This window comes from Amblyomma americanum, chromosome 10, assembly GCF_052857255.1.
Source record: "Amblyomma americanum isolate KBUSLIRL-KWMA chromosome 10, ASM5285725v1, whole genome shotgun sequence".
NCBI lineage: Eukaryota > Metazoa > Arthropoda > Arachnida > Ixodida > Ixodidae > Amblyomma > Amblyomma americanum.
In genome coordinates, this window is record NC_135506.1 from 118,367,543 (window position 1) to 118,511,721 (window position 144,179).

General features: G+C 47.8%; 2 protein-coding genes and 1 pseudogene across 2 annotated transcripts; 1 reads left to right on the top strand and 2 right to left on the bottom strand.

Annotated features, from left to right (window-relative positions):
* Positions 1-15,125: 15,125 nt before the first annotated feature.
* On the bottom strand, positions 15,126-103,041 carry LOC144106978 (uncharacterized). Its single transcript, XM_077639949.1, has 16 exons — positions 103,000-103,041; positions 99,195-99,227; positions 98,355-98,387; positions 85,483-85,506; positions 85,109-85,124; positions 80,318-80,415; positions 74,959-75,087; positions 69,440-69,487; positions 63,590-63,706; positions 51,609-51,834; positions 48,487-48,640; positions 47,054-47,169; positions 35,128-35,260; positions 32,870-33,064; positions 24,570-24,692; positions 15,126-15,487 (listed from the first exon to the last, which is right to left on the bottom strand). Exons 1-16 carry the CDS (start codon positions 103,001-103,003, stop codon positions 15,269-15,271), a joined length of 1,668 nt encoding a protein of 555 aa, XP_077496075.1. The 5' UTR covers positions 103,004-103,041; the 3' UTR covers positions 15,126-15,268.
* Positions 17,233-22,800, top strand: LOC144107298 (uncharacterized; annotated as a pseudogene).
* Positions 103,042-113,816: 10,775 nt separating the features above from the next.
* Positions 113,817-116,495, bottom strand: LOC144107194 (uncharacterized). The gene is made up of 2 exons (XM_077640204.1): positions 115,655-116,495; positions 113,817-114,478 (listed from the first exon to the last, which is right to left on the bottom strand). The coding sequence occupies exons 1-2, from the start codon at positions 116,237-116,239 to the stop codon at positions 114,233-114,235; spliced, it is 831 nt and encodes a 276-aa protein (XP_077496330.1). The 5' UTR covers positions 116,240-116,495; the 3' UTR covers positions 113,817-114,232.
* Positions 116,496-144,179: the final 27,684 nt, after the last annotated feature.

A 144,179-nucleotide genomic window follows, 5' to 3' on the forward strand; every position in this document is an offset into this window, starting at 1 on the left:
CAATCATGGGCGCCGCGCCGACACGTCACCGCGCCTCGAGTACCCGAGCCGGAGAGAGACGGTCGTTTCCAGCACGCGCGCAACAATCATGGGCGCCGCGCCGACACGTCATCGCGCCTCGAGTTCCCAAGCTGAAGAGAGACAGCAGTTTCCCGCACGCGCGCAACAATCATGGCCGCCGCGCCGACACGTCTCCGCGCCTCGAGTTCCCGAGCCGGAGAGAGACGGCCGTTTCCCGCACGCGCGCAACAATCATGGGCGCCGCGCCGACACGTCATCGCGCCTCTTGTTCCCGAGCCGCAGAGAAGACAGTCGTTTCCCGCACGCGCGCAACAATCATGGGCACCGCGCCGACACGTCATCGCGCCTCGAGTTCCCGAGCCGGAGACGGCCGTTTCCCGCACGCGCGCAACAATCATGGGCGCCGCGCCGACACGTCATCGCGCCTCGAGTTCTCGAGCCGGAGAGAGACGGCCGTTTCCCGCACGCGCGCAACAATCATGGGCGCCGCGCCGACACGTCATTGCCCCTAGAGTTCCCGAGCCGAAGAGAGAGAGCCGCTTCTCGCACGCGCGCAACAATCATGGGCGCCGCGCCGACACGTCATCGCGCCTCGAGTTCCCAATCTGAAGAGAGAGAGCCGTTTCCCGCACGCGCGCAACAATCATGGGCGCCGCGCCGACACGTCATCGCCCCTAGAGTTCCCGAGCCGAAGAGAGAGAGCCGCTTCTCGCACGCGCGCAACAATCATGGTCGCCGCGCCGACACGTCATCGCGCCTCGAGTTCCCAAGCTGAAGAGAGACAGAAGTTTCCCGCACGCGCGCAACAATCATGGGCGCCGCGCCGACACGTCATCGCGCCTCTTGTTCCCGAGCCGCAGAGAAGACAGTCGTTTCCCGCACGCGCGCAACAATCATGGGCGCCGCGCCGACACGTCATCGCGCCTCGAGTTCCCCAGCTGGAGAGACACGGCCGTTTCGCGCACGCGCGCAACAATCATGGGCGCCGCGCCGAAACGTCATCGCGCCTCGAGTTTCCGAGCCGGAGAGAGACGGCCGTTTCCCGCACGCGCGCAACAATCATGGGCGCGCGCCGACACGTCATCGCGCCTCGAGTTCACAAGCTGAAGAGAGACAGCCGTTTCCCGCACGCGCGCAACAATCATGGGCGCCGCGCTGACACGTCATCGCGCCTCGATTTCCCGAGCCGTAGAGAAACGGCCGTTTCCCGCACGCGCGCAACAATCATGGGCGCCGCGCCGACACGTCATCGCGCCTAGAGTTCAAGAGCCGAAGAGAGAGAGCCGCTTCTCGCACGCGCGCAACAATCATGGCCGCTGCGCCGACACGTCATCGTGCGTCGAGTTCCCAAGCTGAAGAGAGACAGCCGTTTCCCGCACGCGCGCAAGAATCATTGGCGCCGCGCCGAAACGTCACCGCGCCTGGAGTTCCCGAGCCGGAGAGAGACAGCCGTTTCCCGCACGCGCGCAACAATCATGGGCGCCGCGCCGACACGTCACCGCGCCTCGAGTTCCCGAGCCGGAGAGAGACGGCCGTTTCCAGCACGCGCGCAACAATCATGGGCGCCGCGCCGACACGTCATCGCGCCTCTTGTTCCCGAGCCGCAGAGAAGACAGTCGTTTCCCGCACGCGCGCAACAATCATGGGCTCCGCGCCGCCACGTCATCGCGCCTCAAGTTCCCGAGCCGGAGAGAGACGGCCGTTTCCCGCACGCGCGCAACAATCATGGGCGCCGCGCCGACACGTCATCGCGCCTCTTGTTCCTGAGCCGCAGAGAAGACAGTCGTTTCCCGCACGCGCGCAACAATCATAGGCGCCGCGCCGACGCGTCACCGCGCCTCGAGTTCCCCAGCTGGAGAGACACGGCCGTTTCGCGCACGCGCGCAACAATCTTGGGCGCCGCGCCGAAACGTCCTCGCGCCTCGAGTTCCCGAGCCGGAGAGATACGGCCGTTTCCCGCACGCGCGCAACAATCATGGGCACCGCGCCGACACGTCATCGCGCCTCGAGTTCTCGAGCCGGAGACGGCCGTTTCCCGCACGCGCGCAACAATCATGGGCGCCGCGCCGACACGTCATCGCGCCTCGAGTTCCCGAGCCGGAGAGAAACGGCCGTTTCCCGCACGCGCGCAACAATCATGGGCGCCGCGCCGACACGTCATCGCCCCTAGTGTTCGCGAGCCGAAGAGAGAGAGCCGCTTCTCGCACGCGCGCAACAATCATGGGCGCCGCGCCGACACGTCATCGCGCCTCGAGTTCCCAATCTGAAGAGAGAGCCGTTTCCCGCACGCGCGCAGCAATCATGGGAGCCGCGCCGACACGTCACCGCGCCTCTTGTTCCCGAGCCGCAGAGAAGACAGTCGTTTCCCGCACGCGCGCAACAATCATGGGCGCCGCGCCGACACGTCATCGCGCCTCGAGTTCACAAGCTGAAGAGAGACAGCCGTTTCCCGCACGCGCGCAACAATCATGGGCGCCGCGCTGACACGTCATCGCGCCTCGAGTTCCCGAGCCGTAGAGAAACGGCCGTTTCCCGCACGCGCGCAATAATCATGGGCGCCGCGCCGACACGTCATCGCGCCTAGAGTTCCCGAGCCGAAGAGAGAGAGCCGCTTCTCGCACGCGCGCAACAATCATGGGCGCTGCGCCGACACGTCATCGTGCGTCGAGTTCCCAAGCTGAAGAGAGACAGCCCTTTCCCGCACGCGCGCAAGAATCATTGGCGCCGCGCCGACACGTCACCGCGCCTGGAGTTCCCGAGCCGGAGAGAGACGGCCGTTTCCAGCACGCGCGCAACAATCATGGGCGCCGCGCCGACACGTCATCGCGCCTCGAGTTCCCAAGCTGAAGAGAGACAGCAGTTTCCCGCACGCGCGCAACAATCATGGGCGCCGCGCCGACACGTCATCGCGCCTAGAGTTCCCGAGCCGGAGAGAGACGGCCGTTTCCCGCACGCGCGCAACAAACATGGGCGCCGCGCCGACACGTCATCGCGCCTCGAGTTCCCAAGCTGAAGAAAGACAGCCGTTTCCCGCACGCGCGCAACAATCATGGGCGCCGCGCCGACACGTCACCGCGCCTCGAGTTCCCGAGCCGGAGAGAGGCGGCCGTTTCCAGCACGCGCGCAACAATCATGGGCGCCGCGCCGACACGTCATCGCGCCTAGAGTTCCCGAGGCTAAGGGAGAGAGCCGTTTCCCGCACGCGCGCAACAATCATGGGCGCCGCGCCGACACGTCATCGCGCGTCGAGTTCCCAAGCTGAAGAGAGACAGCCGTTTCCAGCACGCGCGCAACAATCATGGGCGCCGCGCCGACACGTCATCGTGGCTCGAGTTCCCAAGCTGAGGAGAGACAGCAGTTTCCCGCACGCGCGCAACAATCATGAGCGCCGCGCCGACACGTCATCGCGCCTAGAGTTCCCGAGCCGAAAAGAGAGCTGTTTCCCGCACGCGCGCAACAATCATGGGCGCCGTGCCGCCACGTCATTGCCCGTCGAGTTCCCAAGCCGGAGACGGCCGTTTCCCGCACGCGCACAACAATCATTGGCGCGGCGCCGACACGTCATCGTGCCTCGAGTTCCCAAGCTGAAGAGAGACAGCAGTTTCCCGCACGCGCGCAACAATCATGGGCGCCGCGCCGACACGCCATCGCGCCTCGAGTTTCCAAGCTGAAGAAAGGCAGCCGTTTCCCGCACGCGCGCAACAATCATGGGCGCCGCGCCGACACGTCACCGCGCCTCGAGTTCCCGAGCCCGAGAGAGACGGCCGTTTCCAGCACGCGCGCAACAATCATGGGCGCCGCGCCGACACGTCATCGCGCCTCGAGTTCCAGAGCCGGAGAGAGACGGCCTTTTTCCGCACGCGCGCAACAATCATGGGCGCCGCGCCGACACGTCATCGCGCCTAGAGTTCCCGAGGCTAAGAGAGAGAGCCGTTTCCCGCACGCGCGCAACAATCATGGGCGCCGCGCCGCCACGTCATCTCGCCTCGAGTTTCCGAGCCGGAGAGAGACGGCCGTTTCCCGCACGCGCGCGACAATCATGGGCGCCGCGCCGACACGTCATCGCGCCTCGAGTTCCCAAGCCGAAGAGGGAGAGCCGTTTCCCGCACGCGCGCATCATGGGCGCTGCGCCGCCACGTCATCGCGCCTAGAGTTCCCGAGCCGAAGAGAGAGAGCCGCTTCTCGCACGCGCGCAACAATCATGGTCGCTGCGCCGACACGTCATCGCGCCTCGAGTTCCCAAGCTGAAGAGAGACAGCCGTTTCCCGCACGCGCGCAACAATCATGGGCGCCGCGCCGACACGTCACCGCGCCTCGAGTTCCCGAGCCGGAGAGAGACGGCCGTTTCCAGCACGCGCGCAACAATCATGGGCGCCGCGCCCCCACGTCATCGCGCCTCGAGTTCCCGAGCCGGAGAGAGACGGCCATTTCCAGCACGCGCGCAACAATCATGGGCGCCGCGCCGATACGTCATCTCGCCTCGAGTTCCCGAGCCGGAGAGAGACGGCCGTTTCCCGCACGCGCGCAACAATCATGGGCGCCGCGCCGACACGTCATCGCGCCTAGAGTTCCCGAGCCGAAGAGAGCCGCTTCTCGCACGCGCGCAACAATCATGGGCGCCGCGCCGACACGTCATCGCGCCTCGAGTTCCCAAGCTGAAGAGAGACTGCCGTTTCCCGCACGCGCGCAACAATCATGGGCGCCGCGCCGACACGTCACCGCGCCTCGAGTTCCCGAGCCGGAGAGAGACGGCCGTTTCCAGCACGCGTGCAACAATCATGGGCGCCGCGCCGACACGTCATCGCGCCTCGAGTTCCCAAGCTGAAGAGAGACGGCCGTTTCCCGCACGCGCGCAACAATCATGGGCGCCGCGCCGACACGTCATCGCGCCTCGAGTTCCCCAGCTGGAGAGACACGGCCGTTTCGCGCACGCGCGCAACAATCATGGGCGCCGCGCCGAAACGTCATCGCGCCTCGAGTTCCCGAGCCGGAGAGAGACGGCCGTTTCTCGCACGCGCGCAACAATCATGGGCACCGCGCCGAAACTTCATCGCGCCTCGAGTTCACAAGCTGAAGAGAGACAGCCGTTTCCCGCACGCGCGCAACAATCATGGGCGCCGCGCCGATACGTCATCTCGCCTCGAGTTCCCGAGCCGGAGAGAGACGGCCGTTTCCCGCACGCGCGCAACAATCATGGGCGCCGCGCCGACACGTCATCGCGCCTAGAGTTCCCGAGCCGAAGAGAGCCACTTCTCGCACGCGCGCAACAATCATGGGCGCCGCGCCGACACGTCATCGCGCCGCGAGTTCCCAAGCTGAAGAGAGACAGCCGTTTCCCGCACGCGCGCAACAATCATGGGCGCCGCGCCGACACGTCACCGCGCCTCGAGTTCCCGAGCCGGAGAGAGACGGCCGTTTCCAGCACGCGCGCAACAATCATGGGCGCCGCGCCGACACGTCATCGCGCCTCGAGTTCCCAAGCTGAAGAGAGACAGCAGTTTCCCGCACGCGCGCAACAATCATGGCCGCCGCGCCGACACGTCTCCGCGCCTCGAGTTCCCGAGCCGGAGAGAGACGGCCGTTTCCCGCACGCGCGCAACAATCATGGGCGCCGCGCCGACACGTCATCGCGCCTCTTGTTCCCGAGCCGCAGAGAAGACAGTCGTTTCCCGCACGCGCGCAACAATCATGGGCGCCGCGCCGACACGTCATCGCGCCTCGAGTTCCCCAGCTGGAGAGACACGGCCGTTTCGCGCACGCGCGCAACAATCATGGGCGCCGCGCCGAAACGTCATCGCGCCTCGAGTTCCCGAGCCGGAGAGAGACGGCCGTTTCTCGCACGCGCGCAACAATCATGGGCACCGCGCCGAAACTTCATCGCGCCTCGAGTTCACAAGCTGAAGAGAGACAGCCGTTTCCCGCACGCGCGCAACAATCATGGGCGCCGCGCCGATACGTCATCTCGCCTCGAGTTCCCGAGCCGGAGAGAGACGGCCGTTTCCCGCACGCGCGCAACAATCATGGGCGCCGCGCCGACACGTCATCGCGCCTAGAGTTCCCGAGCCGAAGAGAGCCACTTCTCGCACGCGCGCAACAATCATGGGCGCCGCGCCGACACGTCATCGCGCCTCGAGTTCCCAAGCTGAAGAGAGACAGCCGTTTCCCGCACGCGCGCAACAATCATGGGCGCCGCGCCGACACGTCACCGCGCCTCGAGTTCCCGAGCCGGAGAGAGACGGCCGTTTCCAGCACGCGCGCAACAATCATGGGCGCCGCGCCGACACGTCATCGCGCCTCGAGTTCCCAAGCTGAAGAGAGACAGCCGTTTCCCGCACGCGCGCAACAATCATGGGCGCCGCGCCGACACGTCACCGCGCCTCGAGTTCCCGAGCCGGAGAGAGACGGCCGTTTCCAGCACGCGCGCAACAATCATGGGCGCCGCGCCGACACGTCATCGCGCCTCGAGTTCCCAAGCTGAAGAGAGACAGCAGTTCCCCGCACGCGCGCAACAATCATGGCCGCCGCGCCGACACGTCTCCGCGCCTCGAGTTCCCGAGCCGGAGAGAGACGGCCGTTTCCCGCACGCGCGCAACAATCATGGGCGCCGCGCCGACACGTCATCGCGCCTCTTGTTCCCGAGCCGCAGAGAAGGCAGTCGTTTCCCGCACGCGCGCAACAATCATGGGCGCCGCGCCGACACGTCATCGCGCCTCGAGTTCCCCAGCTGGAGAGACACGGCCGTTTCGCGCACGCGCGCAACAATCATGGGCGCCGCGAAGAAACGTCATCGCGCCTCGAGTTCCCGAGCCGGAGAGAGACGGCCGTTTCCCGCACGCGCGCAACAATCATGGGCACCGCGCCGACACGTCATCGCGCCTCGAGTTCATAAGCTGAAGAGAGACAGCCGTTTCCCGCACGCGCGCAACAATCATGGTCGCCGCGCCGACACGTCATCGCGCCTCGAGTTCCCGAGCCGTAGAGAGACGGCCGTTTCCCGCACGCGCGCAACAATCATGGGCGCCGCGCCGACACGTCACCGCGCCTAGAGTTCCCGAGCCGAAGAGAGAGAGCCGCTTCTCGCACGCGCGCAACAATCATGGGCGCCGCGCCGACACGTCATCGCGCGTCGAGTTCCCAAGCTGAAGAGAGACAGCCGTTTCCCGCACGCGCGCAACAATCATGGGCGCCGCGCCGACACGTCATCGCGCCTAGAGTTCCCGAGCCGAAAAGAGAGCCGTTTCCCGCACGCGCGCAACAATCATGGGCTCCGCGCCGCCACGTCATCGCGCCTCGAGTTCCCGAGCCGGAGACAGCCGTTTCCCGCACGCGCGCAACAATCATGGGCGCCGCGCCGCCACGTCATCGCGCCTAGAGTTCCCGAGCCGGAGAGATATGGCCGTTTCCCGCACGCGCGCAACAAACATGGGCGCCGCGCCGACACGTCATCGCGCCTCGAGTTCCCAAGCTGAAGAAAGACAGCCGTTTCCCGCACGCGCGCAACAATCATGGGCGCCGCGCCGACATGTCCCCGCGCCTCGAGTTCCCGAGCCGGAGAGAGACGGCCGTTTCCAGCACGCGCGCAACAATCATGGGCGCCGCGCCGACACGTCATCGCGCCTAGAGTTCCCGAGGCTAAGAGAGAGAGCCGTTTCCCGCACGCGCGCAACAATCATGGGCGCCGCGCCGCCACGTCATCGCGCCTCGAGTTCCCGAGCCGGAGAGACGGCCGTTTCCCGCACGCGCGCAACAATCATGGGCGCCGCGCCGACACGTCATCGCGCCTCGAGTTCCCAAGCCGAAGAGGGAGAGCCGTTTCCCGCACGCGCGCATCATGGGCGCTGCGCCGCCACGTCATCGCGCCTCGAGTTCCCGAGCCGAAGAGAGAGAGAGCTGTTTCCCGGGGAGGAAGACGGAAAAGCAGGGAGGTTAACTAGGCAGCGCCCGGTATGCTACCAACACCCTCTAAATACTTTCTTCAGGCCTCTCCAGGCCCTCCTTTCCACACGCGCTACGTCACGCCAAGTGTCCGGTCAGGCTGCTCACCAAGCGCGGCTCCGCTCCGCTCGGTTGTCTCCCTCGATGTGCTCGCGCTTGCCCAGGCAAGCACAGACACGAACGCAGTCTTGCAGTGAGCGTCTAGCTGCTGCTTGAGTCTTTCAGCCTGGCGTTGGGTGCATTTCCGTTCGCTCCTCGCACGGCTGTGTCTGTTTCGTGTGGCCGTTTCTTGTGTGGCGTGCGTACCTGTGCTAGCGCACGAATGGGAAACTGATTGCCTGCCGTGTAGCGAGTGCAACTTCGTGAAACATGGGCCGGTGCTGTGTTCCCGGGTGCCGCGGGAACTACCAGAATGGTCCCAAAGTACGTGTTTATTGCTTCCCAAGAGACGAAGTACGAAGAAAAGCCTGGTTGCGAGCCATTCCACGGAAGGATTTCACACCTACAGAGCATTCGAGGGTAAGACTCTGAAATATTGCTTAATAGGCGCTGGTAATTATCTTAGTTGTGAGCTGTCGCTCCCGGAAAGGCATGCTGTCTTTGTAGGCAATGATATCACTTCTTACACTTATGTATGAATTGTCCAGGAAGCATTTAGTTCTGTGGATGTGCATAAGGCTTGTGTAAAAGCTGTGTAAATATGTAAAAGCTGTTCACTATTCAGACTCTTTTTACTTAGTGTTTTAGGCAATGGAGAGTCATGGCGAATGGCCTTGCTTCATTTTCTCGTGCAGGTGTGTGAACTGCACTTCCACGCAGGCGACTTCATTACGACGTTGTCACACCAAGATGAACTGACAGGGAAAATAATAGAGGTGAAGCGTGACAGGCTACAGTTGAAGATTGATGCTGCGCCTTCTGTTTTTCCAAACTGCCCAAAATACTTGTCCTCAACGCCTGGACGGAGTGAATCGCCAGAGACGAAAAAAGCAAGAAGGGAAAACGCTGCTTTGCAGGAGGCTATGAGGAAGTCACTTCAGTCTAATGAGCTTGAACAGAAAAGAAACAAAGTTTCATCTTACGAGGAGTTCAAATCTAAGTTGCCTGGAATCTGCAACACGAAATTCTGGACCGTTTCTGTCGATGAGCAGTGCGTTAGGTTCCTTCTCATCGAGAATGATCCTTCACCTAATGTGAAATGCGCCTTGGTAGTTCTCCCTGATCTGTCACTTTCTGTTTTCTTGAATGGAGTGAAGCTTCTGTCGCTTCCTTCAGGCAGGATTCTGCCAGCTCAAGTATGCGACACCTCCAGCCTGTCCTTGCTGCTAGAAGAACTCGAGATAGGCTTGCATAATATACCTGAGGTGACGAAAGAGTCGAAACATACTAAAGTATTGCAGTTTGTCGGTTCACTGCTTGCAGACCTCATTGAGGACAGTGATACGACGAAAGAACAGTCTTCTTTGCTGAAATTTCTGGTTGAGCAGATAGAGCTTCTCCTCGCGAAACAGCATGTGTATAGCGCAGAGCTGCTGGTATTCGCCAGTATTTTGAATTCAATTTCTCCTCACGCATATCACTTCACAAGAGCTGCATCAAGAATCATTCTGCCCCATCCTTCCACACTGCGCCGTGTTTGCTCAAATTACAAAGCTGACCCTCTTGTGGAGCAAAATCAACCGCACTGTCTCTCCTACATCCGAGAACGAGTCAAATCAATGAAAGACCACGAGAAGACAGTGACCCTGATGATCGATGAGATCCACATAAAACCATACTTCGACTACAAAGGGGGCACAATAGTAGGATCGTCGGTTCATTCAACGGAACCAGCAACAACAGCCCATGTGTTCATGGTACAATCACTCCTTTCTGCAAACAAGGACGTCATTCACATATTACCTGTGAGCAAACTGAGCGCAGAAATTTTGCACGAGCATGCTAAGAACATAATCATTAATGTTGAGAAAATGGGGCTCAAAATTATCGCTGTGATAACGGACAACAATGCTCTGAACCGCAAGATGATGTCGTTATTTGCTACAAGTCCTCAGGTGAGCATTGTCTATCCCCATCCAGCCGATAACGCTCGCCCTCTTTTCTACGTGGTCGATCCTGTGCATCTCTTGAAGTGCATTAGGAACAATTGGATTAACCAGAAAAACCCTGGAACATGCCTCTATTTCCCTGAAATGGACTTGAGTGGAGCAATGCCCGAAGGGCCTCCTCGTATGAAAGCTGCTTCTTTCGCAGCTGTGCGGCAGCTTTATTCTTCAGAGAAGACGTCGCTTGTGAAGGCTGCTTACAGACTGAACGCAAAAGCCGTGAATCCAACCTCAATGGAGCGGCAAAATGTAAAGCTCGCTCTCGACGTCATTAATCAGTTTGTTTCAAATGCCCTCAGGACACATGGTTCCGCGTTCAAGATTCCTCAAGCTGAGTCGACTGCTCTTTTCATTGACGTTATCCTCACATGGTGGCAAATAGTCAATGTTAAGACCCCTTGCAAAGGCCAGAGGCTAAGGGACAGCATGCAAGACCCTGTAAGGTCTGTTGATGACACACAGTTAGCTTTCCTGAGCGGCGTTGTGGACTGGTTGGACGCTTGGGCAAGAATAAACATCACCAGTGGCTCGCTGACGAAAGAGACTCACAGTGCTTTGCGACTGACATGCTATTCTCTGGTAGAACTCTCGCGCTACTGCTTAGAAGAACTTCACTTCAAGTACGTACTGCTGGGCAAATTTCAGACGGATGCGCTAGAAGACCGGTTCGGCCGTTACCGCCAGCTGGCAGGATCACAGTACCACATTTCCGTGCGTCAGCTCTACGAATGTGAGAAGAAGCTTCGTCTTCAAAAACTTTTGACATTTCCACGCGAGGAAACAGAGTTTGAAGACGTAAGTGAGGATCTTGTCCCATGCAACTTTTCTGTGGCTGTCAGCGACGACGATATTACACACGCCCACTCTGACATGGATGCTATTGTCTACATTGCAGGATACGCTGCTCATGCTGCTTTAAAGAAGCTTTCATGTTCTGCTTGCTTCAGCACATTGGTGATTGAAAATCGAGAGATCGAAGCGGAAAATACTGCCATGATAGCTAACCTGTCGAGAGGAGGGCTGAAGTTTCCCCAGCCATGCACAGTTCACATGGTACTGATGACTAAACTAGTTGCAGAGAAGTTGTCTTTTGGAGCAACCGCGGAAGATTTTCTCTCCTGTAGAAATCAACGTGGTGTCGTGATTTCACAGACGATTTCCCTCCTGGACGAACACGACATTGAGACATGTGAAAATGGCCACACTGCACAAACTCTCCTGCGCTTGGTAGTACGCGTTGCAACCAACGTTGTTCTAAACAACTTTTGCAAACTAAGAAATGATGCCATACAAGACAATGCGCAGCAGAAGGCCGCAGCCCGGAAAGCAGCAACTCTTAAGAAGAAGTAAGTTTTATTCCCAAGCAATAAAAATGCTTTGCGCACACTTCATTGCTGGTGTCTCGTCGTTTTTTATTGTAAGGGTCAGATTAGCTGTACAAATACTCAACAGCGCAACATTATTGTGAGTGTCATTATTGCTGTGTGTGAAAGCTTTAAGCAAAACACAATACAGAATAAAACTAACACAATGCGCAGTAGACGGTGTTTTTTTTTTCAATGTTCACGAACTTCTACTTTAACAACTAGATATACGCATGTGCGGTCTGTGCGGATGGATTTTACCGCACGGCAGACATCATGTACGTGATAGAACCTAATAATTAGATGATTAATTGAAATTAACTAATCAATTTTTTATTATAATGACCAATAATGCGAAATTGGCGGCCGTATGCTAAATTGTTTATTATAAAAAACTGTATTAGCAGCTCGAACTTTCTTGACAATAAGGTGTTCTGCAATAAAAAAAATATATAAAGCAGATAAAATGATAGCCTAAGGCGCGCACAAACTAGCGAATTTCTTTTCTGCAGCAACGACAAAAATGAAAATGAAGGAATCACTTATAAGGCAGCTACGTACGGCAGTACCCGAATAGTGCAGACGGGCGCGGCGCGCTGAAATCGCGGAGCGCGGGGCCTGCACGGTCCCTTGGCGTGACGTCACGCGGCCGGTGGAGAGGCCTTAGCATTGAGAGGGTGTTGTATGCTACCCTACACGTGGGAAGTGGAACGGAGGGAGAGATAGAAAAGGGAGAGAACAAAAGGATATGATCGCTTTTCCACGTGTCCGTTGGCGGTTACTTGCAGGGTACATAGGGCACACACTGATTGTTCACGATCTTACACTAAGTCCTCAGTCCTTCAAGAACTTTAAAAGTGCCTTCAATGCTGTCCTCTGCGATGAAGGCTTACTCCAAGGACCCAGAATCTTGGCTTAAGTAAGGGGCCGAGGATCTAAACGGCGGAGTGTTGCAGCCAGGAGTGCACGCTCACGCTTATACCGATGGCAGTTACAAAGGTGTTGTATAGTTTCGTCTCACCCACAGATCTCACACGCAGGAGAGTCTGCCATTGCGATTAAGTGGGAGTAGGCATTTGTGAACGCCACTCCCAGCCACAGGCGACACAACAGCGTAGCATCGCAGCGGGAGAGGCCGTACGGAGGACTGAGTTGGAGGAAGGGGTCCAGGCGGCGCAGACGGCATGTGGAGTTGCTAGTAGAGGACCATGACGCTAAAAGCTCTCTTCGGCCAAGGATTCGCAGATGTCTTGCTGCGTCAGCTCTTGTCACCGGTATCTGGACAATGTTGGCACTACCGTGAGCCGATCGAGCTGCAGTGTCAGCTGCGTCGTTTCCAACAATGCCAGAGTGTCCCGGTATCCACTGGAAGACGATGTCATGACCTTCTTCCTGCGCCTGGTGCGATGAGAGAAAATTGCTCTTGAGCTTGGCAGGTGGCTTCCTCGTTCCAAGACTACAGTGGCGTTGGCCGGCCGGCGAACCTGCTGGTGTGCTTGTTGAGTTGCGATGGTACTGCCAGTCAGCTGCGTCTCCTACCGCTCAGGAAGCTCGACCGCTCACCGCCGTAGGCGATTCGAGAAACTTGGAGGAATGACCGCCGGGTTGCCAGTGGAGAGCGCACAACCTTGTTTGTGGCGGGTCGGAAAGGACTGACCCGAACTTTCTGGAAGCCACTCTCCACGCCTGACCAATATGGTTCAGTTGTACTCTGGACTTTATGTGCGTGTGCGCGCCTGTCCTCGCACGAAGCAAGAGTTGTACATAACGCGTTACAATTGATTCATCATCGTCAGCCTCACTACACCGACTGCGTGGCAAAGACCTCTCCCATATCTCTCCAGTTAACCCTGTCTTTTGCCAGCTGCGGCCACCCTATGCCTGCAAACTTCTTAATCTCATCCGCCCACCTAACCTTCTGCCGCCCCCTGCTACGCTTGCCTTCTCTTGGAATCCACTACGTTACCCTTAAGGATCAGCGGTTATCTTGCCTTCGCATTACATGCCCTGCCCAAGCCCATTTCTTCCTCTTGATTTCGACTAGGATGACATTAACGCACGTTTGTTCCCTCACCCACTCTGGCCGCTTCCGGCGTCTAAAATCTACACCTATCATTTTCCTCTCCATGGCTCGCTGCGCTGTCCTTAACTTGAGCTGATACATTTTCGTTAGCCTCTACGTTTCTGCCCCGTAGGTGAGTGCCGGTAAGATGCAGCTGTTGCATCTTGAGTGATATTCAATTTTATATTTAATGAATATTTTTTTCAAACGGTATACGCGTAATTCAATTACGTTTTTCTGTAATTAAATAATCAATCACTGAAAAAAATGGCTGCCTGTTCACAATTGCTATGAACGAAATACTGTGCGAAAGCAGTTTTTTGCAGGTGGATGCCACCGCAACGCACCTGAAAGCGTCATTGAGGTCTCCACTGACCCAGGAGCCAGTTATGTCCGTTCTCAACTTTTTCATCGTCGATGCCAATTTACCCGATGTAAGCTGGCGGCCACTGCTCCAATGTCGAGTCACTGCAACAATCCTGTCAACGCCGAAGCGTATTGCTCTAGTGCCGTGTTTCTCTCAACACGTTGTCCACGCCAACGCATGTAGCGCACATCTCTGTCACTACCGCTACGTAGCTAAGAGCGCGAATATTAGCTTGATAGTAGCATTAGTTGCTGAACAGGTCGATTGCAATGCACAGCACGAGAGTATATATGTTGCAGTTGCAACACGAGGAGGGATCGGCTGCGGCGATAGCCTAGTGCTCTCGTGCAGCGGCCAGCGAAGCTGAACTGTTCGCGCCGCCAAGGGTGTTATAAATTAAGCCGCAGTAGTTTATTAGTCTAAGTGAATTTGTTATGTCAATAAACGTTGTAAGGCAAGTAACGCAGTAGTAGTCATATTACTTTTCTAGGACTGTTATTGACAGCTGTAGTCAATCGCAGGTGGAGTTATTGTAATCGGTTACTTACCTGTAACGTGTACAAGACAGGCGTGAGGTAATGAACAAATGCGGCTATCCCAATATATGAACGGCGTTTACCGCCGTCGGCTAGCCCGTGCATAAGTTCTGGCTTTAGAGAATCGCTGCCGTACGGCTCCCCTGTCAGCACAATTCGCCCAACAAGAGCCCTGCGAAGGACCGCGCTCGTATTCGGGATGGCCGCATCGTGACACTCCATTCGTCGGGCTGTTGCAGTGTCCGCTTAACAAACCGTGTTTTCTCTTGTTTGCCTCTCTCGTATAGTGCACTTTAGTTGCAAGCGCAAGCGCTCTCTTCTGTTGTAGTCTGTTACATATTGCGTTGCATTGTTTTGGAGAAAACTGCGCATGCGTTCTAATGAGTGCTATGTAAATCCTCTATCAGTCTCTTCGCTATATAAAGTTTGTTTTTGTTGTGAGCCTTTGACTGCGACGTCTCCTCTGGCTCGCGGCCGGCGAGAACTGCGCAGCAAACGACCACACCGCCACTTGGTGGCTGGGTTCTGGCTGAGCTTGCCGCGCTGAATTGAGTCTCCTCTGAAACAACTATATACCACAACACGCTCTAAGGGTGTCGAGCGCATACAACTAGTGCGCAAAGTGGCATTTGTGAAGCAGAAAAAAAACATTAAAACGGAGTTATGTACCTCATTCAGATTGCGAGGTAGTACTCTTTACAGCAATTTTTTTTTTGTCAATGGTGCCAAGTTTTATTTCCGTGCAAAAGAAACGCAACAAAAGTCGTTCTACATTTCCAACGAGGCAAGTTCGAGTTCTCGTGCGAAAAAGCACTTCAGCGCGTAGGACGGCGATTTTTTTATCTCTCTCTTCTCTGTTGATCGTTGCCCAACTGTAACTAGAAAGTAAACGGACCCTCTAAAGGAAGCGCATTGCACTCCGAGAAATGAGCCGGTGAGGTGTAGTTTTCGTTAAGAAAGGCCAACAGGTGCTTGAGAAAACTGAGCTTCCTGAACCTTTCAAGGCCGCCGCAGGAACTCGCGCTGGGTAAGAACTCGATGCCGTAGGCGACAAAACCGTACTTGAAAGACGTGTAGTTTTGTTTGACCTCGCAGATCTGGAAAGACAAAAACTTAGGCAATTACGACGGCTCAACTTAGCAGGACAACTGAACGAATGTGAAGCATAAGACACGCAGAAGCGCTAACATAGATGTTTTATTCGGGAAAAGTGAATTTGAAGCGACCGAATGCGATAGCACACACTTTGCGGCTTGAGCGTTCGTTGCTGTTTGATGCGACCCTGCAGCAGTGGCTCTAATCTCCCGCCACCACCACCCCTTATCGAACTGTTCCGCTCCGTGCACGTCGGATGGCGCTTTAGTGTTCGGAAAATTGTTTTTTGGGGGAAAGCAGTATCTGTCTCACATATTTTGATGGGCACCCCAACCGCGCCGTAAGGGAAGGGATAAAGGAGGGACTAAGAGAAGAAAAGAAAGATGTGCCGTAGGGGAGGTCTCCGGAATAATTTCGACCCCCTGGGGATCTTCAACGTGCACTGACATCGTACAGCCACGGCCGCTCAATGGCAACGCACTTGGTGCGGCCCGTCGCGTCGCGCCGATTCTGCTCGGCGAGAGCGTGACGCGAGCGTTTACAGTTTCCGCCGTCGGGGCGCTACTGCTCCGGGACACTTAGCAGTGGGGAGAGCGCCCGAGCGCCGCAGAACCAGTGGGTCTCACTAGAGTCGTGACTCTAGGTCTCACGTGTCGCAGCGTGTTTCTTTTCGATTCACGACTGCTGTATTGTACGTGCGCACGTGTGTGATCGTGCACGGTGTAAGCAGATGTTTTAGCACATGCAGTGCCATGCCGCGCAACTGCTGTGTGCCGCTGTGCAGCACCAACGCAAGGAAAGATCCGACGATCCGATATCATGAATTTCCATGAGATCCTCAGCGGCGGGCAGCATGGTTGAAGAAGAACATTTCCCGGGAGGGCCCGGGTGGAAGAGGCACCAAGTGGGAGCCGAGTGATAAATCGCTGGTATGCTCACTGCACTTTACGGACTACAAGAAAGAAACGAAACTGAAGATTCTACTTCCGACAGCGGTTCCGACTGTGTTTCCGAACTACCCAAATTACATGCAAAAAGAAAGTGAACAAAGAAGAAAGAAGTGGCCACGAATTGACTGCTCTGCTGACTGCACGGCTAAAAAAAACAGAGCCCAAATGTGAGTGGAAATGAACTTTTTGCAGAGGCACGCGAAGGGGTTTCTAGTGAAAGTGCCTTGTTAGTCAAGAATGTATACCAGCTCACATTAAAAGCCGGCTGCGATAATTCTGCGCTGGTTGATGAAGCTTGTCAGACAACATTCGATATTTCGAGAGTGATAGATGATGCAAAGAAGATTGAGCGCAGGCTGAAAATGAAAATAGCTCGTCAGTGTAAAGCACCACAAAAGCTGCAAGCCGAGCACAACAAATTAAAAGAACGTTTGCAATGGTACGAAGTAAACAAGGAGATTCAAGATTTCAAGAAGGTAATCAAATCATCCGAAGCACAGGACAAAACAGCTCTCTTCATCAAAAATCAGGTTTCTAATTGCTGCAAGCAAAAATCAGTGTACAATGAACCTGTCTTGAGAGAGTGTGTGTTATGGAAAGCGTGCTCAAGCAAGGGCTATGAGCATGTTCGCTCGAGAAGCCTTTTCAAGCTACCGTGTCGTACCACACTACAGAAATATGTGAGTCATTCAACAGGAGAAGTTGGAGTCACATCCCTCATCAGAGAACGTCTTCGTGTTGAGTACGAAAGCCTGAGTGTGCCGCAAGAGGCTTTCTGTTCACTCATCATCGATGAAATGGCGATTGCACAAAAAGTAATCTATGACCGGGATGTTGACAAGTTTTTTGGCCGCGTAGACGTCGGCTCTACAGAGCATGCTACAACAGTCCCTCAGGTGCTCAATCGCCTGCTGTGCTTCGTTTTGAGAGGGTTGTCGACACCTTACGTTATACCAGTCGGCTATTTTTTCACCCGCTGCCTGAAAAATGACAAGCTTCATTCTATGACTATGGAAGTAATGAAAACAGTGGAAGAACTTGGTTTTCGTGTGGCTAGAATTGTGACGGACAACCATCAAACTAATGTTGCCCAATTCAAAGGCCTTTCAGAGGATGGTGCACTTGCCCACGCTGTACCTCACCCTTTTAGGGAAGGTAATCCACTCTTCTTGTCCTTTGAGCCAAACCATTTATTCAAGAATCTCCGCAACAACTTCCTAGAAAGGGAAATGGTAGATGAAGGGCAAGCCATTCGAGGTGGATTCTACCTAAGGAAACTTTTTGAAATTCAAACTCAACTCCTCGTTAAGCCCGTAAGGTTCCTTACACGGGCTCATGTTGAACCAAACAACCTCGAAAAAATGAAAGTGCGCAGGGCCGTGCAAATATTTTCTCCGCCTGTTATTGCCACTCTCCAGTACGTTCAAGAAAATTCACAGTGCCACCCGGATGCGTCTCAATTCCAAGACTGCTCTGCAACAATCACCTTTATGAGGATGATAGCAAAGTGGTACGCTCTACAAAAGATCGCTTCAGTGAAGCCATGGAGACAGCAGGAAGAATCATTCACTGTATCTGACGACGAAAGACTGTCTTGGTTAGAGTTGGACTTCGTGTGCTATGTTGAGGACATTCAGATACAAGGCGGCAGGTCCAAACGAAAACTCACCAAGGAGACATACGAAGCTACGCTCTTGACAACAAGATCAACAGTGCCACTAATTGAGTACCTCCTGGATCACGTCAAGTGTCTTCTCAGTGAAGTCTTTCACGCCCATACTATTGCATTTCATTTAACTGAATCTCTTGTATTTCAGCTTCCGCTATGTCCTGACACAAGCTGTTAACAGCGATCCTGTTGAATCGCTCTTCAGCAGCCCGAGACAATTCAATGGTGGAAACGACAGGGTCGACGCACGGGCGGCAGTGTTCACATCAGAAAAACTGCTGAAGGTACCATCTGTAAAAAAAAACAATTAGGCAGGTGAGGAGTTACATATTTTGCCATTCTTTATGCAGGTTGGAATCCTGCAAGCAGCAAAGACAGCAAATGCTCATATGAACTCCGAGGCGAAAGCAACTGTTAAACTTCCCATCCAGGATGGTAAAACTTATGCCTTGTCAGCTGCCATCTCATCTGCAGCCAAGGAGCTCTCGAGTGAGCTTGAATTCATCACTATGTGGAGTGAGCCGGTAGCTGACATAGAGTTGGCACCAATGGTATAACTGGCCGGTTACGTTGCACGTGCATGTGAGGAAAAGGTACAGTTGGTTTACAAGTTTAAAAAATTGGATTAGGCTTGCATTTATTTGTCCTTTGTTTAGATAACTAATTCATATACATATATAAACTGAAATATGCCTGAACTCTTTTAGTACCGTTTTTCATTGTTATGCTCGTCTTCAGGTGGCTTGTGATTCCTGCAAACTCCTTCTTCAAGCAGCGAGGCCAGCTGGAGCAATTTATGGATTGATACGCAACGTTGACGATGGACGGCTAAGGTACCCAACAATGGAAGCAGTTGGCCTGTGTAAGCTTGTATGCACCTTTGTCACCCAGGTCATGAAGTGCTCGGACGTGAGACGAACCAGCAGGCTATGAACACCTTGACGTCCGCAATACTTCCTCATTTCACACAATGTCCGGCGTTGACTTGTGGAAAAGAGGATCGCAACCACGCTGAGGACCTCTGCAAAGTATTTTTGAGCAAGCTGATAAGACCATTGTTGACGAACTGGGCTAGCAACCTGAATTCGACAGTGGAAAAAACTTTGCTTACACATAAACCTCTCTCGAGGAAAGTTGTGCGCTTGTAAAGCTTTCAGGTTCTGTGTACATGAACTTTGAAATGAAAAGAACTGGACTCAACTTACTGACTTCTGGTTGTCGTGTTTTCTTTTCGACCATTGATGTAGGCTAGTAGTGCCCATTTGCAAAATATTTCCCGCGTATACCCGTGAACCGGCTGAACTGTAATGCTGTAGAATTCTGCGTGTCCAGAAATGTAAAAGAGCGTCAATCATCGGCTCTAATTGTGAACCAGACTGATCAGAGTTCGGACTTCTTAAAACAAGCATTTTTATGCTAACCAGCTAATATATGCAACAAGTTATTATAGCGAATAACCGGCTTCCTGTGTGTCGCACGCGAGTTACTGAACAGGGGAATGCTCGAAGAAGCGCACCCAACATAGGTGCCTTCCGAGGCAAACTGTCGCTGACAAGCGCAGCGATGCTGACGTACTGCTATCAGTAGCAAACCGCCAGTTGGCATTAGCATTCATATTTTGTGAAATACCGCTACACAGCTCTTTTTTCGCAACAAATCAAGCGCTGACCGCGCGGCCGCTGCAGCTCTCCGCCCGCAACTGTGCCGGAGCAGTGGCGCTGCTGCGGTGCCGATGGGAACTAGGCGCGTCACGCCTCTCTCGGCCGACGCGACGGGCCGCACCGGCCGCACCAAGTGCGTTGCCATTGAGCGGCCGTGGTACAGCACACGGGCGCCTTTGCGTTTCGCTTCCATCGAAACGCGGCCGCTGCGGTCGGGTTCGAACCCGGGAACTCCGGATCAGTAGTCGGGCGCCCTAACCACTGAGCCACCGCGGCGGGTAAGTGCACATTGTTTGGAAGCGATGAAAGTGATGAAGACAACGATATCCCAAGCGCAGCACGAGGGGCTCACGTTTAGCACGCAGGGCGAGTGTCCAAGCCGATGGCTGGCGAAGAAGAGGTCATTCGGAACGGCCACTTTTTTGAAAACCGCGCATTGGTCGCTCAACGCCGTATTTTGGCATGCTCACCTAAATGGCCGTCCGTACCGAGCTTCTGTCTTGAAATATGCCCTTCCCCGTGTTATGGAACTTCGCGATATCGTTTGGATTAAGCAATATCAAATGCGTCATTTTTGGATAGTGACCTGTAAGAATGGGGTATCAGAACAGAAGCTCGCTGACTTGGTAGAGCTGCGCGTAAAAGGGCTGAAGCTACTCTGGCTGCCCCGCGACACTGAGCTTCGTCGGATGGTACACGTTGTGGAACCGCATGCAACTGTACGTTCGGTGTAGCGAAAAAAGTGACAGTAGCAGAAGTGCAATTAAATTAATAAATAAACAGCATATGATTTCAATATGTGTCTACAATAACTGCACCTATAGTTGTGAACAACTCACAATACCAACAAATGAAGGTATGCAGACAGAATATAAAGAAAAATAGAATACGTACGTGTTCATGAAAAACAGTACTCGCAAAAAGAAAAGCCAAACACGCATAGCCATTCATTCTTCGGGTAGAAAATACAAACAGCAAACCACTAAGTTCCGATCACAGTGAAAGATGGGGTTTCACCTTCGAACATTTCCCACACCTTAAGAGTATATAAGATTCAGGCCTTGGGTGGATATAACGGGCACGGCTAGTCTATGCCTTGGTGCAGCAGGGTTGGACACCTCCGGCTACTGTACCGTACGCCTCGATGCATCCAGTTTCGTCGCTTTGGTCACACAATGGTTAGCTGAGTTGACCTATGCCGATAGGTTGGGTGAAAGAGACTGGTTCAAGTAACATGATATAATGTCTCAGCTCATCACATTCAGATGCCGTGGACGCTTCCGGAGAGCTCAGCACAACACATCCACCCACTGCCTTTCGATCCTCTTGAGCTCAAGCCTCCAGACCTTGGCCCGCTTTGATATGGCGTGCCCGACCTTGAGACGGCTGGTGGTGAACAAGCATAGCGAACTCACAAGGGAATTAAAAGAATCCTACCTCCTTCACAAGAATTGTCACACGCGCGTAAGCACCCTATCGGTTATCATTCGTTCCCGTGGAGCATCATTTCGTGACGACAATGGTTAATGTAAATGTTATTTTTTTCAGCTGTGAACATGCGCACTTGGTTGTTGGAATGTTCTGCATATACTTGTGTAATTCCAATAAATCATGCAGTTGATGATCGGCGCTTTTCTCGTATACTGGCTTGCCCTTCGTGCGTTGCGCTGTACTTTTTAAAGCATGTTGCACCAACTATAGTTCACTTCGTTTTATTGCACCTTGTGTTTTTGTTTGAAGGCTGGGGCACGTGTAGATGTCACGCTGGCATCTGTTGAAAACTTCCGGGAGTGTTCGTTTTTATATACATCCCCGTAAAGACATTTCTTTCTGAACAAAGCATTCAGTTGGCAGTAAGCGCAGTGTCTAGCCTCGTTCGTGGCCTCCTCCTTTCGCGCTCTTACAGTGACTACGCTGACCGGGAGACCGAGGCTGCCAGCTCGCTGTTCTGACGTTGCGGATACACTTCACTGAATGGCATGCCGCGAAGACGGCACAAACCATTGAATGCTGTGCGCAGCCATGATTGAGAAACGCATGCGTCGCACAGTCTGGGCTTATGTGGGTAGCGTGCATGCGCTTACGCAGCCTCCAGTTGTGCACTCACTCACAAATGCCAGAACAGTGGTTAGCGCACAGCACCGCGTTTCGCTTTCATGAAAGCCTGAAGCAGGAACGACTATAATACGACCATGGAAGCAAAAAAATTGGCGGTGGTTTAGCTCTGGTTAAACCTGGAGTAACACGATAGCTACAGCTGGCCGAGCGGAACTCGTTTAGCAGCTGCTCCGCATCACTTGAGCAGCCACGGCGCCGCGCGAACCACGTGGCAGCGTGGCGGCGCAGCCACAGGGTGCGGCGCCGCCGCGCTGAATGCTCGAAATGCTACCCTAATGTAGCTATCACTACAAAAAATATAAAACGTACTACCGTGGGGATTAAATTTATGGGGTGAGGATGAAGTTGACGATTGGTCGAGAGGTCGTGTAACTTTTTGAAGTTCGCTCTGATGAGCGCCAAAAATTTCAAAGGGCCCCCAATATATTGGAGGTAGGTCCACCCCAAAAAATTATTTCAGGTGGATTAGCGAATTTATTAATATTGTAGCGGATGGACTTTAGGCGCTTTGCGATGCGCGCCCCCCTTTGTCGCGACTGTCAGCGGCAGAGTAGTCGAACGCCACACTAGAAATTTATCAAGCGTGATAAGCGCACGCGCGGGAGCGAGGGTGAACTTTGTGGTCACTCGGGGCACTCTTGCCGCGAGCGTGCGGCGTCAGATTGCAGCGCCGCGGTGCGGCCCCGCAGCTACTTCCGCGCCCGGAGCCGTGGTCTCTCCACTTCTGCTCACGACTGTAAAATCGCTGTATTCTTTTTCTAGTCGAAATAAGATAAAAGATGCGATTACAAGAAGCAGCCGTTAACTCGACCTCAAAGATTATTTCGGACGTTTTTGCACTATACGCACAAAGAACGTAAATATGTGAATGTGTTTGCACTCCTAATTCCGAAATGTTTTCCCAGCAAGCGAGGTAAGCCCTCGTGGAGTCGTAAACGCAATCGCGCACTCTCCTTGCCGGCCGCGTTACTCGAGCAATTTCTCCACTGCATGGGAGTCTAGTTGCAATCAAGGCATGACGTTGCAGCTAAGAGCTGGAATCTGGTGGCGTGCGCTAGTAACACCGTGATTGGACGATGGCAGGCCTTAGAGCCCGCTGCTTTACAACGGAAGCCAAATACTATACCACGCACGAGCACAGACTCGGGATGTTAATAATCGCCATCTTCGCCCGTGCATCTTCATCGAAGATGTCGTTACCTTATACTTGGATAACAGCATCAACGCCGACAACTTCTCCTCGCATTATCCACAGCGCTTGCGGTGCCTTCCCCTATAGTGTTACGGAACTTCGGGCGCCATTCCTTTCTGAGCACAAGGACTGAATGAGGTTTTACGCGACAGAGTTTAGCGTATATTGCTCACGGGAGAGCCCAGTGCCTTTGGCGTGTCCAGAAAATCCTGATGGGTCGACAGGTTTGTGGCACGCCTCAACCATTTTGCCTTGCATCAGTAATTCAAACGCTCCACAGCGATCACAGAGTACAAAAATGATGACCTCATTTATATAAAATTCCTTATTGATTTACAGGGTGTGAGGTCATTCCACCGTAACAACGTAGTGCCTCTGAAGAAACGCAATCGCGCTGAAAAGAAAAATGGTCAAGCCGGGACTCGAACCACTGCCTCTTGGGTCGTGAGCCTGGTGCGCTAACACTTGACTACTGAGGACAGTTTGGTTGGCTGCTCTAGTTTAGGGGCTTTATGCGACCACTTAATACCGCATAAATAGCAAGAAATGAAATTTTTATTAAAAAACTCGAAGGAAGCAAGAAAAAGAAGAAAATAACAAAGGCCTGTGTCTGCTAAGAGATATGCACGCAAAGAGAAACCCAGGCCGCTTAAGGGGCCCATTAACTCTGCTGTGTCATACCTTTACGGCAGAGCCGTAGCGTCCTCCGAATCTTGCTGTTGTTTGGCATCTTGTTTTGGCGTCGCGAGTATCAATCAAAGTAAAGAACAGTTTACTTCGTATGTGGGCGTAGAAAAGAAAACGGAAGTATTATGTAAAACAGAACTTGTGAAACGTTTTGGTCATCCGGTTCTTTCGGTCTGCTTTGAACGCACTTCGGCAGCACTATGTTGCGTTCACAGTGTGCAATCCTACTTGGCGGCCGCACTAATGGCACAGGCCCCGCAAGAAAAACCGCGTTTGTGATCTCATCGTCTGGCGCGCATTTCAGGGGAGTTAGTTTAAGCAACCTATTTTAGAAAAGTTGTTTTTTGGGGGCGTCATTACTTTACAATGCAAGAACGAGTGTATTGACATTGCAACATGAATACGCCCGGAACATCTGCGCAGCATCATGCGCAACCTAATTTTACTACTCGAATGAGTTCTCAGTTCGCGGCAGTTGGCATCATGACCACGGGTTAAAATCGAGGTTGCTTACTAAGCCCCATTCAAGTCAGGGTTTTGTATTTAGGCAGGCGCCTACGTATCGGCGCCACAGATGAATGTACACGAAATAGAAAGGAGAAAAAGGGTGTAAGATTTTTAAAGAAGGAGTAACCTTCCCTCTAGCACACTCTCTTTTATATAATTGGGGGGGGGGTGGGGGGTGATGCCCTAGAGGACAACTTGTTCCTTTTTAATCCCGGATAGGCGCATTCATATTTTAGAGTGTAGTGATCCGATATATCTTGCCCGTTCAACAGTCATGTGCTTCGAGTTCAGACAGCTCACCTTAGTTCGGTAAGAAATCGGATTGTCGTGGGTGTACGTGTACCGGAAATCTTGGTGGATCGAAAACTCGGTTTTGGTGACGTTGTCGAACATAAAGTTGTTGGTTTGGTTGTCGGCACAGACCTGCCAAAAACAAGCCAGAAATTATCACTGCCGCGCGCCATCAGGTCAAGGTGCAAGTTCATGCCGCCACGGTATACCCGTGGATAAGTAGCGCCAAGAACAAAATTGACAGTGTGCAGGTTGTATCAAGCTAGAGCATGAGGGTGAATTCTTCTTAATATACAATGTAAACGAGTGAGGGGCACTTGCCTACCACAATTTGACTATACATGGCTTGCACTGACGTCGTAGCTGGGAACCCTGGGATACTGTTCCGCCATGTTGGTGCAGTCGCAGCGGCCGTGGTGCACTTGATGCAATTCGCGCGTACGGTGTACTTCGACGGCGTTGCGATGGTTATCTGCGCTGTTGTTGGATGCTCCAACCGCACTTGTTTGGCGAAATCAGCAAACACAAACTTTTTTCGTCTTCCAAAGGTCATCGAGCATCAAGGTGACCGTACGAAAGCTTTATGCGCGAAGCGACGGGAGGTGTGGCTGGCTCGTATAAAACGTGCCGATCTCAACACCGAAAGGACGGGCATACGTGTTTGCGGCGCCCACTTCGTAAAAGGTAAGTCCGCTGCATATGCACAACGTTTATCTAGGTGCATGAAGTACAAGCATAGCGGAAAATCTCATATTAAACAAATTTTTCTTGCATTTTGTAGGCAGACCATCGAGACTGTGGGAGGAGACGGGCCCGGACTGGGCCCCTACGCTTTTGCTCGGCTACAGCGCAAAACATGGTGATCCCGGTCGCCACGCTCGCGCGGCAAGACGACGGACCCAGAAACGCGTGGCTCAAGCGGAGTGTCAGGCTGAGGAGTCGGGAACAATGGAGGCTACGAATCCAAATTAACATTGGGCACATCTCTGTGAAGGCACTGTCGATCTTGTCGCGCTACCGGACCGTCGAAAACGGCAACAGCGATGAGCATTTTGAAACAGCGCAACAAAGACGGGACGTGGAAACTGAGGTGTAAAGACAAACATGCGCTGACTAACAACTGGATTTATTGAAAAAAACACACAAAATATATACAGAGTTAGGAAAGATTAATCACCACCATAGTCAACTCATGCCACATGTGACGCCAGATATCCAATCTCCCCTTCGGAAAGGGCGACCGATGGGCAACTAATGCACGTTGCGCCTTTCTCACGTATAAGAAAAGCTTCAAACACTTCTCGCGTCATCTTATCACAATGGCGAAACACGATATTGGTGTTCTTATAGTCGGGGGTACATTTGCATTTCTTGCAACGGAATGCACCTTTAGTGAGAGGGTCTCCTTCTGTTTTTCTTCTTTTCGTACTCTTTTTCGTGTTTGCATTTGCACCTTCTGCAGTGGACCGCCACGTGTGACAGGGGGTCTTTTTTTCTGGTGTTCTCATGTTCCATGAGTCGCTTGTTGATGCATCTTCCTGTTTGGCCAATATATGTGGCGCCACACGAGAAGGGAATTTAGTATACTACCCCTACCTCGCAAGGTACATAAGGGGAAACATGGCGCACCTGACAAGCCCTTTTGTTTCCCTCCTGCCTCTGCCTTACCTGTCTACACATTCTGCCTAATTTCTTCGGGGCAGAAAATACGACGTCAACGCCATATCTGCCTGCCACTTTTTTGAGCCCATGGGACATGCTGTGCGCATATGGAACCACTGCCGGCCTTTTATTTTTATTTTTATTTTCATTTCTTGCACTCGGCCGAGCCCCATACTTCACGTGCCTAAGCAATTTTTCCGCTGCCCTGGAAATGAGGTGAGCCGGATAGCCATTCGCGCATAATCCGTTTGATTGGGCTCCAATGCTCTCCCCAATCATTTCATGGCAGGACTTCTTGAGTGAAGATTGGAGGCACGACAAGATAATGCCTTCTTTTATAAGCTTGGAATGACCTGACCTGAAGTTTAACAAGGGCTTAGCCGATCTTGGCCGATAACACCAGCACACGTGCTTGTCTCGGGAAAACAAAACCAAATCTAGAAACTGCAGTTCCTTGTTCGTGGGTACCTCTGTTGTAAACTTTAGCCCACGCCCGTACTCATTAAACACCTTAAGAACATCGACTAACATTCTAGGCAGGCTGTCTGTCGGGGTAAACACCAAATAGTCGTCGACATAACGAAAAATACGCACCCCTAACTCCTTCGAAGCTTGCCCAATCGCCCTGTCCACAAAACTCAAAAAAAATGTTAGCCAATACAGGTGCAACCCTGGAACCAATGCATACACCGGATGCTTGCACAAATGACTTGCCCTCCCACTCAACAACTGTTGCCGACAGGTAGAAGGACAAAATTTCTAAAAAACTATCAACAGACACACCACATTTTTCAATGAATGCACTTTCGTCATTGTTCTGTGTGATGCACATTTTAACGGCCCTCATGAGCTCTCCGTGTGGCAATGAATAGTAAAGGTCCACTACGTCAACGCTGAAAAACTTGCAGATCCCAGGGTTATCCAGCTTAAGGTGCTCCACCAGCGCATCCGAATTCGGAATCACGAATGGGTCTGGCAGGGCCAGCGCCTCCAGTTGCCTTTGAAGATAACCTGAAACTACATGCTGCCAGGTCCCTCGTTCGGAGACAATGGAACGGAAAGGTTGGTCCGGCTTGTGTGTCTTAATGGTGAAAAAAACTTCGAGCTTCAGTCCTGCCGACTTATTAGCTGCGTCCGCCAGCTTGCTCAAATTGTGGTGTCTCAAAAGTTCGACCGCCCGCCATTTCACCTTAGAATCACTGAAGTCAACTTCCTTGAAGTTTCTCCCCAGGGCTTCTGAAGCTTTATCCGCATAGGTGCCTGCCGGAAGGACCACAAAGCAACCCTCCTTATCGGCCGTCATCAACGCGAGCCCACTTTCAGCCAGGAAATCAACCGTGTTCTTCATGTTCCCGCTCTTTCGTTGCATACCATGGGTTCTGCTCAGCACGGTAACACATTCCACAGTGCACCTCGGGCGCATGTCCTCAGGAGCCAAACGAATGATGTTCCTTAAACAAGCTACCTTCTCTGCAGGATTCAGGCGAGGTTCAAAGGCGAATTTTGGCCCCATCCGCAACACTTCTTTGTGTCTCTCAGGTATAACCTTGGTGCTGAGGTCAATGAACCGTCCTTGCTCCGTGCTGGATCGCTCCCTTTTAGGCAGAGTTGGCCGAACTGCATTCCAGAGGAATTCCGTGACTGACTCCGACGTAGTGCACCACTCCCGATAATCCCGCTGACACTTGCAGGCCACACGCAGCTGGTCCTTGAAGATGCGTGCTTGCCGCCACAACTCCGATTTGTATATCTTGCACAACCTTCTTTTGTGGCCGCTTGAAGGCTCGAAGAAACCGCTCGCCGCTTGCACTTCTGCAGGGCAAGAGGCATGTTTGACATGCCAGGAAAGCACTCTGGCCTTGCACACACAAATGGCCATGAGAGACACTATAATGGCGGGATTAGAAAGATCAAAATTTGTGCACATGTTAGAGCCCATTGAACTAGAAATAACATTGAGTAAAGCAGAAATTTGGGCAAGTTGGTACGTACCAACTTGCCCAAATTTCTGCTTTACTCAACAGCGATGAGCTTGGCCAGTTAATGCGGGCCATAATGCGCGACGCGACAGGCGAGACCTAAATTGTTGGTCGACAAATCTGTAGCGAGCGATAACAATCTCTCCACGCATGACCCTTTCTTTTTTGCGCAATAACTTGTTTGGTTTCCAAACTAAGATAAACCAGCAACGGTTCCTTTCATATGCCCATAAAAATAGAATAACTCGTGATTTAATCAGAAGTCGTCCAGGTTCAGTACATATGAAGAAATGAATCACTAGCCTGACAGTTTGTAAACAGTTCTTTTTAAGACTTTACTGAGTGATTGCTTACACTCAGTCACTTGTGGATTTAATAACCGTTATTTCTTTACTCATCCTTACAAAGATCAATGCCCTGCGGCTTACCTCTCCAAGTAGAAGCACCTTGTCCCCTTGCAGCTGTTTTGCCGACAGTCCCTTCACCCAGCCGCTAGTGAAATAATTATGCGCCTCGGTGGACCTAAACGCCTTCATTTCTTCAATGGTCAGAAAGCTTGCAGAAAAAACAAGGTAATTGACGATATCACCGTAACAAATCTCTGGAAATATGTCGACATCGCTTGTGTCCGTTCCCGGCCGCAGCATGAACGGGTCGATATTATCGCAGAGACGCACTTTTTCCGCATACCGAACGAGCTCCGACCCCGTAAGATCTGAGCGGTAGGTAGCGTCTAAAGGCTGCTTACTGAGAAGCGGCAGCATGCCACACAAAAGGCAACAAAATTGCACGTGTTACCACTAGCGAGGAAACGCGTGCGACCCGCACTCCACCGACTCCGCACAGACTGCACCAACATGTCCGCCGCAGCGCGCGCCACCGGACGTGACGTCACATGCAAACCATGCATATTCCGTTTCACACGTAGAGCAGGCAACGCTGCAGAGGCTGCGGAAGTGATGCGTCCGCGGAATCATATTAGTCCGCCACGTATCATTTCTCCTTCACGAAGCCTCGGAGAGTGTTTGGACCAAAACAAAGAGCGGTATAAATGAAGAGGTAGCACTAAAAATTAGTCGAAGCTCAGTAATCGGACCCTCTGGCTGCAGGTATCACTAAGTGTGAACTAGTTTTTAGGCGCGGATGAATTAAGGGTGATTCGCCCTGCCAGCCGCGTATCAGACCGCCAAACTCATTCTTACTTCTAGAATTCTCGATTAGTTGCATGACGAAATTGTGGCAAGAGGTAAAACGAATTCCAGGAGATTGCCATTCAAGGCATTTAAGTTGCAATGAAATATGCTTGCGTTTGACTTTGGTGGTAGGGCTAACTACTTATTGGGCGCGGACGTAGCTATGCCATGCACGAATGCTTTGCATGCCATGTATGAGACAGTGTATATTATCTGTGCATTGTTTCGTGAGGGTGAACACTGCGAGGTTGCTTAGAAGTTTAATTGGGATTCAGGAGCTAGAAATCCCTAACGGTAAAATATTACTGTCTTCCCTGCAGTCATAAGTATGCCTGAGCTCCGCTTACATATAGGCGTTTAACTGATGAAGCCTTGTGATGGTAAATAGGCTATTTTAAGATGTAAACCTCGGTTGGCGAAGGGGCACTAAGCAGGAAACCTGCAGGACAGGCCCCAGACGGCATGAAGGCAGCATAGTAAAACTACTCTGCCCACACGGGCCCACATAAAACGGAGCTCGAGAAACACCGCTGCCACGACACATTTCATGCGTGAATAGTTTTTAAACAGCGTGGATGGCTGTATGCGTAGTGATAGGCTTTATTACGGCATACGTGTTTGGTGAAGTGGTACTTTGCTACGCTATGCAAGAGAGGGGAGGGGGGGGGCTAATAAATTAATCTGAACTGCTTTACATTCTGATTTTTTCTGCCCTTCGTTATTGGCCGATGACCTCGCAATTACGTCAATAGATCCATCAGTCATTCAGGCGGACAGACCATAAGAATCAGCCCATAGAGGCCTTGTATTCATTACATGTCTTCCATCCACTGCTCACATATAAACTAAGCCTAAGGAGCGATTAATTACTCCGTGAAAACAGTGCGCGGAAGAGAACTGTACACATGATTGGAATCCTATATTCACGTTTAAAGTAGCACGTGGGGGACACAATTTTTAAAGCGTTCAAACTGACGTGACAAAGACTGGCCTTATAAAAATGATTTATAGACTTTGTATAGAAGTCTTATAGGTTTTACTGGCGTCCTTTAGGTATTTGCTTCTGCCTATTCATAGTCTACCGACTGTCTATATACAAAAGTGTACTGCCATAAATTTACGAACTGACTACAGAAAGTTTGTAGAGTTTTTTAGAATACCCTACGGACAGTTTGTAGAGTTTTTTAGAATACTCTATGGACAGTCTATAGGCTTTTCAAAATGAGGTCGATGGTCGCGGCTAGAGTCACTAAATAAAGACTTAGAGTACCGTCACTGCAGCACGGCGGTAAGCAGGAGCGGCCATTTTGTTGTTTATCATTGTTGTCAGATTGCCGCTTCGGCGACCTCGCCGCTAACTTTGGCCCGGCCATTTTGTAAACAACGCTGTTAGCCACCCTGCGCTGCGGCGGGGATCGTAGCCGTACGGCGTGGAGCCGCTCAGATGCAAACGGTACAGCTGTTGCCTTCAGTTTATGCTTTCGTCGGGCGAAGACACCCCTTGTATTATGAACTTAAATATTCCAGGTTATTGTTGATTATTCTGGGCGGAATCCCTTGTCACTGAGTCGGTCACCGGCAGCACTCGCAGCGTCGCAGCACTAGGACTACCACAGTTGCCCGACTGAAAACGCATAAGCCACAAAATGGCAGCCCCCATGAACCGTCGCAGTGTAAACAAATATCACGTGATGCAAACTGACCAATGATCGTGGTGGCGGCACAGAACAATAGGAGAAAAGAGTGCCGGTACTCTAAGTCTTTATTTAGTGACTCTAGTCGCGGCCATATTGGGCACTGGGCTGTGCTTGCAGTACAGGAAAGAGTTGAGGATTAAGCTTCCTCACGTTCTCCCCGCAGCCCACAAAACCGGTCTTCCAGAGAGTCGTGAAAACCCAATAGTGCCCAATTTTTAATGAAGGTGGCACACTCTTATAGCTTCGTTTCTGGTCAAGCTCACGACGATCTTTGGTCCTTGCTTATCTGTAGCGCTAAGCGTAGAAAACTGGGCGTTTAGTTTTACCATTCAACCGTCGCAATGAGTCTTCATCATGAACGTCGCTGATTTTAAATTATTTCCAAAAGGGAAGCCCTGACCCCCTACCGCTTCACTTTTACGGCGCCCGTTTTCATACGCCAGGACAGCGATTTCTTTCTAGTCTCTAGTTTCTAACATTACACCCTCAATAAACAAAAGACTCGATCACATGAGGTTGCCGGCACGGATATACAATCGGGAATTAATCGTGAAATTTATTAAAAAATGACGGTCGATTTGCGTAGTTATGCTAAATGCGAATGAGCTGCGCTAGGAGTTCGGTTTTTCACTTCGGTTCCGGCGTTCAGATCGTGTTCAAGGATTCCAGATGTTCGGATAGCGATGATGGGTCAATGTCCATATATGCGGAACTGGCCATTCTCTCCATTCATAGACCCCTGGTAGTGTTCCCACCGCTCCTGGCGCAGTGGTGCAGCGGTCAAGCGATGCGCCACTGCGCTTCCATGGCAGGTGCTACCTTAGGTGGGACTCGGGTGGGGTTGCTATCCAGGTTGCTCTTTCCGAGCAGCATGCCTCAAAACAGGCTTCAGACAGACAGACAAACCTACAACGGCTAAATGCGCGGAATGGCCGCTATAAGTGCTAGCGCACTACAAACCGTGACTCTTACCACGCTGCCCACAGGGGGAGTCCTATGTAAAGCCGCCATACTTGTATACTTCAGGCGCCCATTCTAGGTCGGGGAAATAGCCAATGGGCGCTGCATATGGGAGTGAAAAGGGAGTAAGCTGCCCTTTTTAGCGAACACCCTTTCATCAAGGAATGTGCGCTAGAGGACGGCTTACTCTCCTCCCACTCCTTTCAGCTTAGAGTGTAGCCTGCACCGATATTAGTGCGAAAGAACGCAGACCGACCAAGAACATTGTCAACCATTCGCTCTGTCTTGTGGCGTTGCCTAGCAACAGCGACGCCGCTTACCCGAGCAACTCGGGTAAGTTGTTCCGGAAGAGCAGCTTGGGTCGCACTATCCGATGCCGGTGGCTGTGACGGGAACAGCCACCTGCCAGCGCAGTGGCGCATCGCTTAACCGCTGCGCCACTGCGCATGGTGGTGTTACGAGGACTCGCCGGCGTCTATGAATGTTTTGTAGAGAATTACCAATTCCGCGTTTATGGGCATTGCACAAATAAAGATGCCACATGATACCCGTAAGGCAGAGCGTAAGTATCTGCTGCAACTTCAGAATGGACACCGGCTTTGGCACGTCTACTCGATTTAAATGCGTTGAACCCCTACCAGTTTTTTTACAGCGCCTTCACATATGCCCTTTCCACACCCTGGTAACGCGATGCCTGCATGACGGCTGATGTTTGGAGTGAAATAAATGTTTTCTCTCAACCTAGAAGGCTACATGTAGGTGTCCTTTCTGTCCAGCGCATTTCTCTATCACCTAAATGACTCCCCGATGATACTTACGGAGCGAACGTTTATTAACAGCGGTACTTGAGCTCGCTTGCATGGAAGAGTGAGTGCGTTGCCTCCCGGGATCGGATCTGTCCTCAGGACCTGGTTTTTGGGCACGTACTGGCGCATTCCAAGGTGCAGGGACAGTGCCAAAATGGTCCCCAAGCGAGCCGCGGCGAGTTCCTCGAAGGTCGAGTGCAATAGGCGCTGCGGTTTCGAACAAGACGGGCAGGTTGAGGTAGGTACACAATGGTTGGAGGGCAGGACATATTACACTAGCTTAACTATCACAAGTTTTTAATTTGGCGGATGCATCGCAGAAACGCGATTGAACCTTGGGAATTCGCACTGTGATGCACTATGTGGTCTAACTAAAAATGCTATGATACCCATAAGTGGTCGAAAAAAAAAAACGTATAGAGAAAATTTAACCGTATACTGACAACCTTTTTACCAAGTCAGTGCACTATGTAAAAACTGTCTTTACTTGGCACTTTGCGAATTTAAATTTCAATGCGACAGGAAAGCCTTATTAACGGTCATTATATTGGAATAATGCAAAGAGAACCTGTCGGAAAACTTCTGTAATAATGGCCGTCATGAACTATATCCACGTGATTTAAAAAAAAAAAATAAGCCGCACTTTCCGGTTGTACGATTGGCGTTCATCTGAAAAAATTAGTCCGCCGTCCCCCAGAAAACGCTAAAGACATTTGCATTCCGTAGGGCTATGTGCGTTATGACTGCGGGTCACGTCAGCACATTGTGAGCTGAGTTTCTGACACGATTAAGGATTTCCCTTGTACGACATAGCCGGCTCAAATGGGACGTGAACGGGGGCCTAACAGTGAGTCTTTTGACCAGAGCATCAAGTTCCACATATTGGTTGCCACAAGCAGCCGAAAAATCTGACGTGTGCACCAAATGCTGCTGCCTCACTGGGCACCAGGTATGGTGTAGACGATGCCCCGAAGCCGGGTGTCGAACGCTGATACTAGGAGAATTAAGTCAAACTATACTAATAGCTTCGCGTTTTCTGATAGCACGCATACCGTTTTTGCCTACCAGAGAATTTCACCATGCGAATTTCGTAACAAGCGAATTTGGAAAAGAAGTACTCTCCGCTACACCCTTCACGGACTCGGGCAGCTGCGCTTGGGTACGGAGGTTTTCCTCCGGCCATGATTGCTTCATCGTATTCCTGTGTAACCCCATTGTTCTGTTAACGTGCCAGTGCCGTCGAGGCATGAGTAAAGCAGCGCGTCGACCGTGTTGAAGATTGCGAACAGTTTCACCATTAAAACGGCACAAATAAGACGACCGACAAAAAGAATTGACACAAAGACAAACCCTGAGTATCTTGTGTCGGGTTCTGTGCACCCAGCCTGCGTGCCGCAGTTGTTCTCAGAAAGTCCGGAACCGCAAGCTGACAGCGGAATTCGTGCTCGGAAGTGGTGCGCCCGCATAGCTCCAGACAACGCGTATCATACACATATCTCGGGCTAGGAGGCCCTTGAACGTTGGAGGATAGCGGGAATTTTGTACGTTATTTTCTCAGCAGTGCATCTACCTTTCGGAGTAGAATAATATGTTAGTGGAGTTGTCGAACAAAATTAATTTGGTCTTGCTGTCTTGTTTAGTTCAGTATTTCCGTTCAGTGCACAGCTTTAAAAATAGACCATTTTTGGTCAAGAGGTTACAGGAAGAGTTTTGGTTTTATATTGTCACTGTCTTTCATCGCGTGCGTTGTCTCTGTCGGGCTTTTTCGAGTTCGATGTCCCAGGTTTTTCGGCCTGACCTCAGGAACCCTGATTGTTCCTCAGCCTTCATTTCACCTTTAGATTCAGTCTGCTCCTCTCGGAAATAAATGCTCCCAAAACGCCAAAAAAATTTGCTCGTATTGCAGCTCCGCGACCGACAATACGTCCATTCATAGAGTACAAAGTTCGGTGAGTTTAAGCCAGATTTAGTAAAAAGAGGAAACACTTTTTCATTCTGGCAGACTTAAGTGACATTAAGAGACCTTGCGGCTTCCTGCTGGCTTAACATAACGAAGGTATAAATAGGCTTGCTACACATGGAGTAAATGCGGACATCCGTATTTTAGCTTAGAATTTGCTTTCTCACAGAATGGTCCGAACGTGAAGTCGTTTTTCAATCTATATATGCATGCTCTCTGAATTCGCTAGGAGGCTAGAGTCGGAATGTTTAAAAACATTCCTGAAATTTTCTTAACATGCTGGTGTTTTTTTTGTAGGACATTCACATACCAAAGTGTATGGGTAAGTCCACCTGTGGGGAGTTTCAAGGTACGTTGGCGGCATCATCATGCAAGATGTAAAACGCGTGTCGTCCACTTGCTGGTGAGATAACCCAATCAGGATGTCCACGAGAAATATATTCCTGCGTAGAAAAACAAAAAGCCAACCGCATTATCTGATGATAGTTCATCAACATAGCAAAACCTCGAGTTAAAACAAAGATTTTGCTACACATCAGGAGAATGGACATATTACCTTCAATATTTCTATAACAGTACCTTACAGCTTTTCAATATTCAAAATTTTAGTCCAAGAATGTTGGACACGGACTTCCTACGCAACAAGAACTATGCGACAATGTCCGCGCTTCGGTAACACAAATAATTTGCGTGCTCGGTTTTCCTGGGACAGAGCATGAGCATTCGCTGCTACTCCCTCGCTTCCAGAATATGTTGCCAGCAAGTACAGGTGGCACAAGGCAAGTGATGCCGTTAAATAGCATTCTGCAGTCCGTCGTGGAGCGGTTATTCTCGGCGAGCGACAGAGTGCGGCTGGCACAAGCGGTGAATGATCTTTCAACGCAATCTTGGTTTTGAGTGAGAATAACGCTCAGGCCGATGTTGCTGGCCTCAGCGTGTATGTAAGTGTCGCCCTGCTCATCGACATGGGCAAGAACGGGCGGCGTTTGGAGAGACGGAGGCGTAGCTCGGCGAAAGCCGCTTCTTGGTCACGGGTCCGTACAATAGGTGTGGCTTGTCAGGTGAGGCGAAGCAGCGTTTCAGCGATATCAGCAACATTTTCGATAAACCGCCGACAGATAGCTACACAGCCCGAGGAAGTGGCGACAGCTTTCTTGTCACGTGGTGTTGGAAATTCCGCAATAGCTGCAAGCTTACCGGGGTCGGGCTTCACGCTGGCGGCGCTGAAGACGTGGCCGAGAAATTTGAGTTCTTGGTAGCTCATCTGGTATCTTTGTGGCTTCAGCGCCAAGTTAACTGAACGGAAGATGCTGATTAAACGGTTGTGCGGAGACCAGCACGTCGTCGAAATATACCAGGCAACACTGCCACTTAAAACTGGCGAGGACAATATCCATCATCCGCTGAATTGAGGCGGGCACAGAACAAAGGCCGAGAGGGAGAAGTTTAAATTCATTAAGGCCGTAAAGAGTGAAAAAGGCTATCTTCTAATGGTCCCTTTTATCTACCTCAATCTACCAGCAGTCACATATTGCTCGGGTGCCAGCAAATTGCTTCCATATCAGAGTAAATATTGTTTTAGTAATATTTGAATGTTACTTCAGAAAATATTTAGTCACCCTGCATTGATGGCATTAATGTTTGATTTATTAAGATGGTTTTGTTTGATTTGTGGGGTTTAACTTCCCAAAGCAGCTCAGGCTATGACGGACGCCGTAGTGGAGGGCTCCGCATGATTTGGACAACCTGTGTTTTTTTTAACGTGCACTGACATCGCAGAGAGAGCACGAGCCTCTGGCATTTCGCCTCCGGCCGCCGCGGTGGCTCTGTAGTTACGGTTACAGTGCTCTACCGCTGGCTCGAAAGACGCGGGTTCGGTCACGGCCTTGGCGGTCGGGGTTCGATGAAGGCGGAATGCTTGAGGCCCGTGTACTGTGCGATTTTATTGCACGTTAAATATCCCCAGACTCACGACAATGACAGACAGCTCATCATCAGTGACTGCACAAAACCTTGGGGCGGCCTGGTTTGGTTGCTGTTGCGCACTCTCCCTAGCTGAACCAGTAAGTCCATCATACACGTACGGTGTCTTTGAGTTGTTAATTTGTAGAGTTTAGGAGTGCATTTTTATTCGTCCTCCCATACATAAGCAATGAGATTGCTCCTTGCTCGGCGGATCGTCTTAGAGTAATCCTCACTGAGTGAGAAAGCAGTGCCCTTCACTTTCGAAATGGCCAACAAAGGCGCTGCTTAACCTCAAGAGACTAAACTTCAAAATTATAATCATGGGCCTTATCTTTCAAAGATTCTTTACCCATTCTTTGAGCTGTTTCTATTGAAGTGGCGCTAATGGTGATGCCCAGGCTTTTTGTTTTTGCAGATATTAAGAACTTTCGGCTTCGATTATTCCCATGTTTCTTTATCGGTGTCAGGGAAACCAAAAATAGTCAACTGTTCTTGCGCGAACGATTTTCCAGTTCGTCTCGATGAACTATTGCGTTATTCACTGCGTGCAGTCGATGCGGTGGCTCAGTGCTTATGGCACTCGGCTGCTGACCCTAAAGACGCGGGTTCGATCCCGGCCGCGGTGGTCGAATTTCAATGAAGTTTAAACGCAAAAGGCACCCGTGTGCTGCGCGTTGTCAGGGCACGTTAAAGAACCCCAGCTGGTCGGAATTTCCGGAACCCTTCACTACGGCGTCTCTCATAACCTGATATCGCTTTGGGACGTTAAACACCCATAAACCATAAACATTCTGCATCACGATTGCCAATTTTGTATTCTGAATGAACTAGTATTTTAGTATTCGAGTGAACGAGGGAGTGAAACAAGGAATAGAGAAAGTCGCGCTGTTTCATATTAGGTGCCTTAAGGAAATGGACGAGACATGGTTGAAAAAAGGCAGACGGAAAGCAGTGCAAGTGCACACACTTCGAGTCTATCATGCTTGAAGATGTCAGACACGCACCTTGTCCAGAGAACAAAGAAGAAATTTTGCGCGGCATGTACGTTCTGGATTCACGGCATGTGCAAAGTAGGTTCACATGAACCAGCCAGATTGTCGTGCAGAAACAGACAGGCTTTTCTTTTTTGCTTTCATTGCCTGCTGTACATTGCTTGAGAGCCGTAAACAATTAAGCTGGATGCCTGCTCTACAGACGGCTGTTTTACGCTTTCAGGTAACGTGAGAAGGCGTGGCGGTGCTCTTCGGGGCACTAGCACGTCACAGCCGCACTTTCAAGAGACGTGGCAGACGACGCTAGGCACCACTTGCGGGTCCCTCGGCGCCGGCGTCCTCTTAATTCGATACGCGGTCGTGTCAGGCATTCTCAGAGTTAAAAAGAGCGCGGTTACGGCCTCCCGTGTTCCCTCTTAGCGTGAAACAAACTGTACGATACATTTCCTGGAGTGTCAATTGAAACATCTGGCGTGCTCCACAGCCTTTGTCTTGAGTTTAGATGGGTTAAGTCTCCTGCGGTGCTTACTTTTATTGTCACCTAGCAGGAAATATATGTACACTTCGATGAGAGCATACTTGCACAAAATCTTCATTCTCCAGTCTTTCTCGTACTTGTTCTCATCACTACTGCAGTTTCTCTTGCCACATTTCCTCTCTACAACTTTGGCACTTTTCTGGGTTCGCTTTCGTTCTGCGTTGGTAAAAAAAAAACATTTTCCAGGAATGCAAAGGCGCTCTGTCTCACATCTAGGCGGACACCTAAACCGCGCCGTAAGGAAAGAGAGGAAGGTGGGAGTGAAAGAAGAAAGAGAAGAAGAGGCATCGAAGGGGAGGGCTTCAGAATAATTCCGTTCACCTGAGGATGTTTTAACGTGCACTGATGAGCAACAGCACACGGGCGCCTTTGCGTTTCGCCTCAATAATCGAAAGCCACATCACACGCTATAGAACACGCCTGGTACGTGCAAAGACTTTTCGTCTTTCACACGCTCATCTCTTTCCCCGCTCTGTGGTTAAGGTGGTCACCTGGATTGAGAGAGCCAGTGCAATGCAGTTATAAGTAAAACAAATGGAAGTTGTGCGGCAGCCATTCTCAGAATAAAGCCGTATAGGCGAAAAGGAGAGTCGAGAGGTTTCTGTATTTTGCTAGCGACTCGTCAGCTAAAAAATGCCGCTAATCCTTCCTGTAGAACTCAGTGTCTAGAGGGAAATGTAATGTCCATGTTTTGAGCGTTTGTAGTGCACATGCGTTTTCGCCGAAACTGTCTATAGTCGGATACCACTTAAGTCTGCAGTGAAGCTCCGCCCACATTCAGGACCGGCGCGCAGAATTCCTCCACGGCAACAACGTAGGCCGTTGTTAAAACTTCTCTTAAACAATAAGCTAATCAAGAGAAATGTTATAAGCTGTGGAATTTTGATACCTGGCTTGTTTAATAAAGGCAAATATTAAAAAGCTGATTTCGTTTACTTTTGTGACTGGCTAGCGGAGTGATACAGTACGCCGCGGACCGTGGCCCAGTGTTAACAACTGCTGTTTTTTAAAGATGTATCCTACTATAGAAAGACGGCGCCTACTTAAGTTTCCAATGTGGTGCCTTATTTTCAAAGATGAAGTAACGACTCATTAGCATCCACAAGGAGCGCGCTATACGGCTGCAAAAAAAAAGATGCACAGCTTCCTCATGAGGTTCGTAGTTGCAGAAAAATTCGTGCTGGTCTGGGGTTCGAACGCAGGACCACCGCCTCAGCCGGGCGGTAGTTATGAGTTGACTGTGAAGGCTGGTATATGCTAGGGCGAGAGCGAATCGATCACACACTCGAAGTTGGAACAGTGTTTGGTTTAATGTTTAGGGGAATCCCCCAAGCCATTTCCACTTCAAGTTCGTGGGAAATTAGCTATTGCCCTACCATATGCTAGCCGTCCCGGTTAGCTCAGTTGGTAGAGCCACTGCGCCAGTGAAGCGATGAGGGGGTATTTTCTTCAACTGAGAAGATTCTGCTGAAGTTGTGTAGCTTTCTTTACCAGCCGTATGGCGGCGTTTGAGTAGATGGTAATGTTTTTTTTTTTTTACAGTTGACAGCCGTGCGGTGCGGACGCTTGTTTCGGTCCTCTTTGGATTACGCGCGGTGACCGGGACCTGACGGACGGACGACTGCGAGAGCGCCGTGAGTACGACAAATCGATGAGTTCTTTCCTTTAATATTTTGAGAGCTTAGATTTAGGCTAGTTTTAGATCTGGGCTAGTCAGGTGAAGGGCTCACGAAAGAGCAGGTCAGTGACCTAACGACCGGGCCTTTTACGGCCGGCAGCTATAGATTTGCAGGGCTCATTTGTGAGTTAACTGGTTTAGACAGGTAGTTACTATTCTTTTCTAGGTGATTGGCTTTAGCGGTAGGCAGAATTTTATTTGAGCACGTGGTTTCAAGTGGTTTGCTTCTTTTCTAGCACTTTGTGGTAGTAATAAAAGAGTGCTGCTAAGATGGTCAAGCAACTGAAGGGTAAATGCAAGGAGTGTGAGGCGTCGCTGAATTTGAAGGAAACGCGGTTAGAATATGTACAGGAGGCCGAAGGCGCGGATTTTATGTGCAAATGCTGCGTATTAAGTGCACGCCTGGACAGGGCTGACGAAGCGTAGCGCTACGTATGGATGCCCTAGAAAAAGAGCTGCAGGTAGAGAGGGCAGAGAAGCGGAAACTTAGATAACAGCTGGCATGGAGAGCGATAAGGAATTAGGTCAGGCAGGTTCAGACGGAAACAGCTACGCACACGTGGCAGCTAGGAAGTCTGGAAGAGATGGAGAAAAGGGGAACAAGCTAACTTCCAGGAATGTGGTCGCACTCACAGATAAGAGGCGGCGTAATAATCCGGAAGTTAGGATGGAGGAAGGGAATAGCCAAGTGCTTATCGGTGGTGATTCAAATATGAGTAGGTGCAAAACAACTATAATGGAGCGTGTAAAGGGTGATAAGCGGGTAGCAGTCGGGGCATTCCCAGGCAGGAAAATGGACACAGTACTGAGCGAAACAAAAAACGAACTTTCTAAGAATGTTGAAGAGCGCAATTTGGTAGTGATAGCGGCAGGGCTAAATGATGTCTTGAATGGTGAAGCCGCAAAAGTAGTGGAAAGATTAGCGGAGGGAGTCGACGATTTAAGGGCGATAGCACAGCAAGTCCAGATCGTGGTGTGCACAGTGCCGAAAGTGCAAGGACGTTGTGGCTGTTAATCGGGAGATAAGGAAGTTAAACCAGGAGCCAGGAAAAAGGCTTTGAAGTGGCAGACATAGAGCAGGCTTTGGCAGAGCCTTTACACGAGATGGCGGCATCCACTTTAATGGAAGGCTAGGAGCCGAGATCGAGTGGCGCCTGGCAGGCCGGGCACTAGCTTTTTAGGGGGTCCACTGTGGCTCAGGGCATAGGGGTAGGTAGAAGCAAAGTATAAAGTGTAGCAATGGAGGCTGACGCCAATAAAATGGCCACTAAAAGGTCCAGGAAGAAAACTACAAAAAAGAAATTTAACACCAGGATCAGGTACATAAACATGCAAGGCGGTAGAAAGAGAGCGAAGTTGTTAGAGATAGAACAGCAGTTGAAGGACGAAGAAGTAGGTGTATACGCGCTATGCGAGATACATCTCAGGGACCTACCCTTAGTGATCTAGAAGACCCACCATTTATTGATGGCTACGTCTGGGAAGGGAGCAACAAAACAACAATGGAGATGAAGGGAGGAGTAGTAGGTATGCTGATACATCAAGGAAAAAATTGGCAAATAATAAAGTCAACTCGCAAAGAACATGTCTGGGTGTCGGGTAAAATTGCCGGTAAAAGGACATGACTAGGAGTAGTTTATTTAGGGACAGGGGACAAATGTAGGCAAGAGAACACAGGTGTAGTTAAGTGTCTCAATGACGATATAAAGCAGTTTGGAGAAGGCGCCGATATTATTCTGTTGGGGGACATGAATGGCCACATCGAGGATCTGGATGGATGCACAGATTGTAACGGGAAGTTGGTGCTAGATTTCTGTGAGCGACACAACCTAGTTATGAACTGAAGCAGAATTGACATCTGAGCTAGTTGGTTTTTCATTTTCAAAAATTATATAAAGCGCACTTAGGACAACAGACAAGGGAGACCAAACAACACAAGCGCTTACTCGCAACTGCGCGTTTATTCGAGAAACACACAAAAGGAAGAACAATCACAAACAAAACAAAAGCCATCGCGCAGGCGTGACAGGAACAGTGCTCATACAGGTGCGTCAAGATAACAAAACTCTCTTTCATGCAAAACCACCATAGGGTCGGCAACACACGTGTGCTGATTCTTACGGATGTGATAGGCCTCTGAAATCTCTCTGGTTAGCTGATTAGGGTGTCGGAACAAGATTTTCGTTTGCTCAAGCAAAGGCTTGCAGCCGCTGCATCTTGAACAGTGCTTAGCGAGATTAGATGAAGGCTACTTATTCAATGACAAAAATGCTCTTGCAAGCGCACATTAAGGCAGCGGCCCGTTTGACCGATATAGGTCCGGCCACAAGGAAACGGAATGTGATACGCCACTCCTTTTGAACATCTGACATAGCGGCTCTTGTGATTCATAGTGCAGCACCGCTTTCGTTTATCACATACACCGCTTCTAGAGCGCGCAGCAACCTTCGCACAAACACTACTAACTTTCTGAGGGGCAGAGAAGAGAACATTAACACCATATCTGTTACCACGTTCTTTAGTTGATGAGAAAACCGATGAACATAAGGTATGACTGCAATATTTTTCTTTTTCTCCTCAGAACCCTTCCAAAGTGACCTATTGAACTCTTTTACTTTTTTGAGCACCTTGCTAGAAGCTAGAAACAGCACGTCCTCTGGAAATCCAGCCAATTTTAGTCTGTTCACTTGCTCGCAGAAACTTTCCTTCATTTCGTGGGGGCACGACTTGAGCAAAGACGATCCTAGGCAGGAGACAGCAATGCCGCACTTCACAATTTTTGAGTGATTTGATTGATAATTTAAGAGTGGTTTATCAGACCTCGGAGAATACCTCCAGCACACATGATCCTGCACGAAATGAAGTTTTGTGTCAAGGAACTGCAGGCAATCGTTTGTAGGAGTTTCAAAGGTGAACTGTAATCCACGCCCATATTCTTTAAAAATCTTAATAATGTCGACCACCCTCCTTGTAAATTCATGTCGGTCAACAAACACCAGATAATCATCGACATACCTGAAAATCTTTTTTGCAAGCCCACTCTGATTCTTTTCAATATAAGAGACAACTCGAGACAGGAATATATCACTGAGGACGGGCGCTACTTTGGATCCGATGCAAACACCTGTCTTTTGAATAAACAAATGCCCATTCCAGTCAACAAAAGTAGAAGCCAGATAAAACGACAGCACTTCTAAAAACGAAGGAACGGAAATACCACAGGCATTGACAAAGCATTGTTCATCATTATCCTCGGTAATGCAATCACTAACAAATTTCATCAGTGTGTCATGTGGCAGCGAGTATAAGAGGTCCTTAACATCAATACTAAATGCAGACGCTCCTTTAGGATTATGATTCTTAAGGTAGTCGACAACAGCCAAAGAATTTGGCGTCTGATATGGGTCCGCTAAGGTAAGACCTTTTAGGTGCTTTTGCAGGAAGCATGAAACGACATGTTGCCAAGTCGACCGCTCAGTGACAATAGCACGGAAGGCTATGTCGTCCTTATGCGTTTTGGCTGAAAAGAAGACTTCGATCCTTAGGCCTTCAGCCTTTTTAACGCTAGAGCGCAAATTCTCTAGGTTTAAACGCGACAAGAGTTTCAGAGCATTTTCCTTGACCTTTGTAGCTTTGTGCGCTTTATATAATTTTTGAAAACCTAGTTATTGTAAATAGAGAAACTAAGTGTGAGGGACAAATCACGTGGAAATCCTGTGACAGGCAAACGACCATTGACTACTGCTTAATCTCGCAGGGGATGTATATCAAGCTCGCAATAATGGAAATAGACGAAGAGGGGAAGTACAGCCTCGGTAGTGATCATAAGCGTATTAGTCTACAGTTTGGAGCCCTGCTCAAAAGAGAACTGAAGGGGAGTCAAAAAGAGTACGCAAAATTAAATGACGCCTGCATAGAGGAAGCAATAGAGACACATCCCATGTAAAAGTGGGATTATAATAAGTTAGAACTACTCATTAGTACAAAAATAAAACAAGTAAAAGGAGTAAACCGCTGGAGAGGAAAGAGGAAGCCACGAAGTTGGTGGAATAAGGAAATTAGGGAGGCCATCGAACAACGACGGTTGGCATCACGGCAACACAGAGAAGCAAAGAGGGCGCAGTTATCTGAAGAGGAAATAGGCCGAAAATGGGTATCTTGTCGACAAAAGAAACAGCAAGTGCAGGTCCTCGTAAAGGCTAAAATACACCAGTTCTCTGATCGCTGGCTGGCTAAAGTTCGCGATGCAACTAAAGGTGTGCCAAGAAAATTCTGGAACCATATAAGCTGGCTCGGCAAAGCGAATCACAGAAAGCAGGAAAAGATTCACGATGCCGAGGGAAAATGTTTAGAGGGAGATGACACTGTGCACATTTCATAAGTTATAGCTGAGTCATTTAAGAAAGACGATAGAGTAATTAACCGAAATGAGGGAGCAACACAGGACAGCACAATAGAAAACAGCGTGGAACTGACGAATCTTAACTGGAAAAGGGCGGAAGCAAATATTTCAAAATGTACGTCAGCAGGGATCGACGAAATTCCAATCAAGCTAATTAATGAACTTGGCCCAAGATGCAAGGAAACGCTGATAAAAGTATTGGAGGCAGTCATAACAAATCAGCAAATTCCGCACAACTGGAGAGTAAAATGAATTTGATTTATAAAGGGAAAGTCAATAAGACAAACATAAAATCCTTCCGACCGATCACGATAACATCAGTTACATACAGGCTGGGGATGCAGGCGGTGAAAATAAAAATGCAGTCGTGGGTAGAAAGTAATAGAATACCCGGAGAACTTCAGAACGGGTTCAGAAGTGGTAGGCGCTTAGATGATTGCCTGTTCGTGCTTACCCAGTGCATAGAAATAGCTAAGGCGGAAAACAGACCTCTGTATTTAGCCTTCCTGGACATAAGCGGTGCATACAACGTAAACAGGGAACTCCTGTGGAACATATTAAAAGGTGAAGGTGTTGTTAAAGGTAATTAATTTTCTACAGGAACTATATCGAGAAAATGAAGTTGAAATAACATGAGAAGGAAATAAGAGTACAACAACTGTCCAGGTACACAAATGATTAAGGCAATGTTGCCCTCTATCACCGCTGCTGTTCATGCTTTATATGATAAGTATGGAAAGGAGGCTACACGGAAGCAATCTAGGTTATGATCTGTCGTATACATTAGGCGGAAAGGTTGTTGAGCAACGACTACCGGGTTTAATGTATGCGGACGATATTGTACTGTTAGCAGATAGCCAGGAAGATGTGCAAACTTTGTTGAATTGCTGTGGAGACGAAGGAGACAGTCTAGGCTTCAGGTTTAGCGCAACTAAGTCAGGTGTGATGGTTGTCAACGGTACAACTGATCAGGAGCTTACAATACAAGGCCATGAAATACCCAGAGTGGCCGAATACAAATATCCAGGGATATGGGAAGCGCGAACAGTCTCTCATAGCAAAAGGGCAAAGAGATGCCGGGATAATGAAACGTAGAGCATTGCGGGAGTACAACAGGTTTGAAGTCCTCAGAGGTATTTGGAAAGGAATAAATGGTGCCGGGGCTTACTTTAGGGAATGCGGCTCTATGCTTAAGGGCTGAAGTTCAGTCGCGATTAGAAGTAAATCGGAGAACTTTTGGAAGATTAGCACTAGGTGCCCACGGGAAAACCACAAACGAGGCAGTGCAGGGGGATATGCGGTGGGCAACGTTCCAAGCACGGGAAGCTCAGAGTAAAGTACTAGACGAAGAACGCCTGCGGAAGTTGGACGACGATAACAGGTGAGGAGCTAAGGTATTTAAATACCTGTACAGAAAGAGCGTTGACACACAGTGGCGGAAACGAACTAGAAATCTGGCCAGTAAGTTTGCCAGAGACGAGGAAGGAGAAAGAAAGAGCATTAAACGACAGGTTAAAAACGTCGAAGGTAAAAATTGGATAGATTCAATGGAAAAGAAGCATAGTGTAGAACTATATCGCTGCTGGAAAAGGCAGATCAGGAAGGAAACTTTTTATGGTAACTCAAGAGGCAGTGCCCTCCTCTTCGAAGCTAGGTCAGGGTGTCTTAGAACGCGCAGCTACAAAACGAAATTTAACGAAGATGACACATGTGTTGTCTGTGGTAAATCTGTGGAAACAATAGAACACCTCATTCTAAAATGTGATGGTATCCATCCCGATGTCGATGCAGGCACAGTCACTCTTCCTGAGGCCTTAGGGTTTAGAGATAACAATAGTCAGGTTAATAAATCTGCGGTGGAAATTAGCAAAAAGCGATTGGAGGATTGGTGGCTCAAAAGCAGAGAGGTGACATAAGTTTTAAAGTGTAGGAAAACGTATTTTAAAGAAAATGGCGAATTTTATTACAACTTACAGGAGAGTTAAACAAAATAAAGGAAAAAAGCTGAGCATGGTGGCAACTACCACTGCCCCGTTTCAAAGGGGACGCTCCTACCTTCCATCCATCCATCCATGTGTAATTTACCCCCTTGTTAAAAATCTACTCCACCTTGTGTGATTCCTTTACGTATTGGCTCAAACACCCTTCCCACTTCGAGTTGGGAATCAATTCGCTCTCGCCCAGCCATAGCTAGCCGCCCTGGTTAGGGTTAGCTCAGTTGGTAAAGCGACTGTTTTAGCGAGCCGGTTGGACCCGGTGGTGCCTCGTCCAAACGGGCCGTGCCCGTCATTTGGCCATTTGCATCTCCATATGGTGTACATTGATCAGGACTGATGTCACGATCAAACTGAAGAAATAAAACGAATGTTTCAAATTACGCCTCCAGTAAGCTACGGTGTGCGACCTATGAACTAAAAGAAATTTACTTTATGAACGAGAAATCAAACCGGAGATCAGAGAGTTACTTTCGGCTGTAAAGCAGGCACTCCTCCCTACAGTGTTATAGATTTACCGCTCGAATGAACAAGCACAGCCACAGATATGTGCACCATCTCTTTTTAAATATCCATGCATAGAGCACTTGGCTGGCCTACTCTCCAGAAAACAACACGTAGATCAAGTGGCGCGCGCGTTACTTTCTTGCCGCCGTTCGCCGCTTACCTCAAGTCGCGGATGGTGCCACTGATTACGCTTTTGTGGAAGAAGGGGAACAGGAGAGCCGTGTATATAGGCCGAACCTGGAGGTCTCTTCCGGCTTTCATCAAGTCTTTAATTATCTGCGTACAGTAAGGAGAAGCTGCGCTTACAAAGTTGTCATAACTCAGATTTCCTTTAAAGAGGGATCGTTTTTCATTATTGAACTGCGCGAAAGAAACGGGGACCAAGAAGAAACACGTACACACACACAGCGCAGACTTCCAACTTTTAATTCGAAAAACGCCTCGAGCATTCCTTTAAAGCACACCTAATCACCACATGACACAGCCAGGAACCAACACAGCAGATAAGTTTAACAATTAGGTAGATCCGAACTTGAGAACCAATCTAAAAAACAATTTGTAAGCGTGTGCATGCATGCCTAAACACACTTGTTACCTAGATAAAAGGAGAGAGGAGGAGGCAAGTGAACACCTGACATTGAAACTAAATGACACACGGCCGAACCATATAATACGAGCAAAATAAAAACTTGTAAGCAAGAAGCGATGTGGCATGGGACCAACAGCAACAACAGTAAACGATGAAGGAGCAAACACTAAAAAATAATCAAAAGGCCATAAAAGCGAAACCATATGAATGATACAAAACAAGAATACTAACGAGGTTAAAACCGAGAGTGAAATGGAAGCAACAAAAAACAAAGGTAAAAGCGACGCGATGATGAATAAAAAGCTAAAACCGGGCTAAAACGTAAAAAGGAAGGAAACAACAAGTAACAAGAGTAAAGGTGCAGCGTTACAAAGGACAGTCTAAAGTTTTACCTTCTAAAAACGAGATTTATTCATTTGAAAGCAGAATGGATGGAGTGCTCACGCAATTGTTCGTATTCTTTGCGATTAAGAAGGCCTCAATTATTTCCTTTTCTGTCTTTGTTCTAGCTGTAGCGAGGAACTTAGTACTTTCTAGAAACGGGTGGCAATCACGTTTTTTGCACTTCTTGCAATGTAAGGCTAAATTTCCTCCTGAATTGGTAGACAGGTTGCGATCGTGTTCAGCCGCCCTCTCGTTAAAACATCGCCCAGTTTGGCCGATGTACGTCTTCCCACAGGATAAAGGAACCTGATAGATAACTGCTGTGGTACAGTCTGTGTACTTAAGGTTGTGATTTAAGGTGCATTTTTGCTTTCTATTGTCCCTGTTCATATTCTTTAGAGTGTTTTGCTCATTTTTTTCTCTTTGTCAAAACCATTGGGGGTAAAGTACTGAATATTCCCACCCCAGAGCTCACTGAAGAGCTTGTAACAATCCCAACGGGAAGGCACTTCACCATTCCTGTTTTGTTCGGATGCATACAGCCGCGCCAACACCCCTAGAGCTGATAGTACTCATAAGTGGAAGGGAAAAAAAAGTGTCACCCTGGATTAGAAACTTACTCTTAAGCTCGTGAGCATCTGAGTTCGGTGATGTTCGTTGGTGCCGAACTGAGGATAGTTTAGATAGCCGTAATGGTACACGCGATTATTCCACAGACGTTCCAAGTTTGTCTTCGTAGCTGGATCCGCCGCCATGGCCGTGAAATTGCTGATCCTGAAAGATAGAAGCGAAAAATGCAAGGACACAGATAAATGAGACGGTTTTTGCGATGAAAGACGTAGAAGCCACCAGGACTAATAATCCAAAATCGCGCTGGGACCGCGCATTCTTTCTGCCGGACGTTAGAACAACTCTGCCAGAACTATGGTGGCATTGTACGACTGTTTTTAGCAGACGACACACGGCCTGAAGCCCTCATGGGCCTCGTACCGCCTATTCACGCTACTTGCGGCGGCAGAGCGCGGCTGTGACACCATCGCAGGTTCCCTGTAACCATGGAGCAATGAAAGAACTCAGGAGAGGTGGTTAGGTACATTTTTTGAAGCCAGCTCCCCCCTGCTTCCTCCCTACTTGGTCGCCGTCTCAGCGCGGTTGCGCTTGCGTACCAGGCATTGCAGCAGACGACGCCACTGCACCCAGCGTTACTGTTGGCTGCGCCGTCGGCAAAAGACTACCAGTAGTCTTTGCTAGAGCGCCTGACTTCCGGCACTTTTTGGCGTGCAGCTCGGATGGCGAGGGCCTCTCCTGAGCTTTGCTTCCTCCATTCCTGTAGCAGTGGACCTTGCACAGTACGCCCAAAGATTAAAGAAGGGCAATGTCATTACCAATGTGGATAAGGTAATCAAAACAACAACAAAAAAACCCCCAGAGATCTCTACAGTGGGCGAAACAGGAAGCTAATGGTGAAACCAGTTGTGGGAAGGAATTGGAACATCTCACACACAGGTAAAGATACGGCGTGCGAATGGTACTTTTTGCGAACATAATCAAATACGAACAATATAGCCTTCCTACCGAATCAGATACGTATGGTTCAGCTAAAAGACGATTCGAACATGAATCGAATATCGACAGAACTGAATCGAATACGAATCGAAGATTTTTACGAATATTCGCTACTTGTGCGAATATTAAATTAGCAACTGTAAGAACTAGCGAAGCGCTGCTTTCGCCTAATCTCCACGGTCGACCAACGAGATGGCGCCACCGGTGCCAATCGCTGAGAGAGCGGCCTGTTTTGTTTCGTTGTCACCGCAGACGACGAGAATATCCGACTTCTTATTGATTTAGGCAAGTACCTCGAAGAAATGTGGTGTAAAACATTTCTGCCGACAAATGTCATATCTGCGCAAAATTTGAGCTCGAACAATTCACCGGTTTAGCTGTGAGGTGCATTCTACAGCGCGCGTTTAATTGCGGAACGCTCGGTACATTAGTAGCCTTTCCAGTGCGGTCACCCTCATTGCCTCCTTTCACTCTGTCGTCCAGCACAATTCTCTCAAGGCACTTGAACGTGACGCTGCCCCCTTCCTTTCGTGGCCGATAACTCGAGAGTGCTTCCAGGTTGCGGAATATAAAGACTACCTTAGCTAGGCACCACCTGGGTGTTCTAACTTCTCTACCTCCCGCGAACAGCAGTGTGGGCGCTGTGGGAAAAGATTCTTTTCGTATTGGGAAGCCATAACAGGGTAACTAGTTCGTCTTGTGAGGCTGCGGTTTCTTTAGCTTACGCTGTAAGCACCACACTAATGTTTTATTTGACCTGAAGTATTGCTGTACGCAAAGTAAATGTTTTTATGCACTGAAAAATTGAAAAGATCATTTTTGCATTTAAAAATTCTTTTTCCCCAGTTGAGGAGTGCGAGCAGCCTTTGCAATCAAGCAGGACATAGGGAGCAATATTATTGCAGTTTTATGTTCAATTTAGAATGTTATTCAAGAATTATTTTTGAAGAAAATTAATAACTTCTAAAAAATCTATACGAGGTATAGTTGGCTTCGGCATTCGAAGGTGGCGCGCAGTATTATAACTAAGAAAGAGATTCCCAATACTAAAAGTCTGGAATGAGTGTTTTGCACTATGCCCACGTGTATTTTTTAATGCGAAATTGGTGGCGGTCAAAACATTTTTGCTCCTGGTAGACTCGGTTGGTAACTGCAGACAGTTTTGACGCTGGCTTGAACAGTCCACTTCCAAAGAGCCCACGTCGCCGCTCTTTCGTTGATACTTTCCATGGTGAACAAAAATTCTGCATATCATCTCTGCTTTTATCCTCTTGCTACCTTATGTCGCACAAATAGAGGGACGCGTCTTCACCGTCATGTTGAGCACGCCAATCTGAATTCACATAGAACGAATCATACTGAGATCAGAGCGATTAGAAGGCTTGGCCGTTGCATTCCTTTAAAAATTCTGTATAGTTTTGACAGCCTTTGTGCTGGAAATAATTGGAGCTACCAACTATTGAAGGCGCGTTTTTGCTTCTCTGTTTTTATAACTACAGTGGTTGAACTGCACTCGTGGAGCAGCGCATTGAACAACGTTTCGAAGAAGGCGCAGGGCACGTATTAGACGCGCTACGCGAGGTACTTGGCCCCTCCGCCTCCTTCCCCCTCCCCCCCAAAATAAGTCAATCTAACTTTTTCTAAAGAATAAATTGTGCGATGTAACTCCGATTTGCCCCTGGTTTAACATCAGTGTATTAGCGTAGCAACATCACTATCATCACTTGCAGAGGTAGGAAAAAAAGGCGAAGCAGCCACGTGGACAACAAGGCCGGTGTCTGTGCACTCCATCCGAGCACCGTGCGAGAATTTCAGCCTGGATGTTCGGTCCAGGCTGTGCTTGTCGCCATTAAATCTTTGGATTTAAAACGCCTTTGTTTTGTGCCTCACGTTCCAGGTTCAGTTCTTGCGGATGCGACACCAGCGTCCATAAAGTCGTGCCTGGACGCATGGCCTAACAGCCCGCATTGTGCTCGCTGGTCATGTGCACCGAGTCTGGCCACGTGGCTGCACTGCCTTTTCTTCACCACGGTGGGTGATGGTGGCGGTCTTGCTGCTAAAAACGGGCTTGCACCAATATCAGTCTATTACCACAGAAAAAGTGAAGAAAAATGTTGAAACATTCAGCTCCTTACATTTAAAAGGAATACTGTTCAATGTCAGCAGCGAAACTCACGAGAAGTCGAAGCCGATGCCGTACTCGGTGATTGTGTGCCTCCTAGCTGAATCCAGGAAGTACTGGAACAGGTCGTGGTGCGGCTGTTCCAGCGTGTTGTTGGGGTTATGGTACAGCGAGTCATAAAAGATGATCGCGCACAAACCGTCCGCTGGGTACTCGTACCACTGACGCGTCAGGTGTTCGGTGACAGCGCATATGAGCGAGTTCACGGACAGCGGCTTCTCTGTGGAAAAAGACACGGGGAGGTGCGTGATGCCCGTTGCGCCTTGAGGAACTTCGTTAAAGACGCTACGCAGTAAACGTGAACTGGGAAGAAGCATCCTAGAAGGTGGAGCTCATTACGACCGCGCGGTGCATAAGGTACACGTACGAAGATACTTCTGTCAGCTAACACAATGCTAACTCGACGACATTCCATGTCCACTGGGCGCTGGTGGACAACGGGATGCACTTTGCGGAGGGTTATTATTTTCACGGTCACTGATATCACCGTTACGAACGTGTTTGGCGCCTGCACGCTTCAGCGGTGCCACAAAATTCTGCTTGAAGTGCCCAGGACAAATTTAGAGCGTAATTTCTTGTTTGATATCAAACACAAAATCTGCCGTGATAGAGAAGCATGTTTCGGTAATTTCAATAACAAATGACAAAAATGATCCATGGTTCAACAAGGCCCTCCGTTGATTACGAAATAAAACGAAGTGCTTGTACCGAAAAGCTAAATCTGCTACCTCTGCGTCCTCGTTGGATAGCTACAAACAGTTCCCTACTGTTCTGCAATTAATGCTGCCAAAAACAAATACTTCACTCATGATCTCCCATCGCTTTTGCAGAGTAATCCTAAGAAGTTCTGGCAAACTATATCTCCCGAATGTAAACAAGTCTTCATACAACTACACAATAGCGATGGCTTGCCGCTAGATGACACTGAATGTCCGACTGCGTTTAATAGATTTTTTGGTTCATTATTTACCAAGAAAGATCATTCCAGTATGCCTATTGTTGCCGACTCTGACTACCGATTCATGGAACCTATCAGCATTAGTACCGAGGGTATTGCATCACTGATTAAAAACGTTAAGTTTTCCTCATCTGCTGGAGTGGACGACATAAACTCCAAGATTCTTAAGAACACCATTTCAATTTACATCCAGATATTGTGTCATATATTTGAGCAATCACGAATTTCGATATTGTGCTTTAGCAATTACTTTTTTAGGTTTTTTTCTGTTATCGAAAAGCGCAGAAAAGCACCCGGACGCAGAAAAGAACACGACGGCACGAGCGCTGTGTCGTCGTGATATGGCCCTTTAAGCTGCGAAATGGGTAAATATCGGCAGGCCGTAGAAAGCAGAGCTGTTTATTATTAGCACTTGCGAAATTTCCCATAGGGTGCGTCTATACAAAAAAGAAAAACAGGTGCGAGTTGGCCGAAAGCCGGGTCTTTAAAGAATTCCGTGCCGCTCGCGGCCAATAACGTGACCTGTGTTTAAGTTGCAAACTGCAAGATTGTTCATAAGTTCATAAAAAGCCCCGGGCGTTTGAGCCCCGTGGTGCAAAGCCAATCTTGCCTTTTTCATCATCTTATTCAAAGCTGGCGAAGCGAGCAATTGCTTATTCGGCGTTTTACAACGCTGTAAAGAAATCTTGTGTGCACAGCTTGGAGAACAGCTTCTGCAACCAACTAAAGCGCCTGAAAAAGGCTGGCTACCCTGCAGACGTTTTAAATTTCGTTGCAGAAAAACTGCAGAAAAAGTTCAGACTCGATATGGTAGGTGAAGCCAAACAAGAGCAAAAGAAAAGAAAGATTGCATGTGGTACCCTATCTGCACCAAGTCTCGCACAACTCTAAAAGAATTGGGAAAAATGCTGGCGTCGAAGTCGTCTTCTCGGCTCCTAAGCGACTGTCTAGCCTGGTCAAAAAAGTAAATTCAGTGAACAGAGAACCGAGCAGCTGCTTAATAAGGCACGCGAAACAATTCGTGCCTTGCCAGGAAGGAGTACTTGATTCCTTGCCTCGTCATGTGCCAAGTGTTACATCGGCCATACTGGCCGATGTAACAGTTGATGTGTTAACGGAAGGTTAAAGGAACACAAATATAATGTCTCTCGTGCCGCCGTCACAGGCCACGTAGCACGACACTGCAAAGACAACGAAGATGACGAAGACGATGAAGACGATACTAAAGTCTGTTTTCCATTGTGTAAGGAATGCTCTGTGATAGCAAAAAGGGCGACTCGCTAGCAAGGGAAATAATAGATGCCCACATGATAGCTAGAAACTCAATACTGCCTCTACAGCGCTGTCAGGTAAGAAAATTCGTTGCCTTGATTGTGAATGTTAACTTGTGCCTGCTGTAGGGGTGACATTATTTCCCATGTATGACACTTGCCTGTTGACACGTGAGCGATGTACTGGAGATCTTGAATATCGCGCAAGTCAAGCGTGCGTGTATATCCTATTCCGGCCAGCAGGGTAGTATTTATACTCGCTGGCGGCCAATAAACTTTTTAGTTGTGAGTCAGCGCTCTGTGTTGTGTCCCTTCTTCTCTGTTCCGTCTGTCGCGGTGTTTTTATGACTGCTGGGACTAGTCGCTTATTAAAGCAGAGTTTGCCATCTGGTATAACCTAATAGCTCTGCTATAAAGAGGGAAACATCGAAGGTTAGGTTCGGTATCGGACAAGTTCCCACAACAGAATCAGGAATACATCAACGAAAAATTCGCCGTTTATTGATTCGGAATGTTAACAGGCTGCAGCACAACGTGAAATAAAAAAAAAATGTCGGCGGTCGTCTGGCGCAAGGAGAAAAAGTGATTGAAGTTCAACATTTATTTTTGCCACCAGAAGTTGCGAGGACAGCCAGGGAAAAGCTGCGAAAACAGCTTGAAGGATCCCGACTTCCTCTTAGCAGAGCCGGCCGCCGCGGTGGCTGAGTGGTTATGGCGCTCGTCTGCTGATCCGAAAGACGCGGGTTCGATCCTGGCCGCGGCTGTCAAATTTCTATGAAGGCGAAGTTCTCGAGGCCCGTCTCCTGTGCGATGTCAGTGCACGCTAAAGAACCCCAGGGGGTCGAAATTTCCAGAGCCCTTCACTACGGCGTCCCTCATAGCCCAAAGCGACTCAGGCTAAACCCCCATAAACCAATCTTTGCAGAGCAGCATTAACGGTAACAAAAGTACGCAGGTAGTGGGAAAAGAGAAGAGAAAAAAAAGTAATATAAGTGACTATGATGAACTATGAAAAACAATGCACCTGCATCGTGTCATGCACGTAATACAAAAGAAACACCCAAGAGAACTGCAGGGGAGGAGGGAATCAAACAATGAAAAAGGACACGAGTTCGCAAACTGGCAATAGGAGCAAGATATAATGTGAATATTTGGCGAAGTTCTTTGAGAGACATTTCATGCAGAACAAGACTTTCACGGCAGTACGGATCATTCAGTAGCGTGGGTAACATAACATGCATCATTTGTTGGCCATAATTGGTACGACATTTCTTCACATAGCAAGGCTCTGCTCTGCGGACATCATACTCTGTTTTGTTTTGTTCTAACCCAGAGAGTCTAATCAGGGTGCCATCGCTTTTAATTATTGCAAGTTTATGTTTATAGCACAACCTATAGTTATGCGCAGAATTTATTGGTATAACGCTGTGTGTGAAACACAGTAAAGGACAGTAAAACAGGAAGTTTATTAATATTTTCAGCTGTTATTTTTGCTCATACGAGACATCTGTAATTAATTATAGATGAGAACAAAGAGTTATAGAGTATTATGTTAACGAACACAGGAAAAATAAAGCAAGGGTAACGCATGATGCCAACTGTTCTAGAAAGCTTATTAATTAAGTAAATGATAAGGTCGTTCCACGCAATACCGTCTGTAAAGTATACACCAAGACTTTCATAAGATCGTTTAACACTTACTCTTGCTGGGCTAATTGGCGGGGGTGAAAAATCACTGCTTTAGTTTTATTATGTTAATTTCCAAATAGTTGCTTACTGCCCAAGAGTTAATTTCATTTAAAGTTTTATTTTCTTGCTTTGCAAGATCAGTGCTTGAGGTACCGGGGAAAAACACATTGGTGTCATCTGCGTAAATTATGAACTTAGCATCACGATCGATTCGAGCAATATCATTAACATACAGAACAAAGAGAAAGGAGCCCAAATACTCAATGGAGGAACTCCAGAAACTACGATTTTACTCTGAGAACATTCACCACCAGTGCTCACAAACTGGGACCTGTATCACATATATGACGAAATTAGCAACAAGGCTTTACCTCAGAAACCATAATGATCGAATTTTCTAAGCAATGATTGAATGCAATGATTGAATGCAATAATTTCTAAGCAATGATTGAATACAGAATGATTGACGAGGTCAAAGGCTTTTCAGATATCTGAAAACAATCCAAGTGTCATGTGTTTCAACACAATAAAAAAGTTGTCCTCCGCTTTTTACTGTAGCTCTGGATTTGCTCCGGCGTGTGCGGGTTTTCCTTTCCAAGTTATGATAGCATCGACACCTTAAAACGACTAAAATGTGCTCATTTTTTAACGTGACATGTAATATCAGCAAATATACAAAAGATGATTAAATTAGATCCTGAGACAATGTTTGCGGGAATGCGGGAAAATAATGTTATAGAGAAATATTCCATCCTACAACATACAGAAATAGTATAAGTGCTTATTTATTTATTTATTTATTTATTTATTTATTTATTTATTTATTTATTTATTTATTTATTTATTTCAGTACTCTCAGGGCCCGAGGGCATTACAGAGGGGAGTGGGGTACAATAGACAAAATAACAAAGGAACAGCAGTCACAAGTAACACAAAAATGTGAACAAGAATAAGGCTCGCGCAAATCAGTAGGTTACAGCAAATACAATCAAACAAATTAACAGTCATTTAACACGAAATTATGAGCAAGGAATAAAGGTAAGCATAAAAGTAAGCATACCACGCAAACAAGCATACCACGCAGACCAGGTCTGTTTTAACTACCACATAAGCTGAAAAGGGTCCGAATTCTTTGATGTGTAATCTTCACATGATGGCTGCAGGAATAAGGAAATATAAACGCCGTCTGCTTACTGGTAAATAATTCCTGAGTGGATGGCCTAAGAACCGCCTTTATTTATACCAAACCTCACGCACATTTTCTGTAGTGATCATTCGTTGGCTGACGAGTATAATTTATGATGAGCACAGTATTTTGACAAACTCACAGTATGATTCTAGGAAGCGGCGGTCGACTAAAGCCACCTTGCTAGTCCTGAAAGAAATAATTATGGAAAATATTACTAATAATTTATTGACAGCCGGAATTTTTCTCGGTATTAGTAAAGCTTTTGACTCCATCGATCTCATTAGTGAGCCTTCATCATATGGAATTCGTGGAACAGCTTTAGCTTTAGTTAAATCCTAATCGGGAAATACCTAGATAACAGTGCGTGTGTATTAACAACCAAAGGTCATCTTTCTTACCAGTAACAAGTGGCGTGCCACAAGGAAGTATATTGGGGCCCCTTTTATTCAATACTTTTATCAATGATATTGTAAATATCGTCACCTTAGTTAAACTCGTAATCTATGCTCATGATAGCACCTTATTTATTTCTGGGAGTAATATTAGCCAACTAGAGTTAAGATGCAATGATATCCTTACTAAACTATGAGCATGGCCTAGAGTAAATAAAATCAAAGTTACCCAACTGAACCCAAAGCCATAATTTTTCGTGCTGAGAATAAAGCAGTTCCTCCGGTGAATTCACTCATTTTACAGGACCAGAATATGGAAATAGCCACCAAGCATAAGGTTCTCGGTGTGTCCTTTGTAGCGAAAGCTACATTGGCCACGATCTCGCAGTTTCGCCGTGCTCGCACCGCACCACGTGGCAACAACTAGCCAGACAACTTGACTAACCTGGACTTGCAATCAAGATTAACGAAGGCTAACCAAGCTTTGCCTGAGCTTTCGCTACGCATATCCTGGCATGGCCGAGGTAAGCCACTGCAAATTTTTATTGTTTAAATGAATAGACATTTTTGTTTTGTTTTTTTTGTAGCGAAGGCTACATTGGCCACAAACTCGCAGTTTCGCCGTGCTCGCACTCCCACCGTGCTCGCTTTCCCACCGTGGTCGCACAGCCCCAGGTGGCCAACCACGTGACTGGTCACTTGACCAACCGGGTGACGAGCCGCCGCGGTGGCCGAGTGGTTTTATGGCACTCGGCTGCTGGCCCGAAAGACGCGGGTTCGATCCCGGCCGCGGCGGTCGAATTTCGATGGAGGCGAAATTCTAGAGGCCCGTGTACTGTGCGATGTCAGTGCACGTTAAAGAACCCCAGGTGGTCGAAATTTCAGCAGCCCTTCACTACGGCGTCTCTCATAGCCTGAGTCGATTTGGGACGTCAAACCTCTGTTAAACAAAGCAAACCAACCGCGTGACGAACCACGTGACAACAACTAGCCAGACAACCAGACTAACTTGGACTTGCAATCAAGATTAACCAAGGCTAACCGAGCTATGTCCTAGCTTTCGCTACGTATATCCTGGCATAGCCGAGCTAAGCCACTGCCAATTTTTTCTGCTCACCTTAATGAAACGCCCATATAGTTCACATCTCTAGAAGACTATCGGCTGTTACTGGCGTAATCACACGCTGCCTCACATTTCTTCCCACAAGTGCTAAACTGCAAATATATTACGCTCTATTTCTTTCTCATATTAGCTACTGTGCACTGGTATGGGCCACAACAACTAAAAGAAAAATAAACAAGCTTCTCGGCTTGCAAAGGAAAATTATTCGTCTTATCGTAAACATTGAACCAACGTCGAATATTAATACCACAATAGCATCATTCAACATGATCCGTGTAGATAATATCTATAAATTCGTTTGTTGCAAATGCACGTTTCTTCAACGGGTATGTCATTTATTGACACAACTTGCTTCCCTTGAATATCGTACTCCAATAGTTAACACTCGTTGTACCGACACTTTGTCCTTACCACAGTTTAGAACTAATTACTATCTCCAATCCTTGGTCACAATCTGCTATTTTTTCTAAACTAATATAAGGATGTTGCTGGATTTAGTCCAAAACAACTGCGAACATACTTTGTGCAAATGTAATCCGTATTTCTTCATATGCCATTTAAAAAAACTTGTTTGTAATTTATGTACTCCTTTTTTGCATTGAGTTCATTATTGATGAACATTTTGTTAGCCTATTTCTTTTTTGTTGCTTTGATGCATATGCTGTACAATTTATTTTCTATTTAATTATAGATTACTACTTCTCTATTCCTCATAAATTGTTATTTCGTTCTGTCTGCTGCTGTCATGTAATGGTTTCCTTGGGCTTCGTCAAGCTGGTCGTACAGCTTTTAGCCAAGGTGGCCATCCAGAAATTTTCTAGAAAATAAAATATGATTTGATTTGATCTGATTTGGTTAAAACATGATAATTTTCACTTGTTCACAAAGAAATGTTAGTTGGATATGCAACTAACTAACATCGGTTATTCACAGCTTTTCAACACTCCTTAAGCACTCAGGGCAGGTTGATGCCATTTTTCTAGATTTAAAAAAAAAATTTTGGTGTTGTGTCACGTGCTAAACTAATATATAAGCTTGAACTAATTGGTCTTCCAAAAATTGCAGTCACGTGGGTTTGGTCATAACTCAGCAACGGTTTACAGTTTGTTAGCATTGACGGCTATCATTCAAATTCTCTACCAGTTACTTCAGGCGTTCCACAAGGTAGTGTACTAGGCCCGTTGTTATTCATAATATATGTAAATGGTATCGTTACTGTTATATCCAAACCGGTACAAATTAGGCTCCTTGCCGATGATTGCATTTTGTTCAATGAAATCAACAGCTCTAAAGATCAAATCCTTCCTAATTCTAACCTCCAGAAAATTGACACATGCTGCAGTAATTGGGATATGCAGCTTAATGCACCAAAACAGTTTTGATGAAAATCACCAACAAAGAATTATACACTCATTTCCATACACCCTTCCATGGCATCTCCTTGTAGACGTTAAGGAATACCTCGGTGTTACCATAACTAATAATCTAAGTTGCAACAGTCATATCGCCAATACATACCCATCGTCCTACCGAAAACTTGGACTTCTTCGCTACAAACTTAAAAACGTTCCTTCCCGGATAAAGGAGCTAGCATACAACTGCCTCGTAAGACCCAAACTAGAGTATGCTTGCACAGTCTGGGACCCTTATACCAGGAAGAATATTGAGGCATTGGAGGCTGTACAGCGGAAAGCCGTGTGCTTAGCCGTTTCAAAGTGTCGCACATCACTCTCCTTCCATTTTAATGAAAAAAGTGCCATCTCACAACTGCAAATACGTAGGAAAATCCAGAGACTAAAATTTCTATTTTTGCTGAAGACAGACAAACTCGCCATAAGTTCCGAGCTTAACCTTGGGCCACTTACAGCTCGTCCCACGAGACATCATGTACACATTATTTAACTCCATACCAAGCTAAAATTAATTCCTTGAATAATTATTTTCACCCACGTAGTATTGAGGAATGGAACAAGCTGCCTTTTAATTTTATCATGTCCATTGAGTCTTATGACAAATTGTTGCCGTCTATCTGATAGACGTGTTTCGTATTTATGTATGTTTTCTTGCAAGAGTTGAACACGTCTTACTGTACTTTGCTTGTTACTTATGTTTCGCGCGATGAATTCATATTCGCAATGCTATATTATTTTAACCCCTCCTGCTAGGGTCCAATGAGGACCCGCAGTATTTGTTAAATAAAATGAATAAATAAATAAGGATCCAGGCTGCAGTAATCCGTATCATCCCTTTTTAGACAGCCACGCCTGTGCTACCTATGCATCTATATTTCTTAGGTAGAACATTTCTTTTTTTTTATCTAGAGACTAGCCTCCCTCTGAGAAATCAATTGCGGACACTCCTTAGATGGATCACTAAGGCAAGCACCAAAAGACTGCATTATAGTGACGACTTCGCCAGCGTATACAAAGTACTTTCTCAAAATAAATTTTTGTAACACAAGTGAGTTTTCAGCAAGTTTCTTTTTTCATACTGCTCACATTCTCCAAACTAAGCAGCTCTTCATAAAGCTTTGTCTTCTATTGTTTCATAGCATCATTCAACATGATCCGTGCAGATAGTATCTATGAATTTTGTTTGTTGCAAATGTACGTTTCTTCCACAGGTATGAGTCATTTAATGCACAACTTGCTTCCCTTGAGTATCATACTCCAATAGTTAACACTCGTTTTACCTACATTTGGTCCTTACCACAGTTTACAACTAATTACAAGCTCCAATCCTTGGCTCACAATCTGCCATTTTTCCTCAACTAATATAAAGATGCTGCTAGATTTAGTATAAAACAACTGCGAACTTACTTTGTGGAAATGTAATCCGTATTTCTTCATATGCAGTTTTAGAAAACTTCTTTGTTATTTATGCCCTCTTTTTTACATTGAGTTCATTATTGATGAACATTTTGTTAGCCTATTTCTGTTTTGTTGCTCTGATGCATGCGCTGTAAAATTTATTTTCTATTTAATTATACATTACTACTGTATTGCTCATAAATTGTTATTTCGTTCACTCGGCTGCTGCCATGTAATGTTTTCCTTGGGCTTCGTCAAGCTGTTCGCACAGCTTTTAGCCAAGGTGGCCATCCAGAGATTTTCTGGAAATACAATATGATTTCATTTGATCTGATTTGATTAAAACATGATAATTCTCACATGTGCACAAAGAAATGTTAGTTGGGTGTGAAACCCACTAACATCGGTTATTCACAGCTTTTCAACACTCCTTAAGCACTCATGGCAGGTTGATGCCATTTTTCTAGATTTTCAAAAAAGCTTTTGGTGTTGTATCACGTGCTAAACTAATATATAAGCTTGAACTAATTGGTCTTCCAAAACTCGTAGTCACGTGGGTTTGGTCATATATCAGCAACGGTTTACAGTTTGTTAGCATTGACGGCTATCGTTCAAATTCTCTACCAGTTACTTCAGGCGTTCCACAAGGTAGTGTACTAGGCCCGTTGTTATTCATAATATATGTAAATGGTATCGATACTGTTATATTCAAACCGGTACAAATTAGGCTCCTTGCCGATGATTGCATTTTGTTCAATGAAATCAACAGCTCTAAAGATCGAATCCTTCATAATTCTAACCTCCAGAAAATTGACACATGGTGCAGTAATTGGGATATGCAGCTTAATGCCGCCAAAACAGTTTTTATAAAAATCACCAAAAAAATTATACACTCATTTCCATACACCCTTCCATCGCATCTCCTTGTAGACGTTAAGGAATATAAATACCTCGGTGGTACCATAACTAATAATCTAGGTTGCAACAGTCATATCGCCAATACATACCCATCGTCCTACCGAAAACTTGGACTTCTTCGCTACAAACTTAAAAACGTTCCTTCCCGGATAAAGGAGTTAGCATACTACTGCCTCGTAAGACCCAAACTAGAGTATGCTTGCACAGTCTGGGACCCTTATACCAGGAAGAATATTGAGGCATTGGAGGCTGTACAGCGGAAAGCCGTGTGCTTAACCATTTCAAAGTGTCGCACATCACTCTCCTTTCATTTTAATGAAAAAAGTGCCATCTCACAACTGCAAATACGTAGGAAAATCCAGAGTTTAAAATTTCTATTTTTGCTGAAGACAGACAAACTCGCCATAAGTTCCGAACTTAACCTTGGGCCACTTACAACTCGTCCCACGAGACATCATGTACACATTATTTAACTCCATACCAAGCTAAAATTAATTCCTTGAATAATTATTTTCACCCACGTAGTATTGAGGAATGGAACAAGCTGCCTTTTAATTTTATCATGTCCATTGAGTCTTATGACAAATTGTTGCCGTCTATCTGATAGACGTGTTTCGTATTTATGTATGTTTTCTTGCAAGAGTTGAACACGTCTTACTGTACTTTGCTTGTTACTTATGTTTCGCGCGATGAATTCATATTCGCAATGCTATATTCTTTCCGCCCCTCCTGCTAGGGCCCAATGAGGACCCGCAGTATTTGTTAAATAAAGTAAATAAATAATGATCCAGGCTGCAGTAATCAGTACCATCCCTTTTTAGACAGCCACGCCTGAGCTACCCATGCATCTATATTACTTAGGCCGAACATTTTTTTTTTATCTAGAGACTAGCCTCCCGCTGAGAAATCAATTGCGGACACTCCTTAGATGGATCACTAAGGCAAGCACCAAAAGACTGCATTATAGTGACGACTTCGCCAGCGTATAAAAAGTACTTTCTCAAAATAAATTTTTGTGACACAAGTGGGTTTTCAGCAAGCTTCTTTTTTCATACTGCTGACATTCTCCAAACTAAGCAGCTCTTCATAAAGCTTTGTCTTCTATTGTTTCATACCTTAACTGACTCATCATGAGGAACCTAGACGGACAAACAGAAAAACCAGATGTGCTTGAGGCGTCTTGCTCACGCTACCCTCACAGCTATGGGTGAAAATGAATACGCCTATAGAATCACCAACCCTAAATAAACGCGTCAACATACCCAGCAATTCTGGGCAACGGCATGCTTGAGTGAGAAACCTTTTATGAATGCAATTTTTTCATACGATTCAAGATTTAACTATAACAATGAATATATCCACTGATCACTGGACGGCAGTCTCGAATTTCTTTTTTCTCCTAACGTTTTTTCTATCGTCAAAAGCGTTCCCTATTGGTTTTCTATGAGAGACTTAAATTTTCGATGCGATCGATAGGAACTCTTTAAAAGAAAGATTTTGCAACATATCAGTAGAATGAACCATTGCCTTCATACTTTTTGCAAAAGTATCTTACAATTTTGCAATTTTCAAAATTTTATGTCTGAAATTGCTAGACATGTACAGTTAATAGAACAAAGCCTTACGGGTGGTTGTCGTCGTTTCCGTGTACTTCGTCGTCGTTGACATTGTTGTCGTTGTCGATGTTGTTGTAGTCGATGTTGTCGTTGTCGTCGTTGGTGTGGTGGGAGTGGTCGAAGTCGCTGCCGCAAATATACCGAATGCGGATCAATAAAACTTTTTCTTGAAAATAACCGTACTAATAAATTGAGAAAAGAAGGCGCATTTGCGCGGAAATTTTGAAAACAAATTTTCAAATTAGGAAATTGGGAAATTTTGAAAACTGCGCTCACTATTGATATTGACGGCCTCCAATTTCGCCATATAAGACTCTTGCCGCCCAAAATCAGCAATAAAAAGTTGACTAGTTTTATTTTGTTAATTAATCTCTTCAGTATAGACCTCTTCTCCTGTACATCATGTCCGCCATGTCGTAGAATTCACCAGCATAGGCCGCATTGTTCTAAGTATCATGGCTTTTCAAAGAAAAATCTGCATTTAATAATTTGGAACACAGCGTACAGAGCTTACAGCAACAAGACTTTCCTAAGCGTGACTCCCTGCTGAAGGCCAGTGGCGCAGACGTGCAAGAACTTTGTGTACGTGTCCACGTGTTGTGCCGTGTACGTGCAGAGACTTGGCAGGTGGAACCTGATTGGCCCATGTGCAAATACAACGCACTCTCCGCCTAGAGATGTGAAGATACTACTTAGCTTAAAAATTAGAGGGAACACTTAAGCTCCGCCTTAAGGGCATTGCGCAAGAGCGTAATGGGTTAATTCCCATATATGCAAAAGATCGTTCTCTACTTTACATTCATAGACCCCTGGGAGTCCTCATACCCCATCCTGACGCAGTGGTGCAGCGGTTAAGCGATGCACCACTGCCCTGCGATGGCAGGTGCTCCCAGCGGTGGGCCTTGTGTGGCCCATGTTGCTCTTTCCGAACGACCAATAAATAAATTAACTGCCAACATGTTGCTCCTCTCGAGCTACTAATCAATAAATTGACTGCCACCATGTTGCTCTTCCCGAGCGACCAATCAATAATTTAACTGTCACCATGTTGCTCTTCCCGAGCGACCAATCAATAATTTAACTGCCACCATGTTGCTCTTCCCGAGTGATCAATCATTAATTTAACTGCCACCATGTTGCTCTTCCCGAGCGACCAACCATTAATTTAACTGCCACCATGTTGCTCTTCCCGAGCGACCAATCAATAATTTAACTGCCACCATGTTGCTCTTCCCGAGTGATCAATCATTAATTTAACTGCCACCATGTTGCTCTTCCCGAGCGACCAATCAATAATTTAACTGCCACCATGTTGCTCTTCCCGAGCGACCAACCATTAATTTAACTGCCACCATGTTGCTCTTCCAGAGCGACCAATCAATAATTTAACTGCAATCATGTTTCTCTTCCCGAGCGACCAATAATTAATTTAACTGCCACCATGTTGCTCTTCCCGAGCGACCAATCATTAATTTAACTGCCACCATGTTGCTCTTCCCGAGCGACCAACCATTAATTTAACTGCCACCATGTTGCTCTTCCCGAGCGACCAATCAATAATTTAACTGCCACCATGTTGCTCTTCCCGAGTGATCAATCATTAATTTAACTGCCACCATGTTGCTCTTCCCGAGTGATCAATCTTTAATTTAACTGCCACCATGTTGCTCTTCCCGAGCGACCAACCATTAATTTAACTGCCACCGTATTGCTCTTCCAGAGCGACCAACCATTAATTTAACTGCCACCATGTTGCTCTTCCCGAGCGACCAATCAATAATTTAACTGCCACCATGTTGCTCTTCCCGAGTGATCAATCATTAATTTAACTGCAATCATGTTTCTCTTCCCGAGCGATCAATAATTAATTTAACTGCCACCATGTTGCTCTTCCCGAGCGACCAATCATTAATTTAACTGCCACCATGTTGCTCTTCCCGAGCGACCAACCATTAATTTAACTGCCACCATGTTGCTCTTCCCGAGCGACCAATCAATAATTTAACTGCCACCATGTTGCTCTTCCCGAGCGACCAACCATTAATTTAACTGCCACCATGTTGCTCTTCCCGAGCGACCAACCATTAATTTAACTGCAATCATGTTTCTCTTCCCGAGCGACCAATCAATAATTTAACTGCCACCATGTTGCTCTTCCCGAGTGATCAATCATTAATTTAACTGCCACCATGTTGCTCTTCCCGAGTGATCAATCATTAATTTAACTGCCACCATGTTGCTCTTCCCGAGTGATCAATCATTAATTTAACTGCCACCATGTTGCTCTTCCCGAGTGATCAATCATTAATTTAACTGCCACCATGTTGCTCTTCCCGAGCGACCAATCAATAATTTAACTGCCACCATGTTGCTCTTCCCGAGCGACCAACCATTAATTTAACTGCAATCATGTTTCTCTTCCCGAGCGACCAATCAATAATTTAACTGCCACCATGTTGCTCTTCCCGAGTGATCAATCATTAATTTAACTGCCACCATGTTGCTCTTCCCGAGTGATCAATCATTAATTTAACTGCCACCATGTTGCTCTTCCCGAGCGACCAATCAATAATTTAACTGCCACCATGTTGCTCTTCCCGAGCGACCAACCATTAATTTAACTGCCACCATGTTGCTCTTCCAGAGCGACCAATCAATAATTTAACTGCAATCATGTTTCTCTTCCCGAGCGACCAATAATTAATTTAACTGCCACCATGTTGCTCTTCCCGAGCGACCAATAATTAATTTAACTGCCACCATGTTGCTCTTCCCGAGCGACCAATCAATAATTTAACTGCCACCATGTTGCTCTTCCCGAGCGACCAACCATTAATTTAACTGCCACCATGTTGCTCTTCCCGAGCGACCAATCAATAATTTAACTGCCACCATGTTGCTCTTCCCGAGTGATCAATCATTAATTTAACTGCCACCATGTTGCTCTTCCCGAGCGACCAACCATTAATTTAACTGCCACCGTATTGCTCTTCCAGAGCGACCAATCAATAATTTAACTGCAATCATGTTTCTCTTCCCGAGCGACCAATAATTAATTTAACTGCCACCATGTTGCTCTTCCCGAGCGACCAATCATTAATTTATCTGCCACGGTGGTCAATTTGCTCATTATCCGGTGGGCGGGTTGTGATGATGCCGCGAGGTCACGTGACCTAGGTGGCCCACCTGCCTCCTGTAGTAGTATACAACTAAAAAACAGCAGTTAACACTGTGCCACGGTCAGCGGCGTACTGTATCACTCCGCTAACCAGTCACAAAAGTAAACGAAATCAGCTTTTTAATGTTTGACTTTATTAAACAAGCCAAGTATCGAAATTCCACAGCTTATAACTTTCTTCTCGTGATTAACTTCTTGTTTAGTTGACGAGAGAAGTTTCAAGAACGGCCTACTGTATTTTGGTGGAGTGAATCTGTGCGGCGGTCCTGAATGTGGGCGGAGCTTCACTGCAGACTTAGTTGTATCCGACTATAGGTTTCTCTCTGGGGACCACCTGCCAGAGCCATGCTCGTGATTTTTCGCTCACAACGACGCCGACATCAGATTTTGTGGTGAACAGGGCTTCAAACGCTGTCTCGTTGAAACCCAGTGTTCTAGAGCCGAGAAGTGCTTTCCGACGATCTCTTTCATCATGTTAGAGTAAAGTAACCTTTTTCGCTACGAAGCATTTCCTACTCTTCTGAGCGCTGCGGCAGCCCTCCAAATCGGGACTAGAGGTCCTGAACCTGGGAGTGAGGCATCCAAGGACCCCATGTCTAACAGGGTTGACTACCCTTTTAAGTGCGCTAGCTCTTATTAGCCCGTTCCTTAGTTTCGCGCCGTCATCGTCGTCGGCATCCACATCGCCACTTGCCTCAATTTGCAGAAGGGCCTGACTAAGAGGGAGTGGAATTCCCCACTCCACTTTTAGAAGAAAGGAGGGCAACGGAGGGAAGGTTGGAGGCGGCCAGTGGCCTAGTGGCTTGAGTGTCCGTCTCGGCTGAAGGTCGTTATTTCGAAGCCCACCGAGGGAAAGGATAGGTACAAGCATCCGAATCCCCAGCGACCGGCTTTCTTAGCGGTACTCGCTCGGTAGAGGCTTCGGAAACCGCGCTATGCTCTCGGAGGGCAAAGGCAGTTTCGAACACTTCAACCTCAGGAATACATCCGGGGTTCGCTTTAGTTCGTGCGCTCTAAATAGCGTGCCTGAACAGACGTGCAGGTTAACTCATACTGCTCTTAGCGATCTTGCGAAAGAAGTTCACTTTAGAATACCAATGTAGTACTGGGCATCTCCGGATTCACCTCCGGCTGCCTGACGTTGCAAAAATTCTTTCCTGCCACACGACAGCTAATCCTCAAACATTCGCATTACACGCTCCTAACCGTGCTTCAATTTTTCTTTTTTGTGTTTTCTTCATAAAGTTGCAATGGCTTTGCATGGTAAGAGCAAGCGGCCCCTCCTTGACTCCGCTGGAATAGCAAAAGTGGCAACTATGCCGCTATCAGGCGACACCTAGTTCAGTGTGGTTGGTGCACATGTAAAGTGGTAACTACCACCATGTGGACCTTTGTATTATGAGGGAATTTCACTGGTCAAGTCGGAGCGGGGTGCTGAATCCGCGCCAGAGCAACCGAATCTGCCACAGGGCTACGTAGTCCTGCTCGACCAGCGAGACACGAACACCCTCCGGCAAGGATCCCGACGTAAGCTCTCATGCTCGACCGGTACCGGACGACGATGACCACTGATGAGTTCAGCTGTATCTAGCACTTATATAGCTCGTGAAATGCGCCGCATACTGCCATGCCTATGGCAACCTCGGCTGAACATGCGCTGCGTATGTCTCCTTACCGCTTCGTCTGAATAGCTGGGCGTTGCGGCGTCGATGCGACCAGCGATTTTTCGGCCGTTTGCAAGGCGATTCAAGAAACATTATTTTAATACATACGTCTGAGGAAACATATACATTTCTACATCGTCACTGGCGCTGCAGTCTGTGGGCTCTTTTAATCGCTTTCCGAATTAATCGGGGCGAGGAGCGTCGCTCTGCGTTCGACGACGGCGCCAGGATATAAACTTCCGCTCAGGGTTAATCGGCGATGTCTCAAACCGTGCCAAAAACAGACAAACCCGGCTTGACCATTCCGGAAGGAATGGCACCGCACACTCGGAGTTCCAGCTAAACCTGCGGCCTCATGGCGGACTAAGAGAAAGCGCTGCGCCGCGGACGAGTTGCAGCAAAGCGACCATAGAAACACGCGAGCCCGATACAGATCGGTTAAGAAAATTCGCCGCATGCTCGGAATTGACCTGTCGTATTCGCCATTAGACATCGACGCGGACGCGTTAGGAGAAGGCGTTGAACGTTGTTTTGCCGACGCCTGCAGCAAGTTCGCAGCTCGCAGAAGAACCTTGGCTCCTAGGGAACTGATCGCCGTCATTCTACGTGGGGACTGCTTTCTCAGTACTGAGTAGCACCTTCGGGATGTGCCGCGCTGCAGGAACTCGAAACACGTGACACACACCGCATGGTACCGACTAGAATATTACGTTCGACATCTCCCGCCGTTCGCAAACCGAATGACGTTGTCGACCTTGGCATCCGCGTTCCTTTTGTATGACGCCTGTATGCTGCATGATGTTCTGATGTCTTATGCTTATGTAAGCGGCACACTAACTTAAGCTCCTCAGTAGTGCTAGGAGAATATTGTCTCATGAGGTGTAAAAGCTAGAATGGCCCCTCAGGGCGCTGATCACTAGAATTGCAACGACAGGGTTTTATCCTGGGATCAAACATTACGGATCATATCAAGTGGCACTGCTAACAAGCTTTGATTAAGATCAGAAATTTACGTACTCGATGTTGTCTCCGTAGTCGTAGTGGTGCTAGTTGCCGTCGTTGGCTCTGACAAAGCAAAAATAAAATCAAAAACATTGTCTCCGAAAGCATTTCCTCTGTTTTTTCTTTGACAGCAAAGAATTAACCGGTAAACACAGAAATCACCAGACAGCAGTAGAGTACTAAAAGTTCTGTACTCTACTTCCTGGCTATGAGCATTCGCCACGGACAGGATGCATGAGATATCCCAGAATTGCGGGAAGGCGAAAGCCGTTTGCGACTCATTGCACTGATTTGAATTTACCGCGCTTGAATTCATTTCACGACAGAGAAGAGCAGCTGGCGCGAGCGTGGCAGATAAGATCACGTGACCTAAAATGTAAGGGACAAACGCGAGTATGAACTATTAAAGGCTACCGCCTTAAAAGTCTCGTGACCGCTTGCTTGAGACCGGCGTGGTGCGTCTCGGTCTGGACACCAAGAGCGCATGGTCGGTGGCGCCCGTATGCAGGGCGGCACGGTTCGAAACTTGCAGGCGGGCTCAGTTACGCTTGTCCCCGATTGAGCTTATGACCAAAGTAACACTAATTGACTTCAGCAGCTTTGATAGATGTCCACCTATACAGGAGTGGCCACTACTCAGCACACTGCACTAATTCTGGCATGATTCTGCATTTCGCAGTTTCATTGGTCCGCTTCTTTTAAAGGGGCGCAGCGGAGAACCCCATCCGATTATGGCTCCTAGTAAAGTTGACTCGCTGGCACTTTCCGGTTAGGCTGACGTTTGTCGGACAGTAAAATACGCATTTGCCGGCACCGAGACAAAGCTTCCCGCCAGTAGATTCTAACCTCTGACCTCCTCACCAAAAACATGCAGCCCAGCCTCTGGGATCGGCGCAACAAAGTCAGTGTCGACTCGTGTAAAGCTGCGAACTGGGCGAGTTGGTATTGATTCATATTTGAACAGCGCAATAAAACGACGGGACACAACGAATAAAGCTTGTGGTGTCCTTTCTTCGTTGTGTCCCGTTGTTTTATTGCGCTGTTCAAATATGAATCGACTCGTGTATTTCACTTGCAAAATCTGCCGATGAGAGCGATGCCCCAGTTTCATTGTTTGGTCCTTTCTAGCGAAGATCTCCGTTGTAGGTGAGACTCCTATCTCGGTACCCTGTCGATACAGGCCAGCTTCTTTTTGTCGTCAGCGTGGAGTTAATGGAAAATACGCCGTGGTATTATGTGTCTCATTATTTACACTGCAAGCGTAACCTAATTTTCGCGAAACTGCGCCGCATTTGCTTCTATAATTTTCTTCACTTATGTCCCACCGAGTAGCCGGTGTCATAATTATGCACCAACATCTCCTTTCTTGTCCATGTCAATAAAAAAAGACAATTGCCGATTCACACCTAAATTTCTCGCCACAATGAAGTGCGACCCAGAATGCTTGCTACCGACTTCCCAATTGTATCTCCGCCATTTTGCATTGATCATTTCGATACTGGTCTTCAAATTTTTTCCCATCAGATTTGTTTCAGGCCTGAAGATCGCGTTCTCAGCCACAAATTTCTTATTTCGTTTAGGTACCATCCATTAGACCTTATATAATGCGCATGTTCGGACATAAGTCAACAGAGCACGCAGCCAAAGTAAAATCTGCGCTCAGCTCTACCTAGCTGGGCCCCATGTTATTAATGGTGTTTACTGCCACAAGGCGAAGAGCGCCGTACACCGACATTGTGTGATTTATGAGAGGTATTTCTAGCAAATTATGGGTAGAGTAAAAGCAGGCGTTAATTGCTGCAAAACCGATCAGCTGTAATATTGTGTACTGAGTAGACAGCGTAAAATTCCGGGCTCGACTCAAAAGTTTACTTAGTAGAGACAAATTCTAGAAAATAAAATTTCTTTAAAAAGCAGAGCGTTCTTGACAGTGGGTAATTATGGAACATGGTACCAGCGCAAGAGACAAGGACGAAGGGAGAAGACAACACGAACGCCGGAGTGTTGTCCCGACGTTCGTGTTGTCCTCTCCCTTCGTCCTTGTCTCTTGCGCTGGTACCATGTTCCATAATAATGCAAACAACCAACTAGCCCAGCTGTCTACCCTTATTGACAGTGGGTGCAATGAATCAAGCCCAAATTAAAGTTTAGGGTGAAGTGCGATGCACTGTTTGCGCACTTCTGGAAACCATACTCTCCGGTCGTTCTCACACCGATTGCATGCACTCAATGAGCGTGTGTACAACAGGGTCGCCACGCCCACATTTATCGCAGACACGGCAAGCGTTTGAGGTGGGTTCATACTAGTGCGTCGAGTAGATAAGAGTTTGTCACAAACTTTGCACCCAGACAACTTAAATGTTCTGCGCTGGATAACTGGGATAGCCTATCCACTGACTAGCGCAGCTCAGGGCTCTCAAGACTGTTTACTGGCACCGCTTTTGCTCTTTACCCGGGTGCTCCCAGGCGATGTCGCGGCAAGAATTCGATGCTGTCACTCGGTGCTGTTGCACACTGTTCGTGTATTAAGGCCGCGACTGGCTACCGCGATTGCAACGAGAGGTGCACTGCATGCTACTTCGGTTACTTTTTAATGCAAGAGCATTATATGGCTCATCAGCCAGGAAAATCCGGCGTTCCATCCTCGAGAAACGACACGAAAAACCACGTGACCTCAGGACATCCCCGCAAGTGCCTACATCATCAGAAAAGAACTAAATGTAAAATTTCTTAGAGATTTTTCGTAGATTACATAGATTGCAAATAAAATTTATTGCATCCCTTAACAGCATTGCTGATTGGTGCCTTGAATGGGGGATGCAAATAAGCAAGCAGTACCCGAAAAAAGAACCCCCTGAAATTTTCATGCGCTATAATGGGCACTGCCTTGATACATGAAAGCGAAGCAATATATTTGTGATCAGGATTTAGCTGACGCATTAAAATACGATGTGCATGTAAACAACACTTGTGCGAAAGTTAAGGGGCAATTATTGTTTCTACGCAGAAAACTTTCCGCTGCACACCGTGAGGTAAGGTTATCAGCATACAAAACCCTTGTAGCCCAATAATCGAATACAGCGGCATAGTGCGGAATCCTTACCAAACATATCTGACTGATCAACTTGAAAGAATTCAGAATCCAGTTGTCCGATTCATATACTCTCGTTATCCACGCATAATCACTGTTCCCTCATTACCACTACCGTATAAACATAGATATCAATACCTGGAATCTCACTTCTAGCGTTCAAGCAGAATAAATCACACATTGTGCTTTAGGCCTATTGGTGCAAAATGTAATGCAATGAAATATTGTAGCGAGAGCTGCACTACGCCAGCTCTTCGAGCCTTCAGCGTGGTACCCCTTGAGCTCCGTGGTGGCACCGTGGTCACGTGATCACGCTTGGTCACGTGATGCGGAGCAGCTGCTGCTGCCGGTGGCGCGGCGGCGAAACTGAGCTGCAGGAGCTGTGCGCATGCGCCGTGTGCAGGGGGGGGGGGGGGGGGGGACGTGCGGAGTGGAGAGGGGGAGAGTGAATCCACGTCCAGGGACGAAGATGAAGGAACGCCCAGCGAAACGGAGCGGCGAGACTGACTTTGTAATTCGACTGAGCGAGTTCCACTCGGCCAGATGTATCTCTGGCGTCACTCCAGGTTTAATCAGAGCTAAACCACAGCCAATTTTTATTTCTTTCCGCTAGCCATTGAAACATGGAATTCGCTTTCACATTACATTGTGAATACCAGATACGTCGGTGTATTTACCGACAAAAATGGCTGTGGTTTAGTGCTGGTTAATCCTTGAGTGACGCGATAGCTACAGCTGGCCCAGTGGAACTCTCTCAGTCGAACTGCAGTATTTCGCCGCTCCGTTTCGCTGGGCGTTCCTTCTTCACCCTCGTATCCCTCCCTCAACAATTATCACGAGGCACTTTGGAGGCGGCTCCAAACACGCACCTTACCCTCCCCATATATACGCTCGCGCTATCACCAAGTCCACACAAACCCCTCCTGTACTCTCTGCCACCACACCAAAGCCACTCTCGATCATATCATTTTCCTCTGCCCGGTGGATCCTCCCCCGCGAGGCCTGGAGCACTTACCACTTGAGAGGCCCTACTGCGCTCCGGGGACCCGGCCAAGCAAGCCATTGCCACAGGCCGGGCTGCCAGCGTCATCAGCCTCCGGGACATGAACGTTTGAGTGCAGTGGGGCCGCGCGGGGGCCCAAGGACCTGCGTATCCTGAACTCCCCTGTGTCTATTAAAGTTTTCATCACTACCACCATCCCTGGACGTGGATTCAATCTCTCCCCCTCTATCCCCCCTTCACTCCCCCCACTTGGTTTCGCCGTCGCGCCGCGCCGCCTGCAGCTGCGCTCCACACCACATGACCAACCACGTGACCACGTGGCGGCGCCGCCGCCACGCTGAAGGCTCGTAATGCTAGCGTAATGTAGCTATCGTTACAAAACTGAACTGTTATTTTAGACGTGAAACTTTCCTGTTGCCTTTCTTGCTTCTCTCTCGCAGTTTGTACCGATTGTTATTGGTTTGGAATCTCTGTGAATGCTTTTGAATTCGTTTCAATTTTTAAATTTTGACTTTCTGTGCTCGCCCACTCCTGTATGGACCTGTACTGGCCTACAGTATGACAAATAAATAATTAAATTAATAAACATGTTTCTTGTGCACTTAGCCGGAATAATCTTTTTGCACGCGCTAGTCTATAGTGTGCTGCGCTGTTGGTTGACCATTTATGAACACTTTGCCTTTAGACAGAATTCAAGAGTTAACTTAAATTTACAGTGGCATACGATTTATATTAAACCAAAAATATAGATTTCTTTCAGCTGTTCAGTTTGTGGTTGGAACTGTTAATTAAACGATTAGGAGGAGCGATTATAAGTTTCGGTATACCCGATCCAGCAACTGTATTCGATTGTCAAGGTAGCGATAAAATATGAAAAAAGAACGCGTGAACACTACTCTCCAGCCACATGTAGCAAATTATCATCGCCAATGCAAAATGCAAATAAAAGACGCGAGTTACAAAAGCGATTGGAGCATCACAATTTTAAAATAATATTTCTGGGATAACATTAAATGTGATATTCCACTAATACTTCTATGGACTTCTCGTGTGTCCTGGCTGCCAGGAACTGCCAGTAAAGCCATTTGAGGCATTCGGAGGCCTGCCGTTTGTGTTTGTCACCCTCACACACTATATTGTACCGTATGCAAGACAACAAATCCGCGATCTGAGATCACAATATATGATATTATTAGGCAAGTGCTACCATAATAAAATGTCCTGCGTTTGCTTGTGCAGGTCAGCGAAGAGTGAAAGGAGGAGTAGGTACCGACGTCAAGCTTGTGTGGAGGCCGCATTTGCTGAGGCTGCCATAAACAGCACGGCGGGAAAGGGTGGAACCTTTTGTGCTTGAGCCAAAATATCAAACCAGCTTTTCCATCATTCGAATTGAAGCTATAAGAGCCCTTTCCATGAACAGCGGAGCGTGCTGTTCCTCACCTGTTGCCGTGGTGCTGGGCGTAGCGTAAGTCTGTGCCCCTCCAGAGCCACCACCGCTAATGACACCGCCACCACCGCCGCCGCTGCTTTCTTGACCAATCTGAACGTCTTCTTCCGGACCACGCATTCCTGCAGGACGGCAAGAAAAAGTGTCAGGGTTTTAACTTGGGTAAACCGATTGCAGTGCGAAAGCACGGGCAGTACTAGAGGACGAAGAGAAGCCCGAGAGCGGGTATCAGTTTGGCACGTGGCATATCCGGCTGTGGCGATAGCCTAGTGCCCTCGCGCAGCGTCCTGCGAAGTTGATCTGTTCGTGCCGCCGCGGGTTCGCCTCCCTGTCGCCGATATTCATTTGATTTCTTTTTAATTTGGCGTCGCTGTTCCTAGGCAACGGCAGAATATCCAAAGATGACGTGGCCCTCGGACGGGGTTGGTGAGCGTATGAGTGCTCGCTCACTCAAATGCCAGAATCACCGAAGAAGAATGCACGGCAAACAGCAAGAATCAACGGTCTTCATACAGCTTCGACTATTTAATTTGCAACTCCATGAAGCCACCTATGACCAGCACTTCGATAAGCATATCTGTTCCATAAACGAGTCTGGCGTGTTTTCGAGGTTTGCAGTACATGTATGGCGCGGGCAGCCAAAGCTGGGCATCTCTCCTTTGTCACTTTTCATACTCTTGTGGCTGGTCACCTCTGACTACCGTGCACGTTGGCGCAAATGTTACCAGATGTCGTCTTTTTTAAGGAGACAGTGTTGAGGGTCCCGTTCAGTGAAGAAACCACGGTAGTTTGCGTTGCCGGGTCGATAACATCGGGATGGGTTGAGAAGGTTGCGACGTCCAAACTACATGACCGCGCGAGTGTTGACACATCCCACAACGATCACGCTGTAAGGCAGTGACCGCGTCACTACACAATTCCCCCATTGGTCTACAGGATGGTTACGTGATTGCACCGCCATTACGTAGTGCCTCTGAAGAGAGGAAAGGAATTGCGCTAAAAAGAAAAAAAATCGTTCAGTTGGGACGTGAGCCGCTGGCCCAGGGGCCGCCATGAGCCAGGCGCATTTCCCCTCGACCACTGAGGAACGTTCGTTCGATTTGGTCAAAGGGAAATCTTGAGTATGTTCTGGAAAGTCAAGAAAAAATAAAAATGAAATAAATTGAGAAAATAATAAATAAAATTAAGAACAGTGTCGGTGTCTGCGAAGTAATGTGCACACAGAACGTGCACCGGCCGCTGAAGGGCACCTATTAAGGGAACCCATTAACGCTATCGATTAACCTTGAGTGTGACGGATGATGGTCTGAGTTGCTTATGTTCCATAAAACCTAACACAACGCAACACAAAAGCACAACCTTAAGGTTTCAGAGTCCCGCCAATTTCTTTATTATGCACGATTACTACCGTGAATCGCTGTTGTCTGACGTCTGCGTGCAGCAGGATAAAATTTTCGCATTTCATAATATTCTGAACGCTTATTTTGTTTATTATTTGTACTGCGGTCGGAGCTTTCGTGCTCTCGTGTTTTCTTCACTAGAGGCCAAAGCCTAATCTTTAGTGGTCGCCTCTTAGAACCTGTCTGACGCAGTAATTAAGGAAAACCCGTGTGGATACTGACAGTATTCAGTCAGTACAAGATTCTTAGCAATCTTTTGCAGTGTTTTGAGTACTTTAGCCCGCACCCTATGTAGAGTCTGCCGGTGCAAATTCCGACTTAAACTCAAAAGTTTTGGCTTAGATAGTCCACACCCTCTGCACAGTCCGCAGTGCCCGAAATTAACTGAAAATGTGATCTTTTTATGTTCCTTGCAGATTTCCTTCCGTCGTTTCTGGGAAGTAGCCCACATAACGTGTCTTTTTTTTTTTTTCATTCGCGTCTGCTCGGTTCGAATTTACTTCTTGTGCACGCTCGACTACGCTGAGCTGGAAGCGTCGCAGTGGCTAAAAAGTTAGGGCGCTCGCCCACTGGTCCGGAGTACCTGGGTTCGAACCCGACCGCATCGGCCGGACGACATCCAGGCGGTCGAAATTATTCCGGAGCCCTCCACTACGGCGTCTCTTTCTCTCTTCTTCCACTCCCACCTTACTTCTCTTAACGGGGCTCTGAAAGAGTCTCTAATAACGTGGTATGCGTGGTATTTTAAACCCGCCGCTTACTGAATATTGTACAGAATTTTTTTAATGCTCTTCGTAGAAGCGAAGTTATATGTAGTCAAAATTTGAATTTCAGCGTGTTCGCGCCCTTATTTCTCTCGTCACTTTTTGCACGATGGAAGGTAGGCGCTCCTCCGCTGGCCCCAACTACGGTGGGAAACCATCCTGACCCGCCGGAACTAAGCGGCTTACTACCGGAGCATGCCGGAGACGTATACCGGACCCCTCTTGCGCATGCGCAGTGGCATTGTTGGGGTGAGGAGGAGCCACTGCGCGTGCGCAAGAGCTCCGGTATGCTAAAAACGTCTATTACCGGAGCATGCCGGAGACGTACTACCGGAGACGTAAACCGGCGTCTCTGGTAGTACGTCTCCGGTATGCTAAAAACGTCCCTTGGCCGCGGCCATGGTAGCTGCCTGACGTCTGAAAGAATCTAACAAACAGCCATCTCTCAACTTGCATAGGCAGGTGCGAGCGAGGAAGGAGGGTGCGAGAATGAGAAGTCGCCGGAAAAGGCTCGTCAATGTTCGCGCGTGATTGTGGGTTCTCTGCTGCGTGTAAAGTAGTATTACTTGACTCAAGTGTTCATGACAACACAATGCAGTGATTGAGCGGGTTGATGTGCTCTCCTCGGAAGGTGTTTCAGAGCCCCTTTAGGGTGTGGGTGAGGTGTCCACCGAGAAGTGAGACATTTACATAAATTTAGTGGCTTTTGAGGAAAGGCAGTGGCGAAGTAATAATAATAATAATAATAATAATAATTGGTTGTTGGGGAAAGTAAATGGCGCAGCATCTGTCTCATATATCGTTGGACAACGATATATGAGACATACTGCGCCATTTCCTTTCTCCAAAAACCAATTATTATTATTATTATTATTACCCCGCCGTTTCCTTTCCTCGTAAGCCACTAAATTTATACTGAGCAAGGCTCTTTGTCTTTTTGAGCCATCGCAACCGTTCTTCGAGAAGAACTACGACGCCCCTGGCGTTGCTTCTCCGCCCGAGGCGCTTTTCATGGAAGTGCTGCGCGTGTACTAAAAAATCCGAGCAATGAAAAGCAGCCGCTTAAGTATACCGCCAGCAACATCTTGCGTATTAAACCTGACATCATATCGGAGCTGATTTCGCCATTTGATTTAGCACGGCAAAATGTCGCAGGCGCAGTCGGCTCCCGTTTTCTTTACTTTGACAGCCACAAAGGCTTCTTAGTCTCTGACAAACGGTCTTGAAAAAAATAAGTCATGTGCAGTCCGCACTTATAGACAGCGAGCAACACGGGAAATTTCAACTTTTAGACATGTATAGTCCGCGGACTGTAGTCCGGTAAATAGGGCAGTTTTTGTAGCAATTCCCATGAAAGGTTTGTGCCAAACTCTTTTCGTTTTAAGGGGAAGCTTGTTTTTTTACCCAACTCTTATCAAGCGCCTAATCTTTTATGCATTTGTGGTTAACGAGCGCAAAAAATACGAAGACGCAGAGAAGACGACCACACGACACAAGCGCTCACTCGCAACTGGACGCTTATTCCAGAAAAAAAAAAACAGCAATATATGCACCAAAAGGCGCAAATACAAAGAAACAAGAAGCTAAAATTAAAAGACGCCTCACCAGGGATCCTAATAAGGAACGGGTTAAACGTGCATCAACAAGGGACATAAAACAATGCAGTGAACATCGGCACGAATGCAGTGTTCGTGATCTTCACTGCGTCTTCGTCTCTTTTTTTTTGCGCTCGTTAACCATGAATACGTACCAAATAGAACAACTTCTCACGATAACGTAATACTTTATGATTTTATTGGTCGCCGCCATGTAGACTCCAAAATATACATAACACCACTTCCTACAACGCAGCTAGAGCTATTGTGTTGGCAAAAGCGGGCTTTGGCGGAGCCTGAACTTTCTTCGTATTCCTGCCTTCGACCAGCACTGCCATGAACAACCGCGGAATTGAACACCTTGGTCGAAAGCATGCACGATGTAATGAAGTTAAAACACATGCCTCGCAAAATTGGTTATTGCATATTAGCGTTGTTCGTCAATTGCATCGTAGGTCTCCGCTTGTAAATATGGCGCTGTGTTTGATTTAACTATGTTCCGGGTCACTGGAATTTTCTCACTTCTGGCTCGTCGCCACGGCACAAAGGATCATGAACAAATCATGGCCGTCATTTCTGTAAGGGCTAGTGGTCTGAAGTTCCTTGTTACGCGCAGGTAAGACTTGAAAGAATGTGATTCGTCATACCGAGAGTAGGTGGAGGAAAAAATGAGCGGCCACTTAAGCACCGCCTTTAAAACTATGAAGCGATCGCGTTAATTGTCGTGTCAGCGGCCCCTCTTTCCCACGAGGACACGGACACTTTTCATATTATGTGAAAGGCCACCCGCTTTAACCGAGTCGTACGAACGTGCTTGCACGGCCTACCCGGTAAGCGTGTCTCATTCGCAGCCCAAGGGTTAGGGGTGTAATTGCCGATCAATTACACCAGTTTTATTTCGAGCGCAATCGAAATACTTTTTCAGACTACTCGCATGTCTTAACAGCGTTTCAGTAATGTTGCGACTTTCTGATCACAAGGTTTGTAACGTTTTAATTACTTTTCATTCCACAGCTCCACGCATGCCGTCACGGCCCTCGCGACAAAGCCGGCTATTCCGCACACATCAATCAGCGACAACGCCAACTACGCCAGGGTTCTCCGCAGAGCGGGCCCATTAACGCTGTCGCGTTAAAAGTCGCGCTCCCACGCTGCCCCTGCAGGATGTCTACGAGTGAGGTTTATAAATGCTATTGAGAATTTTATTTCTGCTGCTTCTATTTATCAGATGCAGTAAAGTCGAACCTTTGTTCTTCATCCGCATTACACAATTATCTAAGCATGACGCGCGTCAATTAAGCTGCATTGAAAATAACATGATATGGGAGAGACAGTATTAGGCGCCTTGTTTGGCACCATCCGGATGTTTAATGCTCTCATCGCGTGATATCGAACATAGCAGTCGCAAATAAGAAATAAAATTGCTTATACGATAATAAAACCAGAGTTAAAGTTATAAAATAAGAAATAAAATTGTTTCCACAATAATAAAACCAGAGTTAAAGTTATAAAACTTACAACTGCATTCAACGAGTTTGCTTATCGTTACGTGCACTGCGTTGCCTGTGTGAAGGGTCAATATTATTTGCTCACCTTCGCTCAGCATGACCAGGACCATAATGATTGATATCACAGTGAACAGAACACAGCTTGCAGCCAGAAACAGGAAAAGCCAGTTCTGGGTGCTCTCACTTGAAAAGAAAAAGCCGCAAGAATTTCAGTTACACGAGGTGATAGTGCTCTTGGTGCCGCTATGGCTGAGTACACATAAGAGAGTGGCCCCCCTTTATTTTCAAGGAAATATTCATATAACACTGCGAAAACTGGATCTCGACATGACCAGCAAAGTAGCTGCAAAGTTTAGAAAACTGTGTAAATGTCTCCACCACAGCAAGGCAGCGTACTTGAGACTCACAGAAGCAATTTCTCCGCAGTTATATATATATATATATAGAGAGCCGAAAAACAGCTCTTGCCTAACCGCCATGGTAGTCAGCCGCAGCCTTCTCAGATTCCAAAAGGCTCTATATCTGACTCAATTTACTGCTCAATCCAGTATGATGGAATAAAAGAAGAAATGCTGTTTGGTATTGGCAGCTCATGGGCTTGTCTAATGGCGACCAAATGTAGCGCTAGAACACGCACAGATCTCATCAGCGTTTCCCCATCTGCATCGAAGGCAGTTACCATCTTTACAACCTCCACATCTTCACACAACTGCTGCTTGTCTTTTAAGCCGCGTATACCGTGCCCTCCGTCTCAACACGAAGAGGCAATTATGTTCGGAACTTTTTGGTATCTGAGCGCGCTATGCGTAGGTTGCAATTTAATTCATAATTTCTATTTAAAAATAAAAATTTCGAACGTATGATGTTGCAAGCCTCCGTATCTGAAGGCATGTAAAACAGAATAATACTTGTTGTGGGGCTAGTTGTTGCATGTTTCCCGAAAGGGGTTGTAGCGCCGAAAAGGACAACACCCGTCTCGCTTGCTATGCGTTGTCCTTTTCGGCGCTACGACCCTTGTCCGGAAAGCATGTAAAACACTTTGTAAACACACAACGGTTACGCTTTTTAGCGTCAAATCACCAGTATTTGTAAAGGAAGTAATCGCAGAAACATGGCACATATGTTTTCCGCATATGCACATGCATCCTAACACCGGAGAAAATGCCAACATGAGAGGTTTCGAAGTCGGTCCGTATAACTATATGAAATATCGGAAGACGCAAAGCCAGGCCCATAGTTTGGAGACACATATACGCTGCATCCACTTCAGCTAACACTGAAGAACACGAAAGCTGCCTTATGATGAACTCATAATCGGTCTAAAAAATGAAAACAAGTCACTGTTGGCTGCATCAGTCACGCAGAAAAAGTGCCAGCTATCAGTACTGAATGCTAGGCCCACAGTGTCCAAACGAGAGGACTTTACTCTATCATATGAGCATTGGACTTAATAAATTAGGGCGCTAAGAACCTTTACAATAAACTTTGCACACGAAACCGAAGGTGAGGGCATGAGGGGCGCTGGAAGCGTGGTTACAACGCAACATCCGCTTATGACGTGCTCGAATCAGTGCTGCCGCCCCAGAGTTTCTTCGGCTTGGCTACTGCGGAACATAAAACACGACCTTTCTCTAGATGCCTTTATCTGTTGCGAACGTCATGACCGACCACCTTGCATGTCAAGATACCAGCATTGCTAATCAGAACTATGCACGCTGTTTGATTCCTTTAACGAAGTTAGCATAATGAGGGAAAAATTGGGGGACACTTAAAGAGAAGATGAAATGGTTTTTTGATAATTCGAAGTTATTTAATAATTTGAATCAATGAAGCTTCTAGGTAAAACTTGTAAAGTAGTTTTGTGGCAGAATTTAAAATGGTTACATAAGCACCGATCAAAACCGCGACGATGTTAAGGCTTCATACTGCCTTGGAGTATTGCGTAGCGACGTCATTGTTGCCGAAATTTCAGATGACCACGGCCTCCTCCTACTTGCTGCCGTGCGTGTTCTGATGCTTCACCTTGGACAGAATTCGTTTTCTTCCTCGAAACAACCGCTTCTTTGCTGGAAACTTAGCGCCGCCAGACATGACGTCATCATTGCGGCCTCTGCCTGTCGCTGTGCACTGCAGAGAAGCCTGAACGCCGACGCCACTTTAGTCGGCGATTACGTCAGCATTTCAAATGCTAGGGCAAAAAGCTTTCGCATGCTTTATGGGCAGGTTTCACACATTCGTCTCGTTTAAACTCATCAAATTCTAAAACCTCTTCAGTTGCATTTTAAGCTTCGCCTCTAAGAGCGGAGCGCGACACAGTTGCAGCGGTGCCAGGATATTCCTCATGTACCGCCTTCAGCACGCTTAACACGAACGCTCGATTGCGCGTCCTGCGCTGATATTACAGCCCCTGTGCGCTAGGCACTAAGTCCGAGACCATGCTGCATGGTGTGTTTGTGGCGGTTGGAGAAAGCTTGTTCCCTGCTTCCACCCTGGTGTAGCATCAGACCCAGCGGCCGACGCCCAGCGGCGCTAATGTCAGTGGAAGACACGCGCTCGAGCGTTCGTGTTAAGCGTGCCGACGGTCATACGCATCGGTACACGAAGAAATTTCACGAAATCAAAGACCACAGCACATTCACTAGGTCTACTTTTATTCACTCCGAAGCAACCAGACCTCGTAGCGTTTTCTGCGCGTGCTCGCCTCGCGGTCTGGAAGACCTGATGGGTTTCATTCCCCGTTTTTCACAAGATTTTTTTTTTCATTTGGAGGTCCTCTTGTTGCAGCGCCGACGCCGGCTTTTCTGCGGCACCAGCACCTAACGCTGTCGCGTTAATAGACTACTTCCTGAGAGAGAGAGGGAGAGTGAAATAACCTTAATTTGCACCCGTCAAAAATTACGGGGGGAGAAAACCTAAACCCCCATTCATTCCCCTAACCGTCGGCCTGAATCCCTTGAGACTCGGCGGCGGTCAGGGCGAGACCGATGACCTTGCGTTGTTCTGCTTCATGGTCCCCCAGGATTTTAGGTCTCTTTTCGGGTCGTTATAGAAAGGGCAGATCCAGACCACGTGCACTAGGTCTGCAATGCTATTGCAGATCACTGCACGAGCAGTGCCAGGCCAGAGTCCACCATGGTTCTCACAATGTACGGTCGTGCAGTTGGCGACGATTATCTTCGAGCCGAGCCGCGAAGCAAAAGGTAACGCCGGCCGCGGAGTGAACTGAGCGCCGGTGCTGCCTAGCTGGGGACGTTACCACAGACGTTTCGAAGTGGGCGCCGCAGTCATTGCAACACGTGGCCAGCGGACGTTGAGTCTGCACTAGGCTTCCGACATTCCTCAAGCGCTCAGCTGCGGTTTCGTGGGGGGGAGACCAGATTTCTCTGCGTGGCACACATTGGAGAGCGTCTTTTTCTTCGTTTTAAAGACGGATACGGCATCGTATTCTCCGCGGCTAGAAACTCACCATCGGCAGAAACCGTGAAACTTCTCTAATTAATGAGGAAGTTAATTAGTAAAATTTTAATAACGCATTCACTGTGGCAGTGATTTTCGTGTTCCTAGCCCTTATGCGTCATGACCCACACCGGTGGGCCACCCTCAAAATTTTCTTGGGCGCGGCATGACCCCCCAGAGAGCCTCCGGCATCCGGCGAGGTCAACTTATTGGAACCGACAACAGATGGCAGTAACAACCTGGCATGTGTTTTACGCTCAGAGCTGTCCACCGGCTTAATAGCGCCTCTCAGTATTTGTGGCGCACAGCAGGGATTCACGACGTGACCCACGACGAAGTCAGCGGGGTAATTATCTAGATGACAAGCATGATATTTGTAATCACAGATGTCTACCGGAACTTAGTCTCCCTCTGAAGAGATTTGCATTTTTTCTCGAAAATTATATTTTAAAAAATTGAAAGTGTTCGCTGAAACACCAGGTACATGAATACCCGCCTTCTATAACTAGAGTAGCTAGGACTCTAGTTAGTGTCAGCCTAGGTACCGACAAACAAAAGCAATTAGTAGCGCAGTGGTAAAAGTCTGACTACTTGGAAGGGAATGAACTGAAATGGACGTCAGCATTAATATGGAATCATTTGAGCCGGATGTCTTTGTAGATACGACAACAGCTGACTGCGTGATAGTATCGATGAACACTTAATCGCGAAACACACGTCATATACCGCCACAAAACAGAGCTTTTAATTTGGTCACGCATATTTATAGCGAACTGAACACTTCTCTATTCATGCACTGATGACTCAATGCCTCCCTTACCGCCGATGGGAAAACTACTTTTATCCGTTTCGGCAACAGCGCCTTCCCCTACAATTAGAGCTTTATCCGATATGGTGATGGCTCAGTAGGTATAATGCACCGATGGTTAATATTTGAAAGCAGACACATTGCTTCCCTTCTGCTGCATGTTTTTAACTGAGTCACTATCCGCTGTTCCTCGGGGAAGTGTCGTTTGTGGAGATCTGGCAGGAAATTGGGTACTCTGCGGAATATGGAGACTGCGCTTATTGACTGCCCGAAGGGCATGACTGAGCGTGTCTGGGAAGAGAATTTTCGGGAATTGCGATATTGTGTTAAAACCTGCGGCAGCTTGCCTGAAACTTGGTTGACGGTGTGCGCCAAAAATATTACGAATGCAAAATAAAAATATAAACATCGAAGCATCCAGGCCAAAAGAAAAATAGGAAATCTGCTGTATCCTCTGGACGTAGAGGCGATGATTAGGACACAAATTGTTCGCAATTTCTCGACTGTTTGTCCAATAGAAACCACAGGCGAGTGTAATTCCTGAATTACAGAAGCTTACTGTAGAGCCTTAGAGTAGAATATTTTGCAGAATATTGAAAGAAGATAACTTACTCGGTATGCCCAGAACCTGATCCGAAAAGTGAGAGTGGTGTTTGCTAGTTTTTTTTTAAAGTCATGAATCCATTTTGTAGTGATGAAGAATAAATTTGCGAAAAGAGATTTCTATTAAGTGTTACTGTGAACAATTATTCATTTCGTGTTTGAGAAGGAGTTACAAGAGGGCAACAAAATCCTTTGACCAAGCTTCGGGCTGAACAAAAATTTAAAGCAGGCTTCACACCCTTGGCATGAACATTGCACTTCTTAACAAAGATTACCGTGATATAGCTGGCATAAGCTTTCGCTGATGTATTTACTGCGACGATTGTGTTTTCATGCACATTCCCTCACTGCACTATTTAAACAGAAATGCGAGTCATGCTTACTTATCTGTGACAGTGTGGACGATCCTGTGAAGTGTCAAACGTGGTCCGAAAGCCAAAAATTAGTAATACAAACGAAGGAGTCTGCACAGCACAAAAAACTGCCCAACACACACTGTACAGATTGAATTCACGTGATTTGCTGAGCATATAATATTTACAACTTATTTACACCCTCCCTTTCAGATGCACTAAATGCTTCAGGAACTGTGCTATCGCTACGAAAGCAAGTGCAAACCACGAGGCTCCGCTGTTCGTATTTCTTTTCATCGCACTTTTACTTAGGTAGTGAGCAAAAGACTAAATTAGAGTCGTCCTAAAATTATCATGGACGACTGGCGTCTATTTGCTGCCATTGAATTAAAAGCGTTATGAAAAGAGATACGAACAGCGGAGTGCGTAAGCTCCGCTGTGTTCCCATTTCTTTTCATCGCCCCTGTACGCTTTACGAGTGATTTCAAATCACTCGACTGGACAGCCACAGCGCCTGAATACATCATACAGACGTGCTATACAGCGTCTGAATATATACAGACGTGCTATGTCATTCCAAAAGCCGTTGTAGATAGTCGTCGCAAAGGAAATACTGCGGAATCGTACTTTACACTCTCGAATTGATTGTTCATGTATCTTACCGCACTTTCTATTGCTCCGAGAGTGGTACGTAGGAGGTATAGTACATTAACAAAAAATGATTTCAGCGTGATGAGCGACCAAAATTTGCAGTGCGGCTTGCATTCCCTTTCATCCCATTCATCTAGTGCTATTAATCGGAGATCTGTTTCCGGCAGCTGAAAAAAAAAACATGGCTGATTTACACCAGCTATTATAAACATAAGGGGGATATTCCGCTCGGCAGTCAACACAAAATACAAGCTCAAAATATGGTCTATGCCCTAGCTGTTAGCGCCGCATGCTAGCTTAGTGAACATTGCCGGCGGGACAGTCTTTTGTGTAGCCTCTACTACGGTTGTAGTAATTTAGAGCACAGAGTCGACACCTAAGTAACGCTCATCATTTCGAATGCGGAGTGCCTATGAGATGCGAAAAACAGAAGGGAGGTAACCCTTCTTTCCAAACCAAAATTATCTGCGAGTGGAACGTTGTAACGCTTTTGTCAGACGCCGCCGAGAACAAAAATCGCGTAGGGAGCGTTTATACTATGCTAGATATTCAGCGCCTGCGTTTGATGCCATGGTGGCCCGTCGGTGTTGAGAGATTTGACTCCTCTGGTTAACTACCGCAGCTGAATGAATATAAGTTCTGGAGCTTTTACTGGCGACAGTTTCGCTTGGCCAGCGAAATACTTATAATACTGCATACTGAAAAAAATTGCGCAGTAACACGGGGACTTTTTTAAAAGTTAAATAAGTTAAAGAAAAAGACTCCGTTGTACTAGAAATGGTACTTAGGAGAGCAGAAAGTTGAGCTAGTTGGTTGATATGCATATCAACCAACTAGCCGAACTTTATTCTCTCCTATTTGTTAAGACTGCTTCCTGAGGCGGGGGTGGGGACTGAAGGCTACGTGTTCGGGCTTCCGATGCGACAGTACTAGCTTGTTGGAAAAATAAATAGCGCCAAAATAGGACGACGACAGAAAGGGTACACACGCGAGTGCTTTTCCAACGTGCAACAACTCCAACTCGCCCAGTTTGTGCAACAGTACTAGGCCGCCTCGCTGCTATATTTCACTTATCCACTGACTCTGTAATGCCCTAAACCGTGAAATGGGAGGCAACGACCTTGAATAATATATTGAGTGACTATATGCGGCATGTATTTTGAAACATATGCCTGTGGCAGTGACGTCAAAAGAAGAAGCTTGGCCTGGAAAAATACGAAAAAGCTTGCGTTAGTTGAGGACATGCGCCCATAATGCAGTAAATAAGCGTTGGCAGAAGCGAGTTTACACAGTTGCGTTCTGTTGTAAAACTTTTTGCTAGGTTGCACGCCGTGCCTTGCAGTTCACCCGCTGCGCGGCTTCATTAGACCGCGTAGTCTAGTGCCACGCCATAATGAAGATTCGAAACTCACTGCAACCACAGTACGAGGAACGCACAAAATACCGACAACGCACTAGCTCTGAAAGATGCATATCTCGCGTGATAATTAAGCTGCACGAGTTCCTGGGCAGTGCCCTCGCTAGTGGTACCAGCTTGTGCTGTTATCAAGATAAATACTGCTCGCATTGACGAAGCGCTTTCTTTGGGCCCTTACCGTTTGCAATATATTATCAAATCAACCCTTAGGCGAACCTCGGTGGATAGCTTGAATGCGTTAGCAGCCAGACGTTCGTCATATCCAAGACTGACGCATTAAAGTTCGCTACGTCCGAGATGTTACACTCAGGTTCCTATATGCGAAGTCAGTGCACAAGTTCTTTGAAGTCCAGACACGGCAGTTGGGTAGATTTGAGGTGTCATACTTAGTTTCGGTATATCCGAAGCTGACACAGGAAAGTTCTTTATATTGTCACGTGCTTTGCACGCACGGGGGTTTATTCAAAGAGGGGACCGGTCGAAGCAGGATGGAAGCAGGAAGCCTAGCAGCGTCCTTCAGCTCTCTTTCTTCCTCTTTCTCCGCGGGTCAGTCCTTCATCTTCTGCTTCTTCCGTCGAGGTTCTGTGGAAGCACGTTACATTTCCCTCCTCGCAGACGATGCCCGTCGGGCGAGTTAAACAGACCGTCTGGGATGGAATCGCTTGAGGCGGGCTACATGCACCACCTGAGATTGGCGTGACCGTCGACCACTAGCAGTTAGTCGTGCTATAACGTAATTAACGTCACTTATGCACTCCAACACAACAAATGGTCCAGTGTAGTGGGATAGCAGTTTCTGACACAGACCACGCTTGCGTAGAGGGGTCCACAACCACACAATGTCACCAGGAACATAAGAAACTTCTTGGTGTTGGACGTCGTAGCGGTTCTTGGAACGCTCTTGCGAAGATAAAATTCGAACGCGGGCAAGCTGGCGAGCTTCTTCAGCTCTGCAGAGTGTGGTCGCAAGAGAAGGTTCATCGTGGATGAAAAATGGTAGCATGGTGTCAAGGCCGCAGCGAGGCGAGCGAGCATAGAGCAGGTAAAAGGGGCTGTAGCCAGTTGTCTCATGTTGCGCGGTGTTGTACGCATGAGTGATGAACGGGAGTACGCCATCCCAGTCCTTATGATCTGCAGCGACGTACATGGCAAGCATGGTGGTGAGCGTACGATTAGTGCGTTCTACCACACCGTTCGTTTGGGGATGATATGGCGTGGAGTGGCGAAAACTGCAGCTGCTGAGGCGGAGAAGTTCTTCAACAACGTCCGCTGTAAATTGACGTCCACGGTCGCTAATGAGAACTGCAGGAGGGCCGTGCCGAAGAATGACGAATCGAAGTAAGAAGTTAGATACTTCAGACGCAGTAGCAACTGGTATCGCGGCTGTCTCACAATAACGGGTTAAGTGGTCTACGCACACAAGAATCCATCGATTTCCTTTAGAGGATCGTGGGAAAGGTCCAAGGAGGTCAATGCCAACTTGCTCAAACGGGGCTGTTGGAGGTGTGATTGGCCGCAATTTGCCCGGTGGACTTGAAGTCGGCAGCTTAAAGCGCTGGCATTGCACACAGCTGGCTACATAGTGCTGGATGGTTGAACGCATGTTAGGCCAGTAAAATCGTTGTTGTGTGCGGTGGAGTGTGCGTGTCACTCCCAAGTGCCCAGACGTGGCGTCGTCGTGCACCATTTCAAGAACTGTGATGCGTAGGCTTTCGGGTACGACAAGAAGCATGCGTGCTCCTCCAGAAGCGAAATTCTTCTTATAAAGCAAACCGTCGCGAATGCAAAAAGTATTCTTTACAGAATCTTGAGCGGCATCAAACAAAGAGGTTAATGTTTGGTCCTTGCGTTGCTCAGTTCGAAAAACTTGAAGATCGGGGAAGGCTTGTGAAAGTGACGACAAGTATTCATCAAAGTTGTCTGCGTCGTCCTCAGTCGTTAGAAGCGGCAAACGGGAAAGACAATCGGCATCTGAGTGTTTACGGCCGCTTTTATGCACAACAGTGAAATTAAATTCTTGTAGGCGCAAAGCCCATCGAGCAAGCCGGCCACAGGGGTCACGAAGACACTAACCAGCAAAGCGAGTGGTGGTCGGTCACGACGGTGAAAGCATTCCCGTACAGATAGGAGCGGAAGCGCTGTACAGCGAAAACAACGGCGAGACATTCTTGCTCAGTAACCGTGTAATTTCTTTCGCTCTTACTCAACGAACGGCTGGCATATGCTACCACGTGCTGATCGTGACCATGGCGTTGTATAAGTACAGCGCCGATACCGATACCACTTGCATCAGTGTGCACTTCAATTGGTGCAGATGGGCAGAAGTGGCGTAGGATGGGGCCCGAGGTCAAAAGAAATTTCAGATGCCGGAAAGCTGCGTCACATTCGCTGGTCCAATTGAACGGTGCATCTTTATGCAGCAAACACGTGAGTGGGTAAGCGATGTCCGCAAACCTAGCTATAAAGCGTCGAAAGTACGAGCAGAGCCCTAAAAAACTCTGCAGCTCTTTCACTGATTGAGGCACCGTAAAACTTTTGACAGCTTCAATTTTCTTTGGATCTGGTCGAACACCTTCTTTATCAACTAAATGACCAAGAACAATTGTTTCACGGTTCCCAAAATGACATTTCTTGGAATTGAGGATAAGGCCAGCTCGTTCCATGCAATCAAGCACAATATCCAGACGGCGGTTGTGCTCACTAAACGTTTTGCCAAAAATTACAACGTCGTCCAGATAACATAAACAAATTTGCCACTTGAGGCCACGCAGGATTGTATCCATGAACCGCTCGAATGTTGCAGGTGCATTACATAATCCGAAAGGCATAACGTTGAACTCGTAAAGTCCGTCTGGTGTAATGAATGCCGTTTTTTCCCTATCTGCAGCGTGCACGGGGATTTGCCAGTAGCCGGATCTCAAATCAATAGAAGAAAAGTATGAAGCGGAGTGCAGACAATCAATTGCGTCATCTATACGTGGAAGCGGGTAGACGTCCTTCTTCGTGGCCGTATTTAAGCGACGGTAGTCAACACAGAACCTCCATGTGCCATCTTTTTTCTTAACAAGGATAACTGGAGCCGCCCAAGGACTGGAGGATTCTCGAATTATGCCTCGCTTTAGCATCTCTTGAACTTGGTCATCTATTAACTTACGTTCAGTGGCTGAGACTCGATAGGGCTTCTGGCGTATAGGAGGTGCGGAGCCGGTGTTGATCGTGTGATGAATACGACTGGTAGGCGGTGGTGTTGAATCGTCTTTGGCAAAGTCGAACACGAACACGTGTTTCAGAAGGAGTTCCACTAGAGTGCGACGCTCGGTTGGGGAAAGAGCCTGATTAATCATAGCCTTAACTTGGGTCTCCATATCTCTTTTCACGTGCTGCTCACTGACAGAGTTGGTTAACGCCGCGACGAAACCTGACACACCTTCCTCGAAACGGGCGAGTTTGGGGCCCCGGGGTCAGTCCTTCATCTTCTGCTTCTTCCGTCGAGGTTCTGTGGAAGCACGTTACAATATGATTATATCCAAGGTTAGCACGCTAAAGTTTGTTCAATCCGAGGTTAACAGACGAAATTTAATTATATCTGTGACATTTGTCAGATGTTTCCAACAATATAAAAGTTGCGAAGGCAGCCTGGATACCATTAAAGACATTCAGCGCCTCCGTTTGCTGCCCTGGAGGGCACGTCGATGTTGAAAATGTTTACTCCTGCGGTGAACTAAAGAAGCTGAATGAATATGAGTGCTGGAGCTTTTAATTTCGGCAGTTGCGCTCAGCCAGTTATAAAATTTATTTATTAATTTATTGGGGCCCAATAAGCTAAAAACAAAAAGTACAAGGCAATACATGAAAGAAACATTTCGATGAACGGTGTGTTCTAAGGCATCGGTGTCAACTGCTGATGATGGTGGTAGCTCATTACACTCGGTAATGGCGCGGGGAAAAAAGAAAATTTGAATATGTCATTTCTGGCAAAGTAAGGTTTTAACGATTCAGTGTGCCTGTTTCTTGCTAACCTAGACGTTATCGGTTGAAGATACAAATCGGGAGCCATTGACAATTTGTTATTTTTTAGTAGAAAGAGAAATCTTAACCTTAGTATTCTGCGCCGAGCTTCAAGGGACTGTATATTATGTTGAAGCATTACAGCAGAGGGTGAGTCAGTGGTGCGATGTTTAGAAAATATAAACTGAACAGCTTTGCGCTGAATTCTTTCTAGGGCATTAATGTTAGTCTTTGTGTGAGGATCCCAAACAGTGCATGCATACTTAAGTTTTGGCCTAATCATGGTGTTATATGCCAACTGCTTAACGTTAGGAGGAGCTTTTTTAGCTTGTGCCTGAGAAAGCAGAGATTACGGAACGAAGAAGAGCATACGGTGTCAGTATGTTTATTCCAACTAATCGTTAGCGTTACTCCTAGGCACTGATATTCTTTGACTCATAAAAGGTGCCGGGTGGGAACAATATATAAAAAGGGATGAAAACACAATAGTAGGCAAACAACATAATTTGAACATGATGAGTGATGATGTCAGTAATGTCAATAATATATATATATATATATATATATATATATATATATATATATATATATATATATATATATATATATATATATATATATATATATATATATATATATATATTGTAACGTGCTTCCACAGAACCTCGACGGAAGAAGCAGAAGATGAAGGACTGACCCGCGGAGAAAGAGGAAGAAAAAGAGAGAGCTGAAGGACGCTGCTAGGCTTCCTGCTTCCATCCTGCTTCGACCGGTCCCCTCTTTGAATAAACCCCCGTGCGTGCAAAGCACGTAACAGGTTGGTGAGAGGTGCCGGGTATCGACCACGGAGCATTCCATCTACCGAAGGAGCCGTAGACTCGCAGGCTTCCCACCACTGCCATCGGACATGCCTGGAGACGACAATGCTGAGCAACCCGGGCTATCCACAGCGAACAACTGGCCACATTATCGAGAGCCCCGCACATTTTTTGGAAAACCTGAAGAGGACGTTGACGAGTGGCTGAAACACTACGAGCGGGTGAGCAAATACAATCGATGGAACGCTGCTACTAAACTGGCTAACGTTGTGTTTTTCCTTGCCGCCACTGCCCTTGACTGGTTCGACAATCATGAGGATACACTGAGTTCATGGGCTACCTTTACGACCGAGATAAAGAAAAATTTTGGGGATGAATCGGCAAAGAAGAAGCGTGCGGAACAGACATTGCTTCACCGCGCGCAAGTACCCGGAGAAACTTGCACGGCATACATCGAAGCCATCTTAAAGTTATGCAAGCTAGTTAACTCCAGAATGCTTGAAGAAGACAAAGTCGGCCACCTTCTAAAAGGAATTGCGGAAGATGTTTACAATTTCCTGATTAGCAAAGAGAGCCTGAGCACCACCGCTGACGTTATAGAACATTGAAGAACATTTGAAGCTCTTAAGCTGCGTCGAATCACCCCTAAATTCGGAAGATTGGCCAATGTCACCTCTATAGCCAGTGTTGAAGCCAGTCCTCCAAATTCTATGGCTGATATGATTCGAGAGATTGTGCGCGAGGAATTGTCCAGATCCCGGGATACCTTCTGCCACACACAATATCTGCGGCACAGTTCTGCACCGGAGGAAGATGTTGCCGCCCTGTCGACTCCGTGGGCTTCACCCAACGGCACTTTGCCCATGGACGATCGGAACATTGCCCAACGTTATCGCCACCAGCCGACAGAAAGGAGGCCCACCTACCCAGAAGACGTGGTTCGTCAGCAGCGAGATCCTGGCTTCAGCCAACGTCGCGACTTTGTTCGCCAGGACTCTTATGGCGGTCGCTGGCGCTCTCAACCTTTGTGCTACCGGTGTGGCATTGCAGGGCATATCGCTAGATATTGCCGCCGTCGTTTCCCAACTTCTCAAGACTGCCAACCCCCGGCGAATACTTACGGGCAACTGCACACCGCGCAGCAGAGACCCCCAACGTCCGCTTGGGACCCGTACCGTCCGAGCAATTTGCGGAGTTCATCACCCGCATCTGACCGCAGTGTGACGCCGCCACCTCAGCGCCAACGGCGGTCACCTTCTCCTCGACGTCGTGCATCCCCTCCGCCTCCGGGAAACTAGGAGGCGCGGCCGATGGAGGTGAGGCCGCCGGCGAGTCGATGACGTCCAATCTACCTCTGCCCGTGTTTATGTTGAAGAACAAACTGGAAGTGTTTATTGATGGTGTGAAAACAATGGCTCTTGTGGACACTGGTGCTACCGTATCCGTTATGAGTTTGAGGTTTAAGAATCGTTTAGGTAGGAAAGTGATGTTTAGTGGTGACCGTGCAGCGTTATTCCGTGGTGTCGGTGGTGAACCTTTGGTTCCACTTGGTGTGTGTGCTTCGGATGTTGTTATTGGTGGTCTAACGTTTAGAACAGAATTCGCAGTGCTACCACGGTCAACGCATGATGTGATTCTTGGGATTGATTTTCTGCAAGAGTGTGGTGCAACTTTAGACTGTCGTACGGGAGAAGTTGCTTTGAATTCTTCGTTACTTTCAGCTCTTGTGGATAACTCGACACCGGATTTTGGAGCATTTGCGGTGGAAGAAGATACTATTGTACCAGCTTTCTCTGCAGCATCCGTGCGGGTTTCCTCTATTCACAATCAGTGCGAATCTTTTGAAGCTGTGGTAGAGCCTACGACACTCGCCTGCTCTAAGAAGAGTATCGTCGTGCCTCGTTGCGTCGTTCCCGTGGTGAGAGGCCGTACCGAGCTGTGGACAGTGAACCACTCTGAAGAGCCAGCTGTGTTGCCCCGGGGCCTCAAACTCGCCCGTTTCGAGGAAGGTGTGTCAGGTTTCGTCGCGGCGTTAACCAACTCTGTCAGTGAGCAGCACGTGAAAAGAGATATGGAGACCCAAGTTAAGGCTATGATTAATCAGGCTCTTTCCCCAACCGAGCGTCGCACTCTAGTGGAACTCCTTCTGAAACACGTGTTCGTGTTCGACTTTGCCAAAGACGATTCAACACCACCGCCTACCAGTCGTATTCATCACACGATCAACACCGGCTCCGCACCTCCTATACGCCAGAAGCCCTATCGAGTCTCAGCCACTGAACGTAAGTTAATAGATGACCAAGTTCAAGAGATGCTAAAGCGAGGCATAATTCGAGAATCCTCCAGTCCTTGGGCGGCTCCAGTTATCCTTGTTAAGAAAAAAGATGGCACATGGAGGTTCTGTGTTGACTACCGTCGCTTAAATACGGCCACGAAGAAGGACGTCTACCCGCTTCCACGTATAGATGACGCAATTGATTGTCTGCACTCCGCTTCATACTTTTCTTCTATTGATTTGAGATCCGGCTACTGGCAAATCCCCGTGCACGCTGCAGATAGGGAAAAAACGGCATTCATTACACCAGACGGACTTTACGAGTTCAACGTTATGCCTTTCGGATTATGTAATGCACCTGCAACATTCGAGCGGTTCATGGATACAATCCTGCGTGGCCTCAAGTGGCAAATTTGTTTATGTTATCTGGACGACGTTGTAATTTTTGGCAAAACGTTTAGTGAGCACAACCGCCGTCTGGATATTGTGCTTGATTGCATGGAACGAGCTGGCCTTATCCTCAATTCCAAGAAATGTCATTTTGGGAACCGTGAAACAATTGTTCTTGGTCATTTAGTTGATAAAGAAGGTGTTCGACCAGATCCAAAGAAAATTGAAGCTGTCAAAAGTTTTACGGTGCCTCAATCAGTGAAAGAGCTGCAGAGTTTTTTAGGGCTCTGCTCGTACTTTCGACGCTTTATAGCTAGGTTTGCGGACATCGCTTACCCACTCACGTGTTTGCTGCATAAAGATGCACCGTTCAATTGGACCAGCGAATGTGACGCAGCTTTCCGGCATCTGAAATTTCTTTTGACCTCGGGCCCCATCCTACGCCACTTCTGCCCATCTGCACCAATTGAAGTGCACACTGATGCAAGTGGTATCGGTATCGGCGCTGTACTTATACAACGCCATGGTCACGATCAGCACGTGGTAGCATATGCCAGCCGTTCGTTGAGTAAGAGCGAAAGAAATTACACGGTTACTGAGCAAGAATGTCTCGCCGTTGTTTTCGCTGTACAGCGCTTCCGCTCCTATCTGTACGGGAATGCTTTCACCGTCGTGACCGACCACCACTCGCTTTGCTGGTTAGTGAGTCTTCGTGACCCCTGTGGCCGGCTTGCTCGATGGGCTTTGCGCCTACAAGAATTTAATTTCACTGTTGTGCATAAAAGCGGCCGTAAACACTCAGATGCCGATTGTCTTTCCCGTTTGCCGCTTCTAACGACTGAGGACGACGCAGACAACTTTGATGAATACTTGTCGTCACTTTCACAAGCCTTCCCCGATCTTCAAGTTTTTCGAACTGAGCAACGCAAGGACCAAACATTAACCTCTTTGTTTGAGGCCGCTCAAGATTCTGTAAAGAATACTTTTTGCATTCGCGACGGTTTGCTTTATAAGAAGAATTTCGCTTCTGGAGGAGCACGCATGCTTCTTGTCGTACCCGAAAGCCTACGCATCACAGTTCTTGAAATGATGCACGACGACGCCACGTCTGGGCACTTGGGAGTGACACGCACACTCCACCGCACACAACAACGATTTTACTGGCCTAACATGCGTTCAACCATCCAGCACTATGTAGCCAGCTGTGTGCAATGCCAGCGCTTTAAGCTGCCGACTTCAAGTCCACCGGGCAAATTGCGGCCAATCACACCTCCAACAGCCCCGTTTGAGCAAGTTGGCATTGACCTCCTTGGACCTTTCCCACGATCCTCTAAAGGAAATCGATGGATTCTTGTGTGCGTAGACCACTTAACCCGTTATTGTGAGACAGCCGCGATACCAGTTGCTACTGCGTCTGAAGTATCTAACTTCTTACTTCGATTCGTCATTCTTCGGCACGGCCCTCCTGCAGTTCTCATTAGCGACCGTGGACGTCAATTTACAGCGGACGTTGTTGAAGAACTTCTCCGCCTCAGCAGCTGCAGTTTTCGCCACTCCACGCCATATCATCCCCAAACGAACGGTGTGGTAGAACGCACTAATCGTACGCTCACCACCATGCTTGCCATGTACGTCGCTGCAGATCATAAGGACTGGGATGGCGTACTCCCGTTCATCACTCATGCGTACAACACCGCGCAACATGAGACAACTGGCTACAGCCCCTTTTACCTGCTCTATGCTCGCTCGCCTCGCTGCGGCCTTGACACCATGCTACCATTTTTCATCCACGATGAACCTTCTCTTGCGACCACACTCTGCAGAGCTGAAGAAGCTCGCCAGCTTGCCCGCGTTCGAATTTTATCTTCGCAAGAGCGTTCCAAGAACCGCTACGACGTCCAACACCAAGAAGTTTCTTATGTTCCTGGTGACATTGTGTGGTTGTGGACCCCTCTACGCAAGCGTGGTCTGTGTCAGAAACTGCTATCCCACTACACTGGACCATTTGTTGTGTTGGAGTGCATAAGTGACGTTAATTACGTTATAGCACGACTAACTGCTAGTGGTCGACGGTCACGCCAATCTCAGGTGGTGCATGTAGCCCGCCTCAAGCGATTCCATCCCAGACGGTCTGTTTAACTCGCCCGACGGGCATCGTCTGCGAGGAGGGAAATGTAACGTGCTTCCACAGAACCTCGACGGAAGAAGCAGAAGATGAAGGACTGACCCGCGGAGAAAGAGGAAGAAAAAGAGAGAGCTGAAGGACGCTGCTAGGCTTCCTGCTTCCATCCTGCTTCGACCGGTCCCCTCTTTGAATAAACCCCCGTGCGTGCAAAGCACGTAACAATATATATATATATATATATATATATATATATATATATATATATATATATATATATATATATATATGCTACGATGAAAAACTTCCTCGACTGCTGCTGGTATCATAAGAAAAGAGTTGAAGTGTACTTCAACTCTTTTCTTATATATATATATATATATATATATATATATATATATATATATATATATATATATATATATATATTGTTGTGGCCCAAGCACACTGCCCTGTGGGACACCAGAAGTGGCTGGAAGTTTTTTTAGAACAGCGTACTACGATGCTAACATATTGAAATCGGTTAGGTAAATAAGCTGAAACCCAGTTAACAATAAAAGAGGGAAGACCGACAGTTTCAACTTTATGGATAAGTTTACTGTGCGGAACTAAACCAAAAGTTTTGTTAAATCTACAAATATGACATCTATTTAGCCGGAATTGTTAAGAACCTGAACGAAATTGTGAATTACAGATAAGAGTTGGTTGCCTGTAAAAAAGCCTTTGCTAAATCTATGCTGGGAATTTGTTGTTGTCATAAAGAAATATTTTAATGTAATTGGCTATGATATGTTCCAGAATTTTGCAGCATGATGAGGCCAACGATATGGGACAGTAAGAATGCGGAATCACCTGTCTTGTGTGTGGAAAGGAGACGGACCCCTATCGGGTGGTAGACTCGAAGAGAAAAGAGAAGCACGAAAAATGACGGCAAGAAAGAGAGCGAAACCATTTCAGCATGTAAAAATTATATATTTCGTCAGGCCCAGGAGTTGCTTTTGTTTTAAGATTCAATAGCAATTTTAAGACTGCGTCCAAAAGCGGGGGGGTGGGGGGCTACGTATATGGGCATCACGTGCAACAGTATTATCCCGCGCCGCTAGTACACATTTCATTTATTTGGTGACTTTCTACTGACCTAAACGATCAAATGCTACGGAGGGAGTGACTTTGAATATCATATTGAGTGACTATATACGGCATGTAACGTGAAACGTATACCTGTGGCAGTGACATCAAACGAAGAAGCTTGACCTAGAAAAAGACGGAAAAGCGTTCGGTAGTTCAAGACATGCGCCCATAATCCTACAAATAAGCTTTGCCAGAACTGAGTTTTCACAGTTGCAGCCTGTTGCTAAACTTCTCGCTGCGGTGCACGCTCTGTCTTGCAGTTCACGCGCTGCGTGGCTTCCTCAAATAGCGTAGTCTAGTGCGACGCCATGCTGAAGATTCAAAACTCGGCGCAATTGCAGTACGAGGTACACACGGAATTAAATGCCGAAGGCACGCAAGCTCTTCAAGGTCTCCACCTCACGGCATAATGAAACGCCACGAGCTCCTGGACAGTTCTCTCGCAGTTGGTAGTTTTTTTCTATTAACAAGGTAAATATAGTGCTCGCATTGACGAAGCAGCTTCTTTGGGCCCATGCCGTTCGCAATACATTATTCGAAAATTCTTCGGCGGTCCTCGGTGGATCATTGAATGCGTCAGCAGCCAAACTTTCGTTATATCCGTGGTTCGTTATATCAGAGATCAACACGAGAAAGTTCTTATAGCCGAGGTTAACACACGAAAGTTCGATATACCCGAGGTGGCATGCTCAAATTCGGTATTTCCGAACTTAACACACGAAAGGTCGCTATATCCGATGTAGTGTATTAAGTTCGTGTAGGAAGCAAACTATAAGTTTCTAACCCGGTGGGCAGGTTGCAAACTTCCAGTATCTACCGGCAGACGGAACTTGGGCCGACCCTCCGAATGCTTATTAAAATTATAGCCCCGAGATATGAATGCTCGTCTGCTTGCAACAAAAAATATATATCGCATTTACAACAACTTACTGGAGGCAGTGGTACCGAACGTTGAGTATTCACCTGCAAAAAGAAATTAAGGAATAGCGCAGGTGATTACGCACCCACAGGGAAACAGACATCAGGCAATGATAAGGTTCCCAGGTTTACACATGTACAGCCATACTTCTTCCAAAGAATTATGCTGTGCACTGCAGTTCCTTGCTGTTCGTTAATTTAGTCACCACAGTCCGGCGCGCTGAAAGCAAAAGGTTGAAACGTGATAGTTCCCTGACATAATATGTGTTCTGGGAGACCGCGTAAGCTTGAATCCTACCGATTTTGCAGCCTAAGCAAGTAGCGTAGGCTGCCGAAAAATTCCTAAGTTCCCGCTAACGTTTTGAACAATTACTAATAAAATTTATATCTTCACTGATTTAGCGAAGCTCCCACCATGCGGTTAGAAGACGTTTTCTAGTAATCTACCGCGAGCAGTCTTTGTCGAAACTTGGCGGTTTCTCTTTCTAGAAGAAGCTTGTACAGTCGAGCCGGAACATATCGAACCCGGTTATCTTGAATTATAGGCCAGCTCGAGCACACAGCTTGTTCCATTGAAGATACTGTGCAAGAGGATAGTGGTCGCGTAGTATACCGAACTCCAAATTCTCGGCTCTCTCGATTTATCGAAAGACGCACCGCGACCCTGCAGGTGACGCGTCTCCTGACGGCGTTCTTTCGATTACCTTTCGCGTGCGGACACGCGTGAGCTGGGCGGCCTTGGGTATATGCTAGCTGCACTAGCTGTGCGAAAACTCGTGCCACGTGGACCGCACGTTGTGCTTGAGGGTCGCCTTCTGTCTCTCCTACTCATAGTGGTGGTTCAACAGCGCAACAGCACACACAGACCAAGTAGGAGACGAGACACACAAACCAGCGCTGAACTTACAACTGACTTTTTATTGGGAAGAAGCACGTCATTTATACAGTCACAAAAAAACAGCGCACATACGCAATGTGAACAAGACACCTAGAGATAGTATATGGTAAAAACCGCTTTAAAAGCACGTGTAGTAAAAACGCTTTAAAATCACGTAAGCACGCTTTAAAAGCATGGGAGTAGGTGTGCACGGACATCTAGAATACCTTCGAAACTGCATTGAGCACAGCGTCACATATCTTTCGTTTTCGCGTTACTCTAGCGGGACGACAATGATCCGCAAAGATGGCGAAAAATAATTTTAATATACATGTGGCCATTATAAAGCTGGCTGAACGCCTACAGGGCCCACGTTACGGGTAACCACAGCGCATGCGGCAGGCGTCACAGTTGTTGGCACAAAGCGAGTTATAAGTGATATTTTGTGGAAATCCCAAATTACCGTACCTCCTCTACCCGCCTGCATTAAGTGAGCGCTCAGTTCTCAGCGAAATGTACTGCCGAGGAAGCCTAGTCTGTAGTTATCGGTTTAGCGTTTAATGATACAATGAGAACTCCGTCCAATTATTCTTTTCAGTAAAAATTGAGCCCCTGGCTCTTTCTGGCGGTGCTGACGTTTGTATGGGAGCAATACGCGCATTTATATGCGTTAAATTTCGATTTATAAAGCTTCCCACAAGTCCGTATAACCTCGTGATGTCCTTAGCGAACAGGACGGGTTGCCACCCTTTTGAAGTGAATGGCGGTGCTGCGAAGCGTCTCGGATCGAGAAAAAAAATCAAGTGTGGACGCATGTGTCTTACATGCGAACTCATTTTCCGATTTCGGGCATACGTACGTCCCTGAGGCCTGTTTTGTGGCAGGCCTTCACCTGGGTGAAGCATCGCCTCCGCTGTGTTCCACATGTGGTGTGTGCGGTGATACTGTCCAGTTTACAAACGCGGACATGTGTGTGTCGTTCGCTCCCCTCAAGAATTCACGGGTCTCTCGCAGTTCCCTTCAAGACATTGTCTGCCCGCGTGGGAAACAGTCGTGTAGAAAGGAAGCTTCAAGCCTTCTTTTAAAATTCCCCCAGGACTCGGATCTGGACTCTACATGGTGACAACAAGAGGTGACGTCTGACCTTTCTAGGTGATTATGTTTAGAGCTATGCAGACCAGTCAGATGTCAGGTATGTGCCTGTTTTGTGGATTATATTCAGCATTTAAGTGTGTTTACGCTGGAGCAATTGCCGGCAGAATCCGCGAGGCTAACCCCACCAGAAGCTGCAACAACCTCAACTTCTCCAGCCTGGATGAATGGCCGGGTGAAGGCCTTCAAAGTAAATGTATTCAGGTAAATACCTTTGGATAAAGACATTATGGTAAAGGTACTTAGGGTGACAGCCTTCATGGTTAATGCCCTCCGATAAAATACCTTAGGTAAAGCGCATTTTTCATGTTAAGTGCCTATAGTACGTAAGGACCTTCTGCATGAGATTCCGCGCCTAGCCATGCCAAACCGTCTGCTATTTTTTTGGTTTTGTCTAGCTTATGAAATATCTGTTTTCGGGAAAGCGGTGCTATGATTAGAACGCGCTACCCTATCGATGCAAGCCAGCATCAGTCTGTCCCCATTTATCCTTTAAAACATACTAATGTAAAGTTCATTGAGGTAGAAAATCAGCACCATGACGTCAGAATTGTTATCACAGCGGTACAGAGGCAGCTATGGGAAATTATTTGACTCTGCATAATTACAGGAAGGATGCAAACTTCTGAGTATACGGGAAATAATAGAAGATGCCGCTAGACAGAGGTTAAACAAACAGCATCGTTCGCTTAGAACAAATAAAGCTACGCCAATCACAAAACAGATTGAACGCGATTGCTGTTGCATATTGCGAAGGAGGCACCTAAGTTTACTTCGTCTTTTGCAGGCGCCCTTTCTCAATTCATTGATTCTTGCACACTTTCTCCATCTTTTATTTACCTGCGGTGCGAAGCCCTTCTTAGGAGTTAGCTGCGCCACGTATAGCGACAGTGCATCATAGAGTATCTATTTCAGAGTTGTGCAGCCTGGTTAGTATAAAACTACGGACGAGACTACTGTGTCGGCAGCCGCCAAAATAGCCCACAGAGAATTTTGCCGGCAGTTTGACTACATTGGTTGATTTCGGTCACATCACGGCACACAGCAAATGAAACGACACAGCCGGAATTCTCTTTTTCCAGCTGTTTTCCTGGAAGAATACCCTGTACATAAAGCTGCCGGCAATCAAACCTAACTCAAGGAATGTTAGACTACTACCCAAAGGCGTGACCCTCCCAGGGGACATATTGATTTTCCAGTTTTTTTTCTATATTTAAAAAACAAACACAAAAAATTCTTCCTCAAGAGGGAGGCTATGCACGTCATATGACTACAGCGAGCCAATCAACAAACACTACCGGCTACCTAATCCGGCAATCATTCTGACGGATGCCGGCCTCGGCGGCCGCATTTTCATGGACGTGAAATACAAATACAGTCATATGCTGTGCGTTGCAAAGGCACCTTTAAGAACCGTTGTTAGTTGAAATTTGTCAGGAACACTCCACTATGCGTCACTCATCGCCTATGAGTTGATTTGAGACGTAAGACGCCATCGTGCTTCGCGTCACTGTCACGACCAAGCCTCAAAAAGAACGCCCTGGTGCTCCAGCAGCTACTCGTAAATGGGACAGAAATAGCCCGTATGCCACACTCCATTCGCGCTAACGGATATTTCAGCTCATCTCGTATAGGCTATGGATAGTCCATGGGCTGTCCACTCATGTTTTCTCCACAAGCCGGTAAATAGTTGCTCGCCCGAGCGAAATGGGGTGCTTATACCGCTTGCGCCAATACTCGCATGTCCGCGATCATTAGAGCACTAAATAAGAGCGTTCTGCTGCTCACCCATTGCCGACGAAGGAGCGAGGCGACACGAAAGGACCGAAGCTGGCGTGAGGCACGAGAAAATGTCTTTTTTTTCTTCACTCGCGGGCGCACACATACGCTTCTTTTCCTTCCTTTCTGGCATCAGTGAGGCAGAACGAAATGGGAGCCACATGAGAGTAGTGGTTTCGCTAATTCATTAAGAATTTATTTGGCGCATGAGTTGTATGAGTTGTTTGGTGCATGAGTATATTTCATAGGCTTCATAACAAAATGACGGAGTAATCTGGCAGCAAAGCAGGATTTATAATATAAAGTTCAAGAAAATTGCATTATTTCTATATAGAGCAGAGTGAGAGGCTTTGCAAGCGGTGAGTGCTTTCTACACACACCATTCGCGAAAGCGCTTCTAATCCCTGCAAAGACTAAGTTTTGAACCCTTAAAAGTTGACAACAAAGCACATGTTTATTTTATATCGTGTTCAAGACAAATCATAGGGCATCCTTAAGCGTAAGGAGAGCTCTTTAATTTAAACGGTGTTTCTTAAAACTGTGTTAAGAGGAAATTCTTAGGCCTGTGTTGATTTTCCACTTCAGACATTTTTTACGTGCAGCAATGCTTTGCGACACTTCGGAAAAAAATTGGTGGGATTAAAATCTTACGAGTTCTCTTGCCACATCAAAAATAAGTTCGGTGAACTGCCTTCAATCGCACCTTGCATCATGCTTGGGCACCCTTAAACTCTCTTGGTGTTTGGAGCCCTGGTATGTCACAACGGCACGAACCCAACAAGCTGATATTGTGACGAAGAAGACGACGAACCGTACAGTGGCGCGGGCAGGAGCGCTCGCGCTAGGCCAGCCGCCATTAAATCATCTCATTGCTATCGATCATCGTGCCTCTTTCTTCGGATGGCCGCCACGTAACATTTGGTGGAGGTGCTGGGTGCCATCGACATCCTGGTTCGGGGAGCTTCGGCGTCCTGCGTGAGCCGTGGTCGTCAGTCGTGAGTTCTTGCTGTGCGTCGCTCGACCGTGCCCCAGCCTTTCAGACCCGAACCGACCTCGCCGAACTCGACAAGACCGTTCGCCATATTACACCAGGACCTGCCGCGAGTGTCAACAGCGCAAGATTCCACCTGTGAAACCTGCGGGACTCCTTCACCCCATCATGCCACCGTTCTGTCCGTTCCAGCAGATCAGTATGGAGCAATTCGGACCTTTTCCAAAGTCGCAATCGGGAAACCGATGGATCGCTGTTGCGACGGACTACCTCACGCGGTATGCCGAATCATGCGCTCTGCCGTCATGAACGGTTTGGTATGTGGCAAATTTTTTCGTCGAGCCAGTCGTTCTTCGACACGGTGCCCCAGAGGTCCTTATCACTGATCGTGGTGCCACATTTATGTCCCAACTTCTGTCGCAGATACTGAGCTTAAGCCACACCGCCCACCGCCAAACTACCGCATACCACCCGCAAACAAACGGGTTCACCGAGCGCATTAACAAGACCTTGGCTGACATGCTCTCATTGTATGTCGACATCGAGCACCGCACCTGGGACGAAGTGTACCGAACGTAACTTTTGCGTACAACACCGTAGTTCAACAAACTACTGAATTTTCGCCATTTCGCCTGGTGCATGGCCGGGAAGTGATTACCATGCTCGACGCTACGCTGCCCCACCAGCCGGACGTCTACGCTCTCGCCGATGCTCAACTCGTCGCCCAACTCGCGGAAGAAGCCCGGCAGTTGGCCCGCCTTCGCATCCAAGCTCGCCAGCAAGTCAATGCTCGCCGATACAGCCAAGGGAACCGTGATGTTCAGTTCAATCCTGGTGACCGAGTGTGGGTGCGGACTCCAATTCGACGCCGTGGTCTTAGCGAGAAGCTGCTGAAACGGTACTTTTGCCCGTACGAAGTGATTCGCAGTATAGGCGAGTTAAATTACGAAGTGCTGCCGATTGTAACGCGCGCGTCCCGCCGCCCGCCTGCCTCCGAAGTTGTTCACGTAGCACGCCTCAAAGCGTATTGTGACCGCTCAGAGCACGTCTCCTAACTCTTCACGCTCTAGACGTTTTTCAGCCTTAATTTTGCCTCGCTGCGCATCGGGACGATGCGCCTTTCGGGAGGGGAGCAGTGTCCTGTGTGTTATCCACTTAACGTCATCCTCAACCAGCGGGGTGCCGATCGACGGCAAAGAGGAAGGAGCTCGGAGGCTGTAGGTGTTTGCAGCGCACACGAAACACGGACGGACAGAAAAGGAAACGAAACACAGCGCTGACTTTCAACTGAGCTTTATTGGAAAAATAAGCGACTTTTATACAAAAATTTTTAACATGTGACTCATAAGATGTCAAAACGTCCTACTACATGTGCCATCTAAAATCACTGATACTCTAGATAAAAACCCTGAAAAAACACGAATGGAAAACACTGAAAGACACGTGCCGCCTAAACCACCTAAAGGGTGTCATGATCAATAACGGTGAAGGAACAACATTCGAAAAAACTACCAAAAAACTATGATACCAAAATGCAAAAGCAGGGTGAAGCTGTATATGGGCTCCCGTTGTCACAAAAAATAAAAGATAAAAGAAAATACATTGACAAAAACAGGGCTGAAACAGTATAAAACACATTAACTAAAACAGCATAAGACCCATTATTTAAAGAGTGTTGAAATTTACAGGTGCGCGCCTGCGGCCTGCAAGAATCCAAGTTCTTTATCCAGGAGTACTAAGGACACAGCGCTGACGCACATGTCCCCTTTCTGTTGTATGGCTTTTGCCTCGATAATCTCCCTCGTGGTCTGATCGCTGCTTCTACCTAAAATCGTAGTGTCCTGGAACCGTGGTATGCACTTATTGCATTCGCTGCAGTGTACAGCGAGATTTCCTTCTCGTATGTTTCTCTTGCGCAGATTGTCATAATTATTGTTGTGTTCTCGGAGTCGGTCGTTAAGGCATCGGCCCGATTGTCCTATATAGACTTTCCCGCAGCTTAACGGAATCTGATACACCACACCCTTCGTACAAGGTACAAACGGAGACCGGTGTTTTTTGGATCACTGCACACGTGGTGTACCACACGTCTGAGTGAGCTTACAAAGCTTTGACAGCTTTTCCGGTGCTGAAAACAATACTCTCAACTTCACTTTTTTGCCTATTCGTTTCAAATTGTGGGAGATGCTGTGCAAATAGGGTACTACAACCAGGTTTCGTTTTTGTTGACTCTCAGCCGAAGCTTCCATACTTCCTTTGCTTTTACTCTTCACTTCTCTATAGATTCTTTCAGCCACCGAGATGATGATCTGCTCCGGATAACCACTTTCTTTCAACCTTGCAGTCTGTTGATAAAAACTGTGCTCCATGGTATGTGGACAGGATTTTTGCAAAGCATTTGTCAAACACAGGTTAATAATGGAACGTTTTACTAGTTTAGAATGTGCCGAGTTGAACGGTAGGACACTTTTTTTGCCTCGTGGATCGTATGTCCAGCAGATATGATCTCTCGTACACGTGATACTTAAATCTAGGAACCGGATGGTGTCGTTAGTCGGCAGCTCATGCGTTAACACGAGTGGTTCGAACAATCTCTGAAAGACTAACAATGCTTGCGTTACATCTGCCTGGAAAGAATCATTGCTATCATCAAAAAGAATTAAATAATCATCTACATATCTAAACACTTTTACGGCGTTGAACTCTGCCAGGTGACACATCAACATGTTGTCAAGATGGCCTAAAAAATGTCACTGAGGATGGGTGCCAAGCAAGAACCTATGCATACACCTTGTTTTTGCAAATATATTTCGTTATTTCAAGTTACGCAAGTGGATCCAAGGTAGAAAGTAAGCATTTCTAAAAACGACTTGACACTCATCCCAACTGCATTCTGGAAAGCTACAGAGCCAAATTTGTCGATGCTATTTTCAAGGTATGAAAGTAACTCCTTCTGCGGAAGAGAGTAATACAAGTCCTTAATATCTATAGAACATGCTTGCAAGTTCTTGTGATTCTGGCCTTCCAGATACCCTATGACATCTACCGAGCTCTTAATCTGGAAAGGATCATCAAAAGGGATGGTCTTCAGCTTGTCTTGCAGGAATTGGGAAATTGCTTTCTGCCATGAACCTGTTTCTGACACGATTACTCTGAAAGGGCAACCGAGCTTGTGCGTCTTAGCGGAAAACATGAAATGAAGGCTATTGATTTCGGAGCTGTCAATACTTCGGCCTAAACGGGTCAGGTTCAGCCTCTCACACAATGTTTTGGCTGTTTGTTTCAATTTTGGTCGGCGTACCTTAGAATCTTCACGGAACACTCCTCTGATGGCGTCAAGGGCTTTCAGTCCGAACATTTCCCTGGAGCACACAACAAGGCCTCCTTCTTTATCCTCCGGAAGAACACGCAGCTGGTTCTCACAGAAGAAGGATGTCACCTGCCGCACAGGTAGATGTTTTCTTGTCGAATCCTGACGAAGAAGCACGTCCACTCCTTCCGAAACGCATCTGCTCCGTTCACTGTCTGGTGCCTTCCTCGCGACCTGATGGACCATGGCAAGCAACTCCGGTGCCGTCTTCCGAGGTTCCACGGCGAACTTGGGGCCTAATGCCAGGACATTCTTCACGTGCTCAGGTAGATGGACATCTCCAATAGTAGTGACGTCCCTTCGAACCGTGCGAGGCTTCTCCGGGGCTGTGTTCCGAAGATACTGCAACGCTTGCTGTCACATGAACTCTGTCGTTTGTGAGGCGATGCAAAGGTATGCCTGGAAATCCCTGTCGGCTTGACGTTCTGGTGTGGTGGTGCGTAGCAACACATACAGGTCATTTTTGTAGATCCTTGCTTGTCTTCGCCACTCGGAGCGAAGTATCTTCATGAGGCGTATCCCATGGCTTGACGAGGGGGCGAACCCTCCTAGAATCGCCTTGACGTCATCCGGGAGGAACTTGTGCCTGAGGCAGAACGAAAGAGATCGTGATTTGCAGATGGCGACGGCAGCGAGACTAACCAAGACAGAAGGATGGGAAAGAGAAGAGACAGAGCCCGATGTACTTGAAATATCGGGCTCTGTCTCTTCTCTTTCCCATCCTTCTGTCTTGGTTAGTCTCGCTGCCGTCGTTATCTGCAAATCACGATCTCTTTCGTTCTGCCTCAGGCACAAGTTCCTCCCGGATGACGTCAAGGCGATTCTAGGAGGGTTCGCCCCCTCGTCAAGCCATGGGATACGCCTCATGAAGATACTTCGCTCCGAGTGGCGAAGACAAGCAAGGATCTACAAAAATGACCTGTATGTGTTGCTACGCACCACCACACCAGAACGTCAAGCCGACAGGGATTTCCAGGCATACCTTTGCATCGCCTCACAAACGACAGAGTTCATGTGGCAGCAAGCGTTGCAGTATCTTCGGAACACAGCCCCGGAGAAGCCTCGCACGGTTCGAAGGGACGTCACTACTATTGGAGATGTCCATCTACCTGAGCACGTGAAGAATGTCCTGGCATTGGGCCCCAAGTTCGCCGTGGAACCTCGGAAGACGGCACCGGAGTTGCTTGCCATGGTCCATCAGGTCGCGAGGAAGGCACCAGACAGTGAACGGAGCAGATGCGTTTCGGAAGGAGTGGACGTGCTTCTTCGTCGGGATTCGACAAGAAAACATCTACCTGTGCGGCAGGTGACATCCTTCTTGTGTGAGAACCAGCTGCGTGTTCTTCCGGAGGATAAAGAAGGAGGCCTTGTTGTGTGCTCCAGGGAAATGTTCGGACTGAAAGCCATTGACGCCATCAGAGGAGTGTTCCGTGAAGATTCTAAGGTACGCCTACCAAAATTGAAACAAACAGCCAAAACATTGTGTGAGAGGCTGAACCTGACCCGTTTAGGCCGAAGTATTGACAGCTCCGAAATCAATAGCCTTCATTTCATGTTTTCCGCTAAGACGCACAAGCTCGGTTGCCCTTTCAGAGTAATCGTGTCAGAAACAGGTTCATGGCAGAAAGCAATTTCCCAATTCCTGCAAGACAAGCTGAAGACCATCCCTTTTGATGATCCTTTCCAGATTAAGAGCTCGGTAGATGTCATAGGGTATCTGGAAGGCCAGGATCACAAGAACTTGCAAGCATGTTCTATAGATATTAAGGACTTGTATTACTCTCTTCCGCAGAAGGAGTTACTTTCATACCTTGAAAATAGCATCGACAAATTTGGCTCTGTAGCTTTCCAGAATGCAGTTGGGATGAGTGTCAAGTCGTTTTTAGAAATGCTTACTTTCTACCTTGGATCCACTTGCGTAACTTGGAATAACGAAATATATTTGCAAAAACAAGGTGTATGCATAGGTTCTTGCTTGGCACCCATCCTCAGTGACATTTTTTAGGCCATCTTGACAACATGTTGATGTGTCACCTGGCAGAGTTCAACGCCGTAAAAGTGTTTAGATATGTAGATGATTATTTAATTCTTTTTGATGATAGCAATGATTCTTTCCAGGCAGATGTAACGCAAGCATTGTTAGTCTTTCAGAGATTGTTCGAACCACTCGTGTTAACGCATGAGCTGCCGACTAACGACACCATCCGGTTCCTAGATTTAAGTATCACGTGTACGAGAGATCATATCTGCTGGACATACGATCCACGAGGCAAAAAAAGTGTCCTACCGTTCAACTCGGCACATTCTAAACTAGTAAAACGTTCCATTATTAACCTGTGTTTGACAAATGCTTTGCAAAAATCCTGTCCACATACCATGGAGCGCAGTTTTTATCAACAGACTGCAAGGTTGAAAGAAAGTGGTTATCCGGAGCAGATCATCATCTCGGTGGCTGAAAGAATCTATAGGGAAGTGAAGAGTAAAAGCAAAGGAAGTATGAAAGCTTCGGCTGAGAGTCAACAAAAACGAAACCTGGTTGTAGTACCCTATTTGCACAGCATCTCCCACAATTTGAAACGAATAGGCAAAAAAGTGAAGTTGAGAGTATTGTTTTCAGCACCGGAACAGTTGTCAAAGCTTTGTAAGCTCACTCAGACGTGTGGTACACCACGTGTGCAGTGATCCAAAAAACACCGGTCTCCGTTTGTACCTTGTACGAAGGGTGTGGTGTATCAGATTCCGTTAAGCTGCGGGAAAGTCTATATAGGACAATCGGGCCGATGCCTTAACGACCGACTCCGAGAACACAACAATAATTATGACAATCTGCGCAAGAGAAACATACGAGAAGGAAATCTCGCTGTACACTGCAGCGAATGCAATAAGTGCATACCACGGTTCCAGGACACTACGATTTTAGGTAGAAGCAGCGATCAGACCACGAGGGAGATTATCGAGGCAAAAGCCATACAACAGAAAGGGGACATGTGCGTCAGCGCTGTGTCCTTAGTACTCCTGGATAAAGAACTTGGATTCTTGCAGGCCGCAGGCGCGCACCTGTAAATTTCAACACTCTTTAAATAATGGGTCTTATGCTGTTTTAGTTAATGTGTTTTATACTGTTTCAGCCCTGTTTTTGTCAATGTATTTTCTTTTATCTTTTATTTTTTGTGACAACGGGAGCCCATATACAGCTTCACCCTGCTTTTGCATTTTGGTATCATAGTTTTTTGGTAGTTTTTTCGAATGTTGTTCCTTCACCGTTATTGATCATGACACCCTTTAGGTGGTTTAGGCGGCACGTGTCTTTCAGTGTTTTCCACTCGTGTTTTTTCAGGGTTTTTATCTAGAGTATCAGTGATTTTAGATGGCACATGTAGTAGGACGTTTTGACATCTTATGAGTCACATGTTAAAACTTTTTGTATAAAAGTCGCTTATTTTTCCAATAAAGCTCAGTTGAAAGTCAGCGCTGTGTTTCGTTCCCTTTTCTGTCCGTCCGTGTTTCGTGTGCGCTGCAAACACCTACAGCATGAAAAACCAACTAGCCCAAGAAAAGACGATTCTGAGCTCGGAGAGAATCGCTCGAGAGCCCGGCCGCGACCGCTTGGCCTGTCTCAGGCGCCTCCTCCTGTAGTCTTGGTCCCCCACTGTGCCTTCAACCCGCGTCGTCTGAACGACCCGTGACAATATTAACTGGACCCGGTCACGCATTTCTTGCGGCGTGATCGGTCTCGGTGCACGTTAATTCACTCCGTCTCACCGAAATCGGTTTTTCGTCGACGCACGTTTCAAGGGCCCCTCAGAAGAACACAGTAAGAGTGGATATTTTTTCGCAACATCCTCCTGTTTGGCTTAGTCTGTAGTGATCACAAAAAAGGTTTTTGAAACAGCTACACTTTCAGTTTCTATTTCATATTGTGCGGTTTTTTAGGGCGCAGTTTCCGCGGTATTTTATTTTTATTCCTACAATGGGGATGCTGAAGGCTGTGGTCAAAAAGCCTCTGAATGCGCTCCACTGCCCTTCATGACATGGAAGCATAGCATACTGCAAGTGTTGCCTTTTTATAATGTTACTTCTACAGTGTTGTAAACTAGAAATATAAGTAGAGTTAAATCTTCGCGAAAGCCATGCTACAAATATAAATTCAGAGCAGATCTATCAGAAGAAACTACTACTGGTATAGCCGCAAGCATCACAAACACCGACGTCTTGTCTCCATCGCCTTCCGAACAGCTTAAAGATCACTACATTAGAGCTCTTCTCAACTTTCTCTCCATACCCACCGGCGGTTGTACCATCGTGTGCTCTGCGCTGACAACGTTAACATTTTGTGATTCGAAATAAACTCATTTGTCGCCATCACTACCATTCAGAGAGGAAAAAATGCCTTCTCGTTATTCCCTTGAAATCTACGGCCCTAAATCTGCGCATGCTGTCACGCTGATCTACAATCCGGTTACGCGTGAGTCTTCCAGATGTTACGTGTATCCGTCTCCGATACTGCTGGCGCGGCGTGTATACGTAAAACCCTCAGTACGTCCGCTTGTGCCTGGACTGGCAACACCGCAAGTCACCCCTGATCGTTTTGCCGGCGAGCTGCCGCCAATGTATACCTTGTCCGCCTCGCCCTTTTCGACCGCGTGTGCATTGATCCATACGATATCCTTTCAAACACTGCTTCTTGCAAGCGCGGGGTTATTGTCACCGTTGACTACCTGATGAGATATGCTGTAGCCGCCGCGCTCCCGGCTGCTACAGCTCCGGGTGTGGCGTCCTTCATATTGCAGCGCTTCATTCTTCGACACGAAGCTCATTCACTCTTCAGTTACAGAGGACACGTCTTCTTGCCCGACGTCGTTGAAGAACTGCTCGCCGAGTGCAATATAATTAATAGGAATTGCAGTGCTTGCCAACCGCAGACAAACGGTCGAACTGAACGACTTGACCGCACACTGGGCGACACGTGGGCTGTGTACGTCGGTTGGAAGCACACGAATTTGCACCTGGTCCTCCCTCATATTACGTTCGCCCATAACACTGCTACACATTCGTTCCACTACGGGTTCTCTCATTTCCTCCTTTTTTTTTTTTTGAGGCCAGCACTCATTTTCTCCCGTTGATGCAGTTGTCCCCTACCACCCTGACGCGTGTGAGTGTACAACTGTTTCTGAAAGCTGCCCGACACGCCGAACATTGCCTCCTAGATGCTAGATACAGATACTAGATGCCGCCAAAAATATCGTCGTGACGACGATCACACTGCGCCGCCCTTCGTGCCGGGTTCTATTGCCGGCTGTGAATACCGTCTATTTCCCTGGACCTTTCAAAGAAACTTCTCGCTAAGGATAAAACCCCTGTCACGTACTTGAGCGAAGATATCCTGTCAGCTACGTTGTTGAGCGACTCGCGCAGTCTTCCAATTTACGACGATGCGGTCGTGGGACTGTTCATGTAAACCGCCTCAAGCAGCACTCGGCATTCTCGCCATCCGCATGAGGGAGCCATCTCTCAGCGCGATACACTGTTTGGACTCGCTGAACGGCCGCTGCTGCCGCTTCCCTAGGCGCCTATGAATGAACCCCCTTCTTACGGTTTAATAAGACAGGAGATGGCGCCGCTGCGTCTTTAGTCCATAATTTGTCCCCTCTTTGTAACTTCCCAGGTTTCGACATGTCGGGGAGTAGACTTTAAAGGTTAGCATGTATCGTGGCGTTGTGCAGGTCTGGAAGAGGGGACGCAGTTCAGGATATAAACCGGTTATGTATGACTCTAATCGCATATTCATGGTCGCGCGAATTTTCTTTTCTAGAATGTGATGTCTGTCGATATTTCAAAATGGTAGTAAGATCCCATATCAAACGACAATGGTATATACTCGGCCAAAGGAGCGAATTATACAACCTCATTGTCGCTTCCGGGAAAATAAAATCGTACTTTTGAACGGCCCCGCCGCGGTGGCTCAGTGGTTAGGGCGCTCGACTACTGATCCGGAGTTCCCCGGTTCGAACCCGACCGCGGCGGCTGCGTTTTTATGGAGGAAAAACGCTAAGGCGCCCGTGTGCTGTGCGATGTCAGTGCACGTTAAAGATCCCCAGGTGGTCGAAATTATTCCGGAGCCCTCCACTACGGCACCTCTTCTTCTTTCTTCTTTCACTCCCTCCTTTATCCCTTCCCTTACGGCGCGGTTCAGGTGTCCAACGATATATGAGACAGATACTGCGCCATTTCCTTTCCCTCCAAAACCAATTATTATTATTATTACTTTTGAACGAATGCAAGATACGCGAGAAATTATGGTTTTCACAGATTGCACCTGCGAGTTCCCCTGCTTGAGTTCAAGAAAATCGTTTTTCCTTAATCACACATTGCACTTGGAGGGAACAACGAACATGTCTTACTTTTATTCTTCATAAATCAAGCTCTGTAATTCGTGCGTTAGTTTTTTACCAGCGACGACCGTGATATATCGCTATACGTGGGCGTGTTTTCTCTCACGTTAGAAGGAATTTGCAAACTGCCTCAGTGAAGGACCGTAATTTGAAAGGAAAATAAGAGCAACATGCATCAACTGCGCTGAAAGATGTGAGATATTGCTACGATCATATTGATTACATTATCGAATTTTTTTTACTGAAACCACAGCGCGAGCAAGACGTGTTTGATATCGGGTCAAGCCTCTCAACATACGAATCAAACCGTGCAAAAACTGCATTGCACAGAGCACGATCTTCTCCAATGTGTACGAAGACCCGCATAAAATATTTGTTAGCAATCGGTTGGAATATGTGGGCTCTTAGGTGTCTCATGACTTTGTCTATAGTGTAACTCCTCTGGGAAGTCTGCGCAGGCGACCGCCGCAGTGGGGCCTGCGACGCCTCCTAGCCTAAACGCGGGGCGCAAGCACGGATGCAATCCGCTTCGGTCGGAAAGAGGCCGGCCCGGTTCACGCATCGGTGGCCCGTGAGCGTAGCCGGGTCAGCGCGGTAGCAATGGCCGCCCAGGACATCGGTGTAGAAGTAGGGCTGCCGCATGCGATCCGGCGGACAGGGCATCAACGTGGACGGCTGAAGGCACTCGGGCTTCTGGTCAACGGTGGCCGCGTTGCACTCCCTTTCGCAGGAAGCCTGTACGAGGACACAGACACAGCGCTTACTTTTTTATTTGTGCAAACTCCAACTTCACGTAAAGAAGCCGTGTTCAGTGCGGTAATAAATACTCATTAGCAGAGTGGTATAATTTCTATTTGTATGCCAATGCAGGAGGCTCCGTTCCAACCATTGTCCTTCACTTCCTAACGTCGGCTGAACAATGTGCGAGCCGAGCAAACACGGAGGAGTTTCTCTGCATCTTCGTAATATACTTATATCTGAAGCTGCACGTGAGCTGTCAAGGGGGGGCCTCCGAATATAACCGCTTCGGCCGATATCGAAACAGCGACTTGGAAATGATTTGTACATTCGGTGGAGAAACATCAACAGGTTCTGGTTTAAGTTTTCTCTGTGTCCTAGTATTATGGTTGTTAAGTTATACGCAGCTGTTTATCGGCGCTTATGCTGCGTAATGCGGCTTTATGAATATCAGGTTTGATTTGCGACTCTTTAATTGAAGCTAAGTCCCGCCCCCCTCCCCCAGAAAACAAAGCCTTGAGGCAGAGCCTTCAAGCATTGATTGTAGCCCTAACGCACGGTGTAAGAATATTCCTACACCATGCCCTAACGCTACTATGAGGCGCTAATGAGGTAGGGCCAGTCGTTGTGACTGTCCAATTCCGAAGATTCGTATTATTTTTTCAGCCTTTATAGCAAGACCCGCCTATGACGCTGTATTGTCGTCCGCATAGAATGATGCCTCTTCTTGCAAGGTAACTTAACCCACTCTCTTTGGTGACATAAATTGTTGATATGGCTGATCAATCATGAAAGCATTTAACTCTTCTAATATCATGTCCCCGTTATGCATGCATTACCCCGAAGCTTATGCCTCAGGAGCGAAAGAATGAGCCTCGGATCAAGGCCAGAATAGAACTGCTGGCCGTGGTTTCTCGTGCTACCTTCAGGCGACGTCTCTATTTTCTTCCTCGTGCGGGGGCACGTTGGCCGTGCTCTAGGCGCAGCGAAAGAAGGGCGCTACACCCCCATGACTCCCTTACAGAAAATTACCCTCTTAGCAGCTATCGTTGAAGCGTGTTTCGTTATACACGCACACGTTTCGATTCACTGTTTGGAATGCGTCTTAGGTGGCGTGATTTCAATTTTCATAAGCGGTGCAGTGGCGAACTCCATGCGATCGCTAGCACCTACCTTGGTGTCGAAGCCTCCAGACACATTCGGGCAGGCACCGTGCGCAAAGCCCCACTGGACGCACGAACTTGAAGTAATGTTGAAGAAGTACCAGCTGCGCGAAAGATCGCCTGACGAGCACGGAAATAGCCAGGTTTGGTGAACAGGGCAGCTCCTAGTGGCGTTGCACTGTGACCACTGTGACTCGCATTCATGTTCGTCCTCGTATCTATATGTGAATCCGGGGCACACTTTGTATTCGTCCTGCTCCGTTGATTGGCACTGCTCACCGTTGTAGTACCATCCGTGAACTGTACCGTTGCAGAAGAAAGAAGTCGTGTCGATACTGCATGCCGGGCTGACTGCTTTAGTGGTTCCGGTGGTTGTTCCCGTGGTCGTTACGGTGTTCGCGGTCGTGGCGCTTGCTCGACGGCGGGGAGTTTTGGGCTGCGGAATGGGGGTCTCGTGGACGGTGATGAAGATGTGTCGCTTTAGGCCGTACCCAGCGATGGCCTCGATGTTGAGGACTGGGGGGGAGGGAGGCTGAGGCTGCCGCGAGGCCCACACCATGGCAGTGCCGATGAGGAACAGTAGCAGACCGAGCATACACAGAGTGCAAAGGAAGCGCCACACAAGACCCAACAACGGGGTCGCTATGCGGGGCAATCTCCCTCCCCACTCGTGGGACAGCAGGCTAGTGGTTGCCCGGACAGTCTCATCTCGTTCAGGAGCGTCTCCTTTCTCCGCCGCTGACTCTGCTGCGGTCACCCTTCCGTGCGATCTCCGAGTTGTTGAAGCAGCTTGTCTTGACGTCGCTATTTGCTGTGTGGTCGCTCCCTCGGATATCTCCGAGGCGGACTTAGACGACATCGCCATCGACGCCGCGATCTTCTTCACTGTCGTCTCTTCTGAAGGCGCGTGGTCCTTACTCTTCGCTAGTTTGTCTTCTTCACATCCTCAGGGAACACTAGGCACAAGATGATTAGAAATACCCTTTTGGACAGTTGATGGTGAAATTACAATTAGGGATAAGCACTTGCAAAACCTACGAAGGCGAGGGTAGTAGAGGCCGGTAGAAAGCTAGGTGGGCGGATGAGATAAAGAAGTTTTCGGGAATTAGGGTCTTCTGGCTACACAAGTTCAAAATTCTTCTCAAATTAAAGCATCTTAAACAGTGCACGTATAGCCCCGTTACGATTTTCAGTCACAAATCTCCCAAATTCCGATTTGTTCTTAATTTAAATCGCTGAATCTGCAGTATTTTTAAATTCCTGAAAAAAGTTTATGAACATCTGTCAGTCGCCGCCTGTGTCTTGGCCAATCCCCCGCAGTGGGTACACGTCATTAGCTCCTTGAGGACAACAAAAACAACGACGACACAGGACAGGGTTAACGGTAGATGTATGAGAGAGGCCTTAGCCCTGCAGTGGGCGTAGTATGGCTGATTATGATGACGATTACTTACAACGCCCACCAGATTCAGTGCCCGCTTCAACTATTTTAGGAGATTAGACCCTGCCTAGCTAAATACCTTGTCTACATGCCCACCTTGGCTATTTCGTCCTTTTCGGAAGCTGTAGCGCTATTTAACAAACTACCCGCTCATTGTTGAAACGTTGTATAAAGATTGTTTCAGTCTACTAACGCCACTAAACACGCCTTACCCTGCTTGAGCAACGAGTAGACCGCGTGCTTAAACGCATTTTTCCCGGTGTAGATTTTAGCAGCGAAAACAGGGAGTACATTTCTTAATCGCAAAAGAGGCTACTTCCTGATGATCAAATCGACAACTCCAGCATCGAGTCCAAGGCCGCAAAGGTAGCTAACGCATGGCACAAGTAAGTGACGGGAGCTTTTGCGTTTCGCAGTGGAACTGTCGCGGTCTCAGTAACAAAAAAGTAAAAAGGATTCAATGCGTCCTAAAATCGAAAAATCCCCCCTCATGTGCTACTTGTGCAAGAGATATAAAAAGAAGAGAAGGTCCCGGGAAACAAAGCTGTACACTCGACACACAACGAACAGCACCAACCATTAATTTCGACGGATTTAAAACACAACATAAAGCACTGCACCGACACATTACCGGACAGTTTAGCAAATTACGCCTTAATAACTACAGCATACACTGACGGCTACAAACGACATTTCAAGCTATACACGTATACAATCCACCGAGATCCCGACGCAACTTTAGTCATTTCAAGCATGCTAAAAACAATGAGAAGACATATGACATTTACATTATCGGAGAATTTAATGCAACGAACAATTCGTGGGAATACAGGGCGACCACAAAGACGGCCAGTGTGATGGAATAGAGCATGAATAAATATCAGTACACAATTCTCAACACTTCCGGTGTAGCAACTCGCACAAAGACACACAGTGAAGCTCCTACCTCCACGGACCTCGTACTGCATAGAGGACAATACGTTACGACTTGGGAGAATAGGCACGAAAACTTATCTAGCGACCACAACATAATATGCATCACAACGCATATGAAGCCCAACAATCGCCGAGCTACGGTCACCTTCATATACTGGGAAAATTTTCGAAAACTGAGACTGAATATAAAGCACACTGGGCCGGATATAGGCACATGGACTGAAGACTTTAAGAAACTAAGACAGAACACGCACACAACTACAACTCTGGTAGACAGGTTCGACCCGCACCTCACACGCGTCTGGAAAAAACAGAAAAAGCTTTTGAAAGCCTTAGCTAAGCAACCGCATTACAAACACCTTCGTAAAAGGGTAGATTCTATACCAACGCAGGCGATCAACCAAACCACACTTGACGCTCGAACAGACAGAATGGAACCACATTTGCGACAGAATCCAGAATAAGTTGCACAAAAAAACGAACGTGGCATCTTTTGCGTGCCCTGCTCGGCACGAGGAAACATACGATCCCTACCGTAGAGAAATACGACAGCACACAAAGTATAAACAAAAAATTCGTTAGAGGCGCTTAGATATCTCTTGACTGCGGGAAAGCGAAAGCCGTTTGCGACTCATTGCACTGATTTGAATTTGCCGCGCTTGAGTTCATTTCACGACAGAGAAGAGCAGCTGGCGCGAGCGTGGCAGAGAGATCACGTCACGTGACTTAAAATGTAATGGATGGACGCGAGTATGAGCTATTAAAGGCTATCGCCTTAAAACATTTGAGGAACTCCGATCGCTGTGCGTATTTATGGCACACTGTACACGCACTACACGGGCCCCACAAACGGCAACATCGGCGGCCAGTTCAGTATCGCAGAGCTAAATATGTCATTATGTCAATACAACAGGACTGCGGCGTCGACCGGGCCCTGACAATGTAATAAATATTGCGAAACCGAAACAAAACCGTTCCAAGTCGAAAGGCAAGACAAGCCAAGCATGCTGGGAAAGAGAAACCACTGAGCGCCCCTTGGAGGGGCAGTCGTGTCCTGTAACTTGAAATTAACGGATGTCCCGCCGTGGCTCAGTGGTTAGGGCGCTCGACTACTGATCCGGAGTTCCCGGGTTCGAACCCGACCGCGGCGGCTGCGTTTTTATGGAGGAAAAACGCTAAGGCGCCCGTGTGCTGTGCGATGTCAGTGCACGTTAAAGATCCCCAGGTGGTCGAAATTATTCCGGAGCCCTCCACTACGGCACCTCCTTCTTCCTTTCTTATTTCACTCCCTTCCTTATCCCTTCCCTTACGGCGCGGTTCAGGTGTCCAACGATATATGAGACAGATACTGCGCCATTTCCTTTCCGCAAAAACCAATTATTATTATTATTATTATTATTATTATTAATATTAACGGATGTCGATTGTAATCGCTCAACGAAGTTGTCTATTTTTAATGAAAGCGACATAAATATAAGCTGGTGCCGAAACTTGGATATACCCCGAGACCGAACGAAGACGACTACCTGGATGCGACGGCGACGAATAACGAAGAAAAAGCCAATTTCAACTCCGAAGCCGCCGCCACTCAGTGCTACTGAGTGCAGCAGCATGGAGAGACACAAAGCGAAGAGATCAGCTCTCCAGTCGCAGGTGACTCGACGCATTGCGGATATTGACTCCTGCGCGACAAGCCGCACGGGCAACGAAAAAAACTCAGTGTTTTCTTGGCAAGAATGAGCTCTCTGCAGACCCGCCTAAACGAAGCTAACGCCGCTGTCGAAGAGCTACTGCCAGCGGAAGAAGCGGAGCAGTACTGTACCCATAACATCGAGTATGACGACAACATCGTTACATACATCGCGAATCTCCAAGCTGATATAAAAGAAGTTCAAGGAAAGAGGCATCCGAAAGAAGAGCCATCACCAAGCAACGACGCAGGCGCGGGAACCATGACCTGCCAGGTGAAGCTCACAAAAATTAGAGCTCGTAAAATTTGACGGCAAAGATGTGTCCTGGCAAGAATTTTGGGAACAGTACGAGCAAATGATTCACAAGAAAGATAGGCTGACGACCTTGGACAAGTTCGGGTATTTAATATCGGTTGTGATTGCCGAAGCAGCAAGAACGATCAAGAGCCTTCCGCCCACATCGCAGTGCTGTGGCGACGCCATCTTGCTGCTGAAAAAAGGCTTCGGCGGTGAAGACGTCATCGTACAAGCGCACATGCGAAAGCTCTTGGACCTTGAACCTCTGCGAAGCGACGAAGACATACGGCCCATCCGACGGTTATACGATACCCTCGTCTCTCGCCTCCGTTGCCTGGAGGCGCTCGGCCAGAAACAAGAGACTTACGGCACGCTGCTCTACCCCGTAGTACAACGCGCCCTGCCGAGAAAAATATTGCTGGAGTTCCACCGAGCCGTGGCGAGGGAGGAAACCTCGGAAACGCCAACACAGAGCCCGGAACGAACTGGATCTCCGCTGCAAAGCGACGAACCTCAAGGACAGCCCAGAGAAACAGCTGCAAAAGGTACTCTGTCTTTATTCTCGAAGTTAATTGACTTTTTGAAGATTGAAGTGCAAAGCCGCGAGAGCCTGGTTGCTCAGCAAAGTACTAGCAAGAAGCACCAGGTATCAATGCTGAAGACGTTAAACCCAACTGGGAGTTACAACAGCACTGGAACGAAATTGAAACCCTCAGAAGCGGTCCTACAACAATCAGCAAGAACAGATCATTGTTTCCTTTGCAAGGAGAATAACCACGAAACCAACTCCTGGTGCGCTGGCATTTCATTAGAAGAAAAGAAAATGCTCCGTTCGGGAATTAAAAAAGATTCTGCTTCCGCTGTGCGAAGCCAAATCACCGTTGTAACGAGATGCAGAAGCAGCATTAAATGCGGTAACTGTGCAGGGCGGCATGCGACGACAATTTGCGATCCAGAATTTACCCATCCGAAAGTCAAAGCGAATGCAACCGGTGTGACAACAGTCCCAGTGAATTTGCAATCTACAGTGAAAGAAACTCGCAAACGAGAAGTACTGCTACAAACAGCACCGGTGTTGTGTGCCAGTGAAACGAAAGCGGTGTACTTACGTGCTCTCTTTGACGGTGGTAGCCAATGTTCGTTCATTACGAAGCGAGCATCAGAAAAACTCGGGCGTCGAGTTCTTGGAACATAAACGTTGAGGGTTGGCGTGTTTGGTGGACACCAATCAGAGCGAGACTTTAGCAGAGTGCTGGTGTCGCTAACCGCGCAAAACAAGAAGATACAACAGATCTAAATCCTTGAGATAAACATATGTGAACAAAGAATCGCGATTCCTGAACACAGAATCAAGGAACTACTTGGACCTTTGGCTGCAGCCGACAGGACCTGCGATAACGAAAGAGGTGAGATCGACCTCCTCATCGGGTCAGAGCATTACTGGGAACTTGTAACTGGAAGAAGCAAGCCGCTAGATGGAAAACTCCGAGCAGTCGGGACTGCCTTTGGGTGGTGCATTCAAGGACCAGTAGAAGTAAAGATAGTTGACTCGTACTGCATGCAAACCATCGCCCTTCGGATATCACTGGCTGAGAGTGAGACCATAAATTGCTTTGAACGTTTCTGAACCCTGGAGTCTATCGGAGTCACGGATGACGACAACTTTGTTTGGGCAAAGGCTGCTCGATTCTTTCGAACACAATATACGGCGTAGTGGATCACGATACGAGGTAGCCCTTCCTTGGAGGCAAAGCATCGATCTAAGTGACAACAAGGAGACTGCTGAAAAACGACTGTCCCAACTCACAAACCGTCTTCGAACTCCTGAATTGCTGGAAGCCTACGACGCTGTCATCAGACAGTATTGCATGGGAGACATAGCTGAGCCAGTGGTAGAAAAGGAAGAAGAGGGAAAGTTGATCTACATGCCGCACCAGCCGGTGTTCCGAGAAACGAGCAATACGACGAGACTGCGAGTGGTTTTCGATGCTTCGTCGCGTGAACCGAGGTTAAAGTCACTGAACCAAAACCTCGAGAGTGGTCCGAATTTGACGGCTGACCTTATCGCACTGCTACTGAATTTCACAAGCAACAGAAAAGCCTTGGTGGCAGATATTGAAAAGGCATTCTTGCAAATAGAGATAAGACAGGACGACAGAGATGTATTGCGCTTTCTGTGGTGCCATACGAAACCAGGTGCGAGCGGAACAACAGGCGAAGTGCAGACATTTCGAATGAAGCGAGTTCCTTTAGGAACCACAGCGAGTCCTTTCTTGTTGACCGCAACTCTACAGCATCACTTGAAGAGTATGGAAGAAGAGTATCCGGATACAGCTTCACTGCTGGCGCACTCCTTGTATGTGGACGACCTCTTAACGGGAGCAGAAAATGAAGAGGGAGCCCTGAAGATCTATGAAGATGCTAGGACCATCTTCAGTGCGGCCTCTTTGACACTGCACAAGTGGGCGTCCAACAACCAGACATTGAACGAACGATTTGCGACGGATCATTGTCAAGCAAGACACTTAGGATACCTCCCAGGGGTCCTTAAAGTATTAGGACTGACATGGAATCCCCGCACAGATAACTTCACTTTCACCCCGCAGTCCAGCGAGCTACCGGAGCCAGGAACAAGCACTAAAAGATCGATTCTGAAGACTACAGCAAGACGTATGACCCACTTGGATGACTAGCTCCATGCACGGTCCGAGCAAAGGCTTTATTCCAAGAGCTGTGGCAAAGAAACGTGGAATGGTAGTGCGAGGAACTAAACGAATTGAAAAGAGTTCAATTGCAGCGCTGCTACAAAACAGGCGCAGTCGAACCTGCCAGCAAAACAGTCATGCACGTATTTGCTGACGCCAGCCCAGTGGCATACGGTGCAGTGGCCTACATCTGCGTAACAGATGCGGATAGGATCACAACTTCGAGCATCCTGATTAGCAAGTCAAGGGTTGCCCCGATCAAGCAATTGAGTCTTCCGAGACTCGAAATGATGGCGTGTCTCTTAGCTGCCAGACTGAGTCGATACATCGTGAGAACCACCACAGGTGACACATTACTAGACTGACTCGACAATCGCACTGCATTGGATAACAGGACAGCCCTCTCAATGGAAACAATTTGTGAAGAATCGCGTAACTGAAATTCAGCGCCTTACCGATACCTCTGCATGGAAACATTGTCCCGGATCCGAGAATCCGGCGGATCTAATGACCAGAGGAGTTACAGCGGATCAGCTTGTTGAGAGTTCCATTTGATGGGAGGGAACGCTCTGGATGAAGGCGACTGAAAACACGTGGCCCTACTTCTCGTTACCAAGGAACATTCCAACAATGGACGAAGAAAAGCGAACTGTGGAAGTCCCTCATACGACAAGTTAACCGAAGCTCCAAAGCTGTTAGACACAGATCGATACAGCAATGCAACGAGATTCTTCCGTGCGACAGCTTGGATATTACGATACGTTAACAAGCTACGACATCTGAGCACTAACAAAGGATCACTGACGGCAGTTGAACTGGATGACACCGAGAAATACTGGATACGGTAAGCTCAGAGAGAAGACCTGGGGAGAGAAATGCAGTGTGCGAAAAAAGGAGATCGCTTTCCAGCAGGCTCGCCGCTGACGAGCATCCAGTGCTTTTTGACAACGACAGTATTCTTCACATAAGCGGCAGACTTCAACAGAGTGGCAAGCCGTACGACGAACGCCATCCAATTGTACTGTCGAGGCGACATCACCTAGCAGGATTGCTCGTGCGTCAAGCACATCACCAAGTGCTACATGGAGGAGCACTGGATACTTTGGTACAGCTGAGAGAGAAGTACCATGTTGTACTAGCCCGCCAGCTGGTAAAAAGAATCATCAAAGGATGCATAACCTGTCAGCGCTACAATGTACGTCCAGCGACTGAAGTGATTGCACCACTTCCACGTGATCGAGCGACCCATGCTCAGCCCTTTGAAATCAGAGGAGTGGACTTTGTAGGACCACTTCTGATGAAAGGAGAAAACTCGCTGTACAAGTCCTACATCACACTGTTCACCTGTGTCGTAACGCCAGCAGTTCACTTAGAGCTTGCAAGACACGTGACAGCGGAGTCGTTCTCGATGACCTTCAGGCGTTTCATCTCAAGGAGAGGTGTACCCAGAGTCATCTACAGTGACAACGTGCTTTCCTTCAAGAAAGCCAACCGAGATCTTTTATACCTCTGGAGCTTTATCCGGAGACCAGAGGTGCTTGACTACTTTGCAATGACACGAATCGAATGGAAGTTCATAGTAGAGCGCACCCCATGGTGGGGTGGCTTTTATGAGCGACTCGTAACATCAACCAAACTTGCTCTCAAGAAAGTTATCGCTTCAAGGTTTCTGTCCTTCGAAGAGCTAGCAACGACCTTGGCTGAAATTTAAGCTGCCTTGAACTCCATACCTTTAACACATCTATACGACGGACCCGAAGAACCAGAACCTCTTTGCCCTTCCTTCTTCATGACAGGAATACGCCTCACATCGCTGCCTAGCGTGGGAAAATCGAAGCTGACCAAATCAACATATCCTTCAGAGATTGTGGATCCGACGCTAGCAGACCACAGAAGCTTTCTGACGTAGGTGGACCAGAGAGTTCCTAGGGGAACTGCGAAATGTGCAAGGTCAGAACGAGCGCCAAGGAAAAACGATCAAGGCAGGCGACTTGATTCTTCTTCGTGACAGTCTTCAACCACAGCAGCAGAGGAAGATCGCAAGGATTGATAAACTGTTTCCGGGAAGAGACGGAAAGGCGCGGTCGTGCCTTCTGAGACTACCTGGAGGATGAACCCTCAAGTGACCAATCCAACTCGTGTATCCTCTAGAGTTAAAGTAAAAGTAAAAAAAAAGTAACTGAAGTCATTTTGGGTAGAATGTGTTGCGAAACCGAAACCGAAACAAGACCGCTCCAAGTCAGAAGGCAAGACAAGCCGAGCATGCCGGGAAAGAGAAACCACCGTTCGCTCCTTGGAGGGGCAGTTGTGTCATGTAACTCGAAATAAACGGATGTCGTTTGTACTCGCTCAACGAAGTTGTCTATTTTTAACGAAAGCGACAATAGTGCATACTCTTCTCCTCACCCTCCCTGACATAAACGCGGCCCTCTCACATAAACGAGCATTGGAACACGGGCTCCCTCCAAGAGGAATGGAGAGCATCACACATTACCATGATCCGAATACCAGGAAAACCAGTCACACTTACCAAACTTGGACCTATATCCTTAATGTCATATGCGAATAAAACAACGGCACGTCTTGCATTGAAGAGGCTGCAGAAGAACACCTGGAAAACACGAAACATCTTCCGCACCAGCTCACAGGGCACTAAAAGTATGGTACGGGCTTGTCAGGAAAATAACAGCATTAACATAATAAATCAGCCAACGTGAGAGGGCTGGGAGGCGGCCCTGTCCAGCTCGGACCTCGAGAAACAACGAGCCCTCGTCGCCAGAGCACGGGCAGCGACTTTTACCAACGGTGTCCCGGACTAGGGACCCGATCAGCCTTCCCTTAATCTAAGTCATTATGGCTTTAAATAAAAGTTTTCATCATCATCCACGCAGGACTTATTCCTCATACTACAGAGCACCCTTCTGCAGCCAAAGACAGCACAGACACGAGCACTTCTCGCAATAGACATAAAAAAGCTTTTTATAACGTTACGCACGATCACATATTCAAGTCCGTTCGCGACAAAGGGTGTGGCCCTAACATGTACAATTACATACGCAGTTTCCTCAAAGGTAGAACAGCCCGCTTCAAGGTAGCGCAGTCTCTATACTTCCCAGTCTTCATTACCCAGGGAACGCCTCAAGCATTGATTATACTTTCCACCCTCTTTAATGTATATATCTATGACGTCTCTATTCAGGCAGCTATCCACAGTCCCAAACGTTTATGACGCATTAGCGCCGACAAAATTACCCTGTGCTGAGAAACCGGATGTACAGTGTGTTGTATCGCGGCCCGATGAAAAATGGCGCGAGAATAAGAGAAGACATCGGGCAGGGAGCCCTAACCTCCGGTAACGGCGAACAAAATAGAAGAGAGCATTTATTTGAGGTAAGCGGCTTATATACCCTCGGCTAGGGGACGCGCAGTGTTATTTGCACAGAAATGTGTTCAACAGGTTGCCAACACGCAACATAGAAAAAGCTATACCTGACAACACCACATCATCCCCTTCGGAAAAAAATGAGAAGTCACACGTAGAAGTTCCGGAAACGTGACGGCATCCATCTGTCCCTAGTCCACGGTTCTCTTGGCCTCACTACTGAAGGACTGTTGTTTGTAGGGGGTTGAAATGAACCCGTAGCATCAGATCAGGCGGTGATCTTGAAGGTGGTGTTGCAGCTTGCAGAGGCAGTTTCGAGTTTTCCACAGCACCTGGGTCTGGGTCCCCAGTAGGAAGCTGGCACAACGACTGCTTGTTCCTCTCCGTCAGACACTCATCTGGAGCAGACACCAGCTTGGATGCATGCATTCCATGTACGGCCATCCTCCAGGCGCAAAGAACTCGGACACAGCTGCTTTTTATTCGCAATGGCTTGGAGTAGGATAGGCCTGCTTTTCCCGTACGCGCTGAGTTACGGACTCGCACATAACTTCCCACCCGGAACTTCGGAGCCTTCGCCGCTCGCCTCTCGTCAGTATATGTGTTCATCGATTCATATTTGAACAGCGCAATAAAACAACGGAACACAACGAAGAAAGGGCACCACAAGCGCTGACTGGCATATAGATTTTTATTCACGTCAAAGGTTTCTTAAACACTAAGAATACCCAACACAAACCAGAGGGGAAAACAAAAGAAAAAACCACAAAAGCTAATCATCATGCCCACAGCGGTGACAATCGGCACGAGCCCAAAGCTTGGCTGGATAAGAACATCATCTCTATATCAGTTAGTGTGACAGAAAGATCACTAATGCAACTATCTGATTCAAAACGGATGTGAAAAGCCTCCAATATCTCACGCGTTAGGCTGTCATTATGTTTTCCTAGGATGACGGTGTTAGAAAACAGAGGAGTGCAAGTACCTTCTCTCCAGTGACGGGCAAGGTTACAAGATGGCCCATTATCTCGGGACCTCTGGTGCTCACTTAGACGACCGTTAACGCAACGTCCAGTATGACCAATATGTCATCCCGCAAGTGCACGGTATCCTGTAGACAACACCGACATTGGAGGGCACAAAAGGGCTCTTATGGTTGGTCTGACAGCCCCCCACTCTATTTCTTCGCGGTTGTTGCCTTAGCCTTCGCTTCCACCTGCTTGCACACACGTCTAAGTTTCCTTGGCACTGAAAAAACCACATCAACATCGTATCTCGCCGCCACATTTTTTAAACCATGCCCCACACCATGTGTTAAGGCTCCACCACAAACTTTTTTTTCTTGTTTTGGTTTATCCCCTCTCTTTATCCATCTTTAAAGCTTATCGCATTCCCTGGAAATCACATGAGAAGGGTAACCGCTAGATTTTAACAGGCCAACTTGACGCAAAATGTTTTCGTTGATTCTTTCAAGACATGACTCGTTCATGGCATATTTCAGGCTAGAAAAAACAATGACATTTTTTACCAATTTTGTATGGCCTGATTGCTCATTTAGAAAAGACTTGGAAGAGCGAGGGGAGTATTCCCAAAACACAAGGAAAGCGCGTCATGTGGGAGCGCGGCATCAGATAGTTGCATTAGTGATCCTTCTGTCACACTAACTGATAAAGAGATGATGTTCTTATCCAGCCAAGATATGTAGCTTTGCGCTCGTGCCGATTGTCGCCGTTGTGGGCATTATGATTAGCTTTTGTTTTTTTTTCTTTTGTTTTTCCCTCTGGTTTGTGTTTGGTATTCTTAGTATTTAAGAAACCTTTGACGTGAATAAAAATCGAGTTGCGAGTCAGCGCTTGTGGTGTCCTTTCTTCGTTATGTTCCGTTGTTTCATTGTACTGTTCAAATATGAATCAGTACCAACTCGCCCAGTTCGCAGCCTTAATGGATGTGTTCATGGATGTCTGCCTTGCCCGAACACTGGCACGCAGCCGGCGCATAGCCAAGGCAGGCTGTTGAAAGAACTCCCTCGAAGGTATGCCCACAATGCCGAGGCGGGTTCTAGGCTGGCGGCGATGAAGTAACACAGCTGGCAAGACTCCTGTAGTAGCATGCGGGGTCGCCCGGTTTACGGCCAAACACTCCACTACAGTCGGCTGGACGTATTGGCCTTCCAGTGCAGAAAGTTTAAAGAAGTCCTTCAGGCTTCTCTTAAACCTCTCAACCAAGCCATTAGCTTGGGGTTAATACATCGAGGAGACACAATATTTAATGCCCCTCTCCTTCAGGAAACTTTCTAACACTTGGGTCTTAAACAGGGGTCCAATGTCCGAAACAAGTCCTCCCGGGTAGCCCTCACGACTGAAGACACCACACAAAAACTCAATGACGACTTCAGACGTCACTGTATTGGTGAAGTAAACTTCCTGCTTATTTGAATGATAATCTGTGAGAGTTATTATGAACTTCGGGCTGGCCTACTGCAAGTTCAAGGGGCCTACTATGTCAATAGCCACCCTTTGCCACGGCAGCTCCAAAAACACAACAGGCTGCAGGGGTGCATTAACCGGTCTTGCCGACTTGTCAACTGCTTGGCAAACATGGCAGCTTCTCACTGCATGTTCCACCTCCTTGTCCATTCTTGGCCACCAGAATTTCCCTCGAAGCATTTGCTTCGTCATCGTTATGCCGGGGTGCGTGTCATGTGCGAACAACACCAACTCGGATGTCAAGGTTGCGGGCACAACAATTCTCTCCTCTCAAAATACAATGTTGTCTATTACCGACAGCTCCTCCAGGAACTACATTATCACCTCCCTTGTGGTAAACAATGTTAAAGTTGTGCAGTACAAAAGTCTGGCAGACCACCTTGCAATCCGTAGCGGCCTCCTACCAGCACCTCCCGACAACAGCAATGCCACCAACGTCTGATGATCAGTTCGGAGAAGAAACCGTCGGCCCCACAAGTTAACGTGCCAATGTTCACACGCAAAGAGACATGCAAGAGCCTCTATTTCTCCCGCGGAGTTCTTGCGTTCAGCAGCTGTCAATGATAGGCTGCGTTCGCAGCTCGTTCCCGGCCTGCTGCTGCAGCACAGCTCTGAGCCCTGTGTCGGATGCGTCGGTAGACACGACCACTGGCAAGTCTGGATCAAACATGTGGATGACCCTGCTTGACGATAAGGCTGCTCTGACTACATCAAAGCTATGTTGTGCTGTTTCGTCCCAGACGAATGCTTGCTTTTTGCGCAAGAGTTTTCTCATTGGCTCCACCACGTTCGCATAATGTGGCACGAAACGAGAACAACCGGGGAGTCCCACGAACGATCGTAACGCTTAATTATCTTTTGGCACCACTGCCCGAGTTACTGCTTCCACCTTCGAATGCATAGGTGCAATGTCCTCACTGCTGACTTCGTGTCCTAAATGGTATATCTTGTCGACATCAAAAACACATTTCTCGTTCAATGTGAGGCATGCGTTATTAGAGATGCGTCTCAGAAATTCTCCTCATGCTCGCGAGCAGTCTTACCCCACACTATGACGTCATCAATGTAACAAAGTACCCCTTGGCAACCTTTTAAGTATAGCTGACATCAACCTCTGAAAAGCTGCAAGTGCAGATGCAAGGCCAAAGCACACTCCCCTAAACCTGAATAAGCCATCGTGCGCTACAATTGTTGTGAGCTCGCGGCTCTCATTTGTCAGTTCCAGCTGATGGTACGCTGCTTTCAAATCCAGTTTCGAAAATCTAGTTGCACATGCCAGCTGATGCAGCAGTTCCTCTGTGTCGAGGAGGGGGAACCCATCCACTATGATGGCCTTGTTCACCTCTCGTAGGTCAACACAAAGGCGTACAGTCTCATTAGGCTTCTGCACAACGACTATAGCAGACACCTATTCAACTGCATGCACTCGTTCTATGATGCCTGACAGTTCCAGTCGGTGCAACTCAGTAGACACACGTTCACGCGGGACAAGCGGCTATCTTCGTAGCTTGGCTGCTACAAGCTCCACCGAAGGACGCACGTTTACTTGGTGCACGAAACCCTTGGCCAGGCCAAGTTCACCGGAGAACAGGTGTGAATTTTGAGTAGATGAAACGCACATAAACACAGCACACAGGTAAAAACAACACGAGACAGGCGCCACTTGCACCTGTTTATTGAATTCAGGATCGGCTTATTTATAGCCAAGAGGAAGGCGTGGTGGAAACGGTGACAAAAAATAATATAACAAAAGACAGGTAAATGATATGTGCGAGGGCAAGGATACTACAATGGAGGGAACAAGTGATTCCACTTTTTCTAAGCTTGTCTAAAAATATACTTTCATTCTTATGAATGACCAGCGATGGGGCTATGCACCAACTTGCCCAAGAACTCTACTGCAACAGGTGTGAAAACTCACCACGCAGGCGGGCTAGCAGCAGCGAAGAAGACTGCTACTCTGTTTGTAGGCAAGACAGTGTATCCCCTTCAATGCAAAGTTGGAGATTCTGTTTGGCATCAAGTCCCAGAAGCGATGTACCACGCTCCACGACGTGAAAAAGAACGGGAGTAGAAACCTGCTTGTAGGCTACATTCGCCAGTAAGCAACCTTTCACCGCAATCTGTTGCTTCGAGTAGTCCACCAGCCTCACTTTTGTATCTGTGAGTGGACAGCCGGAAAAGTGTTCTTTATGCTTCACTCAGCAGGAAGACAGACGACCCAGTGTCGATGTGGAGGCTCTGAGTAATATTATTAACATTAGCGTCGATGTAAATACCTTTCCCGCGCGTGCCTTCAGGACCGAGGTTGAGAACGGAGATTGCATTTGTCGCTCCCGACATGGTCATGCTCTCCCGGTTGACCGGAGACTCGGTCTTGCCCCTTGACCGGCAAACAGATGCAAAGTGCCCGACTTTGTCGCAGTTGCGACATCAGCCTTCTTTGCTCGGCATTCTCTTGCACTGGCACGACAACTGGTAGCCCCGCAACGGTAGCACACCAAAAAGTTACTAGCGCTCCCACTTGCCAGCTTGTCAACTATTCTGTGCACTACCGAATCAGCTGACAGCTCCTTTAGTTCATGGCGTGTCTGTTCGATGTGTTTGCCAAGGTGTACAGCTCGGCTCAGCGTAAGGCTTGTTCCCTCGAAAAGCAGGCGCTTCCGTATTTGTTGCGATGTTGCCCCTTGAACTATAGCTGATCTCGAACGGCCTTCTCAATTTGATCACCGAAGCCACAGCTTGCGGCGAGCTCACGTAGTGCAGCGGCATACGCTTCAAAAGGCTCATCCGGCAGTTGACGACGATGCCGAAAGCGGTGCCGCTCCATCAGTTCGTTGACGCTTGTAGCGAAATGCTTGTTAAGCAATGCAAGTGCCTCGTCGAAAACATCGGTGTCGGGCTCGGTCTTTACATTTACGTTGATGTGCTCCGACGCGGTAAGGGGCGCCAAAGTGTAATATATTCGCTGCCCCTCCAAGCCTAGTGCATTCAGTAGGATAGCTTTTCTGCGTCGATGCGTGAGGTCCTCACCATCGATTGCATCTGAAGATAGTTGAGCAACGCAAGAAACGGAGGCGGCGGTGGGTTGCAATTGAATAAGGCAGCCATGGCTTACCGGCGTAGAGTGAAGCGTATGCAGGCGTCAACAAAACGGAGGGCGACACTGGCAGCGCTGCAAGGCCTAACTTGGCGGCGCAACGTCGCGTGCAACGGAGAACGCTGGAGCGGACGACGCAGTTCGAGCTCGCATCCTTATAATGGTGTCTTCGACTGGTCGCTTTAGATCGCTCTAGAGCACTCTGAGAGGCGACCGCCCATTCGGCTGGTTCTTTCTGAGCGCTCGCCTCCAGCTCAGAGCGCTCTGACGCGCTCCGAGAAAAAAGTCGGAGCGGCTCCGAGATGTGTTCACGTGACAGAGCCACTCCGCTACGTCGCGGAAGCGGTGCGAGTTAACCGCGGCGTCCCCTACTCGTAGGCAGAAGCAAGTGTCGGCTTTGGTGTAGTCACGCATTTGTAGCGTCCTTGCTGAGTTGTGTTTTGCGTGGGCCGCGCTGTGTGAAACAAAAAAATGTCCAAGAGGCGCCGGTTAATTACGCTTGGAATGCCGTCTGTGTTGCTGTCACATCTAGCACATGACAACAGCGATTCCAGCAGCAGCTCAGGTGAGGACGACAGTGCTGTCTACAAGGCGATGTTTAAAGAAATCTTCAGCGTGCCACAGTGTGTGCCGAAGGTTGCTGACTACGTCTGCACAGTGGTGCAACACTACTCCGGAGGAGAGGTAAGTGTTTACGTGAGTATGTTCCGATGAGTAATGATGTTTTACAGTTCCGCAGGAATTTCCGCCTGAGACGCCAGGCATGCTATGACCTCATTGCGAAGTTCGAGGAGTCTGAATGCTTCCCGTCGAATAGACACCACGGCGGTTCTCCTGCAAAGACGCCGGAGGAACACATTCTTTCCTTTGTCTGGTGAGCTTCGTTTTAAGCACCAATAAAATGAGAAACGTTAGGTGGGGATGCGAATAATGCGCGTGATAGATGAAAAATTTTTCTGAGCTGTGTGGCTGTTTGTGGATGCAAAACAAGATATGCAATCTCACTAATGTTTTCATGTCGTACTCATGTTTGCTATAGTTTCTTCCAGTTGATTACGTATATCATTATAATATAGCAATAGTAAAGAGTTTATTTCCATCAGAGAGGTGCTGTGAGTAAAAACTGCCCGAAGGAACGGCAGCTTGACCAAAGCTCACAGCTCCCTCAGCATGTTTCCACTTTTTTTTTTCTACAGCACGCGTTCTAAAATTGAGCCTTGGTTAGTTTTATAAAATCATTGTATTGTATGCACTTGAAAAGAGTGCTGAGGAAAAAGAAATCGATGATGCCTCTTCTTAGATCCCAGCATGTTTTTATTTGCCACACAAGGAAATGCTATGAACAAATTTTTAAAGACTGGATAAAAGCAGCAAGGCTTGCTCAGAACAGCTCTACTAAATTATCATCATTTCTATTCATCATGTAACTGCAAGGGTGCTTGATAGGTGTTTGATAGGGACTGCTGGTTTGGTAAATTATAATTACTGTATTTATTTAACAGGTATGATGCCAACAAGGCATCGATGCGAGAGTGTTCTTTCCTGTTCAACATGGCAGAGTCAACCCAGCTAGTGGTCATAAATAGGGTCCTGGATTTTCTGTGCCAGATCGCTCCGAATGTGATTCACTTTTCATCAGATAAGGAAAGGTTGGGCGAAGATTTCCGGATAGTGAGTGTTTAAATCCCTCTTAGCCTACTGTTAAACTTTGAATAACTGATTTCACCAATGCCATGTCCTTGATCCTTGGGCTTAATGCAGTGTAAACAATGCATATGTTTAAATGCTGCAGCATTTCATGTATTCAATTTTCTAGCTTTTGACTTAAGCATGCTGAAGAATGCTCCTTTCTTACATGTAAAACTGAGGCAAATAGAAAATGCTCAGAAGCAAAAACTAGTTACCGGTTGGTTTTGCCTAAGCTTGCACGCTGCTGTAATGTAACTAAATTCCCCCATTTGCCGCAAAGTTATACCACCATGCTTGAGCAGTTCCATTGACCAACCACGGAGAAGGTCCTGGCTTTCCCATTGTAACTGTGGCTGTCTCGTCTTTTCCAGCTTGCAGGCTTTCCAAATGTCATTAGATGTATTGATGGAACCTGCATACCAATACGGTGCCCTAGCAACAAGATCAGGTCTACTAACATAAATAGACATGATCAGGAGTAAATAACTATGCAAGGAATGTGCGATGCAAGAGGAAGATTTATGGATGTGTTCACCGGGCCACCAAGCAAAGTGCATGATGCACGAGTGTTGAGGCTGTCTCCAGTGCACGAAGACTTGCCTACACTGTGCGAAGTCAACAAGTTCCACATTTTAGGTGATGCCGCTTATCCCATTAGAGAGCACTTGTTGATGCCATTCAAGCACTACGGGCCAATGACAGCAGCCAAAATTAATTACAACCAGTGCCATGCAACTACAAGGGTGATCATTGAAAATGCTTTTGGAATGCTGAAGCAAAGGTTTCGCCATCTTCGCTACGTCGAGTTTACAACTGTAGACAAATAAGAAAGTTCGTCGTAGCATGCTGTGTGCTCCATAACATATGCTTGGCTGGAGGTGACTTTGACGTCAATGATTTGCTGACAGATGATGAAAGAAAAGAAGGAATTGATGCTGCCCTTCACAACAGGCTCAGCCTAGCAGAGTTAAGTGCAAGCCGACAGCCGGTGTCCAAAAGCGAAGGCGCTCTTCGCCGATTGGGCGAATTGAATAGAAATTCCTTGGCCGAAAACCTATAAGCTGCATTCACAGAGATCAAGTTTTTGTTGTAAAAACATTTATTGCACATCAAATGTTTTTCTTCTTGTCAAATTTGCTTCATCATGAACTCACCACGCATGCAACCTGTACATATTATTATATAAATAGTTTTTGTGTATACTACGTCTTCTCCTTATCCTCTCTTCCTGTCCCCTCACCTCTTTCATTTCTTTTCTACATTCCGCCTGCTATCCTGCTATTTCCGCTGCCCCAGCTCGGGTGCTTCAGTATTGATGGCAGATGCCGGGGCTAGCGAAAATCTTTTCCTTCCTTTTTATTATTATTTTAATAAACTATTTACTACTACCACTTGCCAAAGCATTTTACAAATGACATGCTTCGATTGTATTAAAAATGAGATCAGAGCAGACTTTTATTGCATGCTAGAAAAAGTGTGTAAAGTTTCGACGGGAGATGTAACTCCCTTCAAAACTATTAGGCCCAAGGGGGCTTGCTTGTGAGGCCTCCTGTATGCATCCTCAGTGACCATAACCTCTCGAAAAAGGTATGGCTTCACGTCCTGAGTCCTCCCAAGCTTTGGACTGCTAAATGCGCTAGGGATCCCAACTAAATAGCTTAAAAGCAAACCCCTTGGGGTATATTCTTTTTACAGGGGCTCTACACCTCAAACCAAGTTCTGGATGCTACTCCTTTTCTCCTAGAGTTTTCAAAAGTGCCATATGCTAGGAATGAGATTTTAGCGGAGTGCCTTTGCTCCTTCCTTTGTTCTCTATCTTCCTTTTTTTTTCTCTTTCTCGCTGTGCAGTTTGTTCATTTCGTCAAAGAACAACTGCATGTGTTGCATTCTAGAGTTGCTTGGGCGCAACCTCCTGTCGGCTCTTTTTTTCTTGGGCTCTTCGTCCTGCGAATCTGAACCGGCTTCGAATGAACAGTCTCCCCCCGATGATATCAATGACAGGGCATCATCACAGAACTCTGAGTTTTCCTGGACGTCTGCGCTGGTTGATGGTCGAGGACTCGCTTTACGAGTCGACGCTTTCTTATACCTCACGGTGTCCACATCGCGCAATACTTCCGGCTCCAAGCTGTCGTCTATAGCCTTTATGGCATCGAACTCTTGCTCATATTCCACGTGGGAGCAGGAATTTCCTGATGTATTATTGTGCTTCTCTTCGTTCCTCTTCCGCTTTGACACTGTCTTGAAGCGTGTTTCGCACTGCACAGCACTGCGGTGAATGCCGAGAATGCCGAACATATCGCAGGCAATTTGCTCGAACATAGCTCGCTTGCTGCGAAATTTCTTGAGTGGGCCCACGTCTCTGGCATAGCGTGCATAGTAGTCCAGAAGCAGCTTTGTTTGCCGTTCATACCATGAAGCTGCGTTGGAAAAGAAATAGGTGAAACAAGCTTCTCTAGGCATTTTTGAATTCAGTCTCACAGTTAAGTTTGCGTGTTGTTTATTTGGTTTAAATATACATTATACCTGGAGACTTATCTTTATTAAGACCGTTTTTATGTATGTTTAACTCTAGGTGAAACTTTCAAGCATGACCAAACAGATATATATTATTGCATACATGCTCTCTACATTCATTTTTTTTTCATGCATATTCACCACATCAGGTCAAATGAAGGCATCCTTTTAGCGGGTACATAAAAATAAGCATGCAGCTTCACCATTAAAGCATAACAGTGGCAGAAAGACAAATTTATTTGATGCATGCAGGGTAGCTAACTCAGGTTTGCCAACTGCATCTGAATTGCTATGGTATTAACATGCATTCAGGAAAGTCTAGTATCTGAACTAACCAACTGACACCACAGTTTCGTTCGGCTTCTTTGAAGAGTCCATAACTTCAAGCATTGTATGGTCTTCCTCCTCTGCGTAGAGAGAACATGAAAATAAAAAAAATGACTGGTGGTTTAGCATTGCTAAGTCCTAAATTTTGCGCGAAAGCACGCTAATTTTTTTAAGCACACTGATCCAGATAGCCAGTTATGCGGCCTTCCTTTCCTCAAAATGAAAGGGGTCTAAACTTTGCGCTGTTTTTGAGAAAAGGAAAGGCGCATAACTGCCTCAGTTTTGCAGGTAGACGCCACCGTTTACTCGCAGAACGATTCAGGTGCCCGCCGACCCAGTTACGCTTTTTACTCAGACGCTTCGCGCAGACACACACTGCTGAAACCCCGGGGAGTGTGCTGTGTAGCGACACGCGAGGTAAGTGCAGGATGCTAGACATGCAGTTGACACGGGTGTTATGAACACGGACTTCATACGTTGATTACGCCTTTCTGCTGGCCACGGGAAAAAAATTATCTGCCGTGCCAGTAGCGTTATTGGTGAAGGCTTATTCCAACGGCCGACCTAAGGCCATTATTCATTCCCGGGCAGGCAGATTGCACTGAAGTTTGTCTGGAGATGGTAAGGCTAGGAATAGACGTGCACAAGCGTCCTCCGTGAGCTGCTACAAAATGTGCAGTGCGTACGCACGGAGCACGAGGGAAGGCAAAAACGCAAAGTTGGAAACAGTCACACCATAGCAAAAGTTATTGTCCATTTCTTTACACTAGAAATCGCACGCCAACGCGCAAGATATTAGTACAAAACCACAATGCTGCTTTCGGCATCGTACGTCGCTAGAAACTTCCACAGCCCTCAAAACTACGCCGCTGCGAAAAGGCGCGAAAGCGCGTTGTTCGTCCGGAAGACAAATAAGGCCTGACTTACCGTCGATCATTGTAGTCAACACGACTTCGGCTAGTGAGGTATATCCAGAATGGTCACATGGGGCGCTCATTTTTGCCGGTGACTGACAGCCGAAGTAGCGACAGGTACACGGGAAGCAGAAGCGGCGACTGCGATGCAGGCTGTGTGCGACCACGTGCGGCTACTGTTGACACCAGCGGTGCCGCGTCGGGGTTCCGGAAGTGACGGCCCCCTTCTGCCTCCTGCGCTTCCGCTCTAAGAATTCGCTGACCATTCGGCTTGACCAGTCTCGCTATTTGCTCGGAGCGAGAGCGGCTCCCACTCTGCCAGATCCTAACCGGATCGCGGGAGCGACCTGTCGAAGACACCATTAAGGTTGACGAAGCTTCGGGGCGACGCTGGCAGGCGTGTGCCGTACACAACTCACTGTTTTACCTTGTCGCCATATATGTTGCATGGCGACCCGATGGAAAAGGGCGCGAAAATAAAAGAAGACACTGGGCAGGAAGCCCCAACATCCGGTAACGGCGAACAAAACAAATAAGGGCGTTTGTTTGAGGCACCGTGGTTTGAGGTAAGCGGCCGGGGAAGGGAGGGGGGGCGCAAAATGTTATTTGCACAGAAATGAGTTCAACAGGTTGTCAACACGCAACAAGGAAAAGGCCATACCTTAGAGCACCACACAGGGGGCGTTGAAATGACCCTCCAGGAAGGCATAGACACCGTAGTGGATCACTTAAACAAAGCCAGACTACAACCTTCAGCAGAAAAGTCGGAAATCGTCCTGAAGACCACCGTACCAAAATAAAACCAACGTCCTGTAAAAACTCATCCTACTAGGAAAACAGATAACAAAGGCGACATCGTGCGGAATACGCGGACTGATAATACATGACAACAACAATGGCAACCCCAACGTTGTAGAAATTCAAAAAGACAGCTTAAATCTCGCACACCTAACCCGACCGATTCTAAACACAAAACACGGGCTTATAGAGGAACAAGCAACGCAGCTCTTCACCACCCCGTATCTAACGCTAACGCAAACACAAACTACAAGACTCCAATTTTCACTCAACACCCTCCACAACACTCTAGGTGTACCCATATAGACCTCAAATCAGCGGCTTCAACACAATGGCCTCTTTCTCACTCTCGCCCAACTAACACAACACAGAGACAGGCAAGAAGCGCGCTTGCCTTGAACGGAACAGAGATTCGGCATTATGAACCGAGCAGGCATCACCCCCATCAACCTGACACCAGTGTCAATGTCCTCAGCTACGGCGCAACATCGCGTTTCCACACATACCCAAGAAACATGACGCCACGCCTGCATGACGGTCGACGAAAAGCACATGCAAACCATCACCGCAGGGACAGTACATGTATAACGATATACACGGACGCCACACGGTCTGATATGGGTCATATGCTTATGCAATATATGCACCCGGACAGACAGAACAAAGCACCCACGTGGAGGCTTACGAAAAGGGTTCAACTTAGGGTAAGGACAGCGAACCGAGCTATGGAAAGAAAAATGATATTTGTAACGTTAAGGGGCCGGAAGAGGGCTGAGTGGGTGAGGGATCAAATGCATTTTAATGAAATCCTAGTCGAAATCAAGAGGAAATGCGCTTGGGCAGGGCATGTAATGCAAAGGCATGATGATCGCTCGTCCTTAAGGATAACGGAGTGGATTCCAAGAGAAGACAAGCGTAGCAGGGGGTGGCAAAATGTTAGGTGGGCGGATGAGCTTAGGAAGTTTGCAGGCAGCTGTGGGCAGCTGTGGGCGCAGCAGGCACACAACAGGGTTAAGTGGAGAGACATGGGATAGGCCCTTGTCCTGCAGTAGGCGTAGTCAGGCTGATGGTTATGATTACTATTGTGTTTATTTACCAGAATACCAGGAAATATCGTACAATTTTACCCCAACCTCATACATCACTCAACACGGAACAAGCACACGTCCTTCGAAAAGTTCAAACTAACACTTAATGAGTGTCGTGCAGAGGCCGGGGGTGGAGGAAGGGACCCAAGCCAGAGGAGCGAGTCTGGAGGTTAAGAGGGTGCAGTAGTGAAGCTGTGGCGATTCAGTTGCTGGCGTTGCTGTGTTTCTGTGGTCAATTCACAGGAAAGCTGGCGGCACTCTTCGACGTAGTGAGCAGACTGGGAAAGTGAAATTGACTCGTAATCGTCAGGGCGATAAGGGAGGATGGTGTCCATGGTGCACATATATCTAGGGTCCCGACTGTAGAGAAGAAAAAAGGGCGAGAACCCTGTGGTAGATTGCATAGACGCGTATTGTAGGCGTATAGTATAACAAAGGGAAGAATTTTGTCCCATTTAGAAACGTGTCGGTTCACATACTTAGCGAGCATGTCTGTGAGAGTGCGGTTGAAACGCTCAACTAAACCGTTGGTTTGGGGATGGTAAGCAGAGGTTATGCTATGAACAGAGGTGGGCAAATGCCCTCATTTTTACTTTTCCTGCCTCACCCTGACGTTTGAAACCATGGTCCTCCCTTAACCTCGCACTAATTTTGAAAATTTGACAGGCCCTCCTCCACCCTCACTTCAAAAAATTTGCTGGCCCTCTCTAACCCTCACAAACAGTCGTTTTAAAACTAGAGTTATTTTTTGTAGTCGGCAACTTCTAGCGGTATTACTGGGTAATTAACACATAAGACAAGCTCTCAAGGCAGTATTGGACGAGGGGCTAGATGCTTATATTGTGTGTATGTGTGTGTGCGTGTTGAGCTGATATGTGAGACAAACACGAGGCAGTTACGAGTTGAATCCCAAAATATCACCCTGCCTTTACCTCTGGCACGCACTGCATGTATGCTTGTGCCCTGCACTTATAGCCTTTCATTATCATCTATATGCACTGCTAAAATGAGTCAGCGCATTGTTGTGTCTGCGTAAAAAAAAAAACTAATGTACACCAAAGATATTTAGAAAACAACGCAGTAGCGTTTACAACGACATTTACAGTAAGTGCTAAGCACAGAGTACTCAGAACAAGGAAAGATTGTAGTTCGCTTAATTACGATTACCCGACGACATTGGGATAGCACTGGATCTTCTAAATTTCATTGCTTCTAGTCTCCCGCCATTTCGTGCGCTTTGCTGCATGTTCATCTGATGACGCTTCCACGCGCACGCATGGAACATGATGAAGACCACGGTTTCAAACTACAGCGTGAGAGACGCAGTTTAACACGCGTGAACTCGGGTATGTGACGAAGACGACGACATTGCAAGCACAGCTCGTGAGCTTTGCAGTTCGTACAGGCCGGATTTTAAGGTTTCTCCCAACTGATTGTTCATCTGATGGAACTGGATGAACCAACCGACTTTAACCCGGAGTGGCACTCCCTCTTGATGATGTGCTCAGCCTTACCTTGCGTCTAGTGCTCGTTTTTTTGCGATGTTTAGTGTTCTTTCCTAAAAGCTTTGTAAATAACTTAGTTATTGTAAATAGAATGTATTTCCAATGTAGTAAATACTCTTCTTTAAATAAAGCTGCGTCAATGGCTACGTAGTGGTCTGAAGCGGCGGAGAGTGGAACTGATTTTTTAGCGCCGCCGCGGGTTCGGATCCCGCTTCCAGCTATTAAGATTTCTTATTTGGTGTCTTCCCCATTGCGCTGCCGGCTTTCCGCTGCAGTGAGACTCTTATGCTGGCACTTAAAATAAACATTATTCAGTCTAATTGAAAATCAAACAGGCCGCTAAAATGCAGCATTTCATGATGATGATTATCGATTTTTATGGCGCAAGGGCATTTATGGCCAAAGAGCGCCATGACAAAACATTTTTGACTTCTCAAGGTTGGGTCAAAGACCCATTTTCCAAGAATATCACCCTAAATAAGCCGAGCACCAGACGAGAGGAAAGCTTGTACCCATTGTATCACTGGTGGGTACCCGGCAGCACTGGGGATTGAACCCCGCACCTCCCGCATGCGAGACGGATGCTCAACCACTTGCCCACCGCTGCTGTCCAAAATAAATGCAGCATTTGTGCTGAATAATGGTAATCACTAACTCCCCGAGTCTGGAGTGAACGACTCCTGTGGTTGCCATTTTAGTGCCTGGTGCTTCCACTCCGCCGAAAAGCGGTTGTCTGGCTGTACGAAGCCTGCTTCTAGCACATGGGCCACCTTGGTCACGTGACGTTGTAACGTCGTCACAAGCTGCCCACCGGATTGTTAGCAAACTGCCCACCGTGCAAGTTCAATTAATGATTTGTCGCGAGAGATTCCTCATGAACAACATGGGTCTCACAAGCCCAGAGACGCCAGCACCTGCCATCGCAGGGAAGTGGCGGGTATACTTTAACCGCTGCACCTCTGCGCTAGGAGCGGAATCAGGACTCCCAGGTATCCGTGAATGTAGAGAATGATCAATTCTACCGCAGTACAAGTCTAAAATGATGCAGTATCACGCAAACTTACATCATATGATATATCAACCAAAGAAAGACAGTTCAGGTCAAGCAAATCATGGAAACTGAAGATAAACCATGCAAAACGAGGGCTAATGGTGCTAAGGCACTATAATTCGTGGTTAATCCCAAGCTAAACCGCTTGTGATTTCTTTGTTAACACGTCTACGCATTACCCAAAAGTGTCCGTTGACTAATATAACCGCAAGAAATTCGGTTCATAAAATCAGACGCGCGATTACTGGTCACACGTCTCACCAGGGACAGAAATATCTGGAGAGCAGTGCAACCTTTTCTTTTTTTAGCACAACGTACAATGCAAGGCGGAGCGAGCGATGATTCAGACCAAGGTAGTTAAGCTGCTGCTCTATTTCCATGGTAAGACTACAGTGGTTGGCATTGTCGGCCACATTGCGGCACCGCTTTCCTATACCACAATTCCAGCGGAAATAGAAAATAAAAAGGAGATACGACTGTACTGTACTGCTCACAGTGTGAATGAAAAATTCCACACCAACGCCGCCAGCAGGCTCTGGTTTGACAGTGGAATTTCGTAGAGGCATTTTTTTCGCGCTGCAGTCAGTTCTTTGGAACTTCATTGAGCTGAATTCAATACATTCCACAAAACAGGGCTGATAAATTGGAAATTAAACAGCCTAACAGCTAGAATTTCTACATGTTTACACTCTGATCATCTGGCAGACTCGGGGCTGATAATGAAAACGTTGACTACAGTACCACGGTTCCCGATGGACCGGCGGCCACTCGCACGGCCCCGCCAGTGCCTCCGACGCCACTAGGGTCCCGTACTAAGGACCCCACCTAGTAAGTGAAAAGGCCAGACTCATGCATACCTCCATAAATTTTTCTTTGCGAGCAATAAAAGCTTTTCACCACCACCCGTGCCCCCTTATTAGCGCACTATACCGGCTGTTCCAGCTAAAATTTACAAAATAAAAAATAAAGTCACAGGACGGTTACAACTGTTTAACGCGATGTTCAGCGATAGCTGTTTAGGCGTTTAGTTTTGGGGATATATTCCTGGCGCACTGGTGTAGTGGTCAAGTGATGCACCTCTGCACTGGCAGGCGGCTGTTCGTAACAGCCACCCGCAGGCTTATGCGATCCAGGTTGACCGTGACATAAGGTCAAGTAAGGAGGAAAACGAAGACGTTCGATATCTACTGTCGCCTCAGCTCTGTTTGTTTACCTAATTAGTTTTATTTGAATATTCGAGGACGGTAGCATCTTCAAGGCGGTACTGTCCCTATAGGAAGAGTACGGCTGCTCCGGCGCCGGCAAGCCTAAAGGGACCACGCCAATCTAAGGGGACTGGCTCGGAAGAGGCGGCCATGGCTTCCCAGGCTGTGGAGCGACCAGAACATGGAGACGACCACCCGTCCAGCGAGACCTCATCGTTCAGTGGGGATGAGTCAACGATTCAGAACGGTGACGAGTCAGTGGCCGATATGGTTGACGTGGACAACGAGGGCTTCAAGTTGGTGAGTCATCGCAAGGAACGAACGGTCAGGATCCCGGTAGTGGTTAGGCCCCCAGAGAAAGGGGTTGATTTAAGAGAGAAGAATCCCATCTTTTCGCGGCCAATCACTTCTGGGATCAGCTCCGATTCGTAGTCGGTTCACCATGCATGCACGGGGTTCTTCAGCTGGATGTCTCGACGAAAGAGCAGGTTGACAAGCTCCTGCAGAGCTCTCAGATTTTTGGCATCAAAGTTAACGTGCGGTTGCCCTATTCCTACATGAAGAACACCTGTATTATTAAGGGTGTACCAAAGTGGTATTCAGAACGCGACCTACTTGATTATATGAAACCACAAGGTGCTCTGCGCGTGAAACGACTTGTGCGTCGTGTGGAGTTTCCAGGAAAAGAATGGGCTGCGAAACCTACCAACTCTATCGTGTTGACATTCGCTCCCAACTCAGAGCGCCCCGAAAAAATTGATCTGGGATTCACAAAACACGCAGTTGCCAACTTCACTGAAGCTCCTCCACGGTGTTTTAGATGCCAACGGTTGGGCACGTGGCCAAAGTTTGCACAAAAGATCGACGCTGTAAGCGGTGCGGAGGCGACCGCGACTTTAAAACCTGCAAGGCCAATTTTGCTTGGGCCAATTGCGGTGGTGATCATCCAGCGAGTTTCGGAGGATGCCCCTTCCGAGTGAGCGCACTGCACCGTCGAATATCCTTTATTGCTGGTCCCAGAACCCAACCGACTGAGACGCCTGTGCCAGGATTAGACGAGTTCCCAGTGTTGGAGTATGATGTTGTTGCGTCACCCAACAATGTCCCTAAGAGACCCGAGTCCAGCAAGACATCAAGGTCCGGTGCGAGTCGGTTGTTCGACCTCCAGCAAAAAGTGTCCATGTTCCTGAGCGACCGGATCCCAGCCAGACTCGACGGCAACGGGGACTCTCATATGCACAAGTGACAAAAAACCAGCTACTGCGGCCAAGACTGTGTCCCCGTCGGCATGTTTTGTCGATGTTGTGAGTGCGTTGCGCAAAATAAGCTCAAAAATCAAGGTATGCCTGACCTTCATGTTTTGTTTGGGGCCCTGCGTTCACATGTTCCAGTGATGGCGCCTG

Coding starts and splice junctions, on each gene's coding strand:
- LOC144106978 (XM_077639949.1), bottom strand. Junction 69,488..74,958: donor GCCCAGCACCACGGCAACAG/GTGAGGAACAGC, acceptor TTGCTTTGTCAG/AGCCAACGACGGCAACTAGC. Junction 33,065..35,127: donor GGACTTACCCATACACTTTG/GTATGTGAATGT, acceptor TCGAAACCGCAG/CGCCTATTGCACTCGACCTT.
- LOC144107194 (XM_077640204.1), bottom strand. CDS start 116,239: ATGCTCGGTCTGCTACTGTTCCTCATCGGCACTGCCATGGTGTGGGCC. Junction 114,479..115,654: donor CTGGAGGCTTCGACACCAAG/GTAGGTGCTAGC, acceptor GTCCTCGTACAG/GCTTCCTGCGAAAGGGAGTG.